The sequence below is a fragment of the Peromyscus eremicus genome, chromosome 10, assembly GCF_949786415.1.
Source record: "Peromyscus eremicus chromosome 10, PerEre_H2_v1, whole genome shotgun sequence".
NCBI lineage: Eukaryota > Metazoa > Chordata > Mammalia > Rodentia > Cricetidae > Peromyscus > Peromyscus eremicus.
In genome coordinates, this window is record NC_081426.1 from 13,943,680 (window position 1) to 14,087,858 (window position 144,179).

The window sequence follows — 144,179 nt, forward strand, 5'->3', positions numbered from 1 at the left end:
TCAACAGAAATGACTTCAGGCAGGTGCTGGCACCCACTGGGACAGGAATGCGCTACCATTGGTTTAAGTTTCTTTTGTGAGTTTATGCAGATCTGAGAAGCACTGTGTTTCTCCCATGCTTTGTACCTGCCCTGGGACTGCCCTAGTTACAATGAGTACTTAGGCTTTGAAAGAAATTACTAAGTAAATGTGAATTCTCGAGAAGAAAAAGTTTAGGCTAGAAGATCAAGTTTCTTTTTATATTTCTACTGAGCTGGGTTTCCACCAACTGTGCACAAAATAGAATACACATGATCCAAAACGGAAGAAATAAAAGCATGGAACATCTGACGATGAGAAAGATGAAGGGAACACTGGGTACCAAACCTCAGATGATGGGAAAGATGAAGAAACAGCATTGGGTACCAAGCCCCAGATAGTGTCTATAAAAGCATGAGTTGATCACACCCCGATTTTTGCCCCTTGGGTGAACTCAGCCAGAAGGCCATGCTTGACTCTCTGGCTTACTGTCGCAGGATCTGTTTGCATCTCCTGATCTCCCTACCCCACCTGCCTCAGTACCAGAACTCTGGGTTGTCTGCTTTCTGTTTGATTACACACCATCCTACCGCTGTTGTCAATGCCTACCTCCCAGCTGGTGGCACCGTGCTGAAAGCTGGAAGAACCTTTAAGGGGGTGAGGCTGGTGGAGTAGCAGTGGGCCCTTGAAGGTATACCTGCCATTGGTTCTGGTCTCACTGTTTCCTGGACTGCTTCCGTGTAAGCAGCCTCTCCTACATGTTCCTGCTGCCAGAGACTTTTGCTGTTCTGCCTGGTCTTCTCCAGTAAGATATTCAAAAACCCTCTGAATCCAGGAGCGAAACTAAGTCCTTCCTCCCTTGAGTTTTGTCTATCGGGTATAGTGAGCACAACAGTGTGCACATAAGACAGCTATTGTACAAATGGGTCTGTTTTAGCTCATTACAGTGTATATAGCACTGTGACCAATTTGAAAGCAGAAGGACAGATTTTCCAACAGTAAGGAGTCTTTTGTCTTTATTTTCCTACTTTGTTGATAGGGTGGATGTGGGCACGATGGTGGAAGTCACAGTAGCCACGTTGGGCAGTCAAGGTGAAAAACACACAATGAAAACGATAAAGAAGTGAGGGAGACGCGCTGCCGTGGCAGCCAAACTGCGTGCCCAGGTCTGTGACAAGAGCAAGGGACACCCATAGTTTGGTTTTCAATTATTTACAGCTGAAGGCGACAATGATGGTCCAGAGTGGTATCAACCAAGAGACATTCCTCGGGATCCCTGCAAGGACTGAATGAGGGCAGCTCTCCTGGGGTCCCTGCAAGGACTGAGTGAGGGCAGCTCCTCAAGAGTGGGTGGCAGCTCGGGTCCAACGGGGCTGGAGGGAGAAGCAGCGCTGCTTTTTACCTGCTGCCTCCATTCCCTGCTAGCATATGCGTCTGCTCTGCAGCTGCTGCTGCCGCCACTGCCGTCAGAACCCAGCTTCTTTAGCCTTCAAACATGGACTGAAGCCCAGGGATGCCCCAGAAACCCTTCATTCAGGACTTCAATCAGCATCAGAGAAGGACAGCCTTGTGAAGCGAGTAGCTTCTAGGATCTCAGTCTCTCCAGCAAGAAGGCCACCGCTGTTAGAGGGCTCACCCCTGTTGTGTAAGCTAATCTAATATATCCACTTTGGGATATAAATTCATCCCATCCATTCTCTTCCTCCCGAGAACCCCTATGCAGTAATCCTAATGAGCAGAGATACCTTGAGAAAACAGGACAGGTGTGACTAAAATACACAGATCTTTCTAATGGCTTATTCTGTCATTTCATCATTTTTTCTCGGTCACAGCGTGTGGAGTCCCTGATGATCAGTCTGGTTTTAAAGGGGCTTGAGGTACAGCTAAGTTGGGATGTTATACAAAGTTCAATGGTTCGATAATCTTTTACTGACACTGCCCTATCAGAGTTGTGTAAAGACAGCTGTATTTGGTCAGAGACACAGCTGTAGCTATTTCTAAGTTTTTCTTAGGAGCAGAGGTAGTGTTTACTCTAAACCTTTCTTTATAATTTGTGAAAAAATAAAAATCCTACTCCTTCACTTATGTTGATATTTGATGGAAAATAAGAACCAATAGCCAGGGCACTCACTGAAAGGATGCCCTGCATCTATGACTTTCAGGCTGTTCTGATTAACAAGTGTTTCTCTGCTGCTGGGTTGAGGACAAGCAGGTCCTCTTCTCTCTAGAACAGTGGTTCTCAACCTTTGGGTCGTGATCCCTTTGGAGTCAAACTACCCTTTCACAGGAGTCATATTGCATAAATCCTGCATATCAGATATTTACACTATGATTTATAACAGCAGCAAAATTACAGTTATGAAGGGGCAACAAAATAACTTTATGCTTAGGAACTGTATTAAGGGGCTGCAGCATTTGGAAGGTTGAGAAGCGCTGCTCTAGATGTTGTATTTTAAAAGCAGTAGGGAGGAGTCACACCATATAACAAGGCTCACATGGGAGGTTTGTTGAGGGCAGGGGAGAGAAGGGGCAGAGAAGGAAGAAGAGAAGGGGGTAGAGAAAGAGGCAGAGACTGGTCCCTGGGGACCAAAGTGAAGAAAGAGAAAGAGAGATGGGAGGTGTACGACGCCCACCTTCTGTAAGGAAACATAGCAAATGCACACAGGGGGTGCTCTTAGTGGCTGAAGCTGAGGATATACCCTGTCAGGATCCTATCGGAAGGCCAGTACAGATGCCTAAATGCTAACATTCCCAGTTTTTGTTTATCATATAAAGGTGAGGAGTTAGAAAGAGGTAGCAGATGAGGCAGGATGAGGGCGCCGTATTCTGGAGACTGCTTCCTGCTGGCCTGGGGGGTGTCGAACATGTTTGGGGGACCTGAGAAAACTAGGGTGCTGGCCACATCCTGGGGTAGCTGGCTGTTTCACTTCACTGTCCAGGCTCCGTGGAACCGTCCAGCACTGCTTGGACTTGGCAAGATGCTGTTCAGATGGATCCAAGTTGACTCCCCAGAGCTCACAAGAAATCATGATGAGGTCAAGATGGAGGAGAGCCACATGGTTGCTGTTAATAGTTACATGCACATACACACAGAATTAAACAGGAATTGAGTAAATAGAAAGGAAGAACCGATATGTGCTGAGCATTTAGAGAGGGAGAGCAGACAGACACAAACAGGTCTTGGAGCAAAGAGAAAGAAAGTGCACAATTCTTTCTTGGTTCCCCAACTGCCTGGTCCAAGGAATACTGAGGCCAGTCTCACATCCAGGGGAGTGGTCAGAGGTGGGTAGCCCCACCAGAGACCCAATGGTTGGTATTGACTGGAAGATAAAACTGTTGGTGAACGAGAAAGCACATTTGTTAACAGTTGGGAGAGCAAATCTGCGGCCGGTGGAGCAGGCAGGGTAGGATCCCAGCGTGAAGTGGGTATCCTTTGCGGGTTCTGCCAAGGTACGTCACTAAACAAATATGCCACATGCAACAAGGTTACTACAAGAGATTTGAGGGAGGGGGAGAGAGAAAGAGTGAAAGGCTGCATCGGAGAAGGGACTTGATAAGAGAAAGCTTGAAAGTAGGGTACCCCCTGACATCTATTGGATTGCTGTCAGAAGTTGCAAGGGTCCTGTGAAATACCGGGATATGGGGGGCTGGTAAGCGGCCATTTTGATTAGTATTTAAGGAGTGTGGGACCAAGTCTGACTGCAAAGGTGGATAAGTTAAGCCCTTAAATTGGGTGCTAGATATGGAGGGAGGTGCATTTTCCACGAGTGAGGTAGAGAAGGTCCAAGGGCTGGAATCTCTAGCATCCCAGAAATTCAGTGAGGACCAACGAGGAGGCACAGGCTGTTCAGTGGACCGTCATCCAAAAAAAACAGTGGCCAGTGGGCTAAAAGCCTGAGTGAGACACAGTCACCTGGTACCAGGACTTGGAGAAAAGCCAGAAGGAGAGGATTGTGCTCGAGAAACGAAGCCTCATTCATGAGAAATGACCAGAAGTGCACAGGGGTCGGGGTGGGGGTGTGGGGGTGTTACCAATCATTGGTGTTGGATGGAGAGCCCCAGCGATCCGTTAGGTGGGAAAGTAGGGCTGTGGCTGGTGGACCAGGTTCCAGGTTCCCAGCATGCCTCAGACTGCTGGGAGAGACTATCGGAGCCAGGGTACCAAATGCTGTATTTTAAAAGCAGTGGGAAGGAGTCACACCATACAAGGCCCACGTGGGAGGTTTGTTAAGGTAAGAGCAGAGAAGGGGGAAGAGACAGGTCCCTGGGGACGAAAGTGAAGGGAGAGAAGGAAGGACAGGAGGTGTACAAGGCCTGCCTTTCGTGAGGAAACATAGCCAGCGAATGCACACAGGGCGTGCTCTTAGTATCTGCAGCTGAGGATATATCCTGTTAGGACCCTAAGGGCAGGCCAGTACAGATCCCTAAATGCTAACACTAGACCTATGCAGTGAGACAGATCAACAGAGTCCATAGAGAAGATGGAGGTGGGTGTGCTGGTCAAAGAATTTCTCACTATTCAGGGGTGCAGGGGGGCACACATGGGTCAGGACTTCTGACAGGTCTCAACTGGTCTGAGAGCAACGTGAGTCCAAGGTCTCAGGTCTTTTAGAATTAGTATCAGTTCCCATCCTCTATCTTACTGGGACTGCTGCTATAGCCTAACTGAAAGAATTCTGTGCAAATCAGCCCTGGCAGGATTAGTGGGGTGACTCTACCCAACACAATGAGTGATCAGACATCCAGGAGCGAGGCTCCCTGGGCATTAAAAAAAACAAACAAACAAAAAACAAAACAAAAAAAAAAAAACACTAGGTCTCTTTAAAAGCATTGCTAAAGGCTAACTGCCTTCACATTTTCTTAAACTAGCCATGGTTCCTGATTACAGAGTGCAGATTATAATATGGCTGCATGAGCCAGGTTTATCTTATATGCTTCACTTACTTTAGGGGGCAATCTGGTGATCAAAGAGGAAAGGAAATCTTTACAAGGCAGCCTTAGCCTGGGAGGTTCTAGCCCCGCAACATGACGGCAGCTGGCAGTCTCTTTGCTGTTGTGTGATATTTTGTTTGTGTTCTGACAAATAAAGCTTGCCTGGAGATCAGAGGGTGGAGCTAGCCACTACTTAACCATAGAAGCCAGGCAGTGGTGGCTCCTTTAATCCCATGGGGCACTTGGGAGGAAGAGGCAGGAAGATCAGGAGTTCAAGGCTACCCTGGGCTACCTGAGATTGAACCAGTCTAAAAGAGAAACAGAGCTGGGCGGTGGTGGTGTGCCTTTAATCCCAACCCTAGGGAGGTGGAGACAGGAATATAAGGTGGGTGGAGACAGGAACTCGGGGCCCATTTGGTCTGAGAATTTGTAGAGGTAAGAAGTCTCTGGTGGCTGGCTGCTCTGCTTCTCTGATCTTTCAGCTTTCACCCTCAGTATCTGATTCTGGGATTTTATTGTTAGAGACTAATTAGGATCGTGCTTCACTCTGCTAAGTGTATAATCCTATGTGTATAGTGTCTTAGGACCTCCCTCTTCCAACACGAGGCCTTTCAGCTTTATTGAAGTCTGGATAAATTACTTCTAACCACTGTCAACATGTCTCTAACTTCACACACGGGAAACCTTCAAAACCATTACATGCCATGTTGTACAGTGGCATGCACAAGAGGGTGCACCTGTTGGCAAAGTTAGGGCTCACTCGGTGTTACATATGAAGTTCCAGTTGGGATATTTGTATCTCTGGTTTAGGGCTGGAAAGAACTTCTTGGCAGTTTTAAACATATGGGGTAGGGTGAGTCTCACGACTCTTTGGTTCATTTGGAAGCAGTTCCGACAACTGTCATCTTCAGATGTACCCAAAGGTTTGCAGAATAAATGACAACTTATTGCAAGGAATTCCTGAAATAGTAGTGGAACAGTAGAACTAGTGCATCGCTCATGGTTTTAGTCACTGCTCTACTGCTGTGAAGTGACACCATGATCACGGCAACTCATAAGGGAATGCATTTAACTGGGAGGCTCAGTCCATTACCATATTTAACCGGGAGGCTCAGTCCATTACCATCATGGTAGGGGGCACGGTGGCAGGCATGGTGCTGGAGAAGCAGCTGAGAGCTGCATCCTGACTCACAAGCAGCAGGCCGAGCGAGAGAGGCGGTGAGAGAGAAACTGGGCTTGGGATACGCTTTTGAAAACCCCAAAGCTCAACCTCAGTGACATACTTCTTCCAACAGGCCACACCTACTCCTGCAAGGCCACACCTCCTAATTCTTTCAACCAGTTCTACCTTCTTGTGACTAAGCATTCAAATCTATGAGCCTGTGAGGGCAGTTCTTATTCAAACCACCACACCGACACTTACAATTTTTTTTCAATTTTCAGTAATTTGTGTATGTGTGTGAGAGAGTGCAAATCATGTGTGTGGATGCCTGCAGAGGCCAGAGGTGTTGGAGTTACAGGAGGTTGTCAGCTGCCTGAAGTGTGTGCTGAAATCCAACTCGGGTCCTCTGGAGGAGCAACACACGCTCTCAGTCACGAGCCATCTCTCTAGCACGCTATTCACAGGGGACAATACTGTAATCATGAGTACTAATAGCTCTTAATTTAAAAGGAATTTAGAAAATATTAAGACAAATTTTCAAAAGAAATGAAGATTTTAAAGGAAGTTAAAGGGTCAGACTCTGGATATTAAATAGGAGACCAGGTGTGGTGGCGTACAGCTTTAATCCCAGCACTTGAGAGACAGAGGCAAGCAAATCTCTGTCAGTTAAGACCAGCCAGGGCTACAGAAGTTCCAGACCAGCCAGGGCTACAGAAGTTCCAGAACAGCCAGGGCTACAGAAGTTCCAGAACAGCCAGGGCTACATAGAGAGAGAGGAAAAAAAAGAAATCCCAGGGAGCTGGGCATGATGGCACACAACTGAGGCAGGGGAGGTCAGGAGTTCAAGGCCAGTCTGGGTTCAAGAACATAAACAAGTCTGGCAATGGCCGTGCACATCTTTAATCTCAGTACTCAGGAGGCAGAGGCGGGTGGACCTCTGATAGACCAGTCTGGTCTACAGAGCCTGTTCTAGAGTTCCTGATCTAGAGTTCCAGTACAGTCAGGGCTACACAGAGAAACTCCATCTTGAAAAACCAAGAAAAGAAAGATGAGGATAATAGTAACTATACCAAGTTGTTTTTGCTTATTTTCCTCAAGATTGTGTAATAATAAACATATGCAAATTATAATAAAACTAGTATCTAATTATTATAGTGTATGTTGAACATGTATGAAGTCTTGGGAACAATGCCTGGTCCCAATACATTTACATACATACATATATATAACAAATACCAATTGATAAGAAAGCAGGGTATCTATGCCATTGTGGCATTTTTTTCTCTGTGGTACAAAATAATTCTTCAACTGATGGCATCTTAGATTTAATGAAATACATATATTCTACTTAAACCTCTCCATATTTACAATAACAAATATTCTGAGCCAGATTTTCATATATTTTCCATTTTTTCTTTGAAAAATTGGGGGAAAAAAATCCAAGCAGCCTTTTTAAAGGTTAATTTTATTTTTACTTTGATATTATACCCACAACCTTGTTCCTTTTAAAGCTGATTTGTATTTGTATGTGTGAACACATATGCACCTGTGCATGTACCAGTGGTCAAGACTGAGTGTCTATCTCTCTTCACCTCATTTTCTGAGACCAGAGTCCTCAGAATTCAGGTGTTTATCCTTGTACGACCAGCACTTAACCCACCGAGCCCTCTCCCCAGCCTCCAGGGGCTCTGCTTTATAAAGCATTTGGGGAACAAAGAGTTCCTGAGTTTTGTATATTATGAATGCTGTAGGTGGCTCTGTTCTTTTGGACGGAGCTGGGGACACAAGGTTTAACGGAAGCGTGATCAGGCCAGTCCTCCTGAGACTCAGCGTATGACGTGGTTCCACAGTCAAGGGCACCTCCTGAGAACTCAGAGGGGAAAGCAAAGCAAGCGGCTGGCCATCTTACTACTATTAAAGAATCAAAGCTCCCACAGACTTTAGAAACCTGTTTATTTAAAAAATATATTTTAAAGGTTTAAAAAAAAAGCACTCCAATCTTCAACCGCTCATCATCGCTTACCACAGTCAAAAACCCACCAAGTCTCACTCACTCAACACCTGTGTTGGAGTAAAACACAGACGGCTGTAGGTCACAGAATTTTACCAGTTACACTGAGAAACAGGGTCTCCAGTTTGTCCCCTCCAACAGTGTTTCCAGTACTTTACAAACCAAATTAAACGATTCCTACAATATGGAAACACTAAAATAAAGCACAAATGTACAGAGAAAATGTGGAACTTCTGAGATACAGAACAAACTTAAAACACAGTTAAATAACAACTACTGACTTTGGTGGTGTTTTTTTTTTTTAATTTTCAAAAAATTTAAATACAAAATTTTTGTAAATTTCCAAGTATGTGCATGTATCTATGAGTACCATTGCCCGATACAGCCAGAAAATGGCATCAGACGCCCTGGAGCTGGAGTTACGGGGGTTGTAAGTCACCCGGTATGGATACTGAGACCCAAACTTGGGTCTTCTACAAGAACATCAGGCACTCTCACCACGAGTCACCTCTTCAGCGACACCCCCAACTGTTTTTAAAGGCAGGGCCTACCTAGGGCCCAAGCTAGTCTTGATCTTATGGGCTAAATCCATCCGCCTGCCTCAGCCTGTTAAGTAGCTGGGACCAAGACCACAGCACCTGGTTCCACATTTTTTTAGTAGAAATATGGGGAAAAGGAACAAAGCTGGCCCTGTTGTGTGGCACCTTCACCTGCAGCAGCATGCCCGTCAGGCCACCAAACACCCAGAGAAGCTGGAGGACGACTGGCTTCGTGCCTGTGGCTGTCATTCATCACTCAAATCCAATGTCTTCCAGGAGGCCAGAGGATGGAGGAGATAGCTCAAATTCCGTGAGCAACCCTCTGGAAGGTGTCGAGTTCCGCGCGCTCGTCAGATGGTCTGGAGCTTTGTAACAATCAGTACTCTCACTGTCTGGTCAAAGGAGCTACAGATGCAGAGCCCCCTTTTGTCAGGACTCCAGTCCAAACTCGAGACGGGCTGAGTGGACAAGGTCACATTCTGCAGAAGGCTGACGGAACCCGCGACTCCCATCTCTACTCCTTCGGAATCTTTCTTTGACCGATGAATAGGGTATTCACTAAAAACAAGATCCACGTGGTAAGAGCAATCCTGCATTCACCGCTTTACTTTCCTATATAAGCGTCAATAACTTTTTATTTCTCAGCTGGTTATCGAGCCAGCACGTATGACTTCCCAATACTGACCTACGTGAGTAGAGACAGTGCCTCAACCTCAGCTCTAGGCCAACACCCCCAGGGCAGTGAGTACTTTTCCTACAAACTTCTACATAGCACCTCTGCCCAGCAGCTGCCTGTGCTTCCTTTTTGATATGAACACTGTAGGGTGGCCTGACGTGTTGCTCTCTGGAACCTTTTATTGTAATTCTTTCCTAAATCTGGGTTGCCAGACAGGATGGGCAGTGTGTGTACAAGGGGAAAAGCTGTAAGAAGCATTTACAAAGCTCATTTAACACTTTCCCAAAAAGGACTGGCACACACCCTAACCCCAGAGTCCACCATTCAGACCTAGCCTGAGACGTTCCCTGTCCTATTACTGTGGGGATGCCACTGGAGAGAGTTGTAAAACCACTGCATTCACAAGGAGAAAGCAACACTGAGAACATGGTTTTTTTCTCTCCCAGAAAGAAATATAAACTTTTAAGCTAAGAAGAGGGAAAGGCTAACAACTAAATGATACCTGACAGATCTGAAAGGTGGGGGGAAAAAAGTAAACTTCTCTATAGATGTGTTATAAAGCAGTGGTTCTCAACCTTCCTAATGCTGCGACCCTTTAATACAGCTCCTCATGCTGTGGTGACCCACAACCATAAAATTATGTTTGTTGCTACTTCATAACTAATTTTGCTGTTGTTATGAATCGTAGTGCAAATATCTGATATGAGACCCCTACAAAAGGGTCATTCAACACCCCCAAAGGGGTCATAACCTACAGGTTGAGAACCACTGCTCTAAGGTATAACTCCTCACAGGGCCCTTCAGAATGCACTGTATATCAATTACAACACTTTGTGATGCAAACACAAAAACCCACAATCATCAAAGCAACAAAACAGACACAAAAAAACAGACCCAGAGTCTAAGAGACACAAAGGGATCAGACACAGTAAAAATGGAGGAGAAACCATGAAACCATGGTAGAAAACACTTTCTCTTCCTTTTAGACCCAACAAATTATTTTACTTAAAAGGAACAAAGTGTTCACACACACACACACACACACACACACACACACACACACACACACACGTCTTAAATAAATACTTTCCCCACATTTCTTAGCAAAGTTTGCAGTTATTTAGTATTAAAACTCAAGGGCCATGCATGGTTCTGCACACCTATAATCCCAGCACTAAGAGGCGGCAGAGGCAGGTGTATCTCCACAAGCCTGAGGCCAGTTTGATCTACATAGCAAGCTGCAGGCCAGCCAGGGTTACATAGTGAGACCTCATCTCAAAAAAAAAAAAAAAAGGTTCTCAGGTCTCTTCATTACCTGTGTAAGGTTTTGTGTTTGCTTTTTAGACAAAGTCTGAAAACTCACCTGCATTCCTCTCTAGGAATGCCTGGCGAGCGCTCAGTGAGTGCTTACAGTCTGACTGCACTCTCAAGGCAGGGCTGCAGTGAAAACAAGCTCATTGCACTGTACCTCAGCCACTTCTCTTTGCTGGCACTAGAGGGCGTCACAGCAAAGCTCCAAAGCATTTACAAAGTACATGAGTCACTGGTTCTGATGTCGGTCAGTGCTCACCTTACAATAAAATCCCGGAGGGAAGACTCCTCTTTGGTAAAGCGCTTCCTCCAGTAGCACGGGTGCTGGAGTTTGGATCTCCAAGACCACATGAAAGTACAGGCTGCCTTGGTGATCTCAGCCCTTGGGAGGCAGACAGAGTAGGGCAGTCGTCCCTGGGGCAAGCAGGCAGCTAGCCTAGTCACAATCAGGGAGCTCCCAGTTCAACAAATCAAGTGGAGAGCAATCAAGAAAGACACCTGATGTCCGCTTTGGGCCTCCATAAGGGCACACAGTGGTTAATTTTAGAGGAAAGAAAGCCAAGCAAAAAACCTTCCAATGTCTAAGTGCATACAGATCTAGCCTTATTACAATAAAGTAAAGAAAAAAAATCTAGCTGCCACTGTGCCCACGTGTGGAAAATTGTACTGGCTCCTTTAGTAGTCTCAAGAATTGGGGAATCAAGGGAAGAGGCACAGCTTAGCTATGAGATCTACAAAACCTAACCCGCAGCGAGACTGGGTTAGAACCACGAAGAATGAAGGGCAAAGCTTCCAGGATCAAACGGTCTATCTACCCAACAATCATCCCAGAACACTCAAAACACATCTACTGCCTTTTCCCAACAGAAGGCACATTTACTCAATGAAGCAAGAATGGACGGAGTGTATTAAACTCCATTCGACTGCTATTTCAATCAAAAACAATCACAAATTTGTCAGTTCATAGCTTCAGTTCTCTAACAAGTACTGACTGCAGCCCTGCGTTTCAGCTTCTAAAAGGAGCTAAGAGAGAGATTTGTAAACGTGGAAGTCCAAGCCATGCTGAACATGCTGCTTTGTTTTGTTTTTCCTATACAGTAGTAACCAAACTTGAATTCTGAAATACTCTTGAGTTGTGAACTTATCATTTTTCTGAGTAACGCTTAGAGATTTCTTTGTTGCTAGTGAAGTTTTCAAACTTTCAGTTTGTACAAGACCCGCTGAACTGGCAGCTGACCTGGCACCTAGCGCCCTCGGGAATGTTGGAACACACCTGGTTACAGCTGCCACAGTAACTCATCCTGCCCAGGTGTACAGAAAAGAAACTCAGTGCTGAGCAAGCAAGGCTTTATCTGCAGATCAATCAGGAGCCTCAGGCTGCTTTCAGCTCTACCACAAGGAATTCAACAAACTCATTTTCAAGCCTAAGCATCGTAACCCTCTCCCCAACTTCCAGAGGCAATGTTCTAATGACTAGAAGGTAATATTTAACGAAGGTCTTGAATCAAATTTAAAAACAAAAACTAGCAAAAGCTATTCCCCACCATCACCCTTCTCCCTCAGCCCTTCCCTCTTTTTATTTATTTTTTGAGACAGGCTCTTGCTCTGTAGCCTAGACTGACCTAGGACTCATTATGGAGTCCATGCTGGCCTGAAACTTATGGCAATCTTGGCCCTGTCTCCTGAGTGCTGGGATTATAGGTGTAAACACACTACCTACAATTCCAAATTTATGGGGGGGATTCCCAACTTTTTCTATGTCGCTCTCATACACAGAGACATAAGTATGACAAACATATTTATTGTGTTAGGTAAGGACGACTTTTTATCAAATATAAAATAAATACATTAGTAAAAGAAAATATTTAGAAGTCGGTTACATAACAACACTGAAAGTGAAAATCACACCAAAATGAATTAAAGCAAGTATTAAAGGAGAAAAAGAAAAGTTCTGGACTCCCACTTCACACCCACAAGTAACTTAAGAAGACTTACTACTTCCAGAGGTGCAGACTCCCAGCGCCTCCCGCTGTCAGAAAGAGCTCTCTGTTCTGCGGCAGGTGTCGAACTTGCCATATGGTGGATTTATGGGCCTGCTCAGACAAGACACACATTAGTTAAAGACTAAATGGCAGCCCTGGAGAGAAGACTCGAAAACAAAGAACTGTAACCACCTTCACTTCGGCTGTTAGAAAGAATGTTTTGTTGTTGCTTTAATTCAACAGGCAGTTTTGCTGAGGAGCACAGTCGGGGTTGGCGGTGGGCCAGTCAGGGCTTTTCTGACTAAACGTTTCTATCAAACTATCAGGCACTATCCTGATAGGCCTGCCTCTGTAAGTGACCAGCCTTCTCTTCTGCAGCTTCTAACACCCTTCCTTTGTCTGTTTTCAGTGTCTTAACTATGGTATGTGATGTGAGTTTCTCTTCTCATCCTCGCTCTTCTTCAGGCTTTTTGGACTTGGTTAGGGACCTCTTTTCTAGACTTGGAAAATTACACGGTTTCAGTGAAAATGTACCAAATACTTTGGTACAGTATTTTCTTTCTCTCTATTCTCTTTTTTTTTTTTTTTTTTTTTTTTTTTTTTTGGTTTTTTTTTTTTTTTTGGTTTTTCGAGACAGGGTTTCTCTGTGTAGCTTTGCGCCTTTCCTGGGACTCACTTGGTAGCCCAGGTTGGCCTCGAACTCACAGAGATCCACCTGGCTCTGCCTCCCGAGTGCTGGGATTAAAGGCGTGCGCCACCACCGCCCAGCTCTCTATTCTCTTAATTCCATGATCTGGTCTTTTCACGGTGTTCTAGAGCTCCTCATGTTATATATATATATATACACACACATACATATATATATACACACATACATATATATATACATATATATACACATACACAAATATATATATATATATACAGATACACACATATAACACACACACACACAGAGTTTATCACTGACCTTTACTGAATGACCCAATTCCTCTGTCTCACCTCCCAGGCCTAATCCTGTTTTTCACCAGATCCACTGTGTGCTGAGGCTTTCCATTGAGTTTTTTCAGTGTGGCTTATTGAGTGGTTTAGTTCCAGCATCACTTCAGTTTGGTTTTTCTTCTGCAATTCTCTTTACTGAAATATCCCCATTTACGCACAACTCTAGACTTAAAAGACCCTATGGACTCTACCAGAAAATTCCTAAACTTAAATACTTTCAGCAAAATAAAGTCAACACACAAAATTCAGCAGCCTTTCAATTTCTAATAATGGTCTTGCAAAAAAAGAACTTGGGGAAGGAGGAGAGAATCCCATTCACAGAGGGCAGCTTAAAAAACAAAAACCTAGGAATAAACATAATGAAGAAGGTGAATGACCTCTATGGTGAAAACTTAAGACTTTGAAGAGGACACTAATGGATGGAAGGATTTTCCACGCTCACAGACAGGTAGAACTGTTATTAGTAATGGCTATATTACCCAGGGCTGCACACATTCAAAACACTCCCATTAAACTGATGCTGTTCTTCCCAGAACTACAAAAAACAATCCCAAGTTCAATGTAAGCACAAAAGAGCTTGAATAGCCAAAGCACTAAGAGTATGGCTGGGCATGGTGGTGCACACCTTTAGTCCCCCAAACTGGGAGGCACAGGTGGAGGCAGGAGGATCTTTGTGAGTTCAAGGCCAGCCTAATCTACATAGCAAGCTCCAAGACAGTCAGGACTACATAAGGATACCTATCTTAAAAAACAAAACCAAGCTGGGCGGTGGTGGCGCACGCCTTTAATCCCAGCACTCGGGAGGCAAAGCCAGGTGGATCTCTGTGAGTTCGAGGCCAGCCTGGGCTACAGAGTGAGTTCCAGGAAAGGCGCAAAGCTACACAGAGAAACCCTGTCTCGAAAAAACAAAAAACAAAAAACAAAAAAACAAAACAAAACCAAACAAACCAACAAACCTACAATGATGCTAGGTATTGTCGGTGCAAACGAAGCCATTCTACACCCGAGGTGCCAGGAGCTGTGCAATGCTAGTGACAATGATGCCAAAAGTACACATACATGAAAACACACACACACAACAGAACAGCCTCTTCAGCAAACAGAGATAGAAAAACATGATACAAACATGTATAAGATTAACTTAGACTCATATCTCTCATCCTGGCCAAAATCAATTTAAAATGAGTCAAAGACCTTAACATAAGAACAAAAACTATGAAACTGCTGGAAGAAATATAACAACTGAAGATATGGGCATAAGCAAGTCCTCTCTTTTCAGAGGACTCTAATAACATACGCCATTTCCTCAGGAGCTGACAACAGGATCACTTGCTGTTAAAAAGCCTCCGGACAGCAACGGAGACCACCGCAGAGTGAAGAGAGAGCTTACAGAACAGGAATTCATATTTGCCAACTATGTATCAGGCAGAGGGTCAGTACCCAGAATCCACAGAGTTGTAAAACATCAAGTCATAAAAGAAAAAGCCACCCACTGGGCAGATCCAATGGGCAATGTTTTCTTTTTTTCGAGACAGGGTTTCTCTGTGTAGCTTTGCGCCTTTCCTGGAACTCGCTTTGGAGACCAGGCTGGCCTCGAACTCACAGAGATCCGCCTGGCTCTGCCTCCCGAGTGCTGGGATTAAAGGCGTGCGCCACCACCGCCCGGCTGGGCAATATTTTCAAAAGGAGAAATGCAAATGGAAACAGAGCCTTGAACTGTGTTTAGCAACTACAAATTATTAACTGTTTTGAGTTTTATTTCACCCCACAGAGACTATCATCAAGATACAAACAACCATTTTCTGATTGGATTGAAGACCTGCTCCACCAGAGGCCCATACCTGGCACCATTAATGGGACCAAAAACCCATGGCTAGATAGGTCACAGGCCCTAGGGGAAAACCGACTACTATCACTCTGCTAACAGGACACAACATTTAAATGACTCCTAATGACTCACTGCTGTACCCATGGAGCTCAACTCTCATCCTCAGAGACCTACAACTGGCAACTGTGGAGTGCTCCATGCTCTCTCTTCAGAACTCAGGGATCTTCCTACAGGAGGAGGCATAAAGTCTGTAGCAGCCAGAGATGGTGGACAGCTTCAAAGAAACAGTACTTCCTGGACACAGCAGGGCAGATGCAAAAATGAACTTACATCAGCTACGAGAGCATGCACACACCTGCACAAGCTCAAGCCAGACAAAATCCCAGCATGGTTAGGGGTCCCGCCTACCCGAGGAGCTACTGGCGTCAACTGCTGCTAGACAAGGGAGAGTTAGTTTTCTTTAATGATGTGACCTCTAGTAAGGTGACCACACTCCAGGGTAGGTCCCACACTCAAGAGTGGTTGGGCCACACAAGCTGAACTCAATGGATGTTGAGAGGTGGGCGGGGAAAAGAAAACAAGAACACGAAGGTGGGTGGATAGGGAGATGGGAGATGTAGGAGTTGGGGGAGGGGAAGTGAACATGATCAAAACACATTGTATGGAATTTTCAGCTAATAAAAATATTATTAAAAAAAGAAAAGAAACAAATGATGCGAAGGATGTGAAGAAAGCCTTACTGCTGGTAGGAACGTAAAAATGTAAAGTGGTACAGCCCATAAAGAAGCTAACATAAGATCTCTTAAAAACATTGAAGCAGAATTACTGTGTCACTTATCTATACCATTCCTGGATACAGACCCAGAGGACTCTAGGTCAAAATATTACAGAGAGAACTGCACGTCCACTTGTATTGCTAAACTGCTCACACAGCTGAGGAATAGAACCTGTCTAGACATCTATCAGCAGATGAACATGCTATGGATATCGTTCTGTATAAATAAAACACTGATTCGCCAGTGGCTAGGCAGGAAGTATAGGCGGGACAAGGAGAGAGGAGAATTCTGGGAAGTGGAAGGCTAAGTTGAGGAGACACTGCCAGTCGCCATGACAAGCAGCATGTGAAGATGCCGGTAAGCCACGAGCCACGTGGCAAGGTATAGATTTATAGAAATGGGTTAATTTAAGATATAAGAACAGTTAGCAAGAAGCCTGCCACAACCATACAGTTTATAAATAATATAAACGTCTGTGTGTTTATTTTATAAGTGGGCTGTCAGACTGCCGGGGCTTGGTGGGACCCAGAGAGAAAACTCCAGCTACATGAACAGGTAAAGAAAATGAGGTCCATATAATGGAATTTTATTTCCTCATTAAAAAGACAGATACAGGATGTTTTCTCTCAAACCCAAAATCTAGGATTAAACTGCTGTGTGTCTATGTCTGTGTAGATGATGAGAGCTGACAGTGTAGTGTGAGGGAAAGGAAGGGTTGTATGAATGGGGAGAGGGGAAAAACAGAGTAATGGAATACACAGGCCATGAATGCAGAAGAGGGGAGAATTTGACAGGAAAAAGGGGACCAGAAAGAGGTAAGCAGGGACATGCAGGAGACACTAGGGGAATAGGCTGAATAATAGCAGTGTATGTATATGGATATATGTTTCAATATGCTGTATCTGTTTTGTAACTAATACCTTTCATATCTGGATGGCTTTTGATTTTTGTCATTAAATGTCATTTAAATTAAATTATATTAAAAAAAAAAAGCAAAATGCATTTCCTTTGGAAAATAAAGACAGACAAGTAGAAAAGGCTAACAGTTTATCAGTACCACACTCACACCAGCAAATCCACTCCAGCATGCTAGTTCACCTTGGGGGTCATGAGGAGTGAGCACTGAGCAAGAGGAGCAATCCGGGGAAGTAGGCGGATATAGGAGAGGGCGATACTGCTTTGTATGAGCAGTGAAGCTGCTATTTAAGCTAAGCTTTACATTTCACATTTCAGTGACTACTAATCTTGAGATTTAATTTTCAATTATGTGTACGTGTGTGGGGGTGGGGGGTGGTGAGTCTGTGCATGAGTGCAGTGCCTGAGGAGGTCAGCAGATGGCATCAGATCCCCTAGACCTGGAGTTACAGGGGGTGTAAGGAGCCTGGCATGGGTGTTGGGAATTTGACTCAAGTCTTTTGGAAGAGCAGCAACCATTCTCAACTGCTGAGCTATCTCGCCAGTCCCAAATGATACCTCCACTATATCATAAGATGACACAAGAGCACAGAGGAGGAAGTTCTGTGAAGTCCCACAGCATCCACAGTGGGGGAAGGAATCCCACAGCATCCACAGTGGGGGAAGGAATAGGAAGAAACTTCTAATTTCCTGAGCAAACTGCACATTTGAGTCTTATGGAAACAGCCAACCTGTGGCTGCTTTCCTCCTTATGTTTATGGAGAGAGGGCACAGTCCTCACCTGTCTCCTAAAAGTGTCAGGATGTTAACACGGATTTTATGCAGCTGTTTTATTCCAGATATCTTCTCTCTTTTGTGACCAGTATTTTCCCTTTGTTTTTTTTTCTTATCTATTTTTCTAATGTTGTAAATCAAAAACCTTTCCCATTAAGTCTCTCAAGTAGAAGCCAAAGTATAAACAAACAGAACATTCTTGAATTTCTATTACGTCCTAACCACAGTAACCAGTGTTTTAAAATAAGTTCACTCAATACAGCAAATGAGAATATAGAATAAAACGGGATGATGACAGTGAAAATGCTACTTCTGGAAAGTACATTATTAGTTATTAATAAGTATACATTTATTAGAAAACATCAAGCTGGGGTTTCCTGATCAAATTCTTGGCATCAGCAAGGTTTCTTTAACTACAAAATAAGATTCCTAACTAAGCAAGATAGTTATTATAATCAAGACGTATAAAGCTGGCAACCTTTGCGAAAGTAACCTGCACAAAAGCACCTAAGACCCCACAAGCATATGACAGACAGAGGACGCCCAGCGGCTCACTCTCCACAGAGAGTCTGTCACTTACCTTTTCTGTAACAGAAGCAAAGCCTTTGGTGGGATGCTGCGTTCTCATGTCAAAGACGTGGAACTTGCCTTCCAGAGATGTAGCTACTAACTTATTCATACTTATGTCCTTCCTGTCAAACTCCAAGCTACACACCTGAAAGCGGAGAATGTATCTGTTATTGATAGGTTCTTATTTTCTTTACTTTTTAAAAACTGTGTATGGCTGTTTTGCCTGCTTTCATATATCACATCAGGTATATGCTTGGGACCCAGGGAGGCCAGATGAGAGGGTCAGAATCCCTGGAACTGGAGCTACAGGCAGTTCTGAGCCATCATGTGTGTGCTAGGAATCAAACCCCAGTCCTCTGGAAGAGCATTCAGTGCTCTTTACCACTGAGTCATTTCTCCAGATCCTGTTGGCTCTTTGAAGTTATCTGAATGGCTCAAAATGACAAGACCATGTACTTGAATATAGCAAAATATGTTTTCTGTTCATTTGATCAACAAAACCATCTTGGGTTCCCATGCTCAGTAGAAGGTAACAATGTGATGTTTTTGTTTTGTTTTGTTTTGTTTTGTTTTGTTTTGTTTTGTTTTTCGAGACAGGATTTCTCTGTGTAGCTTTGTGCCTTTCCTGGAACTCACTCTGTAGCTCAGGCTGGTCTCGAACTCACAGAGATCCGCCTGCCTCTGCCTCCTGACTGCTGGGATTAAAGGTGTGCGCCACCACCCCGCCCAGCAATGTGATGTTTTTTATTATTTAGTACTCACCCCCCCCCCCCCCGCAATGTGATGTTTTTTATTATTTAGCACAGGAAGGTAAGTCAAGGCTACCTTCAGAAATCAGAAAGGAACTAAATTCTTTAACAAATGTGTACAGCTTGAGAAACAAAGTCCAAAGGCGCTTGGTGAAACTTTGCGTACTCCAGCAAGAGAAGGACCACGTATTTGCTCATTTTGATATCAAATGTGTGGTCCCCATGGTCCTCAGATGGGCTGTAGGCTCCACTGACTCCACAGACACTAACAAAGCATATCTAAATATGTGATCACTTTCTTAAAAAAGGATGCATGGCTGCCATTAGATTCAAGATGGTTTGGCCCAAAAGTTTAACTTCTGGTAGAAGACTGAGAGACATGAGTTAAGAGAAAGGACCTGAGAACTTTGTAGTGGCTAGAGGTAGACAGTAGATACAAACATCTCAGAGAGGCTGGACAGCACAGAAAGGCACATTACCCCATTTTTAATGTTCGTCTCCCACCGCAGTGACATGTTTCTGAGATCAAATAGCTTGATGTCCCCATTGTCATAGCCAGCACAGACAACACGTTCCTCTTGATTATAAGCATTGCCTGGAAATCAAGACACATTGCAGGTCTTCATAAATCCATGGTGCAGCCTGCTGAGAAAAACTATTACGCATATAACTTGGGACAGACATAAATTTAAAAAATTATACTGGGAGAATTCCATTCATCAATCCTGACAGCTGATGCGGAGCATTAATTTTTAAAAAATGCTTACTTGAAATTCTCTGGCAAAAGTCTACTTGAAAGTGTTTAGAGGATTCTAAATACAAAGGGAATGATCTCTCAGGCTGGAAATACCACTCAGGGCTTGTCTAGCAAATGCAAAGCCATGATCCATTATATACCCGTAAAGACAGTCCAACTACAGTTCAGATAGTAGGGCCTGGGAAGACACATATACTTATTCCTTTCCATTCCTTGGTAATAATGATATATGAATGCAAATACTGTTTTAAAATTATCTTGCAGAATATTTTTCTGGTTATTTTATCTTTGCAGGAAACTTTGTAATGAATTGGAGTGTATTTTTAGTGGTGTAGATGACCATACCTAGAGTTTAGAATGTGAAGTTAATTTCAGCATGCTTAGTTGCAGGATGGTTTTCCTGCATAGCTCTTGCTGAATAAAAAAATGTGAGGGAAGAGGAAGGTCCTATCAGTGTATGAGGCTATCTGGACAATGACCCCAATGTCTTTATTCTCAACTACCTCTAGCTTCCTATTTATTAACTCCAGGTCTGCATTTCCACTGTGAGCTATTGATGGTACCAGCATCTTGTTCTTGCTATGTCCCAAACTGGCCTCACAGTCTTCCTTTACCACTGTGACACTGCTTGTGGAACTTTTCAATGAGCAACATCTTTCCCTCCATGATCAATCCCAAAATGTAGTCATCTTGGACAGAATCCTTTTCCTTGTTCCTCATTTTATGGATACAGACTTGCAAACACTATTTATTCGGCATCTATCATATGAATCATTTTCATTGCTCCATACCTTCTTCACCTGGAATCCTGCCTAGAACTTCTGAACTCATCTCCACTATGCCTTTCACCACCCTCTACTATCACCAGTGACATCTGAAAGCTCAGACCAGAGACCAGATCTCACTACCTCCAGTCCACCCAAACAACAGTGGCTATAGTGGCTATGGCAACTGTGGCTAGTGCCATCTCTGTGGCCACTTTCCCCACCATACCATTCTAGGACACCTTATAATTATTCCCTGTGTTGAAATTCTCTCCCAGTTTTAGTGATGGAAATCCTATGAATCCTTGGTCTGAGTTCAAAATGATCTTTCTCCCTCTGTATCTCTCCCTTTGCATGGACAGATGCCTCTTGTGATGTTTCATTACTTCTGTTTTATCTGTAAGTAAAGTCGATGCCAGCCCTTCTTCATGAAAGCATATGCTTGAGGGGTCAAATATGACTCAGTTTCACTACTGCATGTCCACAGTAGTTACTAAAAAACAAAACAAAACTCAAGCCAGGCATGGCAGTATTCATCTGTAGTCCCAGCTATTCAAGACTGAAGCAGGAGGATTACTTGAGTCCAGAAGTTTGAGGCCAGCCTGAGCAACATGGTGAGATCTTGTTTCAAAACAACAAAACAAAAAACTCACAAAAGCCAGGTGTGGTGGCACATGCCTTAATCCCAGAACTTGAAAGGCAGAGGCAGGAAGATCCTGCCATTTTGAGGCCAGCCTGATCAAAAAGAAAACAGAGGTTTAAAACTGAATACGAAGCTGCAGCCAGCAGCAGTTCATGCTGGTAACTGCAGCTGGCCTGGGCTCTGACTCACATCTTTTACAGTCAGAGACAAGCACCAGCACTGACAGGATCAATATGCAGTGTAAGTGTACTAATAAAGGTCATGGTCATCAGACTTGTAAGAAATAATTATGTAATGGCACAACTATTTTCTAGAAAATAAATGTACTTTGTAAAATGTAACGTAGGATTTTTTTAGGTTATCATTTGCATTTGAGGCTTCCCTTAGCCTTATTAATAGCATTTGATACCAAATTAGGTCAATATTATCAATTAAACAAAAACCTATCATAATAATAGTAAACATTTTCAACACTTAATAATCTATGCACATTCTATGACAGTGGTTCTCAACCTTCCTAATGCTGCGACCCTTTCATATTCTTCCTCATGCTATGGTAAACCTCAACCACAAAATTATTTTCATTGCTACTTCCTAACTGTAATTTTGCTACTGTTATGAATCATAATGTAAATCTCTGTGTTTTCTGATGGTCTTAGGTGACCCCTGTGAAAGGGTTGTTAGACCCCCAAAGGGGTTGTGACCCACAGGTTGAGAAGCGCTGTTCTAAGCACTTTAGTGGCATTAGCGCATTGGCTCCTCAACACTGTTAAGCAAATTCTATTAGCACTACTGTGTCAACACAATAACCAGAAACGGTGAAGTCTATTGACTTTCTCTAAGCCACACATAAATAGAACAGTAACGAAGTAAACCCTAGCCTGCGGCTGACTAACTACTATGATATTTGCCTGGATAACCTCTCAGAATAATCTACAGAACAGACTATTGGGAATTTCCTAAAACACAAACTTCAAATGCAATTATTTCTTCAGTAACCTACCAAATGCCACAGTCCAACAGTCTCTCTTGTTTTCTCCTTGTGCGGGTTCCATGTTAGCAACAGGATCATCTTTTTGTCTTGGGTCCCACACCTTTACAGTTCCTGTCATGAATAAAAGGGAGTTGGCAAAATTCAACAGTGACTGATCACATTTCCTTTTTGCACTCTTTGTACCAATGGGACATGTGCCAATACTGTAGATGTTAGAACATCTGTAAACTATTCATGTTTTTCTGGCTTCAAATTGGTTAAGCTGTCCTTGATACCAGACATAACCCATATGCTAGTATTAGAAATGATGCCTAAATTAACAGCTACACAGAGAAAACCCAACAAGTATTCCTACGTTATCTGTAAGTTATGATTGACAAGGCAAAGACAAGGGTACAATTCAAACATGCCGTACTTTCTTTAACTCTTCGGTTTCCTAACTACACAGATAACCACTGGCACTTTTCGTATACAGAGGAGTAAGCACTGTTACTACATTCTGCATTTTAGAATGCCATTCAACGGCTGGGGGAGGCAGTTCACAGCACAGGGACCAGCATGCATGAGCTCTCAGGTTGACTTGTTGGCACGAGAAGACAGACCACCACCCATTTCACATATAAGGAAGCTTAACTTCCTATCACAAAAGAGTGAGGAGAGCTATTAAATAAAATTAGCCCAAATTAAATTTAACCCTCTTATATCAATTGATATTATAGGATTACTAACTACTGTCACTACCTATATATAATCAAGATAAATGCATGAAATGAGATGGCTAAAAGTCATACATCTGAGCAAGAACAGGAAAGGGCAAAAAGTCCCTGAAAGAGACAAGAAACTTAAGACTTATCTCCAGGGATAGAGCTGGTCATTAAAAAGGCTGCAATCCTTTGTGGATTCCCACAAATCTGACAGATCACCACTCAGATACAGGGTTTACACAAACCGTTAAGATCGATAGTAAGTTTTCCACACTTGAATCAGTGCAGGACATAAAGATGATTCATAACACGAAATTAATTAGTAGGCAAGCACAGACACTAACACAAGTGGAGATGATGTACAATTTCTAACCTACAAACTTACAGGAAAGAAACATCTGTGTCAGCCACTTTAGTCCTCCTCTACCATAGCTGGCCAGGTAAACTGGCGAGATGGGTTATTTAGAAATTCACTTTATAAATCACGAAGTATTTATCACCAAGGAATTACATACGTAACAATATTACTTCTTCATAATTTCACGCCACTCTCCTAAGAATACCCGGAAAACTTAAAGAAACTGCGTAGCTATCGCAGAAGCAGCACAATGGCTGTGGCAGCATAATGAACCGCTCGGCATCTTTCCTTCTGTGTTCCACACTGCTTCCTGAAAAAGAATTTCTAACACACCACTGCCCTTGACTAACTACCAGAAAATTATGTCTCAGGCAGGTGGTGGTGGCACATGACTTTAATCCCAGCACTTGGAAGCAGATCTCTGTGAGTTCCAGGCCAGCCTGGTGTACAGAGCGAGTTCCAGGATAGACAGAGCTACACACACAGACACCCTGTCTCGAAAAACCAAAAGAAAAAAAAGAAGAAGGAAAATTACATCTCATTTTTATTTTAAAATAATTCTTTTAAAGAAACTACTATTATCTCCATGTGGAGCAACAAAACCTAGGACCCCACAGCGGTCACTCAGACCTGGTCTGTTGGTCACTAGAGCTGAAAGCCAAGCTGGTGCCTGTGGAGCTTCCACAGTGCTCAGGGGACAGATCACAGGACATGTTTTCAACCCGACACTTTCCTAGTAGTAACTGTTTTCTTAAAAAGAGAATGAAAAGCTGCCACCCATCACATCATTGGCTGCTTCAGAAACCTGTAGAGACATTGTAAGTCTTTCAAAGTCAGCTCATTACTAGCTGTTGAACTAACTCCACACTAAATATTCAGTGCTTTGACTCTACTTGAAAATACATAAGTCAGAAACAAATGAAGGCTGTGCAATAAAACTTGTTTATTAATGCCGGGCGGTGGTGGCACATGCCTTTAATCCCAGCACTTGGGAGGCAGATCCAGGCGGATCTCTGTGAGTTTGAGGCCGGCCTGGGCTACCAAGTGAGATCCAGGAAAGGCACAAAGCTACACAGAGAAACCCTGTCTCGAAAAACAAAAAAACAAAAACAAACAAACAAAAAAACAAAAACAAACAAACAAAAAAACTTGTTTATTAAAATGCAGATGCTCAAAGGGCAGATGCAGAGTGAAGCCAACCAAAGAGGACTCCATATAGAGAGGGTATTCCACGGCACTGACGTTCCCATTAAACATTTGTGTAATATATAAAATACACTGACTCACCATCCCGGCTGCCGGTCACAATTTCAGGCGCTCCTTCCCCAATTCCAAGTCCGCCTATACCATCTATAGTGTTTATAATTTCCTTGTGGCCTTTTACAGAATACACTGGCATCTCTGGAGCTTCCAAATTCCTAAGCAAAAAGCATAACTACTTATCACATGTGGCCTAAAAATCAATTCGAAATAAAATAGAAGCAATTCAAAATGGATCAAAGGCTTTAACCTAAGACAGAGACTCAGAAAATGCTAGAGGCAAACGTAAGTAAGACACTGGGTGATACAAGCAAAGGCAAGGATTCTCTGAAAAGGACTTCAACAGCACAGAAATAAACCCAGGAAACGGACTCATCAAGACACGAATGGATAAAGTTATACACAATGAAATTTTATTCAGCCATGAGGAAAAATGAAATCATGACATTTGTAAGAAAATGGACAAAACTGGAAGCCATTATGTTAAGCAAAATAAGCCAGAATCAGGAAAACAAATACCATGTTTCCTTTCATATGTGGAAAATAAATTTAAAATTATACACACATACATGTGTGTAAATATGCATATTTATGTATGTTTGTATGTAGGTCATGAAACCGGAAAGGTTGGCCAGTAAGATGGCTTGGCAGATAAAGGCACTTGCCACCAACCCTGACAACTTGCACTGATTCCCAGATTATTCAAGGTGTAAGAGAAAACAGACACCCAGAAGCTGTCTTCTGCTTTCCACTTGTGTGTTTACACAGACACTGACTAAAATGTGAAAAAAATCTAAACAACAAAACAAAACCAGAAAGGGGATCAGAAGGGAGGCAGTGGGCAATGGAATATACACAGTAAGAATGTATCTAGCTGGGCGTGCTGGGAATACCTTTAATGGCAGCATTCAGGAGGCAGAGGCAAACAGATCTCTGTTAGAGACCAGCCTGGTCTACATTGTGAGCTCCAGGCAGCCAGGGCTATAGAGAGACCCTGTCTCTAAAAAACAAACAAACAAAAAGGAATGGCTGTGTGTCTGGAGGGAAGAGACACCGCCCCACACCCTGACCCTGGCCCCCGTCAGGGAGCGGGGATACAGGGGAAGGCAGTAAGAGAGGGAAATGACTAAGAACAAAGCATACTGACACACATATATATGAAAATGGAGTCATGAAAATCTACCACTCTGCCGGGCAGTGGTGGCACATGCTTTTAATCCCAGCACTTGGGAGGCCGAGCCAGGTGGATCTCTGTGAGTTTGAGGCCAGCCTGGGCTACAGAGCGAGATCCAGGACAGGCACCAAAACTATACAGAGAAACCCTGTCTCGAAAAACCAAAACAAAACAAAAACCAAAAAAAAAAAAAAACCTACCACTCGACATGCTAAGCCCCCAAATCCTCCCAAAATAATGAGAAATACAGAAAATAAGACACTGGCCTCTCCATTTCTCTGAAATTCTATGACAAAGTCTGTGAAATGATGAATAAATGTGAATTTAGTAGATAAGCAATTAAGATCAAAGAGAAATTATACCAGCTTCATTTTGATGTTCCAATTCTAAAATAGGTAAATATGTAAATAGAATTTAACTATAAAGTAGTACAATCTAAGTGATAATCAAAAACCCTTATTAGGCTGGGTGACTTACTCCTCTAGTCCCGTCACTAGGAGGCAAAGTGAGGTGAGTCTGTGAGTCTGAAACAGGTCTGGGCTATGGAGTGAGTTCCAGGCCAGCCAGTGAAACCAACAGCTCAGATTAGAAATGAGCTAATAAGATGGCTGTGGTGGTGCACACCTTTAATCCCAGCACCTAGGGAGCCAGAGGCAGGCAGACCTCTGTGAGCCTGAGGCCAGCTGGTCTAGAGTTCCAGGACATCCAGAGCTACACAGAGAAACCCTGTCTCAAAAAACAAACAAACCAGTTTGAGGCCAGCCTGGTCTACAAAGTGAGTTCCAGGACAGCCAGGAATGTTACACAGAGAAACCCTGTCTTAAAAAAACAAAACAAAACAAAAACCAAAAAGAAAAAAAAAGAGCTAATAAATAAATAAAATACTGCTATATAATTTAAGTGTTGAGAAAAAGATTTAATTGCAAAAAAGCAATTAAAGAGAAGTATGAATTCATTCAACTTTAAATATTAAAAAGTAATTCTAAGTAAGGTATTATAATAAAGGCAATAGATACAATTGTGATTTTATTCATTCAAAGCAGGCTTTTATTGAGTTGTTCAACAGACATTTTCCTAAAAAGTTGTCTAGGTCTTAAAGCATTAAATACTAACAAAAACTTTAACTGGAAGTTCTACACGGGAAAAATTAAAATGAGTGTATTGCTCTATACCTCTTGCTAAAATGGCATTAATTACTAAGCCTGTGAGTTGGTAAGAACTGGTAACACTGTCAAGTTCTAGAGCTCAGTATCTTTTTAAACCTTTGTCCTTTAACTTTTGAGGTTATAACATATCATCCCCACCCTCCAAACCCTCCTACGGGCCCTTCCTTGCTTTCACATTCATGGCCTGTTTGTTCATTGTTATTACATACATATACATACACACATACACATCCTTAAATGTAATATGAAGAGCTTAGGACTTTAAGTGGACTTTAAATATGACACAGAAGTATATTTATTACAACAGTCCTCATGATTTTAGTTACTTCTGGAAGAAATTAAAATATTTGAAAGAAGTATTTTAAAATTAGAATTCAGAAGAGCAATAAGCCTATCAAAGAGAAGGCTTATCCCATTTGGTGTACTGTTTAATAATCTCACCATATATGAAGATTTCCATCAAAATCCCCTGTAGCTAAGTATCTCTGCTGCAAGGACGCGGCACCAAATGTTCCACATTTAATGGGCTTAGCCTTTTCAATCTGGACAGAAAGGAGAGGATACTTTACTTAAGCAAGTAGTTATTTATAATCACAATGTCTACAGCTTTACTGTAGGGGTTAAATACATTTTATATAAAAGCAATTAGAACATTTTCTGATGGAAATTATTGTACTCTTTCTTTAGTCAATTTTGAATAATTTAAAAAAGCATATCACTATCAAAAAGAAAGGTGGTTTTTGTTTTGAGACAGGATCTTACTTGGTAGCCTTGGTTGGCCTTGAACTCGGAGTTCCTAGGTCACTGTTCCCTAAGTGCCAAGATTAAAGGCATGCAATACCACATCTGGGTGTTTTTCTTTTAGATTGGGGGTGGAGTTTATTTTTATGTGGATGGGTGTTTTGTCTTTATGCAGTGCCCTCGAAAGCTGCAAGAGGGCACTGGATCCTTTGGAACTGGAGTTATAGGTGGTTGCCATGTGTGCTGGGAATCAAACCCAGAACCTCTGGAAGAGCAGCCAGTGACCTTAACCTCTGAGCCATCTCTTCAGCGGCATAGTCTGAGACACGGTCTCTGACTTTGTTGTCCAAGCCAGATGTGATCCAAACTGGTCTAAAATCCAGAGATCCCTGTGTCAGCATGGGAATACAGGGGAGGGAGAGGGGAGGATTTTTTGGTTGTTGTTCTTATCTCACTGAGATAGCCAAATGCTGCCAGCTTGAGCCCCTGGGGTGGTAGCTCATTCCTGTAGCCCCAGCACTCCAGACAAGGAAGCAGAAGGGCAGTGGTGAGTTCAAGGTCAGTCTAGGCTACACAGCGAATAGTAGGCCAGGCTGGGCTACAGAGAAGGACCCTGCTTTCACCTTGCCCTCTCACAATCCTCCAACGCTCTAACATCTCTGCTGGTGTGCATGTAAAAAGGTTCAGTATGTACTATGCAAAGCTCTCAGCAGAAATGCAAACACAACGGAGACATTATTTCCTGAAGAATACAAGAACAAAAATGTCCCGGAGCCTCTTACAGTCCCACCTGTAGAACCTAGTAGGTGTTCAATACTCTCTGAATGAGGGTTTAAGGAGGCCAGCACCAGAGCACTTTCCCAGGTCCTCCCTTTCGATTCTCTGGGTTTTCATGTGCTGTGTGTCTAAGATGGTGTCTGGTGTCAACTACACACAATCACAGAAACAGTTTCCATATACTAAGGATATGATAACAAACATCATTCTACACGCTTTTTCCAGAAAAGACTATCATTTTTCATAACATGTACATTGCCACAAACTGTTAAAGATATCACTCTGTGTGTATTGTGTGTATAGTATGTGTGTGTAGTGTGTTATAGTGTGTATTATGTGTGTACAGCGTGAGTGTAGTGTGTTATAGTGTGTATATGTGTGTACAGCATGTGTAGTGTATATATAGTATATGTGTACAGTATGTGTGTAGTGTGTTATAGCGTGTGTAAAGTATGTGTGTACAGTGTGTGTAGTGTGTACAGGCATGCACATCCATGCAGAAGTCAGAAGAGGACTTCAGGCATCATGCTCTAGCACTCTGCTTTGTTCCTGAGACAGGGTCTCTCACTGAACCTGGAGCTAAGTGCAAGAGTTACTTGTGTACCGATGTGCCTGGCTTTTTATGTGGCCACTACAGATTAAAACTCAGGTCCTTATGTTTACACAAGCACTCCCTAAGCCATCCACGCGGTCCCGGGATACCATTTTCAAAGTGAGAAGTGATGTCTCTTATTTATAATCAAGAGCCAGGCAGATTTCGAGCTCTCTCTACTAAGGAATGCTGCCTCCAGGCCAGTATGTGATTCCAACAAACATTTTATTACACAGCCCCATTCTGCAAGCCTGAGTCAATAGAAGTGTCAAAAAAAAAAAAAAAAAAAAAAAAAAGTTCCAGGCTTGGAAAAGTGAACAAAATGGTGGAGGAATGAATTAAAGTTAATTTCAGATTTCTCCATTTCCTTTTTTTAACCCTCGTTCGCATTTTATTTTATTTGCAAGATAAGTATATAGTATCATGCTTCCCTTAGGGTTTCTGTTTTTGTATGAAAGAAACAGAAACTTGGGTATTACCAGTTTATTGTTCAAGACTCAAACTCAAAACCCTTGCTCAGAGAGGCTGAGCTCCGTTGTAGCTGGACTTTGGAAAGCAGTCATGTTTCCCCCGCTCTCAGACATTCATAGAAATCAGTAACCTAGGGGATACCACAAACACACGGACTCATACAGCACACAAAAGAACTCTTTTCAACACTGTTAAATATTTTCTTCTATGGAAAGATGAGTAGAATTCAGTGATGACTTTGACAGAATACTAATTGGTTAAAATAATGATTTATTTGGTTAAAATTATTTCACACACAGGCCGGGCGGTGGTGGCGCACGCCTTTAATCCCAGCACTCGGGAGGCAGAGCCAGGCGGATTTCTGTGAGTTTGAGGCCAGCCTGGGCTACCAAGTGAGTCCCAGGAAAGGCGCAAAGCTACACAGAGAAACCCTGTCTCGAAACCCCCCCCCAAAAAAAATTATTTCACACAAAAATCAGCATATGAAATTGATAAATCTATGATAAATATATTGATAAATAATGATAAATATTGAGCATGACCATCAGTGATAGTTTACTTGGCCTAGTTTTTTATATTCTTTGCCAGAAGTTTATGTTAGCATGACTAAAGCAGCCCATGATCAATAACTGCCACAGAGCAAGCTATTTTTGTTCTGCCTGTGGGTGGGTCTACTGCAGCCTGTCAGTATTGCCTCCTCCACATCCTGGCACTACTTAATTAACATTAAAAGGTTTAGTCAGGCGAGTGAACAGGCAGTGAATTCAGTAGCACAGGAGCTAATGAAACACCAAAATTTCACTAGCTCACTACCAACTTTCAACCCTGATTTCACTTTTCAGGGCTGTCTTTGTCCATATGGTACCTTTGTGTACGTTAGGAAAGCTGACGTCTCAGGCAGGGATGATGAAGTGACACATGGCTAGACACTGTTATGTGGCTCACCAAACTGTTCAACTAGGGAAGGAGGCCCTGCCCTCCACTTACTCATTTAGTTTATGTGTATGGGTGCTTTGCCTGCATATGTCTGTGCAGTAGAAGCATGACTGGTGCTGAAGGAAGCTGGAAGATGGCATCAGAGCCCCTAAGCTGCCACCTGGGTCATCTGGAAGAGAAGCCAGTGTGCTTAACCACCCAGTCACCTTTCTAGTCCCCTATCCTCCATTTTTATTTATTTGTTTAATTTTTGTGAGTTTGTTTTTTGAGATAGGATCTCACTATGTAGTCCTGGCTATTCTGGAACTCACTACATAAACCAGGCTGGTCTCAAAAAAAAAGAGATCCTCCTGCCTCTGCCTCCCGAGTGTTGGGATGAATCACAAGTGGCAAACTGCCCAGCCTCATGCCCTCCGTTTATACCCATTCCTTTAGCAATAAGGAAAAGCACAAGAGAGGAAATAGCCAACTCGCTCCTTTTACATGTATCCTGGGTGCACAGGCTTTGGAGCAAGTCTTGTAGTAATCCATCATAACAAAATAAGTATGTCTCCTCCTACTGAGGTAAGTAATCCTCCTGACGTAGCAGTTCTTAACTCTGCTACTCACTACAATCAAACAGCAGAAGTTCACATTTTTAGGGGTGGGAACAAGGTATGGATATTTTCAAATCTGTACATAGCCATTATTAGCAACCAAACACACATAGAGGACTTGGATGCAGGACAGCCACTGGCTATGTATTGAACCTGCATGCTTTTCTGCTGCACCCCAAACAAATACAATATTGTATTTGCTTCTAATGTTTCACTTGCTTTTTATGAGGAAATGTTCAAATACCTGGGATTCTGTTTCGGCACAGCACCTCTACAGGAGTCTCAGTAATTCATGGAATAAAGAGGATCCAAAAACAGTTGTTACTCCTAGGGTTCAGATCATGTATGATACTATACTCTCTTTTTTAGACCTATCTATATTTTCTAAACATTCTCTTATAAACACTTATTATTTTCATTTAATAAGTAAATACACAAAAATTTGCTAGAATTCTTCAGAAATTAGAAAAGAACACTATTTCACTTGGAATAACTATTACTGAAATGTATAAATGTATCATAATTCTTGGGAAAACAAAACACAAGTCTACAGATGCTTTCTGGTGGCGTGTTGACTGGCATTTGCTCCTAACATTTCACTTTAAAGTTTCTGTTACGCCAATGTTTCCCATGTCCACAGTCCTTAACCCACACACTGACTCGAGATCCCTACCTATGCCAGTATTTAAAACTCCCAAGTTCATTTACTCCCCGTTCTTTTGATAAATGCACATTGAGTGGCTGGTCCTTACAAATCACACTAGAAGACATGGTCCTTGCTGTCCAGCTTACAATCTGGAGACATAAGACAGTCTGTTTATTTCTGGTACAGAAGGTCAGTATTATAGGAGTGCAGATCAGGAAGGGCTCCCTCTCTCTGATAACCTGAACTAGCCACTGGAACAGCAACAGGTGACTGTGAGTCCAGTGATGAAGAAGACAAGGCAAGGGAGAAAACCAAGCCGTGTTTAGATTCTCCAAGTTGAATGCCCGGCTACAGTGTAGGAACTAAACCTGAAAACACGCTTTCAGCAAACTCAGGGAGAGATGGTACTTCACACACCTTCTCATGCAAGTTTATTTATCCGCTAACTGCTCTAAACTCACCTCCTTCAAGCCAACTCTTTGCAAAGCTTAACAACCCTCAACACCTCAATGAGACTGGTCATTTGTTTTAGTCAACCCAACTCGAAACATTTCTTAAAACTATAGCTAACTATAAAACTGTTAGTCACAGCTCAGCACCACAGCACATGGCCTGTAATCCCAGCCCACTGTGGGGGCCGGCATGAGGATGATGAATTTGAAGCCAACTGGATAACACAGAGAACACCCATCTCAAAAAGAAAGAAAGAAAATGAAATGTTAGTTGTTTTCATTATTCTGTAATTGGCTTACTGGCAGCCTTTTACAAAGCCTGTCAATCTGGTCTTCCTCCCCCTAAAAGTCCTTGAGTGGGGTCCTGTTTTTCTTTTTTCTTTTTTTTTTTTTTTTTTGGTTTTTCGAGACAGGGTTTCTCTGTGTAGCTTTGCGCCTGTCCTGGAACTCACTTGGTAGCCCAGGCTGGCCTCGAACTCACAGAGATCCGCCTGGCTCTGCCTCCCGAGTGCTGGGATTAAAGGCGTGTGCCACCACCGCCCGGCAAAGATTTATTTATTTATTATGTATACAGCATGTATCCCTGTAGGCCAGAAGAGGGCACCAAATCTCATTACAGATGGTCGTGAGCCACCATGTGGTTGCTGGGAATTGAACTCAGGACCTCTGGAAGAGCAGTCAGTGCTCTTAACCTCTGAGCCATCTCTCCAGCCCTGGGGTCCTGTTTTTCTTAAAGGAAAAAGAAGAACAAATCTGTTAAACGTCTTAGAGATCTTGCAAAGGTCCCTACTTATCCCTCTTGTATGTGTATGGTTTTTTTTGTGATTGCTGTTCAGACAGGGTCTCAAACTGAAATTCTCCTGCTCCTACCTTCTAAGTGCTGGGATTAAAGGTGTGCACCACCACTTCCAGCATGTTTTTGTTTTTTAAAAGACAATAAATCATCTCCCACAACTATCAAAGAGCTCTCCCACACGCTGTTTCTTCTGGAAACTTCATACTCTACTCTGAATTTGCCCTAGTTAGTTTCTGCTCACCCTAAATCTATTTTTACTCTCACAGAACTGTGTATTAGAAAACTCATCTTGATTTATGTACTTATGTATTCTTGGTTTGGTGTTTAACTGACTGTCTCCCCCAACAGAAAATAAACTCCATGAGATCCGTGACATTGTCATGGTCACGCCTGGGACTACTAGGCATCTACCTGATACTTCTCGAAAGAAGAGGTTATTTAGCTGTCTCCAGAAACTTCGTTATAGGTATGCCGGTGCCTTCTTGGCTCTGCTTGCAAGAATCCTGCATGCACTGCAATACGTACTAGCAGATTATAACAACTGCAAACAGCCTAAAAGGTCCTCGAACGTAAATATGAAACCTCAACTTCACTTGCGGAAACCTTACAACGGACTGCACCGAGGGTGGCGGGAGAAGGGGCTGGCAGTGAGAGAAAGTACTGGTTCCCCAGTGAGATTCTGGGATGCCAAAGTTTTAAGTCCGAAGTATTTCTCAGTCTGTAATCTCCTTTCTGGTCCTGCTGGAGCAAGGCTGTGGCAAGGAGTAATGCAGACCCCAGAACACGCTCACACGCCCAAACAGCAGTCCAAGCCTGCACCCACCTCCCGCAGCAGCTTCAGGTCCCCGCGCTGGATCTCGTACACCTGGATAACGCCGGTGCCCCGGGCGAAGTTGCCCATCGTCACGAACTTTGCACTGCAGGGCACCCATTTGCAGTCGAACACCGTGTAGTTGAGGCCTTTTTGAATGTGGACAATGATCTGAGGCTTCTCGAAGGTGGTCATGGTGCAGATGCAGACAAACACTAACCTAGAAACGGGACTGCAAACATCACAGGGGCAGTTTGTCCCTCCCTAGCCGCACTCTACCCGGAACGCTCTAGCAAGTTGGGCTTGGGTGCCTCTGATAATGCCAGATGAGCTGCTGAGACCGCACCAGATGCTTCTCCACACACGGCACAAGCTGACTTACTGCCTTCACCAAGACGTTTTCACATAGACACACTAGAGGTTGAGAAGCCTTCGGCTGCGAGCGCGTGGGAGTACGGCGACACTAAGAACCAGGCATATCGTAGGGCAGCCACTCAGACACGCGGACCAATCCCGTCTCAGGCCCCCGGCCTGGGCCCCGCCTCAGGAAAGGGGCGGCGCCCTCAAGTTGATTGGCGGAGGCTGGCGCCTGCGCAGTACCACCGCCGCACGTGTTCAGCTGGTTGTACTCACCGGGTTCGAGGTAACATGGCCGAGATGGAGACGCAAAACACCGGGACGGAGGACGGCTTTACTCCCGTCACGCACAGAGGGGGCCGGCGGGCGAAGAAGCGACAGGCCGAGCAGCCGTCCGCGGCGGGGCAGGACGGAGACGCCAGCCGCATGGACACGGAGGAGGCGCGGCAGGCGAAGAGGCCGGTCTTCCCGCCGCTCTCGGGCGAGCGGCTCCTGGTGAGGACCGAGGCGGGACGGGCTGGCGACGGGCGTCCTGGTGAAGGATCCCTTTTGGTGTTAAGTCTCGGCCCGCGAGTCTCCAGTCACCTCCTGAATGTGTGTGTGTGTGTGTGTGTGCGCTTTGTTGCAGACTGGGAAAGAAGAAACGAGAAAGATTCCCGTCCCCGCTCACAGATACACACCATTAAAGGAAAACTGGATGAAGATATTTACTCCGATAGTAGAACATTTGGGACTTCAGATACGCTTTAACCTGAAATCAAGGAATGTCGAAATCAGGGTAAGGAGGAGAAGGGTAGCAGCCTACCGAGTTTTCTCCTTCAGAACTGAAAATAAATGAATGCGTTTTTCCTTCATAGAGCTTATTCTAGTAAGTGGCTTTCTTCGGGGTTCTAGTATAGTGATTTTGAACTTAACCAAATACCTTCAAAACAGGGATTGACTGCATTCCTAAATTGGTCCTGAGGTTACTCCAAAATATTGTCTATCCTGTGACTGCCTTCTATAATGATGGTTGAATTGATGAAAGGTGGAGAAGGGTAATTGGATGTACATTAATAGGTGGTAACTTCAGGTACCCACTTATCAGTATAAGTGCAGTATATTTTTTGTTTGTTTGTTTTTCGAGACAGGGTTTCTCTGTTGTTTTGGTGTCTGTCCTGGATCTCGCTCTGTAGACCAGGCTGGTCTCGAACTCACAGAGATCTGCCTGGCTCTGCCTCCCGGGTGCTGGGATCAAAGGCGTGTGCCACCGCCGCCCGCCATATCGCTGAATATTTTAATGATACTCTTTTTGGAGGAAATAATGTTTTTTGGTTTTTTTTTGTTTTTTCATTAAGACTCTCCTTTCTTCAATAGATCTTCTATGCCAAATTAATTTTCCCAGGTCACAGTGCTTCTATTTTGATAGTCTAGAATTCCCAGCATTTCAAAGGGATAAAAGCTAGATACTTTCAAGTAGGAGACCCAGTCGTGTTTATTTCTCCTCACCCCCCATCCCCACTCCACCCTCCCATCCCCACCCCACCCCACCCCACTCCCACCCCCACCTCCCGCTGGTACTTTTGGTGGCTTTACTCTCTGGAGGAGACTGTTTCTTCATTCTCTTTCGACTTTGGTTCCAGACAGCTTTCGGGGTCTAACTCAAACACTTTCTTTAGAAATTGATGCATTTGCCGGGCGGTGGTGGCGCACGCCTTTAATCCCAGCACTCGGGAGGCAGAGGCAGGCGGATCTCTGTGAGTTCGAGGCCAGCCTGGGCTACCAAGTGAGTTCCAGGAAAGGCGCAAAGCTACACAGAGAAACCCTGTCTCAAAAAACCAAAAAAAAAAAAAAAAAACCAAAAAAAAAACCAAAAAAAAAAAAAAAAAGAAATTGATGCATTTATACATTTCTGTTGTGCTTGGCTGCCTTGTCTGTTGCAAGATCATTAGTTGGTATTCTTTTTTTTTTTTTTTTTTTTTTTTTTTTTGGTTTTTCGAGACAAGGTTTCTCTGTGTAGCTTTGCGCCTTTCCTGGAACTCACTTGGTAGCCCAGGCTGGCCTCGAACTCACAGAGATCCACCTGGCTCTGCCTCCCGAGTGCTGGGATTAAAGGCGTGCGCCACCACCGCCCGGCAAGTTGGTATTCTTAGTATGTGTTGATGCTATATATCAGATGCATAGTGTGTTAGCTTGAGGTGAACCACGTCATTCGGTCTTTAAGGTATGATGTAGATGATACACCACCGCCCCAGCCCCCACGCATGCCAGAGGATGAGGCAAGGGAAGTTAAAGAAATTCAGTGCCAGCCAGGCAGTGGTGGCTCACACCTTTAATCCCAGCACTTGGGAGGCAGAGGCAGGGGGATCTCTGTGAGTTTGAGGCCAGCCTGGTCTACAGAGCAAGATCCAGGACAGGACAGCCAGGACTGTTACACAGAGAAACCCTGTCTTGAAAAACCAAAAAAGAAAAAAGAAATTCAGTGCCTTGGCCAGAACCCTCAGTGTAGTCATTGAGTATTAATGCTGGAAGGGACCACTTAAGAGCTTCTATGCCGACATGTAATTTTATAGATGAAAAAATCCTTGGATATTTATGGGACGAATAGGGTGGAAACCAGAGTCTGGGGCTTTGTTGTTTATTTCCTTTTTTTGAGACTAGGTTTCACTATGTAGCCCTGGCTGGCCTGAAACTCAAAGACGTCTGAAGGGTGGTGGGATTAAAGGCATATGCTCCCTTACCCGGCTGGGTTCTGTTTTTATTTTATTTTTATTTTTTTTATTTTAATTTTTTGTTTTTGTTTTTGTTTTTCGAGACAGGGTTTCTCTGTGTAGCTTTGCGCCTTTTCTTGGAACTCACTTGGTAGCCCAGGCTGGCCTCGAACTCATAGAGATCCGCCTGGCTCTGCCTCCCGAGTGCTGGGATTACAGGCGTGCACCACCACCGCCCGGCGGGTTCTGTTTTTAAATGTGAAAATCCTGTTAACACAATCCTGTATGCTTTTAAGTCTGTCAAATGTGTAGTCCCTTCAAATGGATTGTGAGTTTGTGTGGGAGACCAGAAGGAATATTTTGGAATTAGACTGTGTTGGGTTTTTAGTACCTTAATTTCCTCATGTTTGATAAGTGTTTATATTACTAAACATTCAAGGTTGTCAAGGTGAGGCTTAGAGCTAGATGTGTAAAGCATATTATTTACAGTGGTGGGTGTTCTGTGAATAACAGCTATTTCTGTAGTTCAAGTAATTACTTGCAGACAGGATTCCTACTTAAGCTATTCTTGATTTCCTCAGTACCAGGCATGCAAGGAATTAGAACTGGAGTTGTTGATTTGGGAAACAACAGCATATAAATGGTCTTCTAAGACAGAACATTAGGTCAGGACTCTGGGGAGTACTGCCTTGATGGAGGAGAGAAGAGGAACTGTCTGGACATTTAAAAGAGGACAGAATGGGTGTGAGCCCTTGGAGAATGCTAGGGGTGTTGCCACTAACCTCGACAAGTCATAGTGTGTGGTTAGTCATTTGAGCGGGTTTGTGTAGCATTGCCCAGCTTTGGAACAGAAGGTTCTCTTGTACAAATTAAAGAGAATGCTTATCCCACCTAAAAGGGGTCTTAGAATATTGGGGGAGGGTAGCAGCTGATGGTGAAGGAAATTATAATAAAAGTATCATTTCTAGTGTTTTTTTAGAATGCTTTCTTTTTCTTCCCTCCATGTGTGTACCTCTTTTTTTCAGACTTGTAAAGACACCAAGGATGTCACTGCCCTGACAAAAGCGGCCGACTTTGTGAAAGCCTTTGTTCTCGGGTTTCAGGTGGAGGTGAGTAATCTCAGGGGACTTGGAAATACACAGTGTGGACATTTCAGTAGGATGGGTCATTTTCCAAGAGTCTTGTCATTGTGGCGTCTGGATTTTAGTTGCAGAAATGCTGTCACTGCCGTGTGTCTACTGAAAAGGTCTTCATGGTGTTTACTTTTGTTTTGTAGGATGCGCTTGCCCTTATCAGGCTGGATGACCTCTTCCTAGAGTCTTTTGAAATAACGGACGGTGAGAGGAGCACTTGGTGGTCTTCTGTGTGAACAGTCAGCCTTTGTGTTTCTGACTGCATTGTGTTGTGACTGGTTTTCTAATAGCTTCAATTGAGCTGTATTACTAACACTTTTCAGAAAATGTATATTTAGTGTTGTGTAGTAGAACAGCTCAGTAGCCAGCCACCTGATGTCTTGTCTTTCTCCTTTAGTTAAGCCCCTGAAAGGAGACCACCTGTCCAGGGCAATAGGACGCATTGCTGGCAAAGGAGGGAAAACCAAATTCACAATAGAGAACGTGACACGGACACGGATTGTCTTGGCAGATGTGTAAGTATCTTGTCTTGAGGAAATTTTTAATTTATAATTAGTGATTTATAATTGGTCTTATAGCTGTTTTATTTGTTGTAATTTCTTTTTCTTTTTGGTGTTGGGGATTGAACCTGGGACCACGTGTGTTCTGGTCAAGTACCATACCACTGCCTTATCATAGTTGCATGTACCTGGTGTTCTTGCCATTGGGTCTTTGTAGGTATGTGGTCCTAGATGAACAGTCACCAAACTTGAAAGGATGATGAGTTAGTCAAGGAAATTTCAGTAATTGTAGTTTTGTTTTTTTCCCCTCAGAATAAAAGAAATACTTAGACTCACTATTAAAATAATTTATCACAAGGGAAGCTTTAAATTTTATCTCGGGAAAATCCATTAAATCTTCATAAAGTTATTTTTAAGGTCTCTTTCTTCTGCTTCTTCTACGTTGTGATGTTCAGGTCTTGCTGTTGTAGAATGGCTAGGTTCTAGTGGTGCCATATTGCTCTTTATGTTGTTGTGTGTATTTTTGCACTGGCGTCTTCCCATCTCTTCTTCCAATAGGTGCAAGAGGTGCCTGTGTCTAAGTGAGCTGCTCTTGGTCTAATCTGTGCTTGCTGTGTCTGTCTTGGGCGGGGGCCACTCTGGGTCCAGTGGTAGCTCTTGGTCTAATTGGAGCTGGTGGATTCTGTGTCTCAGGGAGCTGCTCTGTGTCTCAGGGAGCTGCTCTTGGTCTGATCTAAGCTGGCTGATTCTGTGTCTCAGGGAGCCACTTTTGGTCTTATCAGGGCTCTTGGTCCAATCTCATTAAGTCATTAAGGGAAGTACAAATAGTGGGTGCTTGAAATGCCATTGTGAGGCTTTCCTTTAGAATATATATCTATATTTCACACATACCTTTCATAATAGGAGGGTGAGTATTGCATATTGAATAAAAAACTGTCAGACACTTATATGTGACTATAAATAAGATGATACAGGCTTAGGTTCTGGACGCGGAGCTGGGAGTACCGCTTTTAAGATGGGCATGAGAGTGCTGGATATGAGGCTGGGAGTACCTCTCTGAGGTCAGAGCTGTTCTGTTCCCATGTTGGTGTTAAACAGGGAGATGTCTCAGAGCTGATAGACTATGAAGTTGGCAAATAGCAATTGGCAGAGAGGGTAAGGATTTCATTTAATACCATTTTGCTCTAAACATCATTATTTAGACTCTAATGTAGGCATTCTTTATATTTAAGGGTAACTGTTGTATTGATGGCCCTCTACTTGAAGTTAAATGTAGTATCATAATTTTGCTCTTCTATGGATTGAGCCTTAAGCGTCTGAAATCTGAGCTTTTTTCTCCTGGTAATTTCAAAGACATGGAAATAACAATATTCAAGATAGGTGAACCTAGCCTAAAAGTTTTTGTTAGTTGAGAAAACCAAAGCTAGAACCGATTTGCTAATGAACTTGTGACTGGTTTGTCATTAACTTTATAATCTGCAAATTTAAATGTCTTAAAATTCACTGTAAATGTTTCAGAAAGGGTATTTTTGGCACAGTTTCCATCAGTAAACGTCACCTGTCGGCACTGTCAGTCTAGTGAGTTGCTCAGCATAGCCGTCCTGTGGCCCTGCCACAGCCGTACTGCCCATCATCAGAGTTCCCCTGCATCACTTTACCAGCCCTTTACCCCACTCTAGTCCCAGTCAGCCACCGGTCTGCTTCCTGTCACTGCTTTTGCTCATGTAAATGGATGCCCAGTGTGGATTCATTTAGTACATTGCTTTGAGCTTGTTTTGTTGAGTGAAACAGTAGTTCCCTTTTTTTTAATAGCCAAGTAGCATTCTATTTACAGTTGATGGACATCTGGGATGTTTCATGTTGGAGACATTGTGACTAACGCTGGTGTAAAAGTACTTCATACATCTTTTGATTAATTTTAAATTAGATTTAAAGTGTGACGATAGTTGTTTGTTGTTGTTACATTTAGAAAAATTTTTTTGAGATTGTAATTTAATTACATTTCTTTTCCACCAAACCCTATCATATACCCTTCTTTACTTTTTCAAACTTACGGCGTTTTTAAAAAAATTAATTGTTATTAACTGCATATATGTTTATTCATATGTATTCCTAAATATAAGCTGTTCAGTCAGCTTAATGTTACTTGTGTGTGTGTTTTCAGAGCTGACCATTTGGTATTGGATGACCAATTGGGGTGCTCTTCCCTGGGGAAGAGCATTTCTCCTACTTCAGCATTCCTGTTACTTGTAGCTCTTGCTATGGGGTTGAGGCCTCTTGGGCTTTTCCCCCGTCGACTTTGGCATGTCCACTGGTGGTGTCCTTGTTTTCTGCTAATGATTGGGCAGTCATGTTGGTAAGACGTTATGAGTGTCGTTTCTGATGTTAGTAGGAGACACAGTCTCACAGCAAACCCCCAATCATTAGTGTAAGCTGGTGGGCTTCACTTCTGAGTAGAACCTGTGACTTTCCTCCCTTGGCAGCTTGTGTAGCAGTGTGTATCACTATGAAAGCTAGCAAATAGAGGGGAAGCTTCCAGGTAATACCAGCTCGACTTTGCTGTGTCTTCAGCAATAGGGTATTACGATCAAGTCTGGTAGGTAACTAACAACATTGTCAGTAGCCTGTATCGTTTGGGGGAATATAGTACCCCAGCCAACAACTTGAAGGTCAGTATCCCACATCTAGAATTGGACTTGTTATGTGATATTCTTTGGAGTCAGAAAACAGCAGTATATTCCCCAAGTATAAAATAACATCTCATTTAATATATATAAATATAGAAGCCTCTAAAATAGTTTTTCATAGCTTTATAAGTTGAAATTGAAAGATGCTGTAATTAGTGAATCAGTGTTAGAGTTCTGGGTATTTAGTGAGCAGCTAAATGGTCTAAGCTTTCTTGATTTCTGTGTCCTTTCCATGTGTGTCCTCTATCCTTTCCCATCCTTATTGCTCAGGATGAAATCCAGGGCCTCACACACAGGGGTGTGTGCCTCTGAGCTACATCCCTAGCCCTAAGTCTCCTGATGTCTTTTAAAGTTTCTTTCCTCGTATACAGTGGGAATAATTCTACCTAGGGAAGGTCCTTTGAGGGTTACAGTGGAGGACTCATTGGATGAGAACAACTGTTGACCAGGAATCTTTTTGTTCTGTTTTGTGTAATTCCTGTTTGAATAGCGGATCATGTGCCATAGCACCTGAATGTAGGTCAGGGACGACCTGTGGGAATTAGTCCTCTCCTATCAAGTGGGCCTCAGGGATCAAACTTAGGTTGTCAGGCTAGGTGGCAAGTACCTTTACACACTGCACCATCTCTCGCTGCCTGTAACCAGTAATCTGGGAGTGGTGGCACGTGCCTGTAACCTCAGCACTCAGGAGGCAGATGGGAGGATCACTTCATGTTTAAGGCCAGTCTGGTAACGCTGCAAAAACTGCCAAGAAAAAGGCATTTTTAATTTGTTGTTACTTGTCTTTTTGATAATTTTTTTGTGAGGATATATAATTCGTGTACCACAAGTCACTCATTGTAGAAGTGGTTTTAGAAGATCTTTAAGTTGTCAGCCATCACCCCCTGCCCTCGGTTTAGAATATGGATCTCTTGTGATTTCCAGAGTTTTTAGTTTCCCAGGATTTGGTATGGACATGCCTTTCGTGGCTAACCTAACTCATTTATTTCTTTCAGGAAAGTTCACATTCTCGGCTCTTTCCAGAACATCAAGATGGCAAGAACTGCCATTTGCAACCTCATCCTAGGTAATAGCAGTTTATTTCTTTGGTGTTTTCTCTGATTAGGGAGCAGAGGAATTGAAGCCATATTTATGAAGCAGCTTTCATATTGTTAAAGATACCAAGAGAAGTCAAAGAGTTAGTGAAGGGAAAAACAGGAATATTTTACTTAGATTCCATTTGTTAGAGGAGAGAAACGTTTATTGAGTAATATCATTAAATCTCTGTTGCTTTCCCTAAGAAGTACACAGAAAAGCCATTCCAAAATAACAGAACATTTTAAGTTCTACAAAATGGGGGCTGCTAAACACATCTGTCCACTTGATTTAATTTAATCTAGTTCAAGAGTCATAGTAATTTGCTCAGAGGTTGCTCTGGTGTTCAGGTCTCGCTGGCTGGCTTCTTTATGAAATACTATTTTTACAACTGATTTCTCTTAGGAATGCAAGATATTTGTCTTCTATGTAGTTCTTTATGTTTGAATATATTTGTATATATAAGCTGCTTTTTTCTTAAACAGGAAATCCTCCATCAAAGGTGTACGGCAATATCCGAGCTGTGGCCAGCAGATCAGCAGACCGGTTCTGATTCCCCTCCGACCCTTGAGATATTCACATAAAACCATGGGAATATTTCCTAGCTGCCTACAGCTCAGGTTCCTTTTCAGGTCTCAGCCAGAGCAGAAGCAGAAAGGGAAGGTTTAACCGGACTTGGCACTCCTCTGCTTCTAGGCCAATTTAAATACCAAAATGTAATATTTTTAATACTTAACACATTAAGTGTAAATTGCTGTATTTTTCACTTTAATCACATGTGGCAGATTCACAGTTTAAAGTCTTGTCATTTAGAGATGACTTCTTAAGACAGATTTATAACTAAACTAAGCATTTTTTTCCTCTGAAAATTTTAATGAAAATCTCTGAAGACCTGAGAATCACAGTCCTTGGTACCGAGCACCGTGACTACTTCAGGGATGGATCATAGCACTAGTCTGTGCTGTTGAACCTTAGGTGCTTGTCTGTGTGCAATTTATGAAATGAAAGCCCGCAAGGCTAATGAATTGCTTTTCAAGGAAGTAATGAAAGTAAAAGTTTTCCCAAGAAAACTGTTTTTCAAACAGTATATTCTTGTAACTAGTGTCTGTGTATATGAATTTGCTTATTTCTTACATTGTTTAGAACCTACTTCATTAAACATGTGATTTAGACACTACATTCTTTTGTTTCTCAAAGGCCTTGACCAAACTATTGTGATGATTGGAGTATCAGGAAATCCATGCAATAGCTAAAAGAAGTAGTACTTTTTAAATTTTTTTAACTTTTTAAAAATTTGATACTAATTTTATGAGTGTTTTATACATTTAGGTCTGTGCACCATGCGTGTGTCTGGTATCCCCAGAGGCCAGAGTAGGGAATCAGATCCCTAAACTGGAGTTAACAGATGAAGTTGTGAGTCACCTTGTTTGCTGGGCCAAGTCTGAAAAGTCAAGTGCTCTTCCCCAGTGAGCCAGCCCTAACAAAGAGGGTGTGTGTTTGGAGATATGTATCACTGTGTAGCCCTGGCTAGCTTCGAACCCACAGAAATCCCCCGGCTTCTGCCTCCTGAGTGGGAATGCAAGGTATACGCCACCACATCCAGCATAAATTTTAGTTTTATTTATGTGAACTTGGGTATGTATGCCTGCAACATGTATATAGGGGTGTGTGTATGCGCATGTGTGTGCCTGTGCCTGTGCCTGCTACGTGTGTATAGGCGTTCCCCTGGAGCTGTAGTTACAGATGGTTATAGGCCTGATGTGGTTGCTGGGAATGAAACTCCAGTCTTCTAGAAGAGCAGCAAGTGCTCTCAACCACTGAACCATCTTTCCAGTTCCTCTTGGGTTTTGAGACAGAATGTGTAGTCTAGACTGGCCTGTAACTCAGTGTAGCCCAGCTTGCCTCAGATTTGGGACAGTCTGCTGCCTCAACATTCCATGTGCCAGGGTTACAAGTGTGTCATCATGCCCTGCTTAGTAGTAGTTTTTATTGAGCTTGGGTTCCCTCTTATCGGTGGGAGGTGCTAAGTATCCAAGCTGCTTTTTACCTGGATGGACTGTCTGCCAACAAGAAATTGCTGGAGTGTCCCCTCCCACAGGAGAGAATGTTTAATATTACCAAACCTCATTAAAAGGAGGAATGTGTTAGGAATTCTCTATTCTGGAGTCTATAGAGCATTTAGGAGGTACATACACACTATATGCCCAGTGAGAGGGATTCAATATTGTGATGACAGCTACCATGTGCTTTTCTCGGAAATGTTGTCTGTGGCTTTAATGCCTTTTCAAGTGTCTGAAGTGATCCATGGCTAGGTGTTTTGGGTTTAATTCTAAGGAATTGAGGCAGAGTTAAGAACATAATTTTTGCCTGTGAGAGTTTGAGATTCTATGTTAAAGTGCAGTACTCTGCATTCAAAGGTAGACGATGCTAGAGAGTAACTCTTGAAGTCATTTGATTGCATCTTGCTGGTAGTTAATCTTAACAACCTGGACCAAATCACTCCCTTAACATCTCTAGTGCCAGCATACTACAGCCAACCTGAAACCTGTTTGGTGTTTTGGTTTTGGTTTTTTGAGACAGGGTTTCTCTGTGTAGTTTTGGTGCCTGTACTGGAGCTCGCTGTGTAGACCAGGCTGGCCTCGAACTCAGAGATCCACCTGGCTCTGCCTCCCAAGTGCTGGGATTAAAGGTGTGCGCCACTGCTGCCCGGCCTGAAACCTATTTTTGTGGCACTGCCCTGCTACTGACTCACCTGTTAACTGTAAGGCCACGTGGTCTTTAGGATACTCGGTGTCTATCACAACTCCAACTATATTTTACTGACTTATTCAATTGCACTGTTCCAAGAGCCATGTCACATTTGGAGCAACACACTTCCAGTTACATTATTGAAAGCATCCATAGCCATTCTGAAAGCTGCAAAGTGCCTGCCAGTGCAAAATACTTGTCTTGCGCCGGGCGTGGTGGCGCACGCCTTTAATCCCAGCACTCGGGAGGCAGAGCCAGGCGGATCTCTGTGAGTTCGAGGCCAGCCTGGGCTACCAAGTGAGTTCCAGGAAAGGCGCAAAGCTACACAGAGAAACCCTGTCTCGAAAAACCAAAAAAAAAAAAAAAACTTGTCTTGGGAAAGCACTGCTTATTTGGCCAAAGAAATCACAATCTTCAGGAACTCTCAAAGAACTCAGCCATTTGGATTGGTTAGCTGATAAGGAAGGGAAAGGTTGCAACAGGACTTAGAAGCTCTACATTAGTGTGAACCTGGCATGTGGGGGAGTTTTAAAGACTAAAGATGAACATCTCAAGACATGACCTTGAACACCACTTTGTTTGTACATCCTGAGAACTATCCAGAAAGGAAATCTTTCTACCATCTTGTCTACACCTTTCATTCTAAAACATTCTACACATTAAAAAAATTCCTTTTGAGAGTTGGAGAGATGGCTCAGTGGTTAAGAGCACTGACTGCTCTTCCAGGGGACCAAGGTTCAATTCCCAGCACCCACCTGTCTATAACTCCAGTTCAGGGGATCAGAAACCCATGGCAAAACACCAATGCACATAAAAAATAAAATTTTTTGAAATACAGCTTTCCAGTTTAACCATTTTAACTGTAGAAAATGCAACTTGGTAGCTTTATTTAATATGTAGCCATCACAATCAATGTTCTGTCTTCTGAAGGTCTCTACAAGTTTTTAACAGTGAATCCCTTTCTTCCTGTTGCCCTTGACAAAACCATTCTGCATTTGTCTCTAGAAATTTTATTATCCCATTAAAAGTGGAGCTGTTTCACTTAACATGGTTTACCCATGTTAGAGAATGTCTCAGAATTTTCCTTTCTGTTCAATAGTGTTTATACCTTGTTTACCCGTTCATCTCCAGAATACTTGGACTGCTTCTATTCTTTAGCTGTTGTAATGCGGCCTGAACTGAGTCCATGAGTTCACCAGTAACAAAAGAGGTGGCCAGTATTCTCTCCAATACTGCTTTTCTTTCCTTTGGGGGACGAGGAAGAACAGTTAATACAACCTAATGCTTGTAAAGTGGATCTCACTGTGACTTGCATTTGCATTTCCTTAATGACAGTGCTATTGAGAATCATTTCCAGTACTTAGTGGCCACTTGTGTATCTATACTGTCTATTCAAGTCCTTTGCCCATACTTTAACTAGATGTTTTATTGCTGTTATGCAGACCTTCAGGTTTGCTTATCAATCCCATTTTTCTTATATGGTTTACAAATATTTTCTCCCACTTTAAGAGTTTTCATTTCTGAATAGTCATTTTCTTAGGCTCTTTCTCTCCGGATCCTCTGCAGGAGCCCCACAATTCAATGCACACATCTTGAAACCTGTGAATACATACTATGTATGTTCTGGGTGTAAACACACCCAATATCCCACAACTCATTTAGGTAAGGGGCATCATTTACCTGCCATGAGTATCTCAACCTCATTACAGTGCTGAACACTTAAGAATTCTGCAATAGGCCGGGCGGTGGTGGCGCACGCCTTTAATCCCAGCACTCGGGAGGCAGAGCCAGGCGGATCTCTATGAGTTCGAGGCCAGCCTGGGCTACCAAGTGAGTCCCAGGAAAGGCGCAAAGCTACACAGAGAAACCCTGTCTCGAAAAACCAAAAAAAAAAAAAAAAAAAAAAAAAAGAATTCTGCAATAGTCTCAGAAGTAGGCTGGGCATGGTGGCCCAGGCTTTTAATCCATCCTAGCACTGGGAAGGCAGAGGCAGGAGGAATCTGAGTTTGAGGCCAGCCTAGAGAAACCCTATCTGAAAAAAAAATAAGTCTCAAAAATAAAATTTCATCTGTTAAAGTTATAAAACAGTCACATTTATGAAACGGTAACCTGAGTCAGTGACACAGGTCTATGATCCCAGAACTCTGCAAGTGGAGGCAGGAAGATTAAAAAAATTCGAGACCTGCCTGGTTTAGTGTGAACTTACAAAAAAAAAAATTACAACATGCGTGACCCAGGCGATATTCTGAAAAACTAGAAGTGTCTGCAAAACAAGGAATCCACTACTGTGTAAAGCATTGTTTTTTATTCTATAACCAGGGAAGACAAAATATGCTTGGAAGAGGGTGCTAGGGAATAAAGGAAATGAGACTGGGTAAAGGAGACCCCAGAGTACTTACACTTTATAACAGGACAGTCAGAAAAGTCCCCCTTTGAGCTGGCACACACACAGGTGAACAAAGTACTGAAGGCATTACTTAACCGGGTATGGAGTTGGTATACAGCTGAGGGCAAACCCTGAAGGCACTGTAACAGGCCCAGGGCAGGGAGGGAGTGGTCAAGGAAGGAAGTGGAGTCACAGGCTTTGTAACATCAGGCTGTTCTGTTTGTTCCAGACATTTCACCTGTAGCTTATGATTCAAAACAACAATGAGGCATTTACCAAGTCTGTAAACCCTAAAGCATGGACAAGGCGTCCAACTGTAGCAGTACATCAAAAGTGACAGAATACATCCAAGCAAGTTTCAAATATTTTATTTCTTACTCATACAGTATGAAGTTCTCTAAAGATTTCACAACATGACGTGTATCATGCAGAAGAAAATTTAAACATTCAACATAAACCATGCCCTCCCCACCTCCCTCACACAAACTAAAAAAGAAAAACCCTCATTCCCCAGTAAGGAAATAGTTCGCACTATTTTTTTTTCCAAACGCCAGCCAAGATATGCACAAGCAAGAGATATAGAAAGCATTTGCTAAAATATTTGTAACAAATAATTATGTACAAAAAAATTCACAAAAGACTAGTTCCCTCTTGAAGCAGAGCACATGGCAGTTGACACTGGAACAGATCAAACCACTGGCTAGGATTGTTAAGCCACGTACTGATCCAGAGGAAGAAAGTAGTTACATGTAGTGGAGATTTTCATTTTGAGTATTAACATTTCCAAAGTTTGGCAACATCATCTTTTAAAATTATGCAAATTATGTAAACAAGAGGTACATTTTAAATTGATCTACATGCAAAACTCCATGTCATGCAAAGACACCAAGCACCGGGATTTTTCTCTCACAGACAGAGCCCATGGTGTGCAGCACTCAGTTGAAGGAACAGCGGTGGCAGGCAGGTGTGCTCAATTTAATATTCTTTCACCTTGATTCAACCCACCCTTTACCATTCATGATTATAAAACCAATTTGAATAGAAAAACTACATAGGGAAGACCGTCATATAAAACTAACCAGAACTTTTTACTTCCAGCCTATAGTACCTTTGCAGAAAAGGGAAGGGACAATGTCGAGTGGTAGAACATGACATACTTTTATGTCACACAAATTTATTAGGTCATCATCCATCACTAATCGTGGGCAAAACAACAAAAACCTATCATGGGTTATCTTGCCTTCTGCACAGAAATTTTAAAAGTATGAATCTGGACAAAATCTGCTCTCCTATGCATATAGGTTAGCAAGACTTTTCCCATTTTAATCACAAACAGGATTTTACATAAATATGTGCTCATTAAAGTTATTACTAGTTTTTTAGATTAACTGATATGTTTTTTGAAATGCAGAAGGGAAATGCATGGATCATACATAGTTTAATGACAAGTACTTAACTGTAGAATGAAGCAAGGATATTTATTCTAAGCCATTACATGATTACTTTGGGTTTTCTTCACTAAATAATACATTTAAAAAGTCATGACTGCCTCAGAAAACTCCTGACCTTTATAAAATCACAACTGCTAATTACATTTTTTCCTCAGGGACACTTAGTAAAAATGACAGTGACTATAAAGTATCAGCCTGAAGCAGCCATAGCATATGCAGTTCTTCTCTGGACACAAGAACCTACTCTTGGCAACAGCACTGAACTAGACCTCCAACAGAGATGGATTAAACGCTGCTCAGCAATAAGACACAGTCCCTGGAAACATATTCAGAGATATAAATAAAGTTACAGACTCGTTACAAAAATGTAGTTAAGGTAATAATAGGGCATTAACAAATGCTTTATCAATCTCTCAAAGGAGAAAGCACAGAAAGGAAACAGCTGGCCTAATACCTGGCGCATTGTACAATCTTCTATCTACATATAAAACTGTGTGAAATAAAAGTAAGGATGTTTGATGTTCTGCTTGGCACTTTTGTACTCTAACATTTTGTTTCTGAATCAAGTATATTAAATTAAAGCCAACCTACTAAATATATAGAAAGCTACATATATCTATATATAAATATTTACATATGTATATATAGATACTTTCTTGTTATAAAAGATGAAGAAAAATAAATTAAAAAGCCAACCCCTTCCCTTTCTCCACCACACTGATATGCTCTTTTCATGTTGCTGTCCTTCAAACCTTAAAGTGCTACACGGAGTTATTGAGAGAGTAGGAGTTCAATAACACTTAGTTGGCTTCATGAGGCTCATGTTGGAAAATGTGGCTTCACAGAGAAAAATACTTCCATTTAAATACACAGAGAGCATTGCTGGACGTCTTGAGCAGATCTTCAGAGATGGAGAAGAAAGCAAAAGTGTTGGATGGTATTCTTCAAAGAGTCACACATCTACCACCATCTTTTTGTGGATATCTAGGCCACCTACAACCTGTAACAGACAAGTTTTTAGTAAGTAAATCATCTGTCCTGGCTACTTTTTGTCAGCTTAACTCAAGTTAGAGTCATCTGGGAAGAGGAACCTTAACTGAGAAAATGCCTCCATCAGACTGCCTATGGGCCAGTCAGTGCAGCACTTTCTCGATTAATGATTGATGTGGGAGGGTCCAGCCCATTGTGAATGAAGCCACCCCCATGACAGTAGGCAGTTTTCCTCCATGGTTTCTGCACCAGTTCCTGCCCCGATTTCCCTTCATGGTGCATTACAACTGTAAGCTTTTGGTTGCTTTGGGCCAGTGTTTTTTACCAACAAAAAGGATACTACAACACCATTTTACCAGAAAGTATAAACTTAAAAACACACATTACCTGTTTTCAGAAACTGGATTAAAGGGGAGTGGGCTAGGGTCCCCCCAGTTAAATTTTTATACCTCTTCCCCCTACATAGTAAAACACACGCAGGTGTGCACATCTGCATTGTATGGTTCATACAATATGATCCCTGACTTTCCCATGAGCTCCAGATATCTGCCTGTTTCAGCATCTTCAGCACTGGGATCAGAATGCAAAGCCTCATGCTTGTGAGGGAGGCACTTTACCCATTCTTTTCTGACTTACATTACAGCAGAACATCCTCTAGTTTCAGAGGAAAGGTGGACCGGAATACATCTTTGTTTTTACTGTTTAACTTAACTCAGCTGTACAGAGTTTTAGGTTTAATCTATATTTTTCACCCCCCAAACAATGCTGTCTAGTTTCCAAATCTGATACTGAGAAATTCAATGTCATTGTGACTGTGATTCTTTGTATGAAGGCCCTCAATGATGCCTTTGCCCTACTAGCCTAGGTCTTGTTAATCTGCAGACTGATTTTCATGCTCTACTGTTTTAACATACTATGTATGCTATTACTAAGTCATTTCAGGAAATGTATGGCCTTTGATTATGATGTTTTTATATTATTTATTTTTTCCCATTTTCTTTCTGGGACCCCTAGCACTCACTTCATAGCCCCTAAGAATTTCTATAATCTTTTATGTATTACCCAGGTTTTTTTGTTTGTTTCAAGGATTCAGTATATTACTGAGGACAGGTTTTTTTTTCCGCTCCTTAACTGTGTTCTTGTGGGGTTGAGTGATCATTATTCCAAACACTTTGTATAGGTTTGTATTCATTTCTGTGTTCCAGAGTAGAGGTTTTCTTCCCATGTTTGAGGCTCCAAGCCTTTGTGTATATGAGGCTACTGACTGAGTAAACTTAGTGACAGGGTCAGGCCCATTACTTTCCTAAGATGTCCTGCCCCCTCCACACCCCCATTACTCCTTCCGACCATCTGCCTGGAGGATCTGACTGTAGCTATCAGGGCAGGTTCTGGAAGACTATCACATGTTAATATGCAATTATGTGTATCTTCATTTGAGTACAGCAACAGCAGCTGTTGAAGAAATGAGCTCAGCCCAAACTGAGGGGTTCCCTGTTGTTTTTGCTCTTTTGGGGGGCCCACCACCCAGCTCCCAAATAAAGCACACTAGGAGGCTTATTCTTAATTATAAATGCCCAGCCTTAGCTTGGCTTGTTTCTAGCCAGCTTTACTTAAATTATCCCATCTATCTTTTGCCTCTGGGCTTTTATCTTTCTCTATTCCTGTATGCCTTTCTTTGTTTCTTACTCCATGGCTTGCTGTGTAGCTGGGTGGCTGGCCCCTGTATCGTCCTCCTCTGGTTACTTCTTTTTTCCTACCAGATTTGTCCTATATATTTTCTCTGCCTGCCTACCCCACCCATCCTTTCTCCTGCCTTGCTACTGACCATTCAACTCTTTATTAGACCATCGGTATTTTAGACAGGCACAGTAACATAGCTTCACAGAGTTAAACAAATGCAACACATCTTAAATAAAGTCCACAACAGTTCCCTGCTCCTCAGAAGCAACTACCTATGAGACTGTTACCCCAGAATCAGCACACAGAAGCTGGTGCAACTGGGACAGTGGGCCAGGCTAGAAGAACTGGATGGTGTCATCTATGTGTTAGTGGTTTTGAAGGCTTGAAAGATGCAAGACTGAGGGGAGCTGTAGCATAGCAAAGTTGAGTCCCTGCTGAGACCTTGAGAAATCATTGCCTGAAGTGCTGAAGGTAAATCCTAGATTTCAACAGACAGCCCAGAATGTTAGATGCCAGGACCATGGAAGTTCTGTCAAGCAGAGCTGTACGGATGGAATGAAGGTGGCTCACGAGAACGGCTATGTGTGCTGCAGACAATACCATGCCTGGGCTGTCTAAGAAAGGGAGCTGAAAAGAAGGCTAGAAGCCAGCTAATAAGCACTGGCCCTCCACAGTCTCTGCTTCAGTTCCTGCCTTATCTTTTGTGCTCATTATACAAACTAAAGACACCCAAGAAAGAACTCAACTAAGGCTATATGCCTCCATCACACTGGCCTTTGGCGGATTTTCTTGATTGACATTGCTGCTGGAGGGCCCAGCACACTGTGAGCAGCAGTGCCACCCCATCCACAGCAGTGGTTCTGGCTGTAGAAGAAAGCAAGCTGAGCAAGGCCTAGGGAACAAGCCAGGAAACAGTGCTCTTCCATGATCTCTGTTTCAGTTCCTGCCTCCAGGTTCCTGACTTGAGCCTTGGATTCCTTTAATAACGGGCTTTAGTGTAGAAGTGTAAGATAAATAAATCCTTTCTTTTCCTAGCTGGTTCTGTTTGGTGTTTTATCACAGGAAAAGAAACCAAACTAAAACTAGACCTACTTCCAACAGTCATTAACCGTAACTTCTCCTCCCAAGCTGCTTTTGGTCAATGTTTTATCAGCAACAGGAATCAAGCAAGAAGACTATTCCAGTTTCTAAGAGGATGGTGGGCTCTCCTTCTTAGAGAAAGCCTCTATGCAGGACTCCCCCCATAAAGGTCTACAGTGTCATAGTCACCCAGCCTTGTCTTTCTTTCTGACTTGCAATGTTACACTGAATGCATTTTATATTGTAACAATGGTTATGAACTTACGGGGACGGGGTGGAACGTTATGGCTTTAAAATGATGTGTTTGGGTCTCAAGCTGACAACCAGTGAAGCTGTGCTGTTAACCTGACCGAGTCTAGAATCACCTGGAAGACAGGCTTCTAGGCTGATGGCACTAACCGAGTGAGAAGAGCCCCACTGTGGGCAGACCTCCTCTGACTTAGATGCTAGCCTGTAAACGGAGAGAAGAGTTGAGCAGAAGCTGCATTCGTCATCATCGGCTTCCGAACTGTGGTGACATGTAACCAGTGCTTTGGGGTCATGCTACTCTATCCTCCCCGCCACGGCAGACTCTAGTTACTTCTGTTAGTCTTTTACTCCACACAGCAAGTCCGTATGTATACATTACATACTAATCCGAGACAAACTTGCACTTCTCTTTCGCTTTTAGGAAACTTAGCTTTAAGATAAAGCATTTCATCACATTCAGACTGTACTGGTTAGAGTTTTATGATTTTGACACAAGCTGTAGTCATCCAGGGAAGAGGAGCCTCAACTGAGAAAATGTCAGCCCATGGGCAAAACAGTGGGGCATTTTCTTGACTGGTGACTGCTGTGGGATGTCTTTCTGTACGCTACGAGTACGTGTTGCTCTGACTGGTTGACAAATAAAGCTGCACTGGCCTATGGCAGGGCAGGATAAGGTTAGGTGATTCATTCAAACTAAAGATGAGAGGAAGAAGGAGGGAGTCAGAGAGATGCTAGCCCGATGCCCACGGAGCAACAACATGCCCACAGACCGGTAACGCCACAGCCACGTGACAACATACAGGTTAATAGAAATGGACTGAGTTAAGTTATAAGAGCTGGCTAGCAAGAAGCCTGACTCATAGGTCATATAGTTTGTATATAATATAAGCCTGTGTGTTTGCTTGGGACCAACAGGCTGCAGGACACAGATGGTAGAGATTCAATGTGGGCTGGGCAGGACTGAAGAAACTTACGGCTACAGGTGACAGGCAAGTGCTCTCCAACTGAACTTTATTCTCAACTCCATGGGTTACTTTTAAACAAACCTTAAAAACATACCCCACAGGGGGTGGGGAGGAATGCTATCAGCAAGTTACTAGTACCATGAAGAGAATGCTATGTTGGTAAAAAGCTTGCCATGCAAGCATGAGGACCTGTGTTAGAATCCACATAAAAAAGCTGGATGTGGTGGCATGTACTTGTTGGGTTTTTTTTGTTGTTGTTGTTTTGCTTTCTGATTCTTTTGGAGGGGGGTGGCAGGTCCAAGACATGGTTCTCTGTGTAGCCCTGAGTGTTCTGGAACTCGCTCTGTAGACCAGGCTGGCCTCAAACTCACAGAGATCTGTCTGCCTCTGCCTCCCAAGGGCTGAGATTAAAGGTGTGTGCCACCACTGCCTGGCTGGTGGAATGCATTTGTGATGCCAGCACTGGAGACTGACAGGGGATCCCGGAGCTTGCTGGCCAGCTGGTCTAGCAGATCCAGCACTAGAGAGACTGACAGGAGATCCTGGGGCTTGCTGGCCAGCTGGTCTAGCAGATCCAGCACTGGGAAGACAGACAGGAGATCCCGGGGCTTGCTGGCCAGCTGGTCTAGCAGATCCAGCACCAGAGAGACAGACAGGGGATCCCGGGGCTTGCTGGCCAGCTGCGCTAGCAGATCCAGCACTGGGGAGACAGACAGGTGATCCCGGGGCTTGCTGGCCAGCTGGGCTAGCAGAAACAGTAAGCTTCAGGTTCAGTGGGAGAAGAGTTCAAAACATAAGGACAGCATATGAGGCAGACACTTGGTGCTGACCTCCATCCATTCACACCCACCCCCAATCACACCACTACCATTCCTGTAGCATTTTATCAGACTGTGTATGTATACTAATTCTTGAGAATAGCATCTCTTAATTATCAGCAGTTAAAACAGCATATTCCCAAACTTGAATGTGAGGCAACTGGACAAAACAGAATTTCAAATAAAAATATGCTTACAAAATTGTCTAGTAAACTATTCTTAAAATGTTTTAAAACATACTTCAGGGCTGGAGAGATGGCTCAGCGGTTAAGAACACTGACTGCTCTTCCAGAGGACTTGAGTTCAATTCCCAGCAACCACATGGTGGCTCACAACCACCTGTAATGAGATCTGGTGCCCTCTTCTGGCTTGCAGGGACACATGCAGGCAGAATACTGTATACATAATAAATAAATAAAAATTTTAAAAACAACACACTTAATAGAAGAATCAGCCTTTTCACTTACAGCACAGAATTCCTCAAAGGATATTCTTCCATCTCCGTCCTTATCTGCATTTATTATGGTTTTGTCTACAATCTGCTGTAACTGTGTATCTTTCAGATTGTTCCCCACCATCATCTTCAACACCTGGAAGAGTTCCCCATTGGAAATAAAGCCATCTTTATCCATGTCGTAGATACGGAAAGCAACTAAAAAAAAGAGAGGGGAAATCACTGCAATTATATGGCAAACACAATACTTCAAATGAAAAGCGGTATTACCAGATATCTAGAGTTGACTGTGAAGACGGCACTTTTGAAAGCACAGAAACTACATACACAGTTTGACTTAACATTAACTGATTAGAAGGTTGAGATATGGAGTGTAGACTACCTAGGCAAAATAAGTGATACAACTTACGACACGTGATATGCCTGTCCTCAGAAACATCTGCTCTCTAGCCATATCACTAAAAACAGCTCACTGCTGTGGGATGTTCTGTATGTCACATGTGTTGCTGATTAGTCAATAAATAAAACACTGATTGGCAAGTGGCCAGGCAGGAAGTATAGGCGGGACAAGGAGGAGAATAAAGCTGGGAAGTGGAAGGCTGAGTCAGAGACACTGCCAGCCGCCACCAGGACAAGCAGCATCATGTGAAGATGCCGGTAAGCCACGAGCCATGTGGCAAGGTATAGATTAATGGAAATGGATTAATTTAAGCTGTAAGAACAGTTAGCAAGAAGCCTGCCACAGCCATACAGTTTGTAAGCAATATAAGTCTCTGTGTTTACTTGGTTGGGTCTGAGAAGCTGTGGGACTGGCAGGTGAGAAAGATTTGCCCTGACCGTGGGCCAGGCAGGAAAACTCTAGCTACAGCTCATTATTCAAATATACTAGCTGCAAACATCGTAAGTGCTTTTCTTGAGAATGTAAAACTTCTATGACTAAGAAATAAGTCTTTAAAATGTTTCAGAAGTCTAAAACACAACACGGAATGGTAGTTTAAGGGAAAATACTTACACCTCAACTTCTGTTCCTTATCGCCTTTGACACTGAACTGAGAGACTCCTTCAATGAATTCTAAATAAAAGTTGAAAATGTTTACAAATCACAACTTTAAATTTTTATAAAGAAAAGCAATATTCAAAGGGCTACTTCTTGTGCAAAAAATATTAAAAGCAGTGCTGAACAGAGAAACCTTGTCTTGAAAAACCAAAAAGTAGTGCCAAAAATCAATAATGTCAATTTTAAAGTCTCCAAACACAAGATTTCATTTTATTTATTTGAACTTGTAACTTTGCATTCTCAAGATTAATCAATATGAATTAAGTGTTAAGGCCTGTAAGCAATTAATATTCAAAAACACTGTTTAAGGATATTTATTTAACCGGTTTTCTTTAGACTATGACAAGAAAAAGCCTACACACTGTTTTAGCAAAACAAAAATGTAAATACACTGTTGAAAAGTTCTAGAAAAAGAATTTACTTACTATCTGGTAAACAGTAATTCATAAACAAAACAAGAACATTGACAATTCTAGTTAAATGTGTGTTTAAAAGTATAAGATCAAATGTAAAATGATACAACAGTCAATCAATATTTGCACAAAAGATTCCTTGGTGTTAGGCTGAAATAAGGCAGGCACGGGCTACCGAAACTGACCAGTACAGGCCTCACTCTTAAAAAAAAAAAAAAAAAAACAGTAAGGAAAAAGAAAAATACAGCTTTTAATATTGTTAAGCCATCCTTGAGTAAGGGTGATTTTCTTAAAACAGAGGAACTAGTAAATGTCCCTTACTGTGGTAGATTACACTCTAAGAGATACCTTGATAACTTAGGAAGCAAAAAGGGAAGAGTAATTAAACCTTTAACAGATTAGTTTTAGCACAAACTTTAATTATAAAATCACCCAAAATAGAGACACTTTAAAAAAAAATCTAGTTCCATTCTTATGTAGGGTGCACTAAGGCTAACTTTAAAATACAAAATGCCTTTCCTTACCTTTGAAGTCTACCTCTCCATTCCCGTCTGTGTCAAATATGTCTATTACCCGCTGTACTAAAGGGTTCTGTTGTAACTCAGGCAGAGACATGAACTCCTCCACGCTCAAAGAACCAGAATTGTCCAAATCAAGCTTCTTGAATCTCTTTCCTAGCCTTTTAATTTCATCAGCATCAACTAAAAGCAAACCAAAAAGCAGCAAGATTTTAATTTCCAATTTGATCTAAGAAGCTACAAATTGCTTCTAAGTAAATACAACAAATATTTTCACTGGGTTACATATTTGTTTGCTCCTGCCATAATCCCACGGTGACAATACTTTACCAAACTGACCATGGAGGTCTGTGATACAGGCTGAATCAGTTTCTGCTCTGTACCATGGTACCTTTATTTTCATTTTTAAAGTATCATTTATGACTAATACCTTATGATTAAAAATCCCAAAGTTTCCCACCCATTTTACCCGGCATCATCCAGTTTCCTTCCAGGGAGTTTATGCAGGCTTCCTGAATATTCTTTCAGGTTCCAAGTATGAGCAACTACAATACAGCTTTTACTTCTCTCATCAAACCTTGGCTTTCAGTACTTCTAGAGAAAAGTAGAGGGTAGAGAAACGGCCCAGTACTTAACAGCACTGCCTGCTAGCACTATCGGAGGACCCAGGTTCAATTACCAGTACCCACATAGGCGTTCACAACCATCTGTAACTCCAGTTCTAGGGGATCTGATGCCCTGTGCTGGTCTCTGTGGGCACCAGGAACTTAAGTCGTGCACAGACATACAAGCAGCCAAACCATACATACACATAAAATTTAGAAAAGAAAAGCTGTCAAAGTACCTTCTAAATATCTGTTTATATGACACATACACACGATACTCATTGTAGGAACTTCAAATTAAAGTGTTCATTTAAAATACAAAAACATATTAACATGCATACTGCAAAAATCATCTATGGTACTAAAGTAAAACCACACAGTCACAGGATGGCACTGACGTCAATCGTAATTCAAAAGGGGGAGAGGAATGCCAGTAAAACATGGAACTTTATGGACTTATGGAGATACTCTGAGAGATGGGATAAGATACCAACCAACCCATAGGAATGCACACAATACATCAAATCTAGCAGACATCACGGATTAGACTCATCTAACATACATGGACAGATGAGCAAAACCATCTAACTCTCCAAGCATGTTTAGTGATAAAGCATGGAACACATCATCACATAATTTGGTAAATTATGCCCAAGGTCCCTGCAACTGAGCACACTGTGGAACACGGTGTTCAACATGGCAGCTGGGAGTTACAGCTTACTGCACTGCCCAGCATTCTTCAGAATACTGAGTACTGAGGGAGACAGAAAGATAGATAGACAGACACACAGAATATTTACGTCACATGCATGTGTTTATATATATCACTCACCTAGGAAGACCAAAACTCATGGCATCTGTCCCTAATTATCTATTATAAAGCTGGCTAGGAAGGCAAAGCCACGAACAGTGCTTAGGGGTGACAACAAAGAAGTGTTTGAAATCAAGATCAGAGAACACCAACTTCAAAAAAGGAAACGTAGTTCTTTAATGCACTGCTCGAGGGAGTGTGGCTTCCATCTCCACAGAGGTAGACATTCACGCCCTGCCTTTCAAACTCTACCCCCATTCAGTATTTAGCAGTCACAGATCAGTACTTTGCATAAGTACTGAAGCATACATTTTCAACATCTGATACTACCTTTCACCAAAGATTCCATTCCTCCATAAAAAAAAAAAAAAGTCAGAAAACCAAACTTCAATCTTTCATGTTTTCCACTGTTTCAACAAACTGAGCATGTGGTTTTTCCACTTTTTGAAGGACAGTTCTGAAAAGATTATCTTTTCTTTCAAAAAAGGGTTTTTTTTGAGGCAAGGCCTCAATATGCAGACTTGGCTGGCCTGGACTTGCTATGCAGACCAGGCTACCCTTGAGCTCAGAGATCTGCTTGGCTCTGCCTCCTGAGTGCAGATCATCTTTTCTTTACAGCTGAAAAGCTTACCTATAAATTTAAACTATGTGAACTGAAGTGACCTGAAGAAATGCCACACCCAGGCTGAAGAGTTCTTAAAGGAACCGATCAAAATTTCATGATTTTGTACTTTCAGTATGTTCTAAATACAGTCTAAATTAACTCAGACCTTGGCTTCTTTAATAACTTTAATACCTGACCTGACCTAACACACTGATGACTATCAGGGTATAGTAACTTAGCAGACCATTGACTTCCAGCGACCCTAAAGCTAAGAATGTCAACATAGCATCTGAACCTACAGCAAAGGTCTCTCTACTTTACTGTAACCCACCCACCACAGATCCTCGTCAACATTTTGGTTAAATACATTAGTTTTATAACTTTCGTTCATTTCTGCAGCTATCAAGAAAGAATTTAATGGTGACTGTGCTATTCAGTTTAACCCAACTCTCTGTTCCTGAACTATAGTCAGTTGTATTCGTGTAAAGAATAGAGAATAAATTATACTGCCGTTGGAGTCAGAGCTGTGATTCACGTTGAGTGTTTCTGCAATCCCTCAGTGACTCAAAGGATTATCTACTTTCACAAAGAGTCGCTCACTAGTCAGCACTTAGTACCATGCACCCAGAGGTCTGCACTGCCTTCTCAGGTAAATGAGGAGTTCTTCCTGTGGCCTGGACCTCCTCTTTGGTTGTTAATGACCCTCATTTCAGAGTGCTAGTCACAGCCTTGCTTGCCGTCTTTCCATCTTTTCTCCTAGCACTCCTCTAGCCTAGCATTTCTTTCTGTCTCTTCTGCTTTCTGGAACTGACTATTCTTAGTATAGAAATGCTCTGAGCAACTCATCAGAGAAACACTGAAGAGGCATATGATCTTTCAAGTCCTATAGGGTGCATGTGTCAAGGGGAACTTCCTAGACATTCAATGGCCTCAAAGGAAAGCCCCGAGGCAGCGTACTTCCTTCCAAAATTGAAAAAACTTCCGTGTATGCCAAGAAGACACATTCAAGGGTAATCTTTTAGATATGGGGCTGCATCATGACATCCCAAACTTGTGAGATAAAACTTCTAGTATACCATGGGAGGAACTAAATACCTCAGGGCAAGAGCAAGGAAATCACTCCTGTTAGCAGCACAGAAATATAATCCAAACAATCCCACCAGGTCAATAAACGACTGTAATTTTTAGGAAAGAAGGAGGATAGGACTAAAATGGGAAACAAAACTTCAGGAGAGGAAGCATGTGCTGGGAGAAAAAGCTAATTAGTAGCTGACTTTATGTTTTATAGTTATCATTCTAACTGGAAAGTTGCAAGTATTTGGGGAAATGGGGAATAGCTGGTACTCCTGAATAGTCTATTCATTTATTTCTTACTACAAGTTCCAATTGTAGGCAATCAAAAGATGAAAAATAGCCAGTCTAATAAGAATTTAAAAGCAATCCAAGAAATAAAGAAATTACTAGTTTAAAAAGAAATTTGAGTGTTTAGCAAACTCTCAAACTTGGGGAAAAGAAATATTAAGGAACAGGAAGTAAATCTCGGAACCACTGCTGGAACTGAGAGTGCGTTCTGGGACTCCAGATCGCACAACCCCTCTTCTCTGTCCTCTGGTTTTGCCTCATCACTCTCTCCTCCCTTCTTTAAGAATCCCCAAGAAAAGAGAAAGTTCTGAATCAAAGGAAGACACTGTTACATCCTCTTTGGGGGAGACTAACGGGAGAGATCTGACACAACCTCTAGTCCCTGACAAAACCCTGCTGAAAACTTCCTCAATTGGATCTAGACCCTTTGAGTTCCGCTAAAGAGCTGCAGGGTTCCCCAGCTTTATTACTTAGAAATAAGAAACGTCCATTTGCAAGGACATTTCCCCTCTACTCATCATCCCTGAAACAAGAAAAACGCCAGCCTAAGAGCACACCACACTTCACCTTCTGATCTTGTTTAGGTTTGATTTTTACTTTGTTCTCAGAGCACACCAACTATAATATGACGATTGTGTTATGTGTTTTCAGTTTCTTGATAGTTTATCCTCCTCATGCTGTTGATTTCACACAATCCCACTTAGCAGGTCTAGCTGTTTGCCTCCATCAATGACTTGATATGTTTGTGGATTTATGTGTGAGTCTACCATCCAGCCTTTGCCTCTGTCTACCTGGTCTTCTTTTCTTTCTCCTCACCCCCTTCCACTGCTTCTAAGAAACTGGATTGCCCAAGCCCATCCTCATCAAAGTACAGACAGGCAAGCTAATTATCAAACTAACTTGGGAGTAAAGAGAGAAATGCAAAAGAGGGACTTTTGGTAGCAGCAATAAGGTTTATTTAAGACAGAACACAAAGTTTTGGCTGGGCAAAGTAATACATAACCAACAGGCAACCTTGATTTCACTTTTGTGAGAACATGGGCCTGTCCCTAAAAGACAGCAGTCACTTGTAGGGGGCCAAACCCCACAGCCAGAGACCAGGCCACACCTCCCTGCAGCAACAACCCCCATTTATGGTCCTAACCAGGACCTAGCTCCTCCAGGAGCTCAAGATTCTTCAGAGACTGACTGACTGTCTGTCTGTCTCTGTCTGTCTGTCTGTCTCTCTCTCTCTCTCTCTCTCTCTCTCTCTCTCTCTCTCCTCCTCCTCCTCCCTCCCTTCCCCTCCTTTCTTCTCCCCCTCACTGTGAAGTTACTTACTGTCATAGCCTCCTTTTTCTTGATCGACTGTGGTTTTGGAGGCCATTATTGCGTTCTTCCTTTAGCATATACTGAACAACTTTGTTTAAGGCCAAGGCTGCCACTTAAAACTGTAGCATCTCGCCGCCTTCTCTCTCTCCCTCCTTCCTTCCTTCTGTTTAAGTGCATGTCTGTGTATACATGCCCTGGGAGGTCAGAGGTAAGGGGGCTGGAGCACCGGATGTGGAGTTAAAGGCAGTTGTGACCTGCCTGGTTTGGATGCTGGGAATCAACTCCAGTCTTCCACAAGAACAATATGTGCTCTTAACTGCTAAGCCATCTCTCCAGCACAAATAGTGTCATGGTCTTATTTTATTTTTTGAGACATGGTCTCACTATATAGCCCTAGCTGGCCTTTACCTCAAGAGATTTACCTGCCTCTGCCTCCAAAAATGCTGGGATTAAAGACTGAAACAGCACTGAATGTTTACCTGAGAATGTTTAAGAGCCTTGGTTAGCGAACTTCACAGTTGTCTCTTTCAATCTTACTGCTCACAAACCTACTAGCATTAGACTTCATCCGTGAGAGTTTCATTCTCGTCTACTTTCCACTTGTAACGCCCGTTCCACGTTTGCAGCTCTCCTCTTTACTCGGTGTTCCATCGAAACTCCACAACTAGTTTTTATTCTACTTTCCACCAGCTAAAACTGTGTCTTAACATGTTCTGTTTTCGCCTTGAAACGTTCTCTTGGGTTGCGACAAACTGAAAGAAAGCTGCCGCCTGCCGTGTTAGAGGAAGAATCCTATCAGAAATAATTTATCCTACTCAGTGCACTCCTGCTAATTACATAGTAACCACCGAATTCTTTTATTGGACAAATATTCAAATTCTTCGCAAAATTCGTTCTATTACATAGAATTTTCATTGTGCCTAGTATCTTCACTTCTCTTGAGTAGTGGCTAAGTGAAATGTAAGACTTTGACTCCTATTGGAATTCCCTTCCTGTCTATGAAATAAAAAGAAGGTTTGGAGGCCAGCAAGATGGCTTGGCAGTTAAAGACACTTGACAAAAAGCTGAAAACCGGAGTTCTATCCCTGCAGCACACTTGGAAGGAGGGAATGACTCCCAGCTGTACCACCCAAGCGTACACCCAAAGGACTCTGATGAAAGAATGGAATCACGTCAATCACAGAAAAGCAGACTGACTGGAGGTTATAACACTAAGCAGAATAACTCAAACTCCAAAAGAGAACACCCCATGTTTTGTCAGGTTTGAATTCATGTGTGACATGGAAGGAGAAACACTGGGGGTATGATACAGCACATTGCACACGTGATGAATGGCTTCTGCAGCCCATCACTATGTTCTCAAAGTGAGTATGTTATATATCAATAAAGACAAAAAACTTGTTTACAGACCAGCAGTTTAATATTTATATTCTGCATAAAACAGATCAACTACCAAGTGAACAAAGCAAAGTTATTACCAATATATGAAAGATTGAAGTAGTGTATTAAATATGGATAGTCACATGCATTTCAGCTATCTATTTTCTAGAACAGGAAACCGTGGTGGTTTAAGAGCCTAGACTTCAGTGGCCGGGAGATGGTTCACAGCACTCCCTGCTCTTGTAGCGAATCTGACTTCAGAGTCCAGTACCCACACATCCAGGGTGCTAACAACTGCTTCTAACTCTAGATTCAGGGGACCCTCTTCTGACCTTCCCAAACATTTGCACCCAGAGACCTAGGCATAAGCATAATTAAAAATAAAATGAGGATTTTAGACATGTATCATAAATTTAGAAAGCAAGAATTACTCATGTGGGCTTTCAGTGCTTCTAAGATTAAAATTCTTTAGCTACTTCAAAATTATCAAGTAACAGTCAAATAAATAAAGCTAGACATCACTAAGACCTCATAAACTGGATACTGGGGGATACCTGTAATTCCAGTATTCAGAAGGCAGGAAGAATAGAAGTTGAAGGTCAACTTTGGTTTCAGAGAAAGTTGAAGGCTAGCCTAATACATACATGAGACCCTGTCGCAAAAAAGTAAGTCAACAATTACTAAGGTAGATGTGGTGGCACACGCCTCGGAGGCAAGTCCATGGGAGGCTGAGGCAAAGGGACTTCAAAAACAATCTACACAGCTGCAGGTCAGGCTGGGCTACACAGCAAAGCACAAGTACAGACTGGCTCCAGAACGTGCAAACACACACACAGCAACAAACCAGGTACAAAGGAACTTAAACCGAGAAGAGCGACTTCAACTCTACAAAGCCCAAGCAACAACTCAGTGCAAGACGAGAGGATCCAAGCAAGGAAGAACTAGCCACACAAAAGAGCTAACAGGGCTGCTTCTGCTGAGGACAGCAGAATGATCTGAAACCTTGGAAGCTTCAAACTATCTTAACCTATCAACCGTCTCCAATCCAATTCCAGAGATGCCACCTTTTCCTGAGAAACACCCTTTCACTTGAGAGACCTGACTTCTTTCAAAGAAGACATCAGCTACCTGGTCATCACTAGTCCTTAAAAGAAGGCTTCATTTCTTTCTTTTGGTTCTCAGATACCAAGTCCTCAGCCCATCTCAATCCTGTTCTCCATTCCTGATGCCCAACGTTTCTGGAATAGCTATTTGGTGTTACCAAGGTTTTCTCTTAGAGCACTTTATTTATGTGCCAAGAGAAACACATTGCACACACCATCTGTCTGTTTTCTTTTCTATGGGTCCTTCCTTCCTAGCCAGGTCAGTCACTGCCCCATCCCCCTTGAGTGCACAATCTGTACACCACCTTCCTTCAAACTACTGTGCTACCCAGGGTTCCACTACAGACAACCAAATCAAATGAGTTAGCTGACAGACCACAGGCTTTGGGCTTTTGAGACACAGTTTCATTACATATTCTAGGTTGGCCTCCAACTCATGACGATCCTCCTCCCTCAGCTTCCAAATGCTGGAATCACAGATGTATGCTACCATACCAAGGCCCTAAGCATTGATTCTTAACGACAAAAGACAAAAGGGAAGGAAAGGGAGAGAGGGTGGGGTGGAAAGAGAGAAAGGTGGAAGGACTGCATTAAACTTTAAAACTTTTATAAATCACACTATGGAACTGCACTATCAACTCAAGTATTGCCGCCCTAAATATCAGGAAGCTACAAAGCAAATGTTAAACTTCTGGCCCCAGAACAGTGCAAAAACACAACAGCACAAATCACACCAGAATCCTACAGGAAAAACAGAACAAGCCCCAGGTCATTTTACCTTCCAAACCTCATGTAACTGTGTCTATGGCAGAAATTAAGTGACACGGAGAACTCTGGCTGCCAAAGAATCTGATATGTACTAAATACCAGAGCATGGTCTAAATCATGCTAACTGATGTTGATAAAGTACACTAAAACCTCATTTTCTATACTAACAGACCTACTATAAATGGAAAACAGTGTAACAGGCATGGTGCTTATGAAAGGGATTATTAAAAAACAAAACAAAACAAAAAAAATCAGCGCCAAAACCAACTTGGGGGATGAAGTTGTTCAGACACAAGAGAAATTACAATCTGAAGATTAGGGGGAGCAGGTGCATATACAGTAAGGCAGATAGGACCAAAGTAATGTAACCTTAATGTATAGGAACAGTATGACCAGGCTGGAGAGATGTCTCAGAGGTTGAGACACTGACTGTTCTTCCAGAGGTCCTGAGTTCAATTCCCAGCAACTACATGGTGGCTCACAACCCTCCATAATGAGAACTGATGCCCTCTTCTGTCGTGCAGGTGTACAAGCAGGCAGAACACTGCATACACAATAAATAAATAAATAAATCCTTAAAAAAAAAAAAAGAAAAAGAAAAAGGTAGTCTTAAAAAAAGGAAAAGAAAAAGAAACAATATGACCAAGCCCATGAGTCACATGGCTTTTATTCCTAAATCTTACATTATCAATGAAATAGACAGTAAGGAAAATAAGTTATTCTACATATCAAATATTTTTGAAGATTTAATCTCTAATCCCCACGGACTAACAGCAATTACAATATATTGAGAAAGACACTGTGGCTGTGGTCAACTCTCAAGTATCTTAAAGGTCATCAACATAAACTGAGCCTCCACAGAGCGGTCTGTTCTTGGGTCACGCCAGACAGAAGTGACCTAAGTGTTTTCAAAACTCCTGTTAAAACACATTGTTCGAGTAAACCAATTCCTAGACTAAATTAACACCCAGCCCTTCATCTAACATGTATATAAAATTGGGCTGGCAAAATGGCTCAGAGGGTAAAGGGACTTGAGGAGACCTGAGCTCAACCCCTGGATCTCACATAAAGACAGGAGAGAACTGCCTCCAGAGTTGTCTTCTAACTTCCACACATGCACACCATTTACTCATACACACAACAATAGGACTAAAATAGCCAGGCATGACATGGAAGTTTGAATAGGAATAGCCCCATAGGCTTATAGATTTGAATGCTTGGTCACTGTGAGGGACACTATTTGAAAGGATAAGGAGGTATGGCCTTGCTGGACAAAGTGTTTCACTGGGTGATAGGCTTTGAGGTTTCAGAAACCCACGCCAGGCCCAGAGGCTCTTTGTTCCTGCTGACTGTAGATCTGGATCAGAACACTCAGCTCCTAATCCAGCAACAAGCTTGCTTGCATGTCTCCACGCTCCCCACCATGATAACGGACCTAAACCTCTGAAACTGTAAGCCACAATTAATTTGTTTTTATAGGAGTTGCCATGGTCATGGTGTCTCTCCACAGCAACAGAACACTAAGAAGTTGGTACCGGGAGTGGGGTATTGCTGTTGACAGGCCTGACCATGCTGCTTGTTGGCAGAATGTGGACTTTGGATTAGGAAAGAAGCTGAACACGTTAAACTGGTCTTAACGAGCCATCCTAGCAGAAGCATGGAAGACAGTGCCAAGGGCAACTTGAACTGTGAGGGTCCAGCTCAAGAAGTTTTAGAGGGGAAGAATATGACCAGCCTAGAGACCATCCTTGTGATTATTTTGGCCAAGAATGGCTGCTTTCTGCCCTTGTCTGAAAAGAAAAGATCTACCTGAGGTTAAATTGAAGAGTTTTGGATTAATGCTATTAGAGGAGGAGATTTCTAGATAGCCTAGTATTGACTCTACCATATGGTTATTAGTGTTCACTCTTATGCAGCTTTACAGTGAAGAGTAAGCTGAGCAAGGAGAAATACAAAATGTAGTTTGAGGGAAAAAGGAGCACCAGGAAGTGTAACGAAGCTAAGTACAGATCTCAAGGAGATTAAAAAGTTTAAAGAAAAGCCTGATATGAAATGTAATGAAGGGATAATAAACCTGTCCCATGAATAAATGAATGAATGAATGTATAGGGCTATACAGGAGAACCTGCCCCATTAATTAAACAAACAAACAAATAGTAAATAGGGCTACACAGTGAGGACTGTCCCACAAACAAACAAACAATTAATTAATTAAGTAAGGCTACATAGCGAGAACCTATATCATTCATAAATAAATAAGTAAATAAATTTAAGGCTGCACAGTGACAGCGTGCTGAATAAATAAGCAAATAAATGGGTAAGGCCACATTGTGAGAGCCTGTCTAGATGACTGATTGATTGATAGATAGATAGATACATACATGCATACACACACACACACACACACACACACACACACACACACACACACACAGAGAGACAGGACTGCACAGTGAGAACCTATCTCATAAATAAATGAATGAATGAATGAATGAATGAATGAATGAATAGATGAATGAGGGGTTGGCAAAAATTGCTTAGCAGGTAAAGGTGCATGCTGCCACACCTGATAACATACCTCCAGTTGGATCCTTTGTACCAGTATGGTGCAAAGAGAAAAACCAAACCCCACAAGTTGCCCTCTGATCTCCATATGACACTGTGGCACACACACACCTTCCACCCCACCCACACATGTCGAAATAAGTAAAATACAATTAAAAATTTTTAAAAAGCCTCAAACTTTTAAGAAACATTTACAGTATCTGAAGAAGCCTTTGACAACTGCCTTTCATTCAGTTACCCACCCCACTTCATCTGGATCTAAAAAAACTGCAAAATACCAACTGAACACATCTGTTTCTCCTTCCTGAAGGTACAGAAGGATCTACTTTCCAGTCCATAGATAGCTAACTGGGCCAGGTGACAAGTGCTAGCCCACAAAATACCAGCTTTCCTGTTCTTGTAATTCTATTTCCCAAAGAATTTTGGGAGTACTGGGTACAGCTATTAACATTACAAAACAAAGGAGTCCAGATCTTTCCATCAACAAACAGAAAAAAAACAGAACAACAACAACAAAAAAAAACCAAAAAACAAAAACAAAAACAAAAAAAAAAACCATGGTAACAAATTCACTTTGAAACTGCAAAGAACCCTCTGTGAACTTAAGTCATAGAGATTTGGGGGTTTATAACATGTAATTACAACATTGTGCAGCTATTAATCATAAAATCTGTTTTGTTTTTTTTTTTAATTCTCTACTCTGGTAACGAAAAGAATATCTGATCCATGTGTTCTCCATTTTAAATGTGGGCTACATTTGATACAAAATCAATAAGTAAGCATCATAGAGATGTAAAACACACACACACACACACACACACACACACACACACACACATTTATAAGAAAAACAAATGGTTGTTGCAATTATATTCAACTTACAGTGTGAGCACATTTCCAACGGGTAACTCGCCTCATTTCCCTGAGGGAGGAAGAAAGAATCAATTAGTTATGAGATACAGTAAAACGTCTTTGGAATATTAAACAACTTTTTTTTAATGTGACAAAACAGGTAAATGAGCCATAAATTTATGTTTGGAATTATAAACTATACTTTTTAACTGATAAGAAAATATAGTGAGCAATATGGTAGACAAAAGAGTTAAGTTATCATTAAGACTTATGCAAGCATTTGATTAAAATACAGTTCAAGTATCTTTAATACTATAAACACACCACACACAAAATACACGTTAGAGACTATCAATGCACTCATTTGTCTTGCTGGATAAACTAAGTTTATTTTGTTTCTTTTTCTGAGAAACTGTTCCAAGGCCCAGACCGCCTTGACTCCCTATGTAGGTAAGGATGACGTTGAACTCCTGAATCTCCTGCCTCAACCCCAAGTTCTGAGATTACAGGCCTGTGTCAACAGATCAGGATAATGAACTTATTTTGATAAAAAGCTCAGAGTGAAGCATTCCTATCATTTCTGCTTAATTAAAGCTTAATGAGACTGTTAAGAAGAAAAACCTTGTTATCAATTATACACATTCAGTAAAAGAGAATTTTCCAAATCCTGTACAACTGAAATATTAGTGAAATGCTAACAGGAACATGAAGCTCAATATAAAACAGCAAGCCATTTAAAACTACTTCTAAGTATTTCTTTACATAAGAAGTCACCCTGTCCTCTAATTTCTAGAAAACGTACAGGCCTAGATTTCCTAAAGCTAACATGTTTTAAACTTACATAGTAAGAAAGCCTACAGAATTCAAGCATTGTACAATATTACCAGGTTAGTCACAAGATCACTTGATGATAAAGTCCTTAAATAAATCCCTCTGCTTGGTGTACAAGATATTGTCTGTTTGGTGCTGTGGGATGTATGGCAAATGTGTTGCTAATTAATCAATAAAACACTGATTGGCCGTTGGCTAGGCAGGAAGTATAGGCGGGGCAAGGAGGAGAATAAAGCTGGGAAGTGGAAGGCTGAGTCAGAGAGACACTGCCAGCCACACTGCCAGCCGCCACGATGAGAAACAGCATGTGAAGATGCCGGTAAGCCACAAGCCATGTGGCAAGGTATAGATTAAAGGAAATGGATTAATTTAAGCTATAAGAACAGTTAGCAAGAAGCCTGCCACGGCCATACAGTTTGAAAGCAACATAAGTCTCTGTGTTTACTTGGTCGGGTCTGAGAGGCTGTGGGACTGGCAGGTGAGAGAGATTTGCCCTGACTGTGGGCCAGGCAGGAAAACTCCAGCTACAGTTTGGCTTTTTTGGACAGAGTCTTATTATGCAACGCTGTCTGCTTCTACCTAACATGTATAGGAGAAGTTATTCCCAGACTAGATAAATACTTAAACTATCGCTTCAATTTCATCCAGTTACTCAACAGCTAGAGACAATGTCCAAATCAGCTGTATTGTGTTCAGTACCATGGGAGCAGATTCTAAGACGGTCACAGAATTGTGTTGTCCTCCACTGTGTAGTCTGCCTTAACAGAATCTGATGTCAAACTAAGGTATGATTAAAATTAACTCTGTAATTAGGTTTAAATTACCGCAGATTCTATTCTGCTGACAGTCTTGTATTGTTCAGCTTGCATACTTCGGTCATGTGGCAAGGAACTATGTCCTAGCTGGTCTGGAACTCACTCTGCAGCCCAAATTAGCCTTGAACTCAGAGACCCACCGGCTTCTGCTGCCAAATGCTGGGATTAAAGGTGTGCAAAGCCATGCCTGGCATGGACTTGTGGATTTTATGAGATTGAACTATAATCACTTACCAATATTATCTAATCTAATGCTTAAATCACTTCAAATATAGCCAGTTCCTATCCGGTGAGTTGGTTCCTGTGTCCTTCAGATATGTGCACATCCTTCTGCACACTTCACACCACATTATGCTTTCCATCCTAGGACCAGGAATCAATGATTTTCTCCAAGAACTAGCCTCCTTTTGGAAAGAGAACCACTTTTAAGTCTCTAATTTTTTTCTTTTTTTAAAAAAATAATTTATTTTTATCTTTTATGTGCACTGGTGTTTTGCCTGCGGTGCCTGTGTGAGGGTGTCGGATCCCCTGGAACTGGAGATAGACAGTTGTAAACCGCCATGTGGGTGCTGGGAATTGAACCCAGGTCCTCTGGAAGAACAGTCAGTGCTCTTAACCGCAGAGTCATCTCTCCAGCCCTTAAGTCCCTAATTTTAATCTGATTTATTCATACTTTTATGTTTTTATACTATAATTAATTTCTAGCATATCTGATTCTTCTTTCATGGTACTATCTGGGTGTAACTTTACTATGGAAATTTACATCTGATTAAACTGATGTACTAATAATCTAAATATTTTTTCTATATGTAAAGACAAGAGTCTACTATTAACCTTCTTTAACAAAACCATTGTAAGGAAAACTACACACATATAATGCATTATGGTAGGCATGATCAAAGTATCAACTGTATGTTCTCAATACTATTCCCCCAATGTATAACTTTGAGAGTGTAATCAGTCTATGGATATCCTGCAAGCTTGTGTGCATGCACCTGTCTGTCAAGAACTTACAGAACCTAGGCTCAGAGGAAAGACTGTCACTAGAGATAAAACTTTACAACTTTGGGGGCTGGAGAGATGGCTCAGAGGTTAAGAGCACTGACTGCTCTTCCAGAGGTCCTGAGTTCAATTCCCAGCAACCACATGGTGGCTCACAACCATCTGTGATGAGATCTGGTGCCCTCTTCTAGCCTGCAGGGATAACACTGTATATATAATAAATAAATAAATCTTAAAAAAAAAAAAAAAAACACTTTACAACTTTGAAATTTTCAATTATCAACATGTACATGGTTAACTTATCCCACCCACAAGACCCCACAGAACACAAATCCAAGCTCAGTGGGCAGGGAATTGCCTATAGTTCCAGTACTTAAGAAGCTGAGGCAAGAGGATCACTTAGGCCTATTTTTTAAGCTGGCCTACAAAACACAGCTCAGACAGTTTTTCAAAACTACAAAGAGGAGAAGGGTAAGCACAGTGACATACACCTTTAACACCAGCAACTGAGAGACAGAGGCAGGTGGATCTGTGAATTTGCAACCAGCCTGATCTACATATCAAGTTACAGAACAGTGAGGCCCTGTCTCGAAACAATAACAATAAAGTAAAATTAAAACTAAAACATCAATAAAAAAGAACAGCAACTAAAATTTAAAGAATTTGAAGAAGAGAAAATTGTGAACTGCCAAACACTAAATGAGAAAAAGAAAAGAAAAAAGAGGTAGAAAGTGGGAGTTTTGGCTTCTGTCTATAATCCTAGCATACCAGCAACTGGAAGGGAGAGCCAGGAAGATCGGCAGTTCAAGGCCAGCCTCACCTACATTAGATTATTTCAAAACAACAAAAAAACCTAATCCAACTGAACATGGTTCTATGGTAAAGGTTTTAAGTCTATCATGGCTCTATCATAATCTGAATTATTCTATAATATTTTCTTAGAACATAAGTGTTTATGTATTCTATTAATATGTAATCTATTACTAGGATTCATATAATAGGATTATAAACAAACTAAGGAAAAAGTTTAATCAGGAAGAGATTAAGCATAATAACAGGGACAATAATTCCCAATTTCTTTTTACTGTAGATTTTCAATGAATCATAAGAACAGCACAAACTGAATTTGACCAGTAACTGTAAACTATGTTGGTTGCTAGACCACAAGGAATGACCCACATTATCCATTCCCCTCCTCCCTGCTAAGTGTCTTTAAAGTGACCTTAGGAGATGAAATTTTCAAAATGGCTTGCTGATCTAGTCTAACATAATCACATTTACCTTTGTAAAAATGTGTATGTATGGGTGTGTTGCCTCCAAGTATGCCTCTGTTCCATTTGCAAGCCTGGTACCCTTGGAGGCCCAAAGAGGACATAGGTTCCCCAGGGTCTAGAGTCACAGATGGTTAACTGCCATGTGGGTGTGAAGTCCTGTGGAGAAGCAGTCAGAGCCCCTAACCACTGAGCCTCTCTCCAGCCCTCACATACCTTCTTATCAGTCATACAAAGAGACGACATTATTCTAGGTCTTCCTCCTAGGGAATGTATCAGTGCACTTCAACTTCCTCAGTAGCAAATGCCTGCTTTCTTCACCATGCTCTTTAGTGCAGGATACAGAACATACTTACATATTCTAATCCCATAAATAGGCTTTCATAGATAGGAAGTCAAATGATGACTACCAACCACTATGGATGAACTTTCAACCATCCACTCACAAATGGTTCTTTCCTCTGTGTCAACCTTTAATCTGTCCAAGAACGTCTGAGACCTCAACATTAAAGAAACTCAAAAAAGGGGTGTGGGGGTGTGGTCTATATCCAAAATGGTGTTTTACAAAGCAATCAGTATACTGCAGGCAATCACTGCACGAGACTTAAGTGTCAGGATTTAAGAATACAATCCAAACGTATAAGCTACACATTGAGTATTATCAGATGCAGCAAAGGCTTTTTTTTTTTTTTTATACAAGAAAGCCTTCACACAGATACAATCTGCTGGTCCTCCCATGTGATGTGTCCTAACAATGACATTGCTCTTCAAAGGAAATCTTAAAGGCCTAAAATCCTTCAGATGCCTCAAATGTATTAATTGAAAATTTAATTACCTTTAAACTAGAACTAAGTGAAGACATTTTCAAAGTAGAATAATGAGCTAATAGACCTAAGAAACACTCTAGAAGTTAATGGAAAATAATTATGGATGGAAAGGGGGCACTCTAACATTTACTAGATGAAAAAAGTGAAGTAACATTTATGTTGCTGGATCCTTGCTAAGAGACTTCACATTCATATTCTCATTTATCCTCCAAGTTATCCTTCAAGTCATCAGGATAATAAGGTTAAGCAGCAAGCACACAAAGACAGAAACAAAATTTGAACTAATTTGGTGATAAAAAAAAAACTGTAATACCAATACTCTTTGGTTTGTTGCACAAAATATAAAGGGAAGGAACACTTTGAAATTAATTTCACAAAACCAGTACCATCCCCAAACCAAAGCCAAATAAAGAGAACAAAAACAGAAAACCACAAATCCATTTCCCTGAAGAACAGCAATGCAAAGATTCTCAACAAAATATTTACAAAATGAATTCAGGAATACATTAAAATGATCCTACATCATGACCAAGTAGATTTCATCCCTGAAATTCAAGGTTGGTTCAACATATGCAATCAATAAATGTAATACAATCTATAAAGTTAGAACAGTTATCACACAGTCATCACAACGGATGCAGAAAAGGCACTGGACAAAGTTTAACCAACTTTCATGATGAAAGTCCTGGAGACATGAGGAATAGATGGATATACCTCAAAATAATAAAGGCTCTACACAACAAGCCAATGGCCAATACTGTATTGAATGGAGGAGAACAAAAAGATTTCCTTGGATACCAGGAACAGAGACACCCACTCACCTCTCTTACTCAATGAAGTGCCCCAAACCTTAACCATAGCAACAAGGAAGAGAAAGATACAAAGGGGATAAAAATAAAAACACAAGAAACCAAACTGTCCCTATTCGTAGATGAAGTAATTCTGTTAAAAGACCCTATAGATCCAACAAAAACTGTCAGAATAAACACTTTCAGTAAAGTCGCAGAACACAAAATCAATGTATAAAAGTCAGCAGCCTTCAAATATACAAACAATAAACTCACAGAGAAAGAAATTAGGAAAAATGTCTCATTCATAATAGCTTACCCCAGAATAAAGTACCTAGGGATAAACCTAACCAAGTGAAAGACCTCTCTCAAAGCTTCAATACAATGAAAAAGAAAACCCAGACAACACACTGGACAAGAGACAGGACTGCCATGCTCCTTGATTGACAGAATCAATATTGTAAAATGACCATATGGCCAAAAGCAATCCAGTCACAATGCAATGCCCATCAAAATGCCAATGTCATTCTTCAGAGAACTAGGAAAAAAAAAACCACAATCCGAGAACTCATATGGACAGCCAAAACAACTCTAAGAGACACAGCTGGGGGCGTCTTAATACCTGATCTCAAACGAGACAAGAGTTACAGTCACTAACAAATAGCCTGATACTGGCATAAACACAGACAGAAGAACTCTAGATCAAAGCTATGGCTACCTAATTTTTGAGAAAGGCTCAAAAACATGTAGTGGAAAAGAGATTCTTCAACAAATGGTGCTGGAAACTGAGTATCCGGACAGAAGAATGAAGTTAGGTATGATCTTTTGCCCACTCAGTGTGGATGGAAAGCCTTATCCTAATACCTGGAATGCTGACATGGCTGGTAGAACACACAGGGAATGCCCTTCAAAATACAGGCTTAGGCAAGAACTCCCCAAGAGTCTAGGAACTAGCTCCGAGAATCAGCAGAAGGGACTCCATGAAAGTCAAGTTTCTAACAGCTAAGGAAGCTAACAGCAGAACAGACAACCACAGGACAGGAGAAGAGAATCAGTAACCACACTCCAGGCAGACAGCTAGTACCCAGAATTTAAAAAGAACCACAAAAACTAAACACCAAATCATCAATGGACTAATTAAAAGAAGACACCCTCCCTCAAAAAAACACAAATACCCCACAAGTGACCAGTACATATTTTTTAAATTGTTCAACATCCCTACTCATCTGGGAAATGCAAACTAAAATTACTTTGGGGATGCTACCTCACCCCATTAACAACGGCTCGCATCAAGAAATCTAACAACAAATGTCGACAAGGAGGTGAGAAAAGAACCCTTAATCACAGCTGGTAGAGGGCGAGGCAGTACATTGTTAAGGAGGTCAGTATGAAGGCAGCTCAAAAAAATTAAAAACAGAACTATCATATGACCCAGAAAACCATTCCTCGGCATATCCCCAATGGTATCCCTCCACTATCACAGATACTTGTGCATTCATGCTAGAAGAGACCATCACAGATGAATGGACAATGAAAGTGTGACATACATCTTTTCATCTATTTGTACATTTATTTATATTTATATATTTAATATATTATATTAAAATAAGGTCATAGTGTTCTCAGGAAATTAGATGGGTCAGAAAAGTATAATTAATACTAACCAAGGCACCTTAAGTTCAGAATGACAGTGGCATGTTATTTCTCATATGCAGATTCCTAGTCTGTAAAGTATACATGAATGTGGGGGTAAGGTCTAAAAGAACTAGAAAAAAGACCAAGAGAGTGTAAAATTAGGTGAAGAGAAGCCTTGGGTGGCAGGGTAGAGTAAAGGGATACATGAGATATATAAAAGAGGAAAAAGGATTGGGAAGGGTGGATATGGGAGGGGTGAAGGGTAACAGAAGTAGGGGAGGCGAAGGAGAAGGAAAAAAAATCACTAAAACAGTTGCAAAGTGCCATAATGATATTTAAGACTTGGTATGCTATTTTAATAGAAATCTCAGCTTTGTTCCAATATATCACAAAAAAAAAAAAGCTTATACACATTATACAAGAGAAACATAGAAGCTATTTTCCCACCTGAGAAAATACCCAAGGGGCTAAGCTGGCGTAGCAATGCTGAGTTTCTAACACAACAGTCATAATCACACAAGGTTGTCAGCAGACAGCAAGAGCCAGGTGAGGGGGGTGGACAAGGGAAGTGAAGGAAACGTAAAATACCATGACATGAAGCTGTACTAACACCTTCCTGTACATAGGTTACAATATTAACTTGGTACTAGAGTCTAATTTTAGGTCAAACATACATAATAAAACCCCCAATCAAAATTTCATAGGCATGACATCTTCAATTATTGCAGTTGAAAAAATGGTCTCTAAGACAAGAAATAATGAAATCCTAGCAGAAGGCCAGGTGGTGAGAAACCACACTGACTAATGGCCACAGAGCTGAAATGCCCAAAGAACACTAAGCTCGGGCAGCCATTATAATCATAATCATGTGACAGCTGAAGGTAGGGCACTGTAGGCTAGGCACTTAAAGTTTGAATGAAAAACTTGTGATATCCAGAAGGCAGATAACAAAAGGCATTAGAAGAAATAAAGGAAAGTGCTCTCCAACAGAAAGAAATGACTTTGCAGGAGACTGAAGAATAATTTATTAGCCAACAAACTATGGCCCAAGCCAAGTCAGGTCTACCACCAGCTTTTTATTCATACAATATGAATGAGAGGAAAGGGAGGAAGCCCTGACCAGTAATATAAAAAGTGACCCATCCAATGTAACAACATTGTTCAACAATAAAAAGAAATAAACTGATTCTTTTTTTGGATTTCTTAGATGGTCTTGATGAAGTTGGCCTCAAATCCACAAACCTGCTCAGCCTCCTAAGTACTTAGATTACTGACATGCATCATCATGCCCAGCTATCATATCGATTCATGGAATACCGACTCACCATAGGAACACTTTGCTAAAGAACAGAAGGATAACATATATAAAATGGAATTCGTAGGCCACATAGTGATTCTGTGTTTAGCATTTGACGGGCCGTTTCCCAAACAACTATAACATTTACACTCCCACCATCAACTTTTCACATGCCTGCCATACTGATCTTTTTGTTTTTGTCTCTAGTATTTTAATGATGATGCTGCCCACATGGGAATGGACAGCTACATGCCAGAGAAGGCTGAAACACAGTGAGACACCGAAAGCCAGACAGTTTTCACTATTTATAAGCTCACCAGGTATCAGCGAGCTTCCTTCAGAACATCAAGTACAGTATTAAAGAGGCAGCTGTCGGTTCTTTCAGGCCTAGCCTTTGGTGACAGAAAGCAAGCTAGGGCCAGGTTACAAGACCTGAACCTTCAGAACAAGGAACTTGTGTACAAGAGCCAGGGAAAACAGAGAGACCTAAGGCAAAGGCCTACTTTGAGACAGTAGCAAAGAGTTTCTAAAAGACGGTGGAGGAAATCATTGTCCTCACTTCAGTCAGTGTCTGAGGTTGTAATGGTCCTCTCCTGGCAGGCAGAGCTTAGGAAACATGGTTTATGCATTCAAAAGTGGCAAACTGTTAAACCGCCCCTTAACTCTGGCTCTGAGTTTCTTATTCTGTGAAACAATATATTCCTTATTGTTTAAGCCACCTTGACACTTATAACCAAATATACCCAATAGATACATTTTCTACTTTAATAATCACTGTACCGTGCAGACACAGGGCTGCACAAAGAGATAAAAACGAGATTATGTGGGCTGAAGAGATGCATCAGTGGGTAAAAAGTTCTTGCTGCCCCAGTGTGAGGACTGGGATTCCTAATACCCACATACCTGGTGGGCATGACAATCACCCTGTAATCCCAGTGCTTGGACGGTAGAGACAGGGGATCCCTTAGCAAGCTGGCTAGCTAGACCAGTCCAATAGGTAAACTCTATGTTCAACTGAAAGATGAACATACACACACACACCCTCTAAATCATCAAGTGGACATCTTACAGCTACAAAGGGAGGAAAAAACAAAAACAAAAAACAAGATCAAGGCTCTGTACCATTTGTACATTACAGAATATCACCTGAAACTCAGTGAAGCTATGTAACAGAATGAAGTGTTTTATCAACGCTTAAGATTTCTTGACTTTAGGGCTGGAGAGATGGCTCAGAGGTTAAGAGCACTGGCTGCTCTTCCTAAAGGTCCTGAGTTCAATTCCCAGCAACCACATGGTGGCTCACAACCATCTATCATGAGATCTGGTGCCCTCTTCTGGCCTGCAGGGATACATGCAGACAGAGCACCGTATATATAATTAATAAATAAATCTTTAAAAAAAAAAAAAGATTTCTTGACTTTATACACCCATGAGTAATGTGACTAGAATCAATGTAACAAAATCCACAAATTCCTACATATAAAGTTCAAACTGGGCAAGCAGAAACATGGCCTTATGACAGCCCTACGGCAGCACTTGGGACACTGTACCAAGACTCCTTCATCCCAGGCATCTGACCCCTCTATGCTATGAACATCTCTAGCACTGTCTTTTTTTGACTTCCCATCTTTGTGCCTGGCAATGCTTGCTGTATGTAGTAAATGAATATTAAATTTTGCTCACAATGAAATCAAAAGTTTAGAATTACACTCTCAGTTCATCAATTGTTTCTTGACTATTCAGAAAAAGTAAAATTAGTTTAAAAAGAAAAGTAATCACTATTCATATTTTGAGCTTCTTAAAAACTGAAAAAATGTACTACTTATAAATAAAAATAACACTCTTACACATAACTCTCTATATAAATATGTAATAATCTTTAAGCAGAACACTTCTCTAACTTTCAGAATCAACGATACTTTTCTCTGGGGCACACTTTCCCAGTGTGCCTAATACACACCTTGACGGCTCTGTAATTGTCTGGGGGAACGGAGTAGTTTTTCACAAAATGCCACTGGCACAGAATTTATCAAACAAAGAGAAAGGCAAACCAGACAGGGAAAAGGATTAGAAACAAGGGCTGGAGAGATGGCTCAGCAGCAGCTAAGAGCATCTGGTTGCTCTTCCAGAGGTCCCCAAGTTCAATTCCCAGCAACCACATGGTGGCTCACAACCATCTGTAATGAGATCTGGTGCCCTCTTCTGGCCTGCAGGCAAACATGCAGACAGAATACTATACATATTAATTAATTAATTAATAAAATTAGAAACAAAGCACCAAAAACTGAAAACGGTAGGAGGTATTTGAGGAACAGCCTGATTTGGATAAAGAATCAGAACAGCAAGAAACTGCGGGTCAGGGCATACAACCATGCAACGAAGTTTAAAGTTTAGATCTAGAAGAGGCAGCAGTAGCCGGGCGGTGGTGGCGCACGCCTTTAATCCCAGCACTCGGGAGGCAGAGCCAGGCGGATCTCTGTGAGTTCAAGGCCAGCCTGGGCTACCAAGTGAGTTCCAGGAAAGGCGCAAAGCTACACAGAGAAACCCTGTCTCGAAAAAACCAAAAAAAAAAAAAAAAGAGGCAGCAGTAACTTTTCATTGAAGACAGACACATCAGACTTTCTTTCCAGAACACAACTATTGGCAATATGGTAAGTGTAGCAAAGAAACTAGGGTAAACACTTAAAAGCACTACACTGGCCTCAGAAATAGTACACACAAGGGGACTGTGACAGTGCCAATGGATAAAAGATTGAAGAAGCATCTAACAGATCTAAATTATAGGATATGTTGTTATTACAACACATTTATACTTCTCACCCCACCCCACCCCCCAAAAAACCTAAAGCCTTCATGTTCTTAAAACTATACATTAGAAATAACATAGTCTACTTTTAACCCCAGCACTCAGGAGGCATAGGCAGGCGGATCTCTGAGTTCAAGGCCAGCCTGGTCTATAGAGCGAGATCCAGGACAACGAGGGATACACAGAGAAACCCAGTCTCAAAAAACAGGAAGGAAGGAAGGGAGGGAGGGAGGGAGGGAGGGAGGGAGGGAGGGAGGGAGGGACATGGTCTAGCTGAGGATGTAGTTCAGTCAGAGTGCTTGCCTGGCATGCATAGTGCTCGGTTTAGTATCCAGCAACTGGGGAGGAAGGAGTAGACTTGGCTTAAGCAAAGTAGACTTTGGTGCAGACCCTCAAAGTCTTTGATTCTATAGCTAAAGTACTAAAAACACGAAAATCCTAAACATAGTTACCATTGTCTGGATAATAAATTCCATAGCTTTGTTAAGGTCCAGATGATTAACTGGAGGGTGAGGACTCTCGGAAGCTATGGAAGCCAGGAGTAGATCTGCAGTGTCTATGGAGTCTTCTGACACAGATAAGTGACTGAACTGAGTCACAGGCAGGAACGCAGACTTAAATGAATAGTATACTGTGCTGTTCTGTACTGGATACTGTATCAGTCTTTGGAGTTTGTTGTTTTCATGTATATTAGTATACTCTGGATTTAGCTGCCATTACTTGGTGGGGGAAAAAAAGATTAACTTCTGTACTGACAATGTCACTCACTTCCTTGTCTACAGACAGTACTAAGCCAATCTGTTCCAGAAATCAGTACTGTGTGAACTGAACATGAGTGACTTGCCTAACAGCTTAGAATGTAGTGAAGTAGAGAAAAAAGCATGACTAGACCACTTCCACTTAATAAGAAAAGACAGAAAATAGCTATGGAGTCTTTATGTTAATCTCTCCTTACATGGGACTTTAAAATGGGAAGTGATATAGAGGAGGAGAGGCTTGAAACAAAGGCAAACGATGTCAGAGTGGTAGGACACCAGAAGAACTAGTCACAGAAGCCATGAGAGAACAGAACTCCTGAGTTCCCAGGAAGGTGCAACAGTACAAAGAGGAATGAACAGCCAAATCTATGAAATGACTCCCTCCTGGATTTCCAGACACTGTACTGACTCAGCTGGAAGTGGTGCTTTTCCTCTTTAGATAAAGTCTAACCTGCTTGTGACATTTATTCAGGATCACAATGCTTTAAAAAAAAAAAATGCCAGAGCCAGAATCCAAATAAGACGAATAAGCATTCTAGACCAGCATTACCTAAGAAAAACTTCTGTAATGTAGAACATAATACTATGGGGTTTAAATGTCCCTCCTAACCTGGCTGAAACTGTCGCTGCAATATTATAAAGGACCTTAAAAAAATATTAGATGAGAAGTCTGCCTTCATGAACGGATTAACCTTATTACTATAGGTGAATGCTCAGGAGAGAGCTGTAGGGAAAGCCTAGAACTCCTCAGTGATGAAGTGGTCCTAACCACAGTGCTGGTGGAAACATGCAAAGTTAGGCTGGGGAGATGGTTCAATTGTGCACGCTGACAGACCCAAGTTCAGTTCCCAGCAACAACAGATGGCTCACAGCCCAGCCCCAGGGGAACTGAGGCCCTCTTCTGGTCTTATAAACAAAGCCATTCTGGTCAAGTCTGGAACACAAACAAAAAGGTACTAGAAACAAACCAGAGGCAACAGCTACCTTGGTTACAAGGAACACCTAACTGTTCTAGGATTTCATGGAATTTGGACAGAACTGAAATGCAATAAACTAGCATGTGGAAGAAATGTGCATGTGGAGCCACAAAGCTTAAAATGGGGATGCTTATTCTGTAGGCCCTACCACTGTTTTAAAAGAGTGTAACTCAATTTCATAGGTTCAGAGAGGAATTTACCTTGCCTTGGGATGACTGATGTGCTCAATCTCACTTATACCTGATTCAATGAGACTCCAGATTTGGACTTCTGAGTTGATGCTAACCAGATAAGGCTTCTAGGACTAGAAGGGTGAGTCTGAGGAAAGGGGAGCAGAATGTTAGGGCACAGACGTCCTCTCCAGAAGGCTCTTGTGTTGAACCTTAACCATCAAATTAGTATGTCAGCATTTTAAAGTATAGCCTGTGAGAAATCCTGAGAGCAGGATCGCTGTACTGGGGCTGGCAACTCTAGAGGAGGAAGAGGTCCCAGCCTGCACACTCTCACTCCCTCCAATGATGCCATCTACCACACGGACACAGCAAGATCGGTAGCAGGCTTTTCTTCGTGAACCATCAGCCTCACTAAGACACACATCGGTAGCCACACTGGGCTCCTGAGCTCCCTTAACCCAGTGCTGCACTCAGGGAATGGAATCAGGTCTAAAATACCACCCGGAATTAGACTTCACAGAAAGGCAGTGGGTTGAAAAACTAAAAAGTGAGGTAAGTGAAATCAGCAGCAGAAAAAGAGGTAAAGGCAGAAGAGCAGTCAGCCAGAGGCACAGCTAACATACACCAGTGTCCCCGATAAACTCACCGGGAACTGGAGATGAAATTCTATTGTTATTGTAAAAGAAAAATTATAAGCACACATAAAATTTACATAACCCCTATCGCCCTTTATTTTTCATCAAACCTTCTCCCCTTGAGAAGGTCTCTCTACATAGCCCCTCTGGCCCAGAACTCACTATGTAGAGCAAGCTAGCCTTGAACTCAGAGATCTGCCTGCCTCTGCCTCCTGAGTGCTGGGATTAAAGGTGTGTGTCACCGTGCCCAGCTTCTAATCTTTACTAGTGATTGTGTTATCAAAAGAAAAACATATACCCTCCTGAGAAGCTCTAAGCAGTTAGGCTGGATGGGGAAGAGGAAGTCATATTCCTCAGTACTGCAGCCACTGATAGGTGACTATGGTCATATAACTATCCCCCATATGCTTATGCAGGCAACCCTAATTCAATGTAATGGAAGGAAAGAGAAGGATGGAGGCTTGTTATAATGAGGGGGCTTGGTGGAGGGAGAAGGCACTATGGGAGCATAATGGCGGAGTACACAAGTAACTTATGTATGCAGCTGAAAGAATAAATAAAAGCAGCAGCCATGTACTATTTCACACTCTGGCCTACAGAACTTAGAATCCTGCAACACAGTAATAGAAACATTACCAAATGATAACACTAGAGATAAAAAGGCATCTGGGCAAACTACATTTCTTGAGGACAGGTCTAAATCCCAAGCACAGAGCTAAACCCTAAAAGGCACTCAAACGTGTGCTTGAATTTGACAGACATATCACCTACTCAGTCACCGAAGCAGGATTCACCAGTACCCAGGCCATCTCTTCTGCCTAAATGTATACACATCTAGTCCTGCCTTTCCTTTTGCACTATTACTGTATTCTTTCAGGTCCTTACTTACCTATGCTGTCTAGTTTTATGACAATTTAATAAAGCTGGCGTCATCTGAAAGAAGGGAGTCTCAATTGAGAAGATGCCTCCATAGGATGGGTCTGTATGCAAGCAAGCCTATAACCGTTTTCTCAATTACTGATAGATGTATGTAGGAGGTGAGTACTGTGACTCCTGGGCTGGTGGTCCTGGGTGCTGTACGAAAGCAAGCTCAGCAAGCCATGAGGAGCAAGCTGGTAAGCAGCACCCCTCCACAGCCTCTCTATCAGCTCCTGCCCCTAGGTTCTTGCCCTGCTTGAGTTCCTGCCCTGACTTTCCTCATCGATGAATAGTGAAGTGAAAGAATAAGCCTCCCCAAGTTGATTTTTGTCATGGTGTTTCATCGCAGCTGTAGTAACCCTAACTAAGACCCTTCTCAAATGAATTACTCCAATTACTTTTATGTCATTTCATACTTATTACTTATTTTGGTTGCATGAAGTATCTTTGTAATACTTGTTCACCTATTTCACTCATCTTAGCCAATTCTCTTCCCCTTCCTCCCAAACTGCCTCCCTTCCAACTTTCATGCCATGAATAGACATTTAAACCAGTGGATCTCAACCTGTGGGTCAAGACCCCTTTTGGGTCAAATGACCCTTTCACAGGGGTCACATATCAAGTATTAACATTATGACTCGTAACAGTAGTAAAATTAATTATGAAGCAGCAATGAAATAATTGTACGGCTGGGGGTCCCCACAACATGAAGAACTGCATTAAAGGGTCCCCACAATAGGAAGGTTGAGAACCAATGATTTTAACCTTTATTCCATGGATGAAACATACTTGTCTAAAACTAGCTGTCAGTTCTACATGACAAGCTCCAATTCTACCCACGTCCCCGCAAATAACACAATTCTGTTCTCCTTTATGGCTGAGTAAAATTTCATATGCCACATCTTTGTTCCCAATTCAACTGCTGATGAGCACATAGCAGGCACCATCCTGACCACTGTGAAAAACACTGCAGTAAACATACCTAAGAATCTCTAAAACATGCTGCCTTAGATTCTGGCACGTATACACTCAAGAGTAGTATAGTTAAATCATATGGTAGTTCTATCACTCACACACACACGCACACGCACAGGAGCTCTCTCCTTCCACCAGGAATGAACTCAGATGTCAGGCTCGAATTTTCAGAGGGCACACACCTTTACTCACTGGGCATTTCTTCTTTCTTTTTTGTTTTTTCAAGACAGGGTTTCTCCGTGAAGCAGTCCTGGCTGTACTGGAACTCACTCTGTAGACTAAGCTGGCCTCGAACTCAGAGATCCACGTGCCTGTGCCTCTGAGTGCTGGGATTAAAGGCATGTGCCACCAACGCCTGGCCCACTGGGCATTTCTTACTTGGTAAAAGTAGCTCTACTTTTAACTTTCCTGAACAACCTCCATACTGACTTCCACAGTGACTGCTCCAGATTTATGTATTTTTTAATTAATTCCCACATCTAGATTTACCTATTAAAATAACAAACAACTACAAAGTAATCTCTCTTAAAAATGTCATTCTAGGGCTGGAGAGATGGTTCAGAGGTTAAGAGCATTAGTTGCTCTTCCAGAGGACCTGGGTTCAATTCCGAGCAACCACATGTCAGTTCACAACTGTCTATAACTGCAGCTCCAGAGGACCTGAAACCCTCAAACAGACGTATGTGCAAGCAAAATATCAATGCACATAAAATAAAAAAATACAGTTTAAATGCTTAAAAACAATGGTTTAAAATGTATTTAAGGAAATGATATGCAAGTACCTCTAAATACCTAATATTAATTTTTCTCACATTTCTCTTCCACCTCTAACTCTACAGCCATGCTCAACACTGATGTTTCTCAACTTTCCATGGAGTTAACTGACTGATAAACCTACTGTACATAAGTTGAAAGTATCATAAATCTCAAAAGCACATTTAACAATCTAATCTATTGAACACTGTGACCCAGCCTGGCCTGCCTACAGCCAAGCAAAAACCACAAAGGCCATTTTATAATAAAGTGAATGTCTAGTGTAATTTGTTGAATACTATATATGGAGTGAAACAAACAAGTGTTACAGTTTAATGTATGCTTAATAAAAGTATGGTATCTACTGAACATATCATCCTCCTAAAAATTAAAAAATCCTAAGAGAAACCTATGTTAGGGTCCCTCTGTACTTTCCACTTCTGAACGTGTTTCTATGACAGTGAACATAGCTTCCTATGTGGAGTGCCCCTCCACCATGACTTGTGACTCCCACCCCAATCTGAGTTCCTCGTTCCCCCACTCACTCTTACAGCATCCTAAGTGAAGTCTGCTGAAAGCACACACCATACTCCATAATCACTGCCAGCTCACCCACTCTGACTCTGCTTAGAGATAATAATCATGTCTTCAACGTTTACATTGTTAGTGCTAAGTAGATTATCAGACCCGATTATCATTTAGATAAGTAACAGTCTCTAAGCAGTGGCTCTTAAATTTTAGCATCACTTCATGATCACCTGAAGATCTAAAAAAACTGAAGGGCTTGGCTCCTCGCCAGGCTGTCCTAGGACACACCAGATGACAGTGACCCTGCTGGTCTCGGAACCACGTCTGAGAATCACTATCGAAATACTTACTCTCTTCCCACCTCCAGGCTATGGAACATCATCATCATCTCCTAGGTGTTCTCACATCTCCCTTCTGCAGGCCTAGTAATCTTTTTAGACCTAGCACAATCCTCTGCTTCACAAAGCTTTCTCTAATTTCCAATTCACTGTGTTCTTTGCTCAATTTCTTCCAGGCTTTGTTTATATTATTCACACCATACATCACGTTATTTCACAACCACTGACATTTGTCTTATGTTTACTTACACGAGGCAAGAAAACTTATTTTAATATCTTCTACAACAGAGAACAGACAGTAAGCAGTGACCAACAGAGTCTACAAATATCCGTTGTTATGAATGAATCCCTGTTGCTTTACCCAGACTGAGGTCCTCAGTCAGCCTTGCTTAATTCTCCTAGCCCAACCTGACATATTCATCCTGCTTTGCTGTCTGTAATAGATTATTTCCTTCTTCCATATTGCTCATCCCTCTCATTACTGACTGATGCATTTTAAGTTTCTCAACCACTATTGGACATACTGAGAGGGGACACTGTTTCCTCCAAACTTAGATCAATTTTAACTCTACTGGCAATAAAATAGGTGTATACACACACACACACACACACACACACACACACACACACAAGTTCGTGAAAATGGAAACTTTAAGTAAAAAGCTAAAAATGACTAAGAAATAAATCTCTTTGAAATTTAAAATAGTCTTAAAACTTAAGGCAATGCAGCTGGACAGTCTTTAATCCCAGCTCTTGGGAGGCAGAGGCAGGCAGATCTCTGAGTTCAAAGCCAGCCTGTTCTACAAAGTGAGTTCCAGGACAGCAAGGGCTAAACAGAGAAACCCTGTTTTGAAAAACCAAAATTAAAAAAAAAAAAGACAATGCACACACACACACACACACACACACACACACACACACTTATCTATCTTCACAACAAAATCCACAGCACCGATTTTGATTGTTTGTGTGTACGGTGGGGTAGGAGTTGTGCTGCCAGTCCAAACACAACTTTCAAGTATCAGTCCTCTCACACCATGTGGGTGTGAAATCAAACTCAGGTCTTTAAGCTTGGGGGGAAAGCACCTATACCCACTGGGATGTCTCAACAGCCCAAATCCAAAGATACAAACAACCTGAATTCAGGAAAAATTCTGACCTGCTCTATACTCACAGAACTTATAATACACCTAACCTACATCATTCTCAATGCTTAATTGTTTTCAATGCAAATAGAGTGAAGGCAGGGACAGACTACGGAGTAGTGGATTAGGTGGGGTTAGCTACAGCCCCACTGCCTGGAACTTGCCGGGTAGACCAGTCTAGCCTCAAACTAACATCAGCCAGCCTCTGGCTCCCAAGTACTGGCCTTTAAGGCGTGTGCCACCATGCCAGACTGAAATTAACTGCTTTTAAAGCAGCAAATAAAACACTTGTCAGAAATGAGCCTTAAGAGGGCTGGGGAACAGTCAATAAGCTGCTTAGCACACAAGCCTGGGTTCTGATCTCTGCGGCACTCACACAAAAAGCCAGGTGGGGTCGAACACACCTGTACTGCCAGGGCTGGGGATGCAGAGACAGGAGTCCCTAGAGTTCACTAGCCAGCACAGGTCAATCAGGGAGTTCCAGGGTCAGTGAGGGAGACTGTCTCCAAACAATAAGGTGGTGAGCACCTGAGGAAGGTTCCCAAAATCCACCCCTGGCCTCCACAAGCATGCGAGCGGGCACACGTGCAGACACGTGTGCACACAAACATACACACACACAAAATTCTGTAAGAAATTCAAACCCTTTTGCTTTCTAATTTTAGAATTAGTCAGTTTCAACAACTTAAAACTATAAAACCTATTATGAAAATGTAACAATTCCGTGGTACCCACTAAGACTTGAGAGATTTTTTAAAGGTGATACATTTTCCCAGAAATGTGGGCTCAACTTAGGAAATTAAGCAGATCACTGTGAGGCCCAACATAGTTCAGTTAATCAGTGTTCCATATGGCCAAATCAAGTTATGCTCATGGTCTTGATATTTCCAAATCACACCAAGACAGCCCTATGTTAGGGCAGCACTGGATGGAGAACGAGGCAAACGTGAATGGGGAAAGTTTTAAAGGAAGCTGAAAAGACCAGGAAAATGACCTGGAAGACATTATCAAGTGCATCTTAAGATATCGAAACGACTAGAAAACACCGAGTCAAAAGAAGAAAAGGAACTTAAGAATCGATGGGCCAAGGGAACAACTGTGTAAAGAACAAGCAACACACAGAGGCCTCAATGTAACCTTCAGTACCAGTAATACAAATTAAAAAAAAAGAAAGAGCCGCAGAGAGGGCTCAGTGCTTAAGAGTACACACTGCACTCTCTCAGAACCCAGGGGATCTCTGGCAGCCTCTTCAGCTTCCTAAGGCACCTTGTACTCTTGCACACATTCCCCTTCCCCCACATATATACAGTTAAAGTTAAAAATATTATTTAAAAAAAAAATCACCGCAGTGGGCAATGGTCTTCAAAGAAACGTGTACAAAGTTCCATGAAGCCCCCAAAGCCACAGGGTGAGGTGGTCCGTGCCTTTACCTGCTGAGGCGTCATGTTGTATTTCTTGGCTTCAGTTACTCTGTTACTATGAAGTGGCCCAATTTGGCAGGTTCGTCGATGCCAAGAAGTAGAAACCACATATTTGCCTTAAGGCATCCATTTGAAGTATGAAAGTGAGAAGGGAAGAGAGGCCTATTTTGAACAACTTGGCCTTTTCATCTGTTACTCTGGTATAGGGTGATGGTATACAACTCAGAGAGGACACTCGAGCAGGCCAGCGATGAACTCCAGGCCAGCCCAGGCTACAGAGAAAAACAGCCTCAGAACAAACAAAAAATATCAAGAGCAACTCCTAACTTCAAACTAGGGCAACTGTATTATGAACGGACATGATCTTTCTAAATATTCTGTAATGGTCTGGAAACGTTTAAGTTTTGTAACCTTCAAAAACCCAAAACAGCTTCCCAAATTAAGAGAGAAAAAAAATTATCCTACATACCAAAGCCATGAAGCAGTCATTAAAACTGCTCCTAACACAGGTCTAACGATGCCAATAAGCCCTATACTTCAAACAAAAGCTAATTTCACTTCATTCTCTCGTCACGACCCCCTAATTGATTTTCAACTGCCAATAAACAGTCCCTTCTCCGATCCACATTGGAATCATTTAAACCTTAGTACCCCCCAAATCAGTCTGAAATTCCTTGGTTAAGTATTTAGAGACTTTTACACAGGGTGCTACAATCCAATGTCGTGTTTGGGTAACTGACACACACGCACAGTGCGGCTACGTTTTCCTCTGAACACAATTCTTGATCGCAAAGAGGAAAACAACAGGGACCAGCGGAGCTACAGAACCAGTAAGGTAACAAGCTAAAGGCGTCATAGATTTCTTGGCCCTGGTGACAGGCAGGAGGCACACCCCTAGCGTCAGCCAGAAACACTACATGGTGAATTCCACCTAGGGATTAATGTGAAAGTAAGCAAAGGGAAATTTAAATCGCCATGGTTCAAAAACGACTACCCCAAGCACCGGACACACAAAGGCAACAAAATTAAAAATATTAAGAAAACATGAACGAACCAGTATAAGTACTTCTCCAGGGCCGGGCTGCCCCGTGTCTCAAGCAATATACACGCCGGCCCTTTCATGTTCACCAATGCAGAGAAAAGCAGCCGCGAAAGCAAGCCCCTAAGGCTGCAAACAGCAGCGAGATAAATACGAAAACGAGCGAAGGCAAGAAGTGGAAGGATTCTTGCCAAGGCTCAGTGCTGGAAAATGCAGAGTGAGTGGGAGGAAGCCCAACTCTGGAGAAGTGGGTCTTACATAAAGCGCCATTTGCCGCACACTATCATTTCCACAGGATTTCAGGATCCCCAACCTGGAAACCGATCTGGGGGCGGCAAGTGGGCTCCACGTGGAGGAGGGGAGGGAGGAGGGAGCCCCGTGGGGCAGAGGTTCAGCAAAGGCCGAGCCAGGCGGCGGGGCCGGGGTTGCGCCGAGGCCCAGGGGCTTAAGAGCCCGGGGGCGGCGGCGCTGTGGGCGCTCGGCGGCCCAGGGGCAGCGGAGGGCGGGGGCGGCGAGGCTCCGGGCAAGCGGAGGCCCAGGGGCTTGCCGGGGGACGCGGAGACGGCCAGCGCTGGCAGGGCAGGGGGGCGGGGGCGCGCGGAGGCCTGGAGGCGAGCAGGGGCTGGGGGGCTCGCAAGGGCCTTGCAGTTTGCAGAGGCCCGGGGAGCGCGCAGGGCCGGGGGGCGCACGGGCGGCCGTGGACCTTGGGTTCGGCATCCGCAGCCGCCAGGCCTCTGTTATTTTCTACCGAGGAGGACGCCCCGGGCCCTCCCTCGCCCGACCCGGGAGCCGAGGTCTCACCATCTTGCTCGGCGGGCGGCGCTGGCGGCGGGCGGCGGCTTGTGGGTTCCGCGGGACGCGGCGGCGACGGCTTGCTGTCCGGCGCCGGGCGGGGTGCAACGGGGCCTGGACCCGGAGCGAGGCGGGCGGAGTCCCGGTTGGAGATGCGTCGGCGGCTGGAGAGGGTGGCAGCCTCACGACACGGACGGCCCCGACTCGCTGCAGCGGCTCGCGCTGACCGCAACCTCAAGGCACGGAACAGGGCGCGCAGAGGGCGGAGCGAGCGCGGGGCGGGGCGGGGCGGGGCCAGCGGGAGGCCGACATCCGGGAACCCGCTCCGGGCCGTGCACACGCTCTCCAACCGGAGTGTGCCTGGAGCACCGCGTTACACACCCTCCCTCCCCCACCACGCCTAGTGCGTTCGGTGCGCCGGGGCGGGGGGCCGGCGTCTTGACGTCGGCGGAGGCGCGCTTCCTGCGATGGGACCGAAGGAAGGCGGGCAGTAGGCAGGCTCCTGGGAGGAGGAAATGGGGCGGCTAACCGGACGGGGCCGCGGAGTTGCGCCGCTCTCCTGGACGCCGTGGCACCATGGCGAGGCACGGGCAAGAGCGCACTGTAGTCAGGTGCGCAGTTGGCAAAGTAGGACAACCAAAGCTAGCTGCAGCTTGAGCCTCGGGGAGCCGCTGACGGGAGTGGAGAGGTTGCTTCCCCCTCCAGCAAACACTACCTCCAGGCAGCCCTTCAGCGGGTGCAGAAGCCTTTAAGAGAAACAGAGTGCCCACTTGGCCGTGTAGTAAAAGGGTATGTCCGTAATGGTGGCCGTTACCTTACAATAGAAGTTAGACTACAGTAGGTAATGAAACCCACGGATAGAAGTTATGTTTAAAAAAAAAAAGAAGTTGGTAGGAGAGGTGTGATAAGGATAACATGTTTATGTTGCAGTTTTTATGTTAACCACTTTTTGAATGGTTAGAAACCTAAGGTCAGAGCCAGGCGGTGGTGGGGTGGTGGCGTACGCCTGTAATCCCAGCCTTCGGGAGGCAGAGGAAGGTTTTAACTCCATCTTCTGTAAAAGTAGTTGGGTGTTTTGGTTTGGTTTTTTTAAGCCTTGCTCTACATTATACAAAACAAATTTTGACTCCATTTTGAGGATGGGGAATGCCTGCACCAGGGTGGACACATGAATAATAACGTGTGTCTAGCCCCACTCACACGGCACCGGCAAATGGCTGATAGCTTGGAGCAGAAAGGGTGCCACCCTATGAATTGATCAGGGTAAATTGAAACTGTAACAGCACATGGGATTGTTACAATCATATCAGCAAACCAGGCGCAAGAACTTACTGGACACATCAAACCAAGAAGAGTGCAGCCTCCTCACCTGGACTCCATAAAGAGATAGACGCCTAGCGCTGTGATGGCAATGACCCCACAAATCTGTCATCTGACCATCCTGGGGGCCAGAACTGGTAGACAAAGAACTCCTCTGACTGCCCCTGAGGCTTCAACTCAGCTGAGTTACCGCTGTTGATGCTCAATCCCAACTGTCCATCTTTCTATTCCCATCTGGACCATCCATCCATCCCTTCGTATGGGCCCAGATTCCACTCTTCACCCTCTACAGCTGAACTCACACCTATAGTTTCCCAGTTAAACCAACGACACTCCCAGCAGCCTGCTCCAACATCTTTCCTAAAGCTCAGGCATTTAGTTTAGCATCAAAACAAACTGTATTTTTATCATACCAATAGACCCCTCTGAACCCTGTTGTTGCTCACTGCTCTTTGCAGACATTCTGTAATCGATGTACATACAGATATATTTATTGTATGATCTGAGAGTAGAAGAAGATAAGATTTAGAAGATAAGCCTGTGTTTGCCTCAGCAAGGATTACCAAGGAAAACATGAATATTTGGCAAATAGCTGCGATTGAAACCACAAAACCCTGTGAATTTTTGCTATTCAATAAATGGAGACCTTGTGGAAAGACATGGACGTTTTTGTCTACATTTCTGGCATAGTGCACTCATGACACTTAGCATTCAGACAGTAGCAGGTTTGGGATACTTGAGGAACTACCCTCTGTCATAATCAGCTTGGACCTCATCTCCCATGGCTCTGGTGACACTAATTTCAAGAAGAAAAAAAGTATCACAATTACCTCTCCTTAATATTTAAAATACCGTCTGAAAGGGGGTGAGGGGAAATGGAGGTAGCAGGGTTTTCCTGAGGTTCCTTACAGGAAGGTTATTTCTTCCTATTACAGGATGGGTATTTTATAGATTTGTGTCTTTTCTTTAGTTACTTTTGCTTTACTCTGTTACATGATTTTTAAATGTATTCATTATTACTGTGTTGTTGTTGTAAAAAGAATGGGACCTGAGTTGACCTCTGGCCTTGGGTAGAGGCATGACAATCTGAACAGCCATGGGATTACTATCTAGCAGAGGTTGCTGATAATGAACAATGACATGGTATTGTCCCCTTCTTTAAGAGTTAATCCAAATAGGTTAGCCAACAATTGGGCACAAAAATGCCCCTTGGGAAGCTGCATGTTTTAGCCACTTTGAGGAACATAAGTCACCTGGGAATGCGTTAGTCATAAGGACAAGAGCTAGAAACAGGGTAGGAGTTTAGGGTAAGAGGACCCCGAAATGAACAATTTTTCCCTAGGTTAGAGTCCAGAAATGTCCTTGGTCCTGTTCTAGCTGGAGGCCAGAAATATCATTAGTTTTTCTGGGCTCCAAATCCCTGGTCTGGTTCCTAAATGATTTTCGGGTTACCCCCAGTGTGGGGGTGGTTGTAGTAGCCATGAAGGCATCCGAAGCTTTGGATCCCTCTGCCATTTCTCTGGTAACACTAGAAAGAAAGGTAAACCTCAGATTTGTCACTCCCTGAGACCTGACCAAAAGAACAGAATGCCTCAGGCCTGGAATGGAGACATGGCATTCTGATCTGCCCCGAAGATTAGAACATTTCATACTGTTATCTCTTTACTTAATGAATCCATCTGGGCCTGTCAAACTTGGCCAAGAGGCCATCCCTCAAGAAAACTGGTTCACTTAAAGCCGTGCTAACGAGATAGAAAGAGTAATTACTCCCTTAATGAAATAATGTACTTTTTCTTCCCCAAAACCCTACTTCAGAGAGTGCCTTATGAAGCTGCCACCATGCAGCTCTAAGGCTGTCTGTTTTCCAAGTCCTAATTCAGAAAAGCCTAACTTTTCCTCTTTCTTCTTTTCTATCTCTTCCTTCTAGATACTGGTCAAAGCCTACACACCATTTCTCTCGCGCACGTGGGATTTTCTATGAAGTGTCTTCCTTTTGTCATGCGGGTGCTTGCTGAACTGCCCTGCCATGCCTAACTCAAAAGGCAAGGCTCTCTTCCTCTCCTCTAGCTCCCTTCTGTTTTGAGTGATAATGGCTCCCGTAGGTTCATACATTTGAATGCTTAGGGAACAGTACTATTTGTTAAAGTATGTGAGACCTCACTGGAGAAAGTGTGTCACTTGGTGTTCTTGTAGGACTCTTTTAACAGTGGGAGTGGGGGGCATCTCTGACTCTTTTTTCCTGCTCTTGGGACGCTTTTCCTCCTACTGGGTTACCTTGTGCAGCCTTGATATGAGGGTTTGTGCCTTGTCTTATTGTAACTTGTTATGCTGGGTTCAGTTTGTATTTCTGGGAGGTCTGCTCTTTTCTGAGAGGAAATGGAGGAGGGATGGATCTGGAGGAGAGAGGAGGGGAGGAACTTGGAGGAGTAGAGGGAGAGTAAAGTGCTGTTGGAATGTGAAGCTAGATCCTAATTAGTCTTATTAAATAAAAACCTGGAGTCAGAAGTGGGGAGCGGGGTAAAAGCTGAAAGATCAGAGAAGCAGAGCAGCCAGCCACCAAAGACATCTTACCTCTATGAAATCTCAGACCAAATGGGTCAGCCTGTCTCTTTGAATCCTCAGACTGAATGGGCTCAAGATCCTGTCTCCACCTGCCTTATATTCCTGTCTCTACCTCCCATGTGCTGGGATGAAAGGCTTGCACCACCACCACCTGGCCCTGTTTCTCTTTTAGACTGGACCAATCTTGTGGATCCCAGGGTGGCCTTGAACTCCTGATTGAAGGAGGCCATGGTAGTGTACAGCAGGAGTGAGAGAGTGTGTGAATGAATATGTGTGTGTGCTGAAAAGGAGATGTAGCTGAATTTGCAGAAGGAGTAATGTGAAAATTAGTATTTAACAGATTGACCCACCAGACAAATAACTCTCTATTGGGGAGCCCCACTAGGTAAAGCCTGTGGGGTCACTGGCTGTGGAAACCGATTGTTTTCTGTATGTAACTTTCTCAGGTGCCACCACTTACCTCCCTAAAAAGAACAGCTGTGGGGTTCTTCCCACAGCCCATTGGTAGTGTGTTTTACATCTTTGGGCACACTTATAACTGTGGATGGTCAGGAAGATGATTTCTGCTGAAGCTGTATAATTCTGATGATTAGAAATAATACTAGAGGGCGGTGGTGGCGCATGCCTTTAATCCCAGCACTCCGGAGGCAGAGCCAGGCAGATCTCTGTGAGTTCGAGGCCAGCCTGGGCTACCAAGTGAGTTCCAGGAAAGGCGCAAAGCTACACAGAGAAACCCTGTCTTGAAAAACCAAAAAAAAAAAAAAAAAGAAAGAAAGAAAGAATACTAGAATATTTTTCATAACTGACACAGGAAGGTAACAGTATTCTCAGTCACAAAGATAGCTAATTTTAGATTTCAGAACAAATTCAGAACAGATTATCTGCCCTGCAGAGAATACACAAACGTAAGTTTCAGGTGTTTTTTTGCTGAATCAAGGTCAGAACTGAAGCAACTTTGGTAGACATAACCCTCTGCAGAAATTCTCTTTCTGCATGTACCCCAACCACTCAAGGTTCAGCCAACTAGCTGTTACTGATAAGTCCTGAATTTCAATGTCATTCTCTGTCTGGGAAAGAGCTACATGCATGGCCAAGCGTTACTCACTGGCCAGTCTGTGACATCTCTAGCCTGAGAAAAACTGTGTGACTTCTCATGTGTTATGAGAATGGGTTGGCCCCTGAAAATGTAACATATAATTGTCCAGAGTTTGGCTGTGAGAGGGGAAGGAGGAGTGAGAGAGTGTGTGAGTGAATGTGTGTGTGTGCTGAAAAGGAGATGTAGCTGAATTTGCGGAAGGAGTAATGTGAGAGAGTGTGCTGAGAGAGAGAGAGAGAGAGAGAGAGAGAGAGAGAGAGAGAGAGAATGCTGAAAGAGATGTAACTGAATATGAAGAAGAGGTGAGAGAGTGAGTGAGTGAGACAATGAGTGAGTAAAGAATGAGTGGATGATGTAGAAGTGTGTGTGTGTGTGTGTGTGTGTGTGTGTGTAAGAGAGAGTGCTGTGTGAAAGAGCTGCTGCTATGTAGAGGAGGGATGTGAAGAAACTGTAAAGAGCTGTGGAGGGAGTGTGTGTGGGTGTGGAGAGGGAGCTGAGGAGAGAGGATGAGTAGGTAAGCAGGAGAGAGAGCAAGAGATTTTCAGAGAGGACTTTTTTAAGATGAAGTAAAAGAGAAAGTTACCATCAGAAAGCAAGTATGTTTCCTTATTTTTCCCCTTGCTGCCTTCATGGATTTTTTGCATACCCTGGGTAGCTGGAGGCTGGACCTCACAGTTAGCAATACTTATTTGTACAAAGGCCTTTAAATTCCTCAAGAGGGTTGTTATTTTCCTGGAAAGACAAAAGCAAAACCCTCCCCAACCCTAACTTTGGGGAGTTTCCCTTTTGGCAAGTTATATCTGATCAAATGAAAAGCATTTGTTGGTTTTATAGGTTAGTTTAGATTGAATGGTCACACTGTTTGATGAACTATCACCTCTTCTAATCAAGAGGGCTCTCCTGTTCAAATCTAATCTTTATCAGTTTTGGTTTATGGTTTCTCCTGAAATTTTTGTTTTGTTTTCTAAAGCTGTTCTATCATCCAGAGCAGTGTGAATTTTTTACAATAGGCATTAAGTCCTTTAATTGCTCTGAGGAGTTTCCCCGACAGTGACAGGGAATGGCATGGATGCCTGCAAGAGGCCCTCCCAAGGTGTTTCCCAACTGCAAAGGGTTATCCTGCCCTTCCCTTGTTGATCTGCATTCATTGGTCTAATGTCTGTTTTTGCCACACCTTTTGCATACTCCAGAAGTGAGAGGCTTCTTGTTTGGGTTATTCCTAGAAAAAACATTGTTTCTAGGAACTCTCTGTCTACAATTCCTTTTTGGTTGACCTTGTTTGCCAAAACACCTAAGGTTTTGATTTTTCTTCAAGCCTCTGGAAATCACCTCTCCTATCTAAGCATCATCATGGTTATGAGATTCAATATTGACTGTATCTCCAGTCCTCTATGGGTGCTGATCTTGCCTTTAAAGTACTAATTGCCATTTTGCATTGTGAATTAGCGTTTTCAAAAGCCAAAGATTCAATTATTATTTGTCTAGTTTCTGAATTTGGTATCATTCTATTTATAACTGAAGTCAATCTTTGTAAAAAATCAGTGAAGGTTTCTTTTGGGCCCTTTATAACTTTAGAAAACGACTCAGTTCTCTTTCTCACTTCTTCAAATATGTCCCAAGCATTCAAAGCTGCTGCATGGCATAGAGCCAAGGTGTGGTCATCATATAGAGACTGTCTTTGTACATCAGCATAATTGCCGTCTCCAAAAAGTTGGTTTTGGGAGATTTCAATAACTCTAGCCCTACTTCATTGTCCTAGCCTCATCTTTCCACTAGGTCCTCCATTGTAACTGAGGACCAGGTTCCAATACTGCTGTAACCAAGTCTGTCCCATCTTATGGGACAATTCTGTTACTAGTTGACCATGAATTTAACATACGCTTCACAAAAGGTGAATGCATACCATATGAGACTATCACTTCCTTAAATCTCCTTAAATCTAACATTTCCACAGGTATCCAGTCAGCTCTTACACAGCTTTGGGGATATCTGTCATTTGGCAGTTCCTATAAGGTGACTGGATAAATTAAGGTTGGTTGTTTAAAAACCTTGGGCTGTTCCTCTCTAATTTTATAATGCAATGCTGAGATTGATTCTTCTTTAAAATTCTCTGTCTGTGACTGAATATCTTTTTGATCCATTTTAATAAGTTTTTCTAAGGCCTGTATCTTGGCACTCATATCAGCCAACTTTTTCAGAGATAAACCAAGAATAATCAAACCAACAATACAGATTATCAAAGTGATAATTAACATTATGTCAATCCCAGTTAAGTTGGTTATCCCTTCATTTAATTACTACATTTTTAACCCATGTATTACATGATCATACAGAGACCTAACTCTCTCCATTTTAATATTGTTTCCCATTTTTAACATGGGAAAATCTCTCTCTCTCTCTCTCTCTCTCTCTCTCTCTCTCTCTCAACTAATTCCCCCTTTAAGAATTCCCAGTTGTCTCACCAAATCTGCTGATGATGGCAGTGAAGATGACAATGAGACTGACTGCTGTTGTGTAGAACAGCAGAGGCCCAAGCGGGGGTCAAGGCAGCTCCCTCGTGTGGCAACAGCCCGAGGAGGAGGTCCAGGCAAAGCCCACAACCCACTGGGAGAGAAGAAGCCAAAGAGCGAGGCATCTGCACAGGGGAACATTCAAAAACAGCTGACTCTGGGTGCATTTAGAGCCCAAGCACCTGCGGAGTTCACTGCAGAAAGGCTGCAACAGAAAAATCCCTAACTTTCTCAGAGGGCTTGGGGAAAAAAAAGAAAAACCTAGCTGGCAAGGCAGTGACTCAGGCGGGAGCCCCCAAGTGCAGCTCCAGCATGTACCAGTGGCTGCAAGTCACTGGCAAGTGACTTTTTCATGAATTCCTGCCCCAAAAGTTGGACGCCAGATGAAGCACAATCCTAATTAGTCTTATTAAATAAAAACCCAGAGTCAGATATTGAGGGTGAAAGCTGAAAGATCAGAGTAAAGCAGCCAGCCACTAAAGACTTCTTACCTCTACAAAACCCCAAACTAAATGGTCTCTTTGAATCCTCAGACTGAATGGGCTGGAGATCCTGTCTCCACCCGCCTTATATTCCTGTCTCTACCTCCCATGTGCTGAGATCAAAGGCTTGCACCACCACTGACTGGCCCTGTTTCCCTTTTAGATGGGATCAATCTTGTGGAGCCCAGGTTGGTCTTGAACTCCTGATCTTCCTGCTTCCTCCTCCTAAGTGCTGGAATTAAAGGTGTGTGCCACCACAGCCTGGTTTCTATGGCTACCTAGTGGCTAACTCTGCCCTCTGATCTCCAGGCAAGCTTTATTTATGATAACACAAAATATCATACAATAGGGATGTAATGTATGAGAGAAGAATTTTTTAAAATGCCCAAGCCAGTCCCAGTGGTTCTCTCTCACTTCCTGCTGCCTGTAGATCCAGACACAGAACTCTCAGCTACCTCTCCAGCACTGTGTCTGCCTGCATGCCATTCTTTCTACCTGATGATAATGTACTAAAACCTCTGAAACTATAAATAACCACCAATTAAATGCCTTCTTTTATAAGAATTGCTGTAGTCATGGTGTCTCTTCACAGCAATAGTGCACTGACTTGACTAAGACAGAAGTTAGTACCAGGAGTAGGGTATTGTGACAGGCCTGACCATGCTGCTTGTTGGCAGAATGTATACTTTAGGTCTTTGGACAAGAACAGCAGTTGAATACTTTAAGCAGGGCCCAATGGGTCATTCTAGTAGGAGTGTGGAAGATAGTGAAACTATAAGCAATGTAGATTATGACAGACTGGCTCAAGGGGTTTGGAGGAAAAAAATATTACTAAGTGGCCTAGAGATCATTCTTGTGATGTTTTGGGGAAATAAAAAATGTAGCTGCTTTCTTCCTTTGTCCAAAAAATCTGTTTGAAACTAAATTGAAGAGTTTTGGATTAATGGCATTAATGGAGGAGATTTCAAGACAACCTAGTATTGACTCTGTCATGTGGTTATTAGTGGCCAGTCTTATGCAAATCTATAATGAAAAGGAGTAAGCTGAGAAAGGAAAAATACAAAATGTACAGTTTGAGGAGAAAAGGAGCACCAGGAAGTGTAATGGAGCTAAGTCTAGTGCTCAAAGAAATAAAAAGTTTAAAGAAGGCCTGATACTAAATGGAATAAAAGGAGTGGTGACCTCAGGGCAAGAGCCCACCCAGCTAAGCTTCCAACTTGTAAAAAAAGAATTAAAGAAAAGATTAAGCAGTGAAGAAAACCCAACAATAGAAAGCTGGTGCAAATATATTTGAATTAGGGGGCCAAGTTCCAGCTCCAGCAAGCAGAAGAACTTGGCAGCTTCAGTCACATGGTTCTGGCTTTGCTGTCAAGAATACAAGAAAGTGGGGATGGAGAGATGGCTCAGTGGTTAAGAACACTGACTGCTCTTCCAAAGGACCTGGGTTCAATTCCCAACACCCACATGGCAACTCACAACTCTCTGTAACTCCAGTTACAGGGAACCCAACACCCATGGTAAAACATCAATGCACATAATATAAAAAAATAAATTAATTAAAATAGAATACAAAAAAGTGGTTGTGGAATCTCCCTACACAACTAGGGAAAGCTGCTAAGGCCAGGTGTGTGTTGGGGTGTCCCTGCATGAAGTCTCAGAGAGGCCATTGCATGAAGCTGTGAAGCTGAAGCCTGAATGTTGTTTGAGAATCCAAGATGCTGGAGATGCCAGAGCTGTGGGATACCTACCATGGAGACCTGCTAACAAGGGTGTGGAACCAGCCCAAGAGAGAGATGTGTGTGGCAGTCAACAAAGCTGAAAGGAGCTGGAGATCCGAAGAGTGTTTTGACATCAGACATGGAGATGCAGAGTTTGGAGTTTGCCCAGCTGGTTTTGGGACTCATTTTGGTCTAGTATTTCCTCATGTGCTCCCTTCCCTGCATTTTGTAATGGTAATGTATATCTTCTGCCATTGTATTTGGAAGTATGTGATCTGTTTTTCATTTTAATTTTACAGGGGATTACAGCTAAGAGATTGCCTTGAGTCTCAGACAAGATTGTGAACTTTGGACTTTTCATCAATGTTGAAACTATTACAGACTATGGGGACCTTTGAAGTTAGATTGAATGTGTTTTTGTGTTATGATATGGCTACAAGCCTCTGTGGGCCAGGAAGTGGAATGTGGTGGTTTGAATAAGGATTGCCCTCATAGACTCATAGATTTGAATGCTGAGGGAGTGGTACTATTTGTTGGAGGAAATATGGATTTGTTGGAGGAAGTGTGTCACTAGGGGTGGGCTTTGAGGTGTCAGAAGCCTAATCCAGGAACAGTGGCTCTCTCTCTTCCTGCTGCCTGTGGATCCATTGCCACCTGTAACTCCAACTCCAGGGAATCTGAACACACACACACACACACACACACACACAATAAATAAATAAATAAATAAATAAATAAATAAATAAATAAATAAATATGCCTGTGGATCCATTGCCACCTGTAACTCCAACTCCAGGGAATCTGAACACACACACACACACACACACACACACACACACACAATAAATAAATAAATAAATAAATAAATAAATAAATAAATAAATAAATAAAATCAAGATGGGCAGTGGTGGCACATGCCTTTAATCCCAGTACTGAGGAAGCAGAGGCAGGTGAATCTCTGTGGGTTCGATGCCAGCCTGGTTTACAGAGTGAGTTCTCTAGGACAGCCAGGACTGTTACACAGAGAACCCCTGTCTCAATGATAGATAGATAGATAGATAATAAAATTGAAAGGAAGAAAGATGAGAGGACTAATTACCCACAATCCCCATCTTCTTTGTAGTTGCTTATAGACCTTCACTGCTAAATTTGCCCCCTCACCCAGAAATGAACCTCTTTCTTCTATCTCCATTTCTCAAATAACCCAAATTCCAAACTTGCTTGCCCTGACTCTCTGAGTATTCGTATTCTCTCTCTCTCTCTGAAGAGTACCTGCCTCCTCCACACACACACATACACACACACACACACACACACACACACACACACACACAAACCCACCGACACCCCACACCCTTCCCAGCCATCAAGTGCTAATGGACTTCAATTGCAGGGCATGCCTTGCTGTGGGATGTTCTGCATGTTAAATGTGTTGCTCTGATTGGTTAATAAATAAAACACTGATTGGCCAGTAGTAGCCAGGCAGGAAGAGAGGAGAATTCTGGGAAGTGGAAGGCTGAAGCAGAGAGAAGCTGCCAGCTGCCACCATGAGAAGATGTTAAGATACCGGTAAGCCATAAGCCACGTGGCAACTTATATATTAATAGAAATGGGTTAATTTAAGATATAAGAACAGCTAGCTAGAAGCCTGCTACGGCCATACAGTCTGTAAGCAATATAAGTCTCTGTGTTTACTTGGTTGGGTCTAAGCGGCTGTGGGACTGGCAGGGGTGGGGGTTGGGGAGTTGGGGGGTGGAGGGGTGGATTTGTCCTGACTGTGGGCCAGGCAGGACTGGAGAAAACTCTAGCTACAATGCCTGTTTTTTTTTGCATGCCTGTTTTCTTGCCCCTGAAACTTGACTTTCTCTCTTAATACCTCTCCATCCCCCTCCTCCCCAAAGCTGTCAAGAGCTTCAGCTTATCTGTACTGTTGTTTCTTTCTCTTAAGCTCCATTAAAATGGTCCTTGAGTTTTCTTCTAAATTCTTTTTCTTTCACAGTAGTGAGTTGTCATCATATTTTTTAGTGTGTGTGTGTATGTGTGTGTGTAATGTATTGTGTACAATGTGTATGTGCATGCCATAGTGCACATGTGGAGGTCAGAGGATAACTTTGGGTATTGGTCCTTGTTTGAGACAGGGTTTCCCTCTTGCTGATTGCATAGGCCAGGCTAGCTAGCCCACAAGCTTCCAGCGATTCCCTCTCTCTGACTCCCGCCTCACTGTAGATCAGAGAGTACAGGTGAGATCTGAACTCAAGTCTTCAGACTTGCTCAGCAAGTGCATTACCTACTGAGCCACTCCTTAGCCCCATTTTAAAATCCTTTTATCTACAAGACTATTAATATGTGAAGGGGATAGTGTGTTCCCCAGTAACAGTTTGATAAAATGACATTTAAAGGCAGTCTGTTAACTTTCCTTTTATGAGAATTCTATCATTTTTGTGTGCTATTTTTCTATGTTTCATATCAGCAGTGGCAGGGACGGAGGCACAGCTCCACTTTATCAAGACCTAAAGGTAGCCTGCTTATTGGTTCCTAATTTCTCTGCTAGCTTCCCATTGTTCACAACTTGTATTCTGTTAACTTTGGGTAGACTGCATAAAATGCAGGCATATAACCAGTAGAATCTCTGACACCGGAAGTAATTATTTTGAACCCACAGGGAGATAAATCCAAAATACATGTTTCAAAGAGAGGATTTTCTCTCCGTGGCTAGAAACGAGTAACTATGTTATTCTCTCCCCTCTCTCTTTTTCCACTAACTTTTGGTGTGGTGCTAAGGACAGAGGCAAACCAAATGTTCCTGATAAAAGCAAACGTTTCAAACAGCTAGTTGTGATGGTTAATGTTGATTACCAACTTGACAGGAGCTAGAATCAACTGGGCCATAAGCCCCTGGGCACACCTATAGGGGTTCATCAAGATTTGGCTAGCCTCGGGCCGTGTCTGTGAGGCCTTCTCTTGGTTAGGGTCGTTGAAGTGGGAAGATGCACCCTAAAAGAAGAAGGCATCCCTGGGCTGGTAAAGAAAGGAGAACTAGCTGGCCACCAGCACACACCTCCCTCTGCTGCCTGACTGGATACCACGTGACCAGCTGCTCCAAGAGCCGGGGAGCTGGAAAGATGGCGCAGCCGTTAAGACACTCTGCTCTTCTAGAGGACCTAGGGAGTACCAGGGAGCCGTCATCCTCTTTTAGCCTCCATGGGCACCAGACACACGTGGTACACAAACATATGGCAGACAACAGTCTTATATATATATAAAATAATAAAAAACTTGTTTGTTTGTTTGTTTGTTTTTCCAAGACAGGGTTTCTCCGTGGAGTTTTTGGTGCTTGTCCTGGATCTTGCTCTGTAGACCAGGTTGGCCTCAAACTCACAGAGATCTGTCTGGCTCTCCCTCCCGAGTGCTGGGATTAAAGGCTTGCGCCACCGCCGCGCGCGCGCCTAATAAAAAAACTTTTAAAAAGTAAAAGATGGCCCAAACTACCTGTACCATTAAGAGAAAGAAGTCAGAATTTTGATTATTGTTGAGAAGAGGTGAGTTTGAACACGAGTGAAGATGCAACGTTTTGAGCTGTACATATAGTGCAAGTACAAACTACAAAACTTCAGTATGCTGAAGGTCCTGTGTTTAATCCCCAGCACTGAAAAGAAAAAGAAGCACAGTTCGAGTTGATGGGAAAACCCAAGCAGAAGCTAGAAGTAATTTTAGGAGATAATAGAGATGTCGTAATCGACTTTAAGATAGACTGGAACTCCCCTTTAATCCCAGCACTTGGGAGGCAGAAGCAGGTGGATCTCTGTGACTTCAAGGCCAGCCTGGTTTACAGAGTGAGTTTCAGGACAGCCAGGGATACACAGAGGGATCCTGTCTCAGAAACTCCCTCTACACTCCCTCCCCCAAAGAAAAGATTAGTTGGAACTGAAACATTCACTTCTATTCCTTATTTAGTGATGGAAGAAAAGATTCAAAGATAGGATTAGTATCAAGGGAGAGATAAAATTACAGGAAAAGAAAGCATTGAGAGACAGAGAGGAGGGGGGCTGGAGAGATGGATCAGCAGCTAAGAGCACTGACTGCTCTTCCAGAGGACCAGGTTCAATTCCCAGCACCCACGTGGCAGCTCTCAACTGTCTGTAACTCCAGTTGCAGGGCTTCTTACACCCTCAGTAGACACACATGCAGGCAAAACACCAATGAGCATAAAATAAGAATAAATTTTAAAAAAGGAAGAAACAAGTAGAAGGATGCTGGAGAGACGACACCGAAGTTGAGAACATGTGCGGCTCTCACGGAGGAGCTGAGTTATGTTCCCAGCACCATGCTGGCAGTCTCACGACCAACTGTAACCCAACTGTAACCCCCGTTCCAGGGCACCTGTACTCATGTGCGCAACCCCTTTCTTACAGATATACGAAATTCAAAAATAATCAAAAGAATTTCTAAAAAAGGAAAGTATTTATAGCTGTATTTGACCATAAGCAACACCAGGGCTTCAATGTCTCCATAATTACCTTTAAATAGTTAGAAATTTCATGATATGCTGTGGGTTGTTTTGGTTTGGTTTTTTGGTTTTTTGAGACAGGGTTTCCTTTTTAGCTCTACTTTTTCAACATCATAGTGATACCTGGATACCTGGATAGTCCACTTGTGCCTGAAGGGCTCATCACTGCCGTTTATCTTTATGGAATATCTGGGTTACAGAAGAAACAACCATTCCTGTCCTTTAAGGTATTCTGGCACATTATTCCTCCCAGATAGTCATCTTTACTCATGGTCTTACTGAACCAGAGACCATATTTGATTTTATACTCTTGTAATACATAGAAAAACAAGAGTCGATTAGAACCATTTGCGACAGGGAATGGCTGTAGTAGAAGTGTTGCTGACAGATTTAAAGGGAACACGAGCTACTCCTCCTAAATGAAACAGATGCCCCAGTCCAAGAACCCCAGACTTAATACCTTTGTACCTTTTTTCCACCTGAAGTCAGCTTGTAATATTCCCTCGAGAATGCGTACTTAGGTTTCCGGAAGAGTGCTCTGCCTTTTCTCTCAAAATCCTTTTCTGTAGTGAAGGAAGACTGGGAACGTAAGCTAACTCCCCGCTCCATGGTGTGGTCGAGGGAGGGTTCCATGGTGACTGAAAAAGTAGAGGAAGTGGCGCATGTCCTCTTTACTCAGCAGCAAGTGGTTCTGCTAGGGATTCTAAGTTCCACTTGAATGGAATTCTAAATCCCATTGTTCCATGGAAACCATTGCCCCGAGGCTGCCTCGAACACAGTGGCATTCCTACAAAAGTTGGCTTATGTTATACAGTGGCTGGCGTTCTGTTTATTTGCTCATGGGAATTTGATAATAGAAAACAATATTACCAAAAATATTTATGAATTAGCTGCACATGGTGGCACACACCTTTAATCCATGCAGGAGGCAGAGGCAGGTGGATATATATGAGCTCCAAGACCAGTGTGCGCTACATGAAATCCTAAACAATAGTAGCAAAAGTTTATGAATTAATGGGCTTAGAGTAAATATATCTGAATGACAAAAAGAAATAAAAAGGAAAGGAAAGGACGTGACTACTCCTAAGTATGGTGAAGGAGAAAGTTTACTGTAGATATGTGGGAGAGCATAGTCAGAGGCAGGAATATCTGGGAGAGCTCAGAGTGGACAACCATGACCAACTGGGCCATGTGGGGAGAAGGGGAAGGAAGCAAGCAGAGAGGGAAACAAGGTGCAGCAGTCAGGAGGACAAAGGTCCAAGAAGGAGTGGGTAACCAAAATGGCTGAATTATATAGAGAAGAGCCCCTGGGGGAGAGTTCAGCCCCTGGACTGGAATGTTCAAGGTAGAAGGTGGAATTTGCCAGCCATACCCTGTAATAGGTAGGGACTGAGGGATACTGGGAGAACCTGGTGGCCAGTTCCAGCTTTGATATGTTAAATAGGCACCTCAGAAACTTAACAATATCCAAGTATAGAATTAACCTTTTAAAAAAATTTTTAAGCATAAATAAAAATATTGACTCTATGCAACTTTTCTAATTCTAACAGAAAATTAATAACATTGAATTTCTTCAGAGTAAAACCTTGATCATTTATTTTCTAGATAAAATATAAATTCAGACAAGTTTGTTTCCTTTTATGATGCTAGCTAGAAGTAGAAGCAAGGCCTCAACCACAGATCTATGTTCTTGGCTCTGTTTTTTGCTATTTTTTGTTTCGTTTCTCAAGATAGGGTTTCTCTGTGTAACAGTCAAAGGCTGTCCTGCAACTCACTTCATAGACTAACTAGGCTGGTCTTGAACTCAGAGATCTGCCTGTCTCTGCCTCCCAAGTGGTGAGGTTAAAGGTGTGTGTCACCACTGCGCAGCTTTTGTTTGTTTTTGAGATAAAGGCTTTCTATGTTATCCAGGCTGGCCTTGAACTCATGAACTCAAACTATCCTCCTCTCAGCCTCTTGAGTACTTAGGACTAGAGGCATGAATCACCACCATGCCTAGCTCTACAGTTTTTAAATCAGAAAAAGTTTTAAAGTATGTAAGTCATTTCTTTGTTAAACAGTGGATCAAAAGGAAGGGTAACAACATGATTTAAAATTTGTTCTTAAAGTTCTTAATCCCTCATCTATTGTATGTTGGAGGAAAACCCCATTGTATTTGAAAAGCAGTTTGTTAACACTGTTTTTGTAATGAGCTTGTGTGTATGTGCCCATATAGGAGTATATGACAATTGGGTGACTATCTGTATAAAGGGAACCATGGAAACCGAGAAATGGGGCAGGGCAGAAAAGCAATAAGGATGAGCCAAAGAAAACCACAAGTAACACCTGAATTTAAGATTGGAATGGTAAGGTAATGGGCCTGCCAGAGGGATAAAAGATTGAATGAAGAGGTTCTGGAAGCTGAAAGAGAAGAGTTTAAGGTCAGAAAGTGATCAGCATCATCCATTGTTTCTGAGTCCTTCCCCAGTGTGTTCAAATGGTCTCAAGATATATAGGTTTACATCTGCATGCATATTCAAACAAATGGTCTAGATTGTCTCGAAGTTGTTTCTTTAAGTTGCAAAACACATTTCTTTGGTCTTTGTCAGGTACAAAGGAAACCCTGAGCCCATTGACTTGGTCCAGTATGACAATCTTGGCTCAGCTCAAGCTGGACTATAGAAGGACTCACATTTTGCCTCTGACAAAAGGGACATTTGGCTTTCTATTGTCATATACCGGTGGTGCCTATTAGCATATCAAAGTCCACACTAACTTTGGAGTCCTCCGGACTCTTTTAGTCTCTATTCATATGTACCTGTCATGCATGTGAAAGCCAACTCCTGACCTTTCTCACTTCCTCCTCTACCCTAAACTCCCAGGCTGTTCTAGTTCATGGCCTTCCCTCCCCACAGCTACTCATCTGCCTTATAATCTGCATGACTTTTCCACATCCCCCACTTCCAAGCCCTGGCCATGGTCAGTCTGTTTCTTTTTCTCTCTGTTTCATCTTCTAGATGCCTCTGGCTATTCTCTCTCTCTTACCTACAGGAAAAATCTTTCTCCTACGTATGGAGTGGTCATTTCCATGGTTTCTTTACTGCACCCTCACTTACAGTCTTGAGATATGTTATGAATTATTGGGCAAGGGCACCCTCAGGGCTATCCTGAATGTGCAGGAAAACATCCTGTGCAGATGCATGCCATGCAGGTACGCAGGCATGGCGGCGGCGGCGGCGGCGGCGGCAGCGGGGGTGGCCAGTAATTCACAGCCCAGATGCTGCATCCACATGGAGAGTTTATTGTAATAGAGAGATAAAGGAAAGAGAAACACAGAGAGAAAGAGAGAAATGAAGACAGAGAGAGGTTGAGGGTGTGCATATTGTAAGAGGAAAAGCAGAAAGAAGAGAGAGAGAGGAAGGGGAGGAGTTTTTTCTTAGAATGAGGCTTTTATGTCAGGATGTAGGGTGGCACCAAGAGGTGGATCAGAATATTAACATTCCTCCATTTTGATTATCATAAAAAGAGGTGAATTATAGGAACAAGTGGGGGAACAAGGGCGCTGAATTCTCAAGGCTACTTCAAGCTGACAAGGGGCGAAGTGGGGTGGGGGGAACCGGGAGTCACACACAGTGGAAGATCTCAGGAACATTCCTTGAGGGAGCTGAGGAGGCAGGTTGCAGCAGTGGTGTTCCAGGAGCTTCGGGGGAAATGGCACGCCAAATCAGGAGTACAGAAGCCATGGCATCTGCTGTTTCTCTGAAGGTCAGGTGGAAACAATGAATCCGCAAAATATGCTGGAAAAATAAGTGGAGTCAGAAAGAGGCTCTGGAGGTTTTTAGTTTTCATCAAAACAGATTTCTTGATGCAGTAGCAAAACTTTCCCCAGGAGCCTGTAGGTATCTATAAGACAGCTGGAGTGTATTTACATTATGGCAAAAAGGTTAAAAATCCATTTAAGGACTCTTAAGAACTCTTTGGAGTCAATGTTCTATCAGTTTATCAAAGCTGCGTTTGTCAATATTAAAATTTTGAACCTCTGGTGTTATATCTGAAACTGGTCTATCCTGTACCATGAAGTCTGTGAATGAGGCATACCTGTCTGTAATTGGAGAGTATATATATATATATATATATATATATATATATATATATATATATATATATAATCTTGGGATTAGGGCTGTTAAACTGATACCCTAGTCATCAAACATCATCAGATCTGAGAAGGATAAATTTAAGAAGTGAGACAGCTTTCCAGTTACCTAGGCAGTAATCCCAAGTCTCTCTGTGGTTGTTGGGGGTGGAGGGGGACAGAAGTCCCAAAGGTAGCACTTGTTCAGCTACTAGGCCTAGAAGATCTGACAGACTTTTTCCTGTGGAGTAGAAATTTGGGGAGACTGACCCACCTTGACTTTTCAGTATGGGGCAATCAATCCTCTGTTATTCCACTTATTCACAGTCTGGACAGGATCTCAGCTTCTCGCTGCATGGTCAGCCTTGCTATAAGCTTCTGGGTAGACGTTCTTCTGAGGCCATCTATCTTCTTGCAGGAGATACAGGATGCTGCCAGGAGTTGACATGTCTCTTTATCATAAAAAGGCTTTTATATTAAATGCCATATTCTCATATCTCTACAGGTGTTTGAGGATTGGGGGAACAAAATCTGTTAGATTTATTTATAACTTTGAGAGCATATATGTGACTTAAATCTGAATATACGGGTTTCCCAGCTAGTTACAGCTTAATGAAGTCAGCAAGAATAGGGAGGTTCACATTCTTAAGCCTGAATAGACCTTGAGTGAGGAGAGACATTCTTCAAGCTGTTGGCAGTGATATCTGAATCGATTACCATTTTTAAGTCCCTGTAGCTGTAGTTCTGATCTTTGAGTACAGCCGGACTACAATCCTGAATGACTTATATAGAAATAATTATTTCTTAAGCTGTCTCCTGAGGAGCCAAAGAAGAGTGACAGGGAAAAAGATCCCAAGGCCAAATGAGAACAGGAGAAAAGGGACTTGTGAGTCAGGGTACAGCCCAACTCTGAGAAAAGGACCTTCTGAAAAGAGGAAAAGGACCCCCTTGGTGGACTCCATGCCAGGGCTTCCATCCCTAAGATAACCCTCCAGCTTGTCCTGGGAACAGGGAGCACAGGACAACATATTCTCCATAGCTACTTCAAGCTGAAACAGGGTGTGGTCAGGAGGACTCTGGCTAGTTAAAGGTAAGAAGGGAACCCAGGCATGTGGTCATCTGAGCTGGCTGTAGAGGCAGGGAACAATGACATTTGGCTGGGCTGATTCACATCTCATAGACAAGAATCTCTGCTGACATCCGCTGCAGATTGTGGTCCAAACTGCTCCTCAATGTTTCAGCCAGCCTGCTTAAATATTGACTAGAGATGGAAGTTAAAATTTATGAATTTATTTGGAGCCTTTTGGCCCATAGTCTTAATAATTGGGAAGAGTAGGAGTCCCAAGACCAGGAGAGAGAAAAAAAAATACTATTTTAGGAATACACAAGTGAGGAAAAAAATAAAAGTTTTAGATAAATTAGTATTATCAATCAGTACTGAAATCCAAATCATGGAAAAGCAGGTAATGAGTAGCCAAGGAAAATTTTAAGTCCTGAGCTTGTGACCCAAAGTGTATCAGAATTGTATTAATGTTAAAATCTGAAATTTAAAATCTTAATATAATGATACCACCTGCATGTGGTTCCACTGATGCCCCAGAGGGGAGTGCATACCTCTCCAGGCCCCACCCACATGAGCAGCTGTGGAGGGAGGAACAAAGGACGCTATAATTGGACTTCCACCCTGCCTGAGAGAGGCAGCTGGAGAATGCCAGGCCAAGGACAGAGGACTTTTCCTCAGCCGGTGAAACAATGGTGAAACAATGAAACAATGCATAGCGGGAGGCAATTCTCTAACCTCTCTCCATACTAACGACCTGAGTGCCAGGTGCCCTGCCCATGCTGCCCTTAGTAAAGATGGAGGTGAGGTCATATGACCTGCCTGTTTTGACCTTAACCAAGATGGCAGCTAGACCATGTGGTCACCCTCATTTAAGATGGTGCCTTGATCACGTGATTGTCCTTATTTAAGATGGTGCTACCTGATCACATGATCTCCCCTATCAAATATGGTGCCTGACTGCATGTTCATGTGGGCTTTTTTTTCTTTTTAAAAACTAAACTGGGCAGACAAGGAACAGATAAATTGAAGCATTTAAAAGTCAGTCAGAAAGAAAGATAGATGGCCCTATCAATCATACATTTCCATTCACACATAGGAAATAGATTTTGTGAAAGGAAGACAGAGAAGTAGCAGTACAGCTGGGTGGGAGAGCAGGGACCCCCCCCTCCGCCCCCAGGCTGTGGCATGAAGCAAGCAGTCACAGGGGAGCAAACCCAAGCCATGGGTTGGTGGCAGTGGTGGGGGTGAGGGGGGCCAAAGGTGCATTTTTTCCACAATGAGGTATAAGTCCCAGTGGACTGCCCTCTGTCATCCCAGAGGGTCAGCAAGGGCCAATGATAATGACACAAGATAGCCAATGGACCGTCGTTGAACAGGCTATGGGTGGTGGAATTGAACGGGCACAGGCTGTTTCCATATGCTGTAGCTTAGGGACAGGGGCCAAAGGGCTAGGAGCCTGAAAAACATGTGGTATCAGCAAGCAAAAACGAGATGAATCTGACCTCCAACATCCCAGAGAGAGTCAGCAAGGACTAATGAATGGCGCAAGATAGCCAATGGACCATTGTAACAAAGGCTATGGCCTCTGGAATTGAGTGTGCACGAGCTGTGTCCATATGCCATCACATAGGGATGGGGGCCGAAGGGCTTAGAACCCGAAAGACACATGGTGTCAGCGAGCAAAATGAGACAAATCCTCACTTGTGGGAAAATGGCCAGAAGGGAAGGGAGGAATCTTAATTATCCAATAGGGTGAAGAGTCCCTGGTCATACTCCAGTCTGAAAAAAATGGCGGGTGGTACAGGGTCCCAGAGCTCCTCAGACGGCCAGCGGACAGGAGAAAGCAGTGGCAATGTTGGGCGCCGATGTTATGAATTATTATGTGGGGGGATCCCCAAGGGTATCCCACATGTGCAGGGAAACATGCTGGGCAGATGTATGCCATGCAGGCATGGAGGCGGTGGCGGCGGCCAGTAATTCATAACCCAAATGCTGCATCCGTGTGGAGAGTTTATTATAATAGAGAGATGAAGAAAAAAGGTGATAGAAAAGAGAGAGAGAGAAAGAGAGAGAAGAAGAAGAAGAGAGAGAGAGGTCAAGGGTGTGCACATTGTGGGAGGAAAAACAGAAGAGAGAGAGAGAGGAAGGGGAGGAGTTTTTCCTTAGAATGAGGCTTTTACGTCAGGATGCAAGGTGGCACCAAGGGGTGGGATTTCAAGGGGTGGACCAGAATATTAACAAGATAGTGAATATCAAGAAAAAGCCTTGTTTGTTATTCAGACTATAAGAAGTCTAGTCATTTTCTCTGTCACTATAATAAAATAACTGATGAACAACTTAAGGAGAGAAGGATTCTTCTTGTTCACAGATCGAGGGGATACAGTTTATAATGGCAGTGGGGACTCTGTACTGGAAGGAGCCTGAGGTAACTCTTCATTACATGAACCAGCCAGGAAGAAGAAGTAGGTCAGGCATATAACACCCCTATGCCTAGTGACCCACTTCCTCAGGTGGGCTTCACCTCCTAAAGCTTCCATAACCCCTCCAAACAGTGCCACCAGCTGGGGACTAACTGTTGAAACATGTGTGCCTCTCTCTTGAGCTGACTCCATTCTGTGAATGCAGCTTCCCTCAGTGGACATACTATGGCTTTTGCATTCCCAACATTCAACAACGTTTCCAACAATGAAAGTCTTCATTGAAATTTAGCTGCACCTTTATAGCTTCACACAGTAGCTTCTTGGGGACTTCAACCCTTCCTCAGTGGCTCTCTGAAACCACAGAGCAAGACTCCATTACCCACCTCAGTCTTGCATCTGTTATGCCTCTGACACCAATAACATGTGAATAACGTTGGTAAGTTTTGCTAACAGTTAGGGATGGAGCCTGGGTCACTTGAGTGTCACTTGCATTTGCTTCTATGTGCTGACCCTAAGACAATGCTCTCTTAGACAATTGCTTTTGAGGAGCAGGGGACTCCTTAGTTGCGTTCTCACTTCAGGCTTTCACCTTTCACATACATTCTCAGGTGTACAAGTTAGAGCTTTTGCTGGGTGGGGTCTTGCCTTGAAGGCACCTTTCCCACTATCTGGAGCTAAGCTCTAGGTGTCTCTTTCGTGTTTCTAATCTCTTTAACGGTTATGGTTGCTTTGTTGTCTGTAATCTTCTTTTCTGAAACTTTAAACCCACCTGTACACCCTTCTACCAAACAAACCACCAGTCCATTATCTTTATTAAATGCAACTTCACTCAAGATCTCAGAAGAGGTACAGAATTAAGTGCTATAGTCTTGGCCAGAATATCACACAAATGATCTCTGACCCATTTTTTTTACCCTCTGAATCTTCCTGAACCAGGTCCCCAGTCTATATTTCACTTTACATTCTTTACTTTTAAGTTCATACCAGAAAGGCCTATTAATCTCTATATACAGAACTCAGAAGTTTTGCTAACCCAAACATCCAAACACTTCCACATTCTTTTTGCAAACTACTTCCAAGGCCTAAGAACCACATGGTCAAATTTATCACAGCAACAGCCTTTTAGGGTCCCAGAGAAGTCCCACAAAAGACCACCATCTCCACATGTGCAATCAGCAAGAGAATTTTTATTCCGGTATGCTGGGGCAGACCATCCTACATACAGGCAAGACAGCAAAGACCCGGAGAAGGAAATGTGGGCTCCTTTTAAGCACAACAGAGGGGGAGTTCCTAGAGCAGTTAGGGCACTTTAGATACGATTGGCTTAAGCAAATGGCAATCATGTTAGTGTGTTCTAATTGGCCAGGGATAGCCAGGGGCTGGTCAGGGCTACAGTTTTTCATTTTTGGTCATGCTTGGATAAGGCCCAGGCTTTGTCCTCATTTGGTTATCACCTTGAGCTTAGGCCATCAGGCTTCCTTGTCCTTGCTGTTGGGGATGTTGGAGATTGACTGTCCTTTGTTTGTGTCTCTTCCTCAGAAACTGCTTGCTTGGTTCCAAAAAGCAGGGACTGAGGCCTAGTTCTTAACTGAGTTGTTAGGACAGGCTGTCATGATATTTACCTAGACCTCTCAGGCCTCATTCTTGGTGTCTGTTTCTGTCTTACTTTACTTTCCTATTGTTGTGGTAAAATATTCTGACAAAAGCAACTGTCTTAGTTAGGATTTCTAGTGCTGTGAAGAGACACCATGACCAGGGCAACTCTTATAGATGAAAACATTTAATTGGGGTGGCTTGCAGTTTCAGAGGTTCAGTCCATTATCATCATGGTGGGACATGGCAGAATGCAGGCAGACATGGTGCCGGAGAAGGAGCTGGGAGTTCTATATCTTGATGTGCAGGCAACAGGAATTGAACTGTCTCACTGGGCGGGTGTAGCTTGAGCATAGGAGACCTCAAAGCCTACCCCCACGGTGTCACACTTCCTCCAACAAGGCCACACCTCCTAATAGTGCCACTCCCTATATGGGACATTTTCTTTCAAACCACCACATTCCACTTTGTGGCCTCCATAGGCTTACAGCCATATCATAATGCAAAACTGCAATCGGTCCAATGTCAAAAGTCCATCACATTGTCCATCACAGTCTCAAACATATTTAAAAGTCTATAGTTCAAAGTCTCTTCTGAGATTCATGAAATCTCTTAACTGTAATCCCATATAAAATCAAAATGAAAAAGCAGATCATATACTTCCAACACATAATGACACAGGATATAGATTAGCATTCCAAAAACCTAGGGAAAGAAGCATAATGAGGAAATACTGGACCAAAGTAAGACTGAAAGCCAGCTGGGAAACTCCAAACTCTGCATTTCCATGTCTGATGTCAAAATTGTCTTTAGATCTCCCACTCCTTTCAGCTTTGTTGACTGCAACATACTTCTCTCTCTTGGGCTGTTTCGACACCCTTGTTAGTAGGTCTCCTTGGCAGGTATCCCACGACTCTGGCATCTCCAACATCTTGGAGTCTCCAAGGCAATCCAGGCTTCATTCTACGACATAGCTTCATTCAATGGCTTCTTTCGGCCTCCATTCTGGGACACCTTTGACACATGCCTGGCCTCAGTGGCTTTTCTTAGTCATAGAGGAAGATTTTATAACCTCTTTCTTCTATTCTTGACTCTAAAGCTAGAACCATGTGGCCAAAATTGCCAAGTTCTGCTGCTTGCTGGGGCTGGAACATGGCCCTCTCATTTAATTACATCTTCACCAGCTTTCTGTTTTCAGTGGTTTCCTTCACTACCTAAGCTCAGCTGTCCTAAAACTGGATCTGTAGACCAGGCTGGCCTCAAACTCAGAGATCCACCTGCCTCTACCTTTGGAGTTCTGGGATTAAAGGTGTGCACTACCACACCTGTCTCTAAGTTTTCCTTTAATTCTTTTCACAAGTTGGAAACTTAGCTGGGTAAGATCTTGCCCTGAGTTCACTATTCCCTTTACTACATTTTTAATTCTGTTTATCTCCTTGAACACAGGACTTAGCTCCATTCCACTTCCTGGTGCCCCTTTTCTCAATCTTGTACATTAGGTATTTTTATTTACTCAGTGTGCTCCACTTCATTATAAATCTTCATCAGCGCTAACACTATACTAGGCTGTTTTGAAATTTCCTCTGCCAACAGAATTAATTTAAAACCCTTCACTTTAGCCTCAGGCAGACTTTTCAGACAAGGGCAAAAAGCAACCACATTCTTCACCAAAATATCACACGAAAGATTTCTCAGCAAAATACTAAAATTCTTCCCCCATGAATCTTCTTGAGCCAGGCTCCCACAGTTCAAATCTTCCATGCTCCTACTAGTATGGTCCATTAAGCAGTGCTTAACATATTCCATTGCTTTTTTTTTTTTTTTTTTTTTTTTTTTGGTTTTTCGAGACAGGGTTTCTCTGTGTAGCTTTGTGCCTTTCCTGGAACTCACTTGGTAGCCCAGGCTGGCCTCGAACTCACAGAGATCAGCCTGGCTCTGCCTCCCAAGTGCTGGGATTAAAGGCGTGCACCACCACTGCCCAGCTCCATTGCTTTCTTAACCCAAAGCAGCAGAGTTCAAATTCCTCCAAACAAAAACATGATCAGCTGTCACAGCAATACCTTAGTCCCTGGTAACAACTTCTGTCTCAGGATTTCAATTGCTGTGAAGAGACACCATGACCATGGCAACTCCTATAAAGGAAAACATTTCATTTGGGTGGCTTACAGTTTCAGAGGCTTAGTCCATGATCATCATGGTGGGACATGGCAGTGTGCAGGCAGACATGGTGCTGGAGAAAGAGCTAAGTCCTACATCTTGACTCATAGGTAATAGGAAGTGAACTATCTCACTGGGTGTAGCTTGTGCATAGGAGACCTCAAATCCCATCCCCACAGTGACACACTTCTCCCAACAAAGCCACACCTACTCCAACAAAGTCACACCTCCTAATAGTGCTACTCCTTTTGGGGGCCATTTTCTTTCAAACCACCATAGCACATTAAGGTGGAAACAGTTTATTGTGGCTTAGTTAGAGGTACACTCCACAAGGGCAGGGAAGCCAAGTGTTCCTCCTACCTCAGCCCTGAGTGCCCCAGACCAGAGGTATATGCCATTGTGCCTGGCTATAACCTTGAAATGGGCCAAAATAAATCCTTTTTTTCTGTAAATAGGTTTTGTTGTTGTTGGTGGTGTTGTTTACAACAGTAACTTGAAAAGTAACTGAAACAGAAAATTGGTACTGAAAATTGTGTCTGTTGTTGTGATAAACATGACCACATGGCTCTTGGGCTTTTGGGACTTATTTGCAAGTGGAATGCAAAAGAGTTTGTAACATTGGTGTAGCAAAGCCCTAGCATGCTTCAGCAGAGCATACTTGACCGTTTTGGTGAAGGCCTGGGAGACAGGAATGCTGAGAGAAATTTGGACAGTGGAGGCCTGTGAGGTTTCGGAGGGGAGCGAGAACGTCAGGAGGGATTAGAATAGGGGCCATTTGTGAGAAATGTTAGTCAAAAATCTGCTTTTGTTCTTTAAAATCTTCCTCTGTCCTGAGAACCTGAGTGAAGTTGAGTTAAAAAGTAACAAGACTAACTTACTTGACAGGGAATATTAAGACAGAAAAGCATCCAGGCTTGTACAGAAAGAGCAAGTGTAATCGTTAAAGAAACCAGTAAAACTGAAGAAAAAGTTCCTGCTTCACACTGGGAAGTAGGAAAGACATCCTAAGGCAAAACCCCATGCACTGGAGGCTCTGTCTCATGATAATTCAGTTTGATTGGAAGGAAGAACTCAAGAGGTTCATGCTTCTTGAAGACAACTACCTAGGGAAGTGTTTCCGAAGGATTGGCACATAAACGTTCATACAGCTGTGGTCCAAAGGATACAGACTAGCTATATCTTGAGCTGGACACATAACATGACCATGTCATCCATGTGATACTGGTTTTGCAGGCCTGTAAGATGAGACATTTTCAGAAAGTAACTGAGGCAGGCAGTGTGTGGCAGGGACAGAGGCCCTGTGTGAAGCTGTGACAGTGAAGCCTGAGCTGCAAGGTAGATCCAAACGTACTGGAGATGCCAGGGCCAGGGGACATCCACTGATGGAAGCTGCAGGCATGAAGTGGAGCTGGCCTAATAGAGAAACTTCAAATGGTGTAGGCTGCAGAGCTAGAAGGTTCAGGTTGTCTAAACCACTGGGAGCCCAGCCAGTTTTATCATGATTTCCAGATGCTAGACACAGCGCTGCAGAATTCAATGTTTCTCCTGATGGATTTTTTTGTCTTTCTTTATTCCAATTATTCCTTGCTATGCCTTGATTCTTTCATTTTAGAATGGGAATGTCTATTCTGTACCATTTACTGAAGTAGTATATAATTTGTTCTTTATTTTATAGGAGCTCACAAAAAGATTAATTTGAGTAACAGATGAGATTGGACTTTTGGACTTTCATACTATTGAAATTGTTAAAAATTATGGAGACTTTTGAAGTTGTATTATATTTTGAATCATGAAATAAACATACAACTTTGGCAGAAAGGGCTGGAAGGTTATGATTTAAAGTGATATGTTTAGAATGGCAAGATAACTCAGTGGATCAAGGTGCTTATTTCCAAGACTGACACCCTCAGTTCAATTCCAGAAACCCACACGGTGGGAGGAGAGAACACCCCCCCCCCATATATTTAAAAATTAAAATATTCCAGTACTCAGGAGGCAGAAGCAAGTAGATCTCTCTGTGAGTTTGAAACAAGCCTGGTCTACATAGTGAGTTGCAGGATAGCCAGGGCTATGTATAGAGACCGTCTCAAAAACAAACAAATAATAAAAGTTAAAATAATAATGATAAAAAGGAAGTGATGTTTTGAGTATCATCTTGTGAACAAGGAGCAAGGTTAAGAGGGTCAGGTCCAATTGTGAACACAGGAAACCTAGACTTACTTGGGAGCTGTGCCTCTGGACAGGCCGTGAGGATACTCTTTAGGCTAGCTGGAATGGGAAGACCTCCCTACTGTAGATGGTGGCAGCCCCTCAGCTGGGATTCCAGACTCCATAAAAAAGAGAAAATAAGCCTAGGACATTCACTGGTCTCTGCTTCCTTAGAATTTTTTTTCAAGTTCTATGTATTATAGCTTGATCATAATCTTTCCTCTCCCCCAGCTACTTTCTGCTTCTTAACTATGGATGCAGTGCAACTAAATGCTTTAAGCTCCTGCTTGATTGTGAGCCAAAATGAATTGTTTCTTTAAGTTGCTTTTGTCGGGGTATTTCATCATAGCGGAAAAGAAAAAGTAGCTAAGTCAGCCTCCTGTTTAGTCTTTTAGGCTTTACCTGTTGTATTACTTCTTTTACGCTGATGTGACAGGATACCCTAACAAAAATCAACTTCAGGAAGGAGGAGTTTATCTTACGGTTCCAGGGGGATCGAGTCCATCATGGTGGGGAAGGCACGGAATGGCAACATGATCGGAAGCTGGCTGTTAATATTGTCACCCAAAACCAAAAAAACAAAACAGCAACTCCAGGCGTGGTGGCGCACACCTTTAATCTCAGCACTCGGGAGGCAGAAGCAGGGGGATCTCTGTGAGTTCGAGGCCAGCGTGGGCTACAGAGTGAGTTCCAGGATAGATAGATGTCAACACTACATAGAAACCCTGTCTCAAAAAATAAATATATATATATATATATATATATTGTCACCCACACCCAGGAAGTAGAACAAGAGAGGGAACCAGAAGTGGAGTGAGGCTATGCACTTCAAAGCCTGCCTCCAGCGGTGACGGTACTTCTTCCAGCCAAGCTGTTTGTCCGAAGGTTCTATATCTTTCCCAGACAGCAGTACCAGCTGGGGACCAAGTGCTTAGATACACAAGCTCATGAAGGCAGAGGGTATTTGAGAGAGAGAAAGAGGGAGGGAGGGAAGGAGGGAAGGAGAGAGAGAGCGAGAGAGAGAGAGCGAGAGAGAGAGAGAGAGAGAGAGAGAGAGAGAGAGAGAGAGAGAGAGAGAGAGAGGAGAAAGAGAGGGTCGGTTATCTCATTTAATATAATTCCCTGATACATCTATTTTCCTGAGTTTTTTTTTTTTTAACTGCTGAGTAAAATTCCTTTATGTATATGCTACTTTAAAAAATTTCCATCCATCTATTGGGCATCTAAGAGGGTTCCATTTCTGTGCTATTTTGAATGGAGCAGCAGTACATGGATGTGCTACTATGTCTGTGGGAGGACAAAGAGACTGATGCTTAGTAATGGAATAACTGAGTCATGTGGTATTTCTATTTTTAATTTTTTGAGAAACCAAACCAAAACAAACCTGGATCCCACAAAGCATGGAAAATAGCAGTGAGAGTAGATTTACCCAGGAGAAAGAGGACGGTTTTATTTGGACATTGCAGGCCACAGGAAGGACTGATATGTGATTGTGCTGTCTGCGGTGCTGGGTGGAGCCTTAGTTAGGACTGAGCAAGACTCACTGTCCATGGTGATACAGCGGAATAGAAAGAAAAGTAAGAATCCTTACCGCTCACCATGGTACATCGCAGTCTGCTCTTTGTTGTGCACCTATCTTGATGCTATGGGACAAACAACTTTCATGTGTCTGACAGATCTGGAACTCTGTGACTCTTATCTGAACACAAGTATACCTTGTATTTTGACTTTTTCTGAATTATGTGGTGACACAAGGTATTCTTAACCACAGAGTCTAAAAAGAAATAGTATAAAAAGGAACTTATTTTGTGGTGGAATTTAAGTTACGCTTAAATTTGTAAATATTGAAGTTTTAATGGATAATCCCTGTGTAGAATAAGGCCTCTTATCCATGAGGTTATAAAAGCTGTTGAGGGGTTAGGGAAAGGGCACATTATAAAACGATGCCTCTGTGTATGTGTGTGTGTGTGTGTGTGTGTGTGTGTGTGTGTGTGCCACACACAATAGAGGACAACCTTGAATGTCATTTTTGAACACTTTCTACATTCTTTGAGGCAGAGTCTCTCATTGGCCTGTCGATCAACCATTAAGCTAGACTGGCTGGTCTCCAAATGGAGGAGATGGAGGGGGCTTCCAGTGTTACTAATGGGGCAACAGGCAATGGATCAGTCATTAACAGGCCATTTGGGAGGCAAGACTGAAGGAGATTGAAGAAGAGCAGCTGAGGCAGAGAGAAGCTCAGCCATACTTTGAAGACAGCCCTAGTAACCCAACTGCTGTTGGGCCAACACCAGCCCTTGCACCTGGCTGTGGTGACACTCCACCTGAACAACATCCCTGACCTGGTTCCTGATGCAATTAGTGGCCTGTGGCACCATAACAGGAAGCACAGAAAGCTGTCCTCCTGTAGCAATGCTAAGAAGGCAAAAGCCCAGAACCTACTGTACAGCTTCAAGCACAGGAGAAAGAAACTTAAATCTGTAGCCAAGCCCTCTTGAGGTGGCCTGGGCTTAAGGATATCAAGATTTGGGCTCCTGGCTTGGGTGAGGTAGGCTTCCCTCTACCTTATTTCTAGGCAGTCTCATGCTTGTTGCCTCAACAGGCTGAACTTTGAGGAGGCAGCCTGGGGCCCTCTAGCTCCTTGGCATTACCAAGATGCCATCTTGTCCATTAACAGAATAAAGCCACATCCACATTGGAGGGGGCAGAGGAGGAGGAGGATGTATCCGGTGTTTCTTGTTGGACTTTCTCTTGAGGACTACCAGCTCCCAAATAATGACATGGAGACTTATTATTAATTATGAAAGCTTGGCCTTGAGTTTAGGTTTGTTCCTAACTAGCTCTTATAATTTTATTAACCTGTTTCTATTAATCTACATTTTGCCACATGGCTTTTTACCTCTCTTTTATTCTGTATGTCCAACTCCTTATGTGTCTCACTGGCATCTCTTGCCTTTCTTCTTCCCAGAGTTCTCTCTTTCCTCAGAAGTCCCGCCTATTTTCTCCTGCCTAGCTATTGGCCAGTCAGCTCTTTATTAAACCAATCAGAAGGCACCTTAGGCAGACACACATCATTACAGTGTACAAAAAGTTTATCTCACAATAGGAGGAGGAGGAGGAGGAGAAGGAAGTTGAGAAAAGGCAGGAGGAAAAGAAGAAAGGAAAGAGGAAGAGAGGGAACAAGGGAAGGTACAGTGGTTCAGCTTCATTAGCTTTTTATATAAAAGAATAGTCAAATAGGTCATGGAGACACATTAATAGTTACAGACTCACCATTCTCTCATTTAGAGTGTTTTGGGCTACCTATGGAAATAGCGGAAATATACTTCTTTGTTGTTTCCTAACCTAGTGTCTCTCTTCATTAGATTATACCATATATTGTTTGTAACAACACATGTTTTTCAAGTTGAATTTTGTTTATATAGTAATAAATGAGTCTAAGATACATCAGCAGCAGATGTGTAAGAAAGTAAGTTTTTGTTTGTTTTGAAACAAGGTCTCATGTATAATGTAAAATCCTGGGATAGCCTCAACCTCACTATGCAGCTGAGGATGACCTTGAACTATGGATCTTTCTGCCTGTCTCCCAAGTAGTGGGATTACAGGCACATGCTGAGATGTCTGACTTAAGAAAGTAAAGTTTTAAATTATCTTTTGAAAATTTAACTCTAGATATGCTATGGTTCTACTGTTTGAACACATAGTCCTCTATAACATCATTTTATTATTTTATTTCATCCTTGGAAGGGTCTTTTTTTGAGACAGAGTCTCATGTAGCCCAGGTGGGCTTTAAACTTGCTATATTGACAAATATGAACTTGAAATCCTGATTCTCCTGCGTAATTTCTCAAGTACTGGATTATAGACAACGTATATGAAATAAGTTATAAAATACAAATTGGGGAAGCATAAGATATAAAATGAGGATCTGAGGCATAAATACTTGTGCACTCATGTGTGCATGTGTGTGGAGACAGGACAGCCTCGAGTGTTATTCTTTAGACACCATCTACATTGTTTTTAGAGTTGAGTCTCCCAGTGGCTTGGAGCTCACCAATTAGGATGGTCGACCAGCAAGTTGCTGTGGGATGGTCTATATGTCAAGTGTGTTGCTGATTGGTCAATGAATAAATCACTGATTGGCTAGTGGCCAGGCAGGACGTATAGGCGGGACAAGGAGGAGAATAAAGCTGGGAAGTGGAAGGCTGAGTCAGAGATACTGCCAGCTGCCATGATGACAAACAGCATGTGAAGATGCTGGTAAGCCACGAGCCACGTGGCAAGGTATAGATTTATAGAAATGGATTAATTTAAGCTGTAAGAACAGTTAGCAAGAAGCCTGCCACAGCCATACAGTTTGTAAGCAATATAAGTCTCTGTGTTTACTTGGTCAGGTCTGAGTGGCTGTGGGATTGGCAGGTAAGAGAGATTTGTCCTGACTGTGGGCCAGGCAGGAAAACTCTAGCTACAAATGGCACCCAACATGTTGGCAAGAGTTTCCACCTAAAACCTGAGAAAAGATTCTAAAACGGAGCTAAAAACAGCTTCCTAATTGTCTCTCTCAAATGAGCGGCATCTGCCGGTTTGAGCTACTGGCAGGTTCCTAGCGTGTGCGCTCAACCTGCCATATGGCAGGAATGAGGCCTCTGCAAGTGGCACATTAAGCTGTGTGGTGGATTTAGCCTCTGCTAGTACAAAAGCAAAAAAAGAGGTTTCTGGACTACATGCTGCTTGGATAAAAGCATAGACCCATGATAGCTCCCAGAGCCGGTGGTAATGTACCATGGCCATGTTGGGAAGCTGAGGGGGGCGGAGGCAGCAGCCACAGCTGCTGCAGTTTAAAGCAATAAATTCACAATAAGACAGATTCAGATGTAATAGTTTACATTGTGTGTAAAATACACGTAGGCTTGAAAGAGACAAAAAAAGGTGATATATACAGTTATATAAACAAATACATAGTTTTAAAAAATAAAGTCTTTAAAGAGACAGTAAAATTAATATAAAAAATAAGCCATGTAAAGATGAATATTACACAGAGAATCTGGATTGTGTTGTCTTTGGGATTTTTAACTGCAGAAAAACATTTGATCGTAAAAGATGTTGAGTTAAACCAATATGTATATTTTAAAGATACCTTGACTTCAAAATTTGGATGTAAGGATGTGTTGCTTTGGAAAGGAGACTCTGCTTTTGTTCCCACAGAAAGCCAGAGGCTATGGATTTGTTCCAGATTAAGATACATCAGGTTTGACCAGCCAAGACCCCCTGAAAGGTTTCCGATGACACCATGGCCCAGATGATCCAACATCCAGAATGGTTTGAAGGCAACTGGCTCAGACAATACAGCCTCACGGACTATTCCATAATCCTAAAATTTTCTTTGTATCCCCATAAGATACAGCGCCCCCTTCCAGCAGGAAGTAGTGAGAGAAGCTACGCCCAAATTCCCAAATTGTATGTAATTTTACTTTGTTAAGGTTAAAACCTTCCTTTTTGAAAAAAAAAAAAAGAAAAGGGGAAGTGCTGTGGGATGGTCTGTATGTCAAGTGTGTTGCTGATTGGTCAATGAATAAATCACTGATTGGCTAGTGGCCAGGTGGGAAGTATAGGCGGGACAAGGAGGAGAATAAAGCTGGGAAATGGAAGGCTGAGTCAGAGACACTGCCAGCTGCCACGATGACAAACAGCATGTGAAGATGCTGGTAAGCCACGAGCCACGTGGCAAGGTATAGATTTATAGAAATGGATTAATTTAAGCTGTAAGAACAGTTAGCAAGAAGCCTGCCACAGCCATACAGTTTGTAAGCAATATAAGTCTCTGTGTTTACTTGGTCAGGTCTGAGTGGCTGTGGGACTGGCAGGTGAGAGAGATTTGTCCTGACTGTGGGCCAGGCAGGAAAACTCTAACTACAGCAAGTGCTAGCGATCTACCCACATTTGCTTCCCTGTACTGGGGTTATAAGCATATTCTACCATTCCTGGCTTTTATTTTGTGTTATTTTTTCCCACATAATATTTTTGATTGATTATTTGGGAATTTCACATAATGCGCCCCAATCACTCACTTCCCAATACTCCCAAGTCCCCATTCCCCCCCTCAACCCCCGACCTTTGTGATTCTTCCCCCAAAATAACAAGTCTAATTTGTGTTGCCAATATATTCACTGGAGCATGATCAAACTTCTGGTGACTAGCCCCTTAAAGAAAACTGAGTCCTTCCCCACCCACATTCCTGACAGTAACTATTAATTGTGGAGAGCTACGCTTCAGCATCCTTAGCACATTTTTAAGAGTTCTCTTCCATAGCTTTCTGTCTATGCTGTTATTTTTTAAGAGGTGGGGGTGGGAATAGAGGTTGTCACAGAAGCCCTCTATGACTTTCTCAACTGAATCATCAGTCATCGATACCACTGCGAAGATAGCTTCCTGGCCCTTTACAGTCAGTGAGAGCATGGATCAACGACTTCCACATGGTTTCTGGTGACAGCATGTAACACTGACATCTACATGGCCTCTGGCACAGCACATGCCACAGACCTCAGCACGGTCATCAGTGGCAGTACAGACCATTGCAGCATGGACCAAAGACACCAACATGACGCTTAGAGGCAGCACAAGCCACAGACACCAACATGCCCCTCCTCTCGTGGCAGCTGGGCCCACGGACATCATCATGACTTCAGATGGCAGCATAGACCACGGACATCTGCCTGGCCTTTGGTGGTAATTAACACAGACGTCAACAAGGCCCCTGGCTGCAGCAGGACCATGGCCCCAAAATGGCCTGAGTCAGTGGTACAGGCCACTCACATCAACATGGCCTCTGGCAGCAACCAGGACCACAGAGATTATCATGGACTCCTGTGGTAGCACAGAGTATGGGTGTCCACCTTGTCTCCAGTGGTAGCATGAGCCTTGGACATTGACACAGCCTCCAGTGGCAGCCCAGACCATGGACATTCACATAAACCTTGGGCTTCAACATGTCCTGGGGCAGCAGCAGGGACCACGGATACCAACATGGCCTCTGCGGGAAATATGGACCATGGAGGTCTTTCAAGGAGGACTGATCCAGAAAATGAACTGTTCTTCATCTAGGACACATTCCCCCATTGACCACAGGCTTCTCTTGAACTTCTTCTCTCCACTGCCTCTCTCCTCCGCACACACCTCCTTCTGTTCCTCCATCTGCCCCACCTCTCCATCAAATATTTGTTCGTTGTAGTGGCTTTGGAAACTGCAGTGTGTCACACATTATATATGTATATTGCCCAAACAACATTACATGCACACATTCATTGCAATTAGTCGTGGGTCTGGTCCAAGGTTTCCAGTTTCCAATATACCATAAATACTGGACCATGGCAGAGACTCATTTTGGATATCCTTGTTGTTGCCCAGAGTCAGGGTGATCCTGCTGGTAGGAAGTGCGTCAGGGGCAGGTTCTGGTGAAGTTTCAGGCTGCCACATACCTCCCTGCCCTGTCCTCGACGTCAGCCGCCCTGCTCCTCAGGCTCCATCTTTGTGCTCGTAGCCTGCAGGCAGCTAGGACCAGCCCTATTCAGTAATGACATCTGCTCCTGCAGTACTTCCCCGCTATATGCTCCGGCAGCTCATAGATGGAGTAGATGTTGGAGTGGACTGACTCAAAGAGCTGGATCTGGGCCTGGATGGCAGCCGAGTTGATCAGTCCGGGACTTCTGGCTTGACGTGTTCACCTGCCGTCATTTCAACTCTTAACAACAACTGTGATGGGGCTAATCTTGAAAAGGAACTTGGACAAGACGGTCTAGTTTGTGAAACACAGCTATGGCAGTCCCTGTTAGATGTCTTCACATTCCAGGCTTGCCATCGAGGACTCCAAGTCCTGGAGGGGAGCCGATGGCTGCTGCAGCTGCTCCTGCATCTGTCGGGCTGGTCCTCTTCTCCTAGTGGGTAGAAAGCACGACCACCTCGCTGTCCACCAGCTCTCCAGCATCTGCACATTCCTTTACTTTTTTGTGAAGTGCAGCCCAGGGTCCTCATACCTGCAGAGTAATTCCAGTCCAGCGGAGTGCTTGGGTAAGTGTGGAACAGTCTTGGGCTCACTTTTTACTTTTGCTCCTCTTGACTTGTCACTTAAAGTCCTCAGCCCTGAGGTAAAATGCTGCTGCATGCTCAGTGCCACTAGTGAAAGGCCTCCAGCATCGCGTCCCCTCCCTTCAGGCTCTTGCCTCCCACTTCAGTCACCGAGTCTTCGGTATTATTAATCATATTAATCAGATCCAAGTTTTATCCTGTAACATTTTCAACCCTTTCATGAACAGAAAGTAGAATCCCCCATTTTTCTCTGGCAAATATGGAGTCTCAGCAGGTTAGTAGGATATAAATGATGTTGGGAGGGATATGAATTTTGAAATGGCTTAAAAAATAATGCACACAGCTGGTCATAATGGCACATGTCTGCATCCCAGCACTTGGGAGGTAGAAGCAGGAGGATCAAGAATTACATAGCGATTTTGTAGAAAGCCTGGGCTGCAGGAGACCCTGTCTCATAGGACAAACAGAGAAATCAAAAATCACAATGGGGTGCATTTTTCTCATCTTTAAGATGACAGACTTAGACTGAGTGAAAGTTATGCAACATCACTTCAGCTCCAGGTGCTCTTCAGCTTGGGAAACTCCAGGCAGAGTCCAGGCGAGCAGCCCTCATTGTCTGCCTCCTGGCTTCCCTCAGACACTCACCTTAATCTGCTAAATCACGTGGATCAGTGTCCTAGGGGCTGAACCTTCATTTTCAAATATAATTATATGAAAATAAAGATAAAGACAAATCTAGGCCATCTGTGGACATAAAAAACACCCCTAGGGCGTGCAAACAGAGTTCAAGAAAGTGACTATGACCAAGTTGAGTTTAGTCTAGAACCAAAGGGGCCGTTGAATACATCCAAACCAATCAATGTTGTAAATCACCTAAACGGACTCAAGAAGAGAATCATGGGGTCATCTCCAGAGATGCAGAAAAGGCATTTAGACAGACTCCAACATCTTTTCACATTAAAAGTCCTGAAGAAACTCAGAACAGAAGGAATATGTCTCAACATAGTAAATGCTATATGCGACAAACATCTAGGCAACACCGTGGTGATGCGATATTCTAAAAATACCTCTTTTATTCTGAGACTGGGACTTTTGCTGGACCGCTCAGCCAAAGTTAATAATACATCCTGAAGTGTTTTAAGACTTCAGACTGCTCTCCTCCTGTGGACTCAGCCTGCTTGTTTAACCTGTCTTTAAGAGAACAATGTAAAAGTCAACCTTACTTGCCTCAGATTTCCCATGTAAACATCTACAACCTAAAATAATGCATTGTTGTAGCCTTAAATTATATACTCTTCCATTCCCCTGATCAGATAATTATTTGCTGGAAGCAGCAAATACAGAAGTTGAAAGCAACTTCCTCAAATCTACCATAAAGGTTGAAAAAAATAATTTAAGGATTATCAATCATAAGCAATAATGTCTAATTCTGGGTCAGTTGGAGCCAATGACTTAATCCCTTGTAAAACCCTGTTAAAGATTTCTGTAAAGTGTCTCATTCCCTCCCCATGTGATGCTCTCTGTGCTGTTCAATAAAGACAGAGGAAAAGGAACACGCATACAGAATACCAATTCAATCTTATATTGGTGAGCAATGCTTTCCCAAGAAGATATGAATCACACAATGAAAACCTCAGTGCCAGGCATGGGATACCTCTCTACCAGTTGTTAGTCAAGGAGGCCCCCAGAGGCCTACGAACAACACAGCCTATTCTATTGCTCATACCTGTGAACCATAAGCAGAGGGTAAGATCCTATTGCTGTAGACACAACACATTGGCTACAGGACACAGAGAAATCAAACTGGAGCTAGTCTGAAAACTCCCTTTCTGTTGCCTAGCTTTCACAGTTCTAGAAGGTGCTATGTGGGCCACTGGAGGAGGAAAATCACCAATGACCTAGGCAAGATCTGCACAGTGGCACAGTAGTGGCATGCCAATTAGAGGTGTAATAACCACTTTCTGGTTGGATGGCAGGGCCATTCCACAGGAGGGAATTTGTGCTTGGTGTTATAAACCTGGTCAAAAGTCCATGGTTAGGGAGGTCATAGGACCTGGGAGGGAAATCCAGTACTGTTGTCTTGTTAAATAGACATGTTGTCAAACTGCCTTCTAAATATTTGTGCTTGTGCACATAGATTAGCACTGCTCTCAACGACAGCCAGAGAAGCTGCTCTGTGTAGTGGCCGAAGTTAATACAGAGACTCATAACCATCAAAGTGCTAAGCATAAGTGACTAATAAAGACTTAGTCCTACCTGAGACATTTATATCACATCTACCTCCATCCCCAACCCACCACAAAGCTCAGGGAACATCACGGAATTGGAGACAGAAACAATGTTGAAAGATGGAGAATGGGGAGACGGCTGTGAAATGCTGTCTTCTGGACGTGGCGCTGTAGCTGTTGAACTCACAAACTCACTGCAGCTATGGTTAGCTGCCTAAGAGGAAACCATCAAGATCAGTCCATGTTCTAACATGGTGCTAATTAGACTCTGTAGGTTCCAAAAAAAAGCAACAAACAAACAACAAGACAAAAAAGAAAATATAAAGTAGGAAGAGGGATGTTTTGAGAGTTCCTGAAGGAAGCAGAATGGGCTGAGTTTGGGGGTGGATATGATCAAAATACATTATTTGTATGTATGAAATTGTCAAATAATAAGATATTTTATTTAAAAACATTGCAAGAACAACATGATTTTATAAGGTAAAAATCCCTATCAAATACCCTTTAATCACAGATTACTAATATCCCTGGATGTAAAAATAAAGCCTTCAAAAACTGCCGTGAAGGAAGCCTTTTGCAATTTCAAAGGATTCTTTTTTTCCACTCTGATGTATCTAACAGAACCCTTCCCAGAACATTTTGTTTTAAAAGAAGAAAAGCCTTTAGTAGATAAGACTCTGATGTTTGATGAGATTTTTTGCAAAAAAAAATTATCAGGCTCAGACTGTTAGAGAAATAGGGATGTATGGGAACTTGAAAATGTTCAAAAATAATAATCTGGGGTGTGTGTGTTTGTGTGTGTGTGTGTGTGTCTGTGTCTGTGTCTGTGTCTGTGTGTGAACACTGGCACAAACATATGTGCATGGATTTGATCCCTAGCACCATGAAAAAGATAGAGAACATGTTAAAATGTCATGTAACCATTGGAGGCATTTAAAGTCTTTGTTGTCTTTATTTCCTTAATGTACACTGTCAAAAATAAATTTAAAAATCAAATATGCAATATGAATAACTAATCTAGAAACTAACTCTCTGTGATGGAATTAAATATTTTTAAAAATTTTAGAATTATTTATTTTATCTTTATGTGTATAAGTGTTTTGTCTGACTGTGTATGTGTATAAGCGTTTTGTATGTCCATGCACTATGAGGGTGCTTGGAGCCAAGGGAGTTCAGAAGAGGCATCTGGCCTGGAGTTATGGCTGGTTGTGAGTCACCATGTAGGTTCTGGGAACTGAACCTCAGGTCCTTTGCAAAAGTAACAAGTGCTCTTAACTGCTGAACCATCTCTCTTGCCTTTAAATGTGTTTTTATTGTGGGTAACTGATTAATTACTGTTAGGAATGAGTGTGGGGGTCTTAGGAAAAAGAGCACACAATTCAAAGCAAAATTGCCTTTGCATGAGGGTGCTGAACCTTAAGTGTGGTTGTGGAGAGAGTTGGGCACATCTAAGAAGTCCCACTGGGTGTTTATTCTGCACATCTAAGAAGTCCCACTGGGTTTTTATTCCTAATACACAGGGGATTCTGTTCCTTGTTCTGGGTGCTCAGGTCTCAGCCTTGCTTTCTCATGTCGTCTGCAAAAACAAAAACAACAACCTTTCAAGTGGCACAATTGTTAAGTAAGGTATAACTTTTGAGAGCAAGATGCAACCTTGAGCACATGCTTTGATCTTAGACACATGTTAGTTTATGAGCCTCTCCAGAGTTCACAGTCCCCGAGAGGACAGTCACTTGCTGGAAACTATAAACCTGAGAAGGCAGATGCAGACTGTGACTGGCTATTGAAGCCTCTATTGCACATTTTGAAAGCTTAACCATCTTGAAAGAAAAGGCAGCACATCTTGCACATGTTTCCCATAAACACCAATATAAAAAGTCTTCCAGTTTGCCAGCAGCCAAAGTCATCGCTGCAGGACACCAGCAGAAGGTGGCATTGGAATCAACACATAGCTGTGAACATTAACTCACCCACATTCTTTCTGCCTACTACCCCATTCTCCTCCTGAACTACACCCCCGTGTGTCCTGTGCATGCAGAGAGCTCTGCTTAAAACCAGGGCGAGTTCCGTGTGTGGGAAACCAGCTACCTTGCATAGAAAGCATGTGGCGAGGAGTACAGAGGATGCTGAGAAGTCATTCCATGTTTGTGCTCTCTTTATGGGGTGCTCAGCCAACAGTAAGTCCTAGAACCTGCGTTTGTTTTCACACTGAGTTCCCTTTAATTGTTTGCAACCTACTTTTACCAAAAAAAAAAAAAAAAAAAAAAAAAAAGGAGGGGTGGCAAAATATGGAAAGAAGGCAGAGGGTTGGGGAAAGAATAAACCACCCCACAGGAAAACAGCAGTACACACCCACAGACCCAGAACTGTGAAGCAATAGAGCCATTTGTTTACAAGTGACAGATTCAATTATGTAACTAGGTAAATTAAGGAAATCTAGTGATTTTTATTCACAGGCGGAAACCTATGCTTTTGAGTTAGTCAAGAGGCTTCATCTCTGAAATAGGTTTATATAAATTTTTGGTTTATTTTCAGTTGTTTATAAATCTAGTTTATTACGTTACCATATCAAAATATAGTGTTTCAGGGTCTGTGATATGACTTAGCGGGAAAAGGCACTTGCTACCAAGTCTGATAACCTGAATTCTATAGTGTGGACCCAGACTCCCACAAGTCGGCCTGTAACCTTCACACGTGTGGACCCATCCACATATGCACACAATGTTAAAAAAATTAAAAATCGTATTTGTGTGTAAATAATAATTCCTCATTCTTTATTATTAACATTAGATAGCTTAAAATGCTCTCTTATGATGGGGTTATTCCATTAGCATGCACTTCTATGGGACAGCTTTTTTATCTGTTGCCTTATAATTTCTCTGATTTAGCAGGGAAAGACTGTGTAATGTAACCAGGGAGTTAGTTCTAACTGTCCTCCACTGTTTACCCTACAGATTCTTATTTTATTGGTGTTTTATTTAAAATTTTAAATTCTGGAACTGTATTTTTATAAAATGAAAAAAATAAAAATATTTCTATGTAAACAGAATATTTTAAAGGTTTTATTTTATTTCGTGAAAGTGTGTGTGTGTGTGTGTGTGTGTGTGTGTGTGTATGTGTGTGTGTGCCACGGTGTTTGTGAGGAGGTCGGAGGACAACTTGATGAAATCACTTCTCTTCATAAGGGTTCTAGGGATGGAATTCAGGTCATTAGTCCTGGAAGCAGGTTAGAGTTTTTATTGCTGTGATTAAACACCATTACCAAAAGCAATTTGGGGGAGGAAAGGGTCTACTTCATATTACAAATCTCAGTTCACAGTCTATCATTGAAAGAATTCAGGGCAGGAACTCAGGCAGGAACTGAAGCAGAAGCCATGGAGGAATGCTATTGACTGTCTTGTCTCTCATGGCTTGCTCAGCCTGCTTTATTATACAATTTAGGACCACCTGCCCAGTGGTGGTACCACCCACAGTGCACTGGGCCCTCACACATCAATCACTAGTCAAGTAAATGCCCTCCCTGCCAGGCTTACCCACAGGCAAGTTTTATGGAGGCATTTCCTTGACTAAGATTCCCTCTTCCCAGATATGCCTAGGTTTGTGTCAAGTTGACAGTGTTCTTACTCCTTAACCATCTCACTGGTCCATAGTTGTTTTAAGATAGAATTAGTGTAAATCTTCTAACCCTAGGGGCTGGTAAGATGGCTCAGTGGTTAGGAACACTTGTTTCTCTTAGGCAGGACCTGGGCTCAGTTCCCAGCATTCACATGGTGGCTCACAACTTCCCATAACTCCAGTTCTAGGGGATCCTCTTCTGGCCTCTATGGGAACCAGGCACAAATGTGATACACAGACATGCATGCAAACAAAACAACCACACACATAAAATAATTTTAAAAATATTTAAATGTGAGGCTAGAGAGATGGATCAGCAGTTAAGAGCACTGACTGCTCTTCCAGAGGACCCAGGTTCAATTCCCAGCACCCACATGGCAGCTCACGACTCTCTGTAACTCTAGTTCCAGGGGACCTGACACCCTCACACAAACAGACAGGCAAAACACATGAAATAAAAATAAATAAATAATTAAAAAATAAAATAAAAAATATTTAAATATATACTCTAAAGGAACAAGGCTGGAAAAAATAAAATATTAATTCATAATTTGGATTCATAATTCACAAAATTTCACAGATACTCAGCAAAGCACTTAACAAAGGTTTTCTGATAGTTTTACTACTTGCACTTATATTTAACACTGTCTAAATGTATTTTTCCTGAAATGTAAATGGTAATAAAGTCTGAATAATAACTAATCTTTTTCTTTATATTTCCATTACATACTTAATGGAGGGGTCCCATGTTACAGCACAAATGTGTGTAGGTCAGAGGACAGGAGTCATTTCTCTCTTCCTACCAAGCAGGTCTCAGGGATCAAATTCAGGTCACTCGGCACAATGACAAGCATTCTTATTAGTCCAAATCTTTTTCTTTTCCCCTTTCCTTTCTTTCCCTCCCTTGGCTCTTTCTTTTTTCAGTACCGAGTATTGAACTCAGTATTGAACCCAGGGCCTTGAGCATGCTAGGCAAGCATTCTGCCATTGGACCACATCCTGTCCTGTTTTCCACCTCTTAGTTTTAGACAGGATCACGTTAAGTTGACCTGGAGAGTCATGAATTTTCAATTTTCCTGCCTCAGCTTCTCAAGCAGCAGGGAATGTAGGCTTGCCTTAATCAATGCATCAGGTCTGGGGCACTTAATTAACTTTTGATAACAAACTAAACCCAAATTGAAGCTGAAAAACCAGCAACTTCATGGGACAATCTTCTCCTTTGTCATCTAGTTAACCTGTTATTCAATTGGGTCGGTTTGTGTTGTGAGCGATTCCCCAGGAAGGAATCCCAAGGGAATTGTTGGAGAATTATTATGTTTTTCATCAGGCAGACAAAAGCTCTGAACTCAGTCCCCCGGGAACCTTCACAGGGTGTTTTCTGCTAATGGCGCTCGAGCCTCATGACCAGGAGTAAGCTTCCCAGCTGGGACACAGTCCCAGAGGCCTATTCAGCTCTTGTACCTGCCAGGCCGTAATTGACCCTGAGTATAGGGATTAAATTCCAAGTTAATCTTACAAGGCATGCAAAAAAACAGCTTTTAGTTTTTTTGTTATTGCCAAAAGTCAGGGTATTTTGTGGTCTTACTCCCTTTTACCAAGTTAAAGACAGGGTTGAACTGATTCACTGTCTAGAGAAAAACATGGTCTATTCAATTGCAATAAAAGCCCTCTGCTCAGGAAGATTAAACTCAACTAATTGTGTATTTCTAGTCTAACAGCATCTTGTACCTCTACGTTGGGAGGTGTGATATTTACCGACATAGATTAGTGTTGTGAACTAGCTAATTGATCTTCACCATTGAACAGTTAGTGAATGATAAACAGAGGACCATGAGCCAATATTGAGGACAAAGGGAGCTATCAGCTTGGCTTAGATTTATTTAAATTTGCTATTCAAATTCTTGAGTCTCTCTATATTTTGAAGACAAACTTTCAAAAATTGGCAATTTATGTAAAGGTTACATGTGTGAACCAAATCTTCTTCTATACTGTGAATTAGAATCACTATTAAAAATGGGCAATTTCTAGGTATGGTAGTACGTGCCAGCCCTTGGAGGCAGAGAGAGGAGGCTCACTGCAAGTTGGAGGCTAGCCAGGTCTATATCGTAAGTAATTGCAAGCTAGCTTCAAGAGACCCTGTTTATTAAAAAAAAAAAAAACCAAAAAAACAAAAACATGGTTTGGGAATGTAGCTACATTAGCAAGGTGCTTGCCAAGCATGTATGTACAAGGCCTGAGGTTCAACTGCTAACACTTGAAAAAAAATTGACTGATAGTATAGAGCAACGCCTGCTTATAAAATTTTTTAAATTGTCATTATGTTTCCTGGCCAGTTGCCCAAAGACATAAAAAAAATACATCACTGCCATTTAAAATGATAATCAGAATTATAATAATACTTTATCAACAATATTTAACTTAAATATTAAGGTGACTCATTTGAAGTATTCTTAAGTATATAAGCTAACATAGATATAGAATGCAGCATTACATATAATACATTATTCTGAGATGTGAAATGGCAACAATTCCTATTTTTTATTGCAAAATGAAGCAGGAGTGGTATTGAGATATTTCAAGAAAAATGTACTTTTTTGAATTTTACTTTTTATTTAAAAAAAATCTGTTGTTGTTCACTGACAATTTCACTCAAGTATGTAATGTGTTTTGGTTGTAGTCAGCCCCCACTAGCCTCTCTCAGTTCCTCCTGGCCCCACTGGAGCCCTTCTTCCCGGCCAGTTCTCTGACTTTCACATCTTTTGTGATGACTGAGTTAAGTAGGGTTGCACGCGTGAACAGGACTAGGAAACATGGGTGTTATGGTTTGAATGTGAAATGTCCCCAGGGGCTCACGTGTTTGAACACCTGGACCCCAGATGCTGGCACTATTCGGGAAGGCTGCAGAGCCTGTAGGAGATGGACCCTCGCTGGAGGAAGTGTGTCACTGGGGGCAAACCTTTCCGTTCACTTTCGCTTCCTGAGTGTGGATGCGATGTGACCAGCCAGACTTGCATGTGGCTCCCCTGCCTGCTACCATGTCTTCTCTGCCAGGATGACGGTAAGCCAAAATAAATCTTTTCTCCCTGAAATGACTTTTGTCAGAAGATTTTTATTGCAGCAATATGGGGGTGGGGTGGGGGACAAACAAACAAACAACCTTAGACAATGGGAAACTTGCTAGTAGCATCCACTCTCCAGTGGCCATTAGCTGCCCCCTCCTTAGCTAGGATGGGGCCTCATAAACCTCTGCTGTCCATGCTGGTCATCTTCTGTGCCCACTACTGCGCAGGTCTCATGCAGATAACCACAGCTGCTATGATCATGAATGCAATGGCCGTGTTCCGTCCAGAAGACTGTGCTTCACAACACACTCTCCCTTCCTCTAGCTCTTACATTTTTTCTAACCTATGTTCTGTGATGTGCTGTGGGATAATACTTTTTGTACACTAGTTTAATAAAACGCTGATTGGCCAGTAGCCAGGCAGGACACAGTAACGTGGGGGGAGGGGGGGAGACACACAGGAAAACTTTCAGCTACAGTGATGTTTCTTGAGCCTCGTGGGTGTGGGATATTGATGCCCCACTTAAGGCTGAGCACTCAGCCACTTACTCTCAGCTTTAACTAGTCATGCGTCTTCATTAACTGCTGATAACTTTAAAAAGAAGCATCTCTAACCAAAACTGAGAGTATTGCTAATCTATAGGCATAAACATAAATGTTTATGTATTATATGATTATATATTATGTTATATGTAATTTTAAATTACATATATATGATGGGACCATGAATGCCATAGCATACATGTAGAGGACAACACGCAAGACTCAGTTTTCTCCTTTGAGTATGAGGTTTATAAGGCTCAAACTCAGACCATCAGACTTGGGAGCAAACACCTCTACTCACTAAGCATCTCACTGGCCCACAAAGTCAATGATTGGCAAAGGACGTGTGTGCTTTTTTTTTTTTCCCCATAAAATACACAGAAGCATGATTTTTTAATTAATTAAAAAAACAGGTTTTTAACTTAAAAAAACCATTTATTTCTATTTGTGTATGTATGTATATATGTATATGTATGTATGTATATATCTATTTTACTTCCTAAACATAAAATTTATGTATAATGATCGTGTCTGTGTGTGAGTGTAAGTGTGCATGTGACACAGAGTGCATGTGACAGTCCTAAGACAAACTGTTGATTCAATTCTCTCCTCCCACTGTGGTTCCTGGGTTCCTGCTCAGGCCATCAGGTTTTTGTGGCAAGGTTTTACCTGATGGGCCATCTCACCAGCCCTTAAAAATTATTTTATATATATGTCCTCCCAAATGTCTACTAACTCATTATCTGGGCAATCTCTTAAAGCCTCCAAAGATAGAACTGAGGTTTTATTTAAATACCTTGCTTTAAGCTGGGCAGTGGTGGTGTATGCCTTTAATCTGAGCACTCAGGAGGCGGAGGCAGGAGGAATCTCTGTGAGTTCCAGGCCAGCCTAGTATATAAAGCGAATTCCAGGACAGCGAGGGCTACACAGAGAATCCCTGTCTTGGAAACCAAAAACAAAGAAAACAAAATTAAAATACCTTGCTTTAATTTTCAAGTTTGGGAAGATAATAGCGACCAGCAGAAGAAATTCTTACGTGTAACTCAAAGGGCAGCTTTGAGTATGTCTGCTTCTTAAAGATGTCTGTTTGAGGTGGTAGAAAGAGAATGACTGGGCTGTGGTTCAGTTCTTTGTCTTGTTTCTCAAGCTCACCTGTAAAACGAGAGTTCTGGGGGCCGGCCTGATGGCCCAGCAGTTAGGTAACGTGGCTTGCTATTCAAGCCCGATGGTCTGAATTCAATCTGTGTAACCCATGTGGTGCATATGTGAGCTGTGGCACATGTATATTTGCATCTGCACACAAAACAAATACATAATTTAAAGTGAAAGCACTGCTTTAAAAAGCAGGTGCAGAGCAGCATTGTTGCAGGTGAAACAGATCGAACAAATTGCTTCCGGGGTTAAACACTGGAATTAAATAATTGTAGAACAGCTTTGGCATGGTGGCTCAGTGGGAACCATGCAAGCCTGACTGCCTGAGTGCCATTCCCAGAACCCATAACAGAAGGCAAGAACTAATTCCTGAGAATTGTCCTCTGACCCCCGCGTGTGTGCTGTGGCACATGTGTGAACCCATTAAACACAATAATAACAATAACAATGATAATAGATCTAAAAATTAAAAAATCATAAAATGTATTGAGATTTCCTTAGAATTTTAGATGATTTCAAATATCATCAAAGTTGTTTTTTTAATTAAACTTTCTTCTTTTGCCTGTTACAGATTGTAATTTAAAACTACTCTACTCATAGCCTGTAGCTGAGGAAGGAAGTCTTTGCAACTTGCTAATATTTCACTGCAGAAAAAATTTATTGCTAGAAAAGGAAAACATTGTTTTCTTTTATTCCTCCATTTTTGAGATCGGGGTCACTATATAGCCCTGGCTGTTCTGGAACTCACTCTGTAGACCAGGCTAGCCTCGAACTCAAAGAGAAACTCTGAGATCTACCTGCCTCTGCCTCCTGAGTGCTGGGATTAGAGGCATGCTTCACCACTGCCCAGCAGGAAAACATTCTTATAAGTCATACTACTTAAAGTACAAAAAAATAAGATGTAATTATTTCTTAAGTTAAAAAAAAACAAAAGAATCTTTTTCAAAACTTTAAACAATGATCAGCTTCCATATAAATTCCAAATTATATAACGCTCGAGGATTTTAATGGAATGCACAATTAATGCTAATTAATTTACCAACACCCCTGTGGTAAAAGCTTTTTTATCCCTCCTTCCCCTTTAATAGGCAAAGAGGCCAAGCAGTGCCCCTGGGGATGTGTGGAAGAAGTTGTGGAGCCAGAAATGGGGACCCAGGAGGTTGAAGCATGGAGCCTGTGTTATCTATAGTCTGGAGAAGAGTCCACGCCTCAGGTGTGAACTTCCTGCTTCTCTTCACATGGCGGGTTTGGAGAGGAAATGAGTTGTCTGGACTACCCGGGCACCTCCTAATGTCACCTGCTCATCTGCTGATCCCAGAGTCACAAACCCAGAGTCAGAGGTAAAACTTCAATCCTTCAGATCTGAACTTACTCAGTAAGCTTCAAGTTGTTTCTAAAAGAGGATTAAAAATGGAATTTAATAAGAACAAGGACTGAAATTCACATGGAAAGATGAAATGGCCTTCCCCGCTTGGCAGACAAGTCCTTTGTCTAGTTATGATTTTACACGCACACATGCACATTCACACACTACATGCACACCTTTTCTAATGTTCTACTTTTTAAAAGTATGTGTGTGTGTGTGGGGGGGGGGGAGTTGTGTGGTGTATGTGTGTGTGTATGTGTGTGTGTGTGTGTGGTGTATGTGGTGTATGCTGTGTGTTGTGTGTTGTGTATGGTGTGTGTGTTTGTGTGTGGTGTGCGTGTGTGTTTGTGTTGTGTGGTGTATGGTGTGTGTGTTTGTGTGTGATATGTGTGTAGTGTGTGTGTGTGTGTGTGGGGGGGGTTATCTGCAGAAGCTAGAGGGGTCAGATCACCCTGAGACTGGAGTTACAATTGGTTGTGAGCAGATTGATGTGGGTGCTGGGAACTAAACTTGAGTCCTCTACAAGATAACTACACACTCTTGAGTCATCTCTCTCTGCCACCCCTCCCCTCTTTCTGTGGTGTCTTTTTGTTAATTGAACCCAGAGCCTCATGCATATTGGGCAAGCACTCTACTGCTAAGATATGTTCCACATCCTTATCATTATTTTATTGTTATTTATTATTGTTGTATATATATCATGTGTGTGTGTGCACACACACAAGTCATGCATGTATGTGGAGGCCAAAGGACAGCTTGGTGGAGCTGACTCTTTCCTTCTGCCTTTTCCTGTGTTTTAAGGATTGGGTATAGGGTGCCAGAGCATAGCAACCTCTGTCCCTGCTGAGCAATCTCCTGGGCTGACTTTTATTTTTCTGTCCTAATACTTAGCTCGTAAGGGAATCCAGAATCACGTTGTGATTTCCACCACAATTTCAACTTCGGTATCCATCGAGAGTTCTCAGTGAAGACTTACTGGCTGAAACGTGACACTCACCCCAGGCACAGACAGACGGATGGATGACTAGCGCAGGAGAATGTAAGAGGGGTTGCACAATTGTAAGAAAACTTCACTCACTCAAGCCTTTGTTAAGATGATGTACACATTCACTTAAGCATACAATTTGTGATTTGAAGAGTCTAGAAATGAACCAGAAAGAGCTGGGTTGATGTCTGTTCAGTTATTTTGGTGAATGAATACCTAGTACTATTTTTTCTTCAAAAACTAAACTTACTGTTAGGTCTTAGGAAGTGCATATGTCCAGAAATGACAGTCTTGGCCCAGCTCAAGCTAGACTACAGAAGGATTTCTTGTGGCTAGATAAAAGCCAGCATCTCAGCAACTTGTGAAAGAGCTACCATCTACCAAAAGGAGTTATTTCCTTGCCTCTGGCAGAAGGGACACAAGGCTCTCCATTGACATGCTTCTGGGTTTTTATATCAAAGTCTGTGCTGGCTTCCAGGCTCCCTCAGTCCCAACTCCTCTCTCCTAAATTCCCAGGCCTGCTCCTTCTCCTTCTCCTGCTCACCTCCTATAACCTGCATGATTTTTCCATGCCCTTCTTCCCTAGCTCTGACCATGGCCACTCTGCTTATTTTTCTCTCTGTTCTGGACTCTTCCAGATGCCTCTGGATATTTTCGTTCTCTTATCCACAATAAAAACTTCCCCTCAAATCACGAAGGGGCCATTTTGCCGCAAATTTCATGATGTCATTGTTTTAACAGCTGAGTAATACTTCATTGTGTAAATGTACCATATTTTTTTGAATCCATTCTTCACTTGACGGGCATCTAGGTTGTTTCCAGTTTCTTGCTATTACAAATAAAGCTGTTATGAACAAAGTTGAGCAAGTGTTTTCATGGTATGATTGAGCATCTTTTGGGTATATGGCCAAGGGTACTATAATTGGGTCTTGAGGTTCGTTGAGTCCTAGTTTTCTGAGAAACCACCATATTGATTTCCAAAGTGGCTATACAAGTTTGTACTGTCCCCAACAATGGAGGAGTGTTCCCCTTGCTTCACATTCTCACCAGCATGAGCTATCTCTTGTGTTTTTGATCTTAGCCATCTGACAGGTCTAAGATGGACTCAAGTGTTTGTATTTTTTTTTTTTGGTTTGTTTTTGTTTTTTCGAGACAGGGTTTCTCTGTGTAGCTTTGCGCCTTTTCCTGGAACTCACTTGGTAGCCCAGGCTGGCCTCGAACTCACAGAGATCCACCTGGTTCTGCCTCCCAAGTGCTGGGATTAAAGGCGTGCGCCACCACCGCCCGGCGGACTCAAGTGTTTTGATTTGCATGTTCTCTGTTGAGAATTCTTTGTTTAGTTCTGTACCCCATTTTTAATTGGATTATTTGGTGTTTTGATGTCTAGTTTCTTGAGTTCTTTATATATTTTGGATATCAGCCCTTTGTCAGGTGTGGGGTTGGTGAAGATCTTTTCCCATTCTGTAGGCTGTTGTTTTGTCCTTTTGACAGTGTCCTTTGCTTTAAAGAAGCCTTTAGTTTCACAAGGCCCCATTTGTTAATTGTTGATCTTAGTGCCTGCACAATTGGTGTTCTCTTCAGGAAGTCGTCTCCTGTGCCAGTGTGTTCAAGGCTATTCCCCATTTTCTCTTCTATCAGGTTCAGGGTATCTAGTTTTATGTTGAGGTCTTTGATCCATTTGGGCTTGAGTTTTCTGCAGGGTGATAGATATGGATCTATTTTCAGTCTTCTACATGCAGACATCCAGTTAGATCAGCACCATTTGCTGAAGATGTTTTCTTTTTTCCATTACATAATTTTGGCTTCTTTGTCAAAAATCAAGTGTCTGTAGGTATATGCATTTACTTCTAAGTCTTCGATTCTATTCTATTGATCAACCTGTCTATTTTCATGCCAATACCATGTGGTTTTTATTACTGTTGCTCTGTAGTACATCTTGAAATCAGGGATGGTGATACCTCTGGAAGTTCTGGTTTTTTTTTTTTTTTTGTATTGAATTGTTTTAGCTATCCTGGTTTTTTTTGTTTTTCCATATGAAGTTGAGTATTATTCTTTCAAGGTCTCTAGAGAATTATGTTGGGATTTTGATGGGCATTGGGTTGAATCTGTAGATTTCTTTTGTTAAGATGATCAAAAAATATACTACTTTTTGAAAGCAAGAGTAAATGCTAGAAGCTGCTTGACTACTAGTATAGGCAGGATGAAACAACACCATTGGGTAGGCTTTTTTCCCCCATAAAATTGCTATATTGATTTAGTTACACCCATACAAGCTTTTCCTATTATTCTTTTGGGGTTATGATAAATAAAACAACATCCTGAAATTGTTGAGTGTAAGACAGAAAAACACATTTGTGTTTGGTTTTATGTCATAGATTTCACATTTGAGGTTTCACGTCAGTGCACCACTGAAAATAAGCTTTGCTATTTTGCATTTCCAGCAGAATACTTATGAATAACTTAAGTGTCATTCCCCAGAGCAGAGTATGCCACACCAGTAGCTGAAAGAGGGGGGTAAAAATGAAAGTTTGCAGCTTCCAGTAGAGAAACACACACGTGCGTGCACGCACGCACGCACGCACGCGCGCGCACACACACACACACATGCACACACCACTTCTCTCCTTCCTAGCCCCACTGTAAGGGAGCCACATGTTAGAAACTGTCTTTGTGGCTCTTTCCAACAGACTATATTCTTTTCTAGGTGAAAGTGAAATAACTCCCGAGATTTTAATTTCCCAAAGCAGAACAAAACTGTTGAACTGTTATTTCTAGAGCCAAAAATTGAGGTCAAATGTATCAAAAAAGCAATCAATCCCAAGTTGACTCTTTTGTTTTGTAGGTTAATACTGGTGAAGAAGGGGTATGTAGTTTACGTTTTGTAATCAATATAGCAATTTTATGGGGGAAAAAAGCCTACCCAATGGTGTTGTTTCATCCTACCTATACTAGTAGTCAACTAGTAGTTCTGTTTTGTTTTTTATTGTTTTTAGAATGATCAAGATGTAGCCAGTTTATTCTGAGGCTGTGAGTTCCTGCTTATTTTCTTAAAGAGATTTCAGAACAAATGAAAGGAGACTCATCTAACTATTAATCATACTGTTACTGGAGTTGTTTGGGTCAGAGCCTGAGCCTTGGCAACCATAACAAGCTAGATTCAGCCATCCATCCTCAATAGGCCAATTAAAGAGACAGAGTGTAATGAAAAAGTAGAGTTATTCAAGGAGGCCATAGGAGGAAGAACAAAGAGTTTAGTGACACCTTCAAGTGCACTTTCAGGTTACTTACTCCAGATTAGGTTTAAATAGAGGTGGCAAGAGGTGTGTGTAGCTAAACAGTCCCGATGAAGGTGTGGTCCTGTTCATTGTTGTCTCAGGCCCAGTCTCTCCTGCTAGGTGGTCTGAACATTGTCAAAATAACGTGCAATCTCTTTGTTGGAGTCAGGTCCCCTCTGGATGGTCCCAGGCCCATCCTTCTTCCTTTTCTCACCAGGAGACTTCTGGGAGATTCTGGTTTAATACTCCACAACCGACAGAAGTGCAAGTGTCCGTTAGCGCATCCTCGTTGTTGCCATGGCACTTAAAGTGTTATTTCTAACTTCTACTTCTTTGTAGGGAGTAACTTGTGCATTCCAATAAGGCCTTCCTCCTCCTCTTCCTCCTCCTTATTATTATTTACTTAATGGTGCTGGAGATTGAACCCAAGGGTCTCAGGCTGACTTAGCATACACTTACAAATGTGCTACAGCTTCAGCCCCAGTAATGCCCTTCACACACAAAAACTGGTGTTTGAAAACATGCTAGATGCTGTTGCTGCTGCCGATAGCTATCTCTGTAACGGGGTTAAAGGCCATTAAAATACACTTTAAGAGTGTTGCCAAGTTAGCATTCTTTTAATCATTATGTTTTGCAGACCATTCTAAACCAGGAGATACATGCAATTAAGAACCTAATTTTAAAAATTGGGCAAGATATTGTTTCATTAAGCTGTCCTTTGCCCCTCTGGGGCTTATTAAGTCCTGTATAAACAAGACTGTCTCTTGCCCTGGCTGATTTGGCTTTGGTCCACACCTCTCAGGCAACTGTAGAATTAGAACTGGCTGCTTTGTCTTGGACAGCCTATCATTCAGAGTTGAGGTATTTTTTCCCCCCACAACTGTTTGTAATTCCACTTTATGATCAGAGGATCTGATACTCATGAAATCAAATGAAGGCAGATTAGAAAATAAACTTTCAGACTCAGACAGTAGTGTTGGGTTTACATGCATGGTTTTTAAAAAAGGACAGGAGGATTGGGTACTGTACACTTACTAACACAAGTTGTATGAAATGTGCACAGGAGAAAAAAAACAACATTTAGAAATATCTCTTCACCTCCTTCCCAAGGCTGTAATTGATCCCAGGTCTAACACTGAACACAGAAGAAATGCCTTTTAAAGGTGTTTTAGATAACATGTGCACATGTTAGCATTTCGTTGGTTAAAATTCTCATTCAGCATTTGTCCTAACATGGAAGAGGATGGTACCATGAGGCAAAAATGTGTTTCATTTGGCCTCACGAAATTCATGCCTGGGCTAATCTCAGGGGTATAGCGTTTTTTGAATGTTCATGGGTAATGACTATTACTGTTAATAAAAGATAACCACATATGCAGAAAAGAAAATATGCCCTTTAGTACTGAACTTGGACCCTGGGGATGGAAATATGTCCCTTGATAATATATGATGAAAATTATAATCTTGAGTTTCATCCCTGCTGACCTGACATCATTGAATTTGGAGTAGCAGAGCCAAGTTCATCTGGAGGTAGTAGAGGAAAAAAAATGTTTCTAAAAAAGGTGTGTGTGTGTGTGTGTGTGTGTGTGTGTGTGTGTGTGTGTGTATGTGTTTGTATGTATGTATGTGTATGTTTTTTTTTAAGATTTATTTATTTATTATGTATACAGAAGCGGGTGCCAGATCTAATTATAGATGATTGTGAGCCACCATGTGGGTGCTGGGAATTGAACTCAGGATCTCTGGAAGAACAGTCAGTGCTCTTAACCTCTGAGCCATCTCTCCTGCCCAGTGTGTGTGTATATGTTTTGAGTCAGTCCTTTAAATTACCACTGAATTCTGTGCCTAATTATATGACGAAATGAGTCTTATTTCAAAGTTTCCAGGAAAGAATTTTTGTGATG

The 144,179-nt window shown here is 42.4% G+C and overlaps 3 protein-coding genes across 6 annotated transcripts; 1 reads left to right on the forward strand and 2 right to left on the reverse strand.

Moving 5' to 3' along the window:
• Positions 1-8,048: 8,048 nt before the first annotated feature.
• Positions 8,049-34,335, reverse strand: Dnaaf10 (dynein axonemal assembly factor 10). Its single transcript, XM_059275412.1, has 8 exons — positions 33,896-34,335; positions 27,507-27,607; positions 24,753-24,883; positions 22,413-22,514; positions 19,725-19,840; positions 18,507-18,641; positions 12,645-12,742; positions 8,049-9,220 (listed from the first exon to the last, which is right to left on the reverse strand). The coding sequence occupies exons 1-8, from the start codon at positions 34,076-34,078 to the stop codon at positions 9,013-9,015; spliced, it is 1,074 nt and encodes a 357-aa protein (XP_059131395.1). The 5' UTR covers positions 34,079-34,335; the 3' UTR covers positions 8,049-9,012.
• Positions 34,336-34,471: 136 nt separating this feature from the next.
• On the forward strand, positions 34,472-43,501 carry Pno1 (partner of NOB1 homolog). The gene is made up of 7 exons (XM_059274993.1): positions 34,472-34,735; positions 34,869-35,018; positions 37,956-38,039; positions 38,207-38,267; positions 38,461-38,578; positions 42,246-42,316; positions 42,810-43,501. The coding sequence occupies exons 1-7, from the start codon at positions 34,532-34,534 to the stop codon at positions 42,875-42,877; spliced, it is 756 nt and encodes a 251-aa protein (XP_059130976.1). The 5' UTR covers positions 34,472-34,531; the 3' UTR covers positions 42,878-43,501.
• Positions 43,502-47,810: 4,309 nt separating this feature from the next.
• Positions 47,811-105,103, reverse strand: Ppp3r1 (protein phosphatase 3 regulatory subunit B, alpha). 4 transcript variants are annotated; one of them, XM_059275413.1, is made up of 6 exons: positions 104,882-105,103; positions 68,525-68,564; positions 57,140-57,316; positions 56,158-56,217; positions 55,159-55,343; positions 47,811-49,909 (listed from the first exon to the last, which is right to left on the reverse strand). In XM_059275413.1, exons 1-6 carry the CDS (start codon positions 105,044-105,046, stop codon positions 49,862-49,864), a joined length of 675 nt encoding a protein of 224 aa, XP_059131396.1. In that variant the 5' UTR covers positions 105,047-105,103; the 3' UTR covers positions 47,811-49,861. The 4 variants fall into 4 exon arrangements, with proteins under 4 accessions (XP_059131396.1, XP_059131398.1, XP_059131399.1 ...); XM_059275415.1 differs by having other exon boundaries at positions 104,931-105,044; XM_059275416.1 differs by having other exon boundaries at positions 104,874-104,950.
• Between the last annotated feature and the right edge of the window lie 39,076 nt (positions 105,104-144,179).

Bases quoted from the DNA above. Each gene is read 5' to 3' on its own strand.
- Dnaaf10 (XM_059275412.1), bottom strand. From the start codon at position 34,078: ATGACCACCTTCGAGAAGCCTCAGATCATTGTCCACATTCAAAAAGGC. The intron at 27,608-33,895 runs GTGGGTGCAGGC...CTTTCTGTCCAG, and splicing joins ACCTGAAGCTGCTGCGGGAG to ATTGAAAAGGCTAAGCCCAT. The intron at 24,884-27,506 runs GTGAGATTATTA...CTTTTTGCTTAG, and splicing joins GATGGAAATCTTCATATATG to GAATTTGGAAGCTCCAGAGA.
- Pno1 (XM_059274993.1), top strand. From the start codon at position 34,532: ATGGCCGAGATGGAGACGCAAAACACCGGGACGGAGGACGGCTTTACT. The intron at 38,268-38,460 runs GTGAGAGGAGCA...TTTCTCCTTTAG, and splicing joins GTCTTTTGAAATAACGGACG to TTAAGCCCCTGAAAGGAGAC. The intron at 38,579-42,245 runs GTAAGTATCTTG...TATTTCTTTCAG, and splicing joins CGGATTGTCTTGGCAGATGT to GAAAGTTCACATTCTCGGCT.
- Ppp3r1 (XM_059275413.1), bottom strand. From the start codon at position 105,046: ATGGAACCCTCCCTCGACCACACCATGGAGCGGGGAGTTAGCTTACGT. The intron at 68,565-104,881 runs GTACAAAGGTAT...TTCCTCCCTCAG, and splicing joins TGACTTCAGGTGGAAAAAAG to GGAAATGAGGCGAGTTACCC. The intron at 49,910-55,158 runs GTAAGTGAAAAG...TGTCTGTTACAG, and splicing joins CCTTTGAGGAATTCTGTGCT to GTTGTAGGTGGCCTAGATAT.